At 35.3% G+C, this 144,179-nt stretch overlaps 8 protein-coding genes and 1 non-coding gene across 11 annotated transcripts in view; 3 read left to right on the top strand and 6 right to left on the bottom strand.

The window, feature by feature from the left end:
* The window catches only part of LOC140768978 (uncharacterized), a 17,438-nt gene extending 2,430 nt beyond the window's left edge, over positions 1 to 15,008 (bottom strand). The window contains exons 1-10 of one of the 3 annotated variants that reach the window (XM_073109473.1): positions 14,639 to 15,008; positions 13,091 to 13,229; positions 10,031 to 10,250; positions 9,849 to 9,949; positions 8,592 to 8,716; positions 8,420 to 8,511; positions 6,980 to 7,085; positions 2,937 to 3,091; positions 1,634 to 1,761; positions 632 to 762 (exon numbers count right to left, since the gene is read on the bottom strand). In XM_073109473.1, the coding sequence (XP_072965574.1) occupies positions 632 to 762; positions 1,634 to 1,761; positions 2,937 to 3,091; positions 6,980 to 7,085; positions 8,420 to 8,511; positions 8,592 to 8,716; positions 9,849 to 9,949; positions 10,031 to 10,250; positions 13,091 to 13,229; positions 14,639 to 14,920 (1,479 nt within the window). In that variant the 5' untranslated portion in view covers positions 14,921 to 15,008. Of the gene's footprint in view, positions 1 to 631; positions 763 to 1,633; positions 1,762 to 2,936; positions 3,092 to 6,979; positions 7,086 to 8,419; positions 8,512 to 8,591; positions 8,717 to 9,848; positions 9,950 to 10,030; positions 10,251 to 13,090; positions 13,230 to 13,340; positions 14,065 to 14,638 lie in introns of those variants that run through there. The other 2 variants (XM_073109474.1, XM_073109472.1) reach the window with 2 other exon arrangements.
* A 25,513-nt stretch (positions 15,009 to 40,521) lies between these two features.
* On the bottom strand, positions 40,522 to 42,012 carry LOC140768405 (phospholipase A1-Ialpha2, chloroplastic-like). The gene has a single exon (XM_073108668.1). The coding sequence runs from the start codon at positions 42,010 to 42,012 to the stop codon at positions 40,702 to 40,704; it is 1,311 nt and encodes a 436-aa protein (XP_072964769.1). The 3' UTR covers positions 40,522 to 40,701.
* Positions 42,013 to 56,225: 14,213 nt separating this feature from the next.
* Positions 56,226 to 57,731, top strand: LOC140769072 (uncharacterized). Its single transcript, XM_073109621.1, has 2 exons — positions 56,226 to 56,307; positions 56,878 to 57,731. Exons 1-2 carry the CDS (start codon positions 56,266 to 56,268, stop codon positions 57,607 to 57,609), a joined length of 774 nt encoding a protein of 257 aa, XP_072965722.1. The 5' UTR covers positions 56,226 to 56,265; the 3' UTR covers positions 57,610 to 57,731.
* A 204-nt stretch (positions 57,732 to 57,935) lies between these two features.
* On the bottom strand, positions 57,936 to 58,008 carry TRNAK-CUU (transfer RNA lysine (anticodon CUU)). Its single transcript has one exon. It is a non-coding gene; the product is annotated as a tRNA-Lys (tRNA).
* A 1,000-nt stretch (positions 58,009 to 59,008) lies between these two features.
* On the bottom strand, positions 59,009 to 65,177 carry LOC140768900 (U-box domain-containing protein 45-like). The gene is made up of 6 exons (XM_073109362.1): positions 64,931 to 65,177; positions 64,450 to 64,527; positions 63,805 to 63,990; positions 62,834 to 62,941; positions 60,631 to 61,802; positions 59,009 to 60,004 (listed from the first exon to the last, which is right to left on the bottom strand). The coding sequence occupies exons 2-6, from the start codon at positions 64,498 to 64,500 to the stop codon at positions 59,200 to 59,202; spliced, it is 2,322 nt and encodes a 773-aa protein (XP_072965463.1). The 5' UTR covers positions 64,501 to 64,527; positions 64,931 to 65,177; the 3' UTR covers positions 59,009 to 59,199.
* Positions 65,178 to 87,470: 22,293 nt separating this feature from the next.
* On the top strand, positions 87,471 to 104,264 carry LOC140768450 (ribonuclease J). The gene is made up of 17 exons (XM_073108719.1): positions 87,471 to 87,791; positions 88,317 to 88,545; positions 89,237 to 89,360; positions 90,140 to 90,196; positions 90,490 to 90,681; positions 90,765 to 90,842; positions 91,345 to 91,527; positions 91,654 to 91,734; positions 94,121 to 94,186; positions 94,286 to 94,378; positions 95,042 to 95,167; positions 96,155 to 96,268; positions 99,548 to 99,643; positions 99,732 to 99,829; positions 101,205 to 101,653; positions 101,948 to 102,366; positions 103,698 to 104,264. Exons 1-17 carry the CDS (start codon positions 87,680 to 87,682, stop codon positions 103,788 to 103,790), a joined length of 2,610 nt encoding a protein of 869 aa, XP_072964820.1. The 5' UTR covers positions 87,471 to 87,679; the 3' UTR covers positions 103,791 to 104,264.
* Positions 104,265 to 104,773: 509 nt separating this feature from the next.
* LOC140768404 (O-fucosyltransferase 37) lies at positions 104,774 to 106,757 on the bottom strand. Its single transcript, XM_073108667.1, has 6 exons — positions 106,501 to 106,757; positions 106,028 to 106,193; positions 105,838 to 105,927; positions 105,456 to 105,739; positions 105,110 to 105,368; positions 104,774 to 105,028 (listed from the first exon to the last, which is right to left on the bottom strand). Exons 1-6 carry the CDS (start codon positions 106,755 to 106,757, stop codon positions 104,774 to 104,776), a joined length of 1,311 nt encoding a protein of 436 aa, XP_072964768.1.
* A 7,465-nt stretch (positions 106,758 to 114,222) lies between these two features.
* On the bottom strand, positions 114,223 to 121,150 carry LOC140767965 (adenylate kinase 4-like). The gene is made up of 6 exons (XM_073108029.1): positions 120,929 to 121,150; positions 118,055 to 118,200; positions 117,851 to 117,970; positions 117,595 to 117,762; positions 116,861 to 116,950; positions 114,223 to 114,577 (listed from the first exon to the last, which is right to left on the bottom strand). Exons 1-6 carry the CDS (start codon positions 121,041 to 121,043, stop codon positions 114,479 to 114,481), a joined length of 738 nt encoding a protein of 245 aa, XP_072964130.1. The 5' UTR covers positions 121,044 to 121,150; the 3' UTR covers positions 114,223 to 114,478.
* A 5,011-nt stretch (positions 121,151 to 126,161) lies between these two features.
* LOC140768082 (4-coumarate--CoA ligase-like 5) lies at positions 126,162 to 138,416 on the top strand. The gene is made up of 6 exons (XM_073108174.1): positions 126,162 to 127,274; positions 128,929 to 129,118; positions 135,251 to 135,396; positions 136,066 to 136,133; positions 137,507 to 137,609; positions 137,923 to 138,416. Exons 1-6 carry the CDS (start codon positions 126,261 to 126,263, stop codon positions 138,046 to 138,048), a joined length of 1,647 nt encoding a protein of 548 aa, XP_072964275.1. The 5' UTR covers positions 126,162 to 126,260; the 3' UTR covers positions 138,049 to 138,416.
* Positions 138,417 to 144,179: the final 5,763 nt, after the last annotated feature.

Raw genomic sequence — 144,179 nt, 5'->3', positions numbered from 1 at the left:
TTTAATTTTACAGTATGTGCTTTAATGCTATTCAATGTTCTAGTATCCTAGTTTCAAATCATAATGTGTAGGTTGAAGTCTTTGATTCACTGTAGTAAGTCGAGACTCCTGCCATCACTAGATATTGTTTGAGAGTTTGTTTAGGTGTCAACAGATATTGGATCTTCAGGAAGTGACAAAGATTGGTATGATAGAGTAACTTTTTATTAAGACAGTAATTTCATATATCTGTCCTTTTATATATTTTTCTACAAATTATCTTATCTACTCACTTACTCCTGTTGCAAAATATGTTCAGAATGTTTTCTTGTCTTCCAAACTCTGTCATTCCATCCAAGACAAAACTATTTTTAGTCATAGCCTTTAGAAACCAGAGATAACATATAGGTACTGAGACTAATTGGTACTAAATTAGAAACAAGTGATCAAGCAACGACAGTGGATGAAAAGTTATAGACTGCATATGCAACTTAGATGTTGCATCTTCATAAATTATTTATGGGAATGAATAAAGAAGAAATTGCATTTTAATAAGAAACCATATCCAGATCAATATTACATTGCTTTCCTCAGATTACAAAGTAATAGGATATACAGCTTATAGATAGATTTTCACTAAGTAAATACTTACCCTTATCCCAAGCAGTACTGCAACAGCACCTCCTAGTGAATGCCCTACAATACGTATACTGTATCCATGACACTCACATCCCGTTCCCAGCAAAGAAGAAAGGAGTCCAGGCATCTCTGATTTAGACTCATCTACAGATGCATGCATTACAAGTGTTACTGACTGGTAATGTAATCTGGTGCATGCGTATGAAGAAGCAAAAATTCTCAACATGCCACAATATGTTGTAACACATGAAGATCTCTTAATTCCTCTTCAGACATTTAGGGGAAAAAATTTAAGGAAATTAGGGTTTTGAGAGTTTGGGAATAAAAGTGGTTCATAGGAAGTTATGATATATTATTTATCCTATATCATTAAATGTGATAGGACAATCACAGAAAGCTACGAGCCATTTTTCATGCTCCAAACACCATACAGATAGCATCTCACTCAAGCAACATAGGTGTTCATTTCGCAGCTCCTCTTTCCCAGAGAAAAATGGAAAGAACTTTTCTACTGAGAAAAGGTATTTTTCATATAAATTTCTGCAATAGCAAATAATGTATGTTTATGACAGAAGGGAAAGTTAGGCACTCCAACCCCTTTCCTTTTATGGTTTCTCCAAATATATTGACTTCTCTCATGGCAAAGGAAATTTGGGCATCAACATTCAGAGGTTACAGAAAAGAAATTGGCAGTGAATCATATTTCAGGAAACCAATTTATAAAGCTGTATTGGATAATGTAAGATATACGTGATTTATTTTATAGGCAATCTGTAGTACTTAGCAAAGTAATTGCTCTATATAGAAAGCTTGACAGAGTATTCCCACATTTTCTGTCTTTATGGCAAACAAGAAAAACATGAACCAAAGAAACCAGTCTCACAGAAGGGCCAAAATAAAGGTTTAAGAGAAACACAATAGAGTTCAACCACAAGCAATGATACCATTCTCCAACAATGCAAGATATAAACAACAAACGTAAAATAACATTATGAGTTTTGGTTGCAAAATTAACCTCTCTCTTCAGTTTGCCCATCAATTTTCATGAAAAGCTCTCGAGCAGATTCAACAATTCCTGAATGCCCATAATGTGGAAAAGAGGAGAGAATGCTTTCCCTCACATCAGAGGGCAACTTATCATTACTGCAATATCAGAAATGGTCCAAATAGGTTGAAACAGAATTAGAAAAGGAGGACAAGAAAAAGCAAACCAATGAAGAGTGAAAAGGGTAACACATAAATATGTCATATTAAATAACCATTCAGATTCATTTTTTGGGGGTACCAATTATTAGAATGGCAAAATGTCATTTTTTTTATCATCATCCACCATTGTTCTTTCCCAACAATATACACATTAGAATTTTAGGGTCAATTGTAGCACAACTCAGATATGATAAGGCAGCCAAATAATTTATATATTTAATAATTAGCCATCAATGAAACATCAACCACTAGAAATTGGAACCATATTCTCAACTGTAGTAAAATCAGGCAAGAAGGTTCCTGTCATCAAAAGCTAAAAGGTTGTTGGTACTTTGTAGGTAGAGTTATCTGCCTTTTCTTGATCATGATTTAGATTAATGCATGGCAATAAGAAATATCATTTCATTAAAGAAAGTATCAAAACAAAGGGGTTAGCTGATAATCAACATAAATCTTGACGCATGCAGAATTGAGAACTTTTACACAATGCATTACTGATTAATATAGTCTTCATACTCCATGCAAATAATTTTGATTATTATGGGAAGATAAGTTAAATATGAATAAGCTAGTTACATAATACTCACTATACAAGTTTTGTCAATTGTAAGAGTTGATGATCATAAGATTATGGCAGTGCACATATACCAATATTATCCACATTACTTGCAAGGCTAACATGTTATGATAGCTAGGTCAAAAGTCATAACTCCTTCCACTTCGAGTCTATTGTAGCCATGAGTTCCAAGATCATCATTTGAACCAAATTTTTATTAGGCAAATATATAGGATCAGATAAACATGTTACGTGTTGGACTACCAAGTGTCTTGCTCATGACAGTGATGTGACCAACCAGCACGACATCAAGTTCTGTAAATGCATTGAAAAGAATATTTTATCATCTTCATGCACTAAGAGAAAATGACGGTGATACATGATTTTCTCTTTTTTTCTTTGTCAAAGTAAACATTAAGTTTTCTAATTCCATGTCAATCATCAACAAAAATTGGAATACATGCAACCACATGATTAAGCAATAACTTGGAAAGTGGACAGTAGTAACTAAAGCATACACACACAGAGAGAGAGAGAGAGAGAGAGAGGAACTTTCTTGATCAATCCATCCAAGTCATCAATGGTAAGTGAGCACTCTCTACATAAACCATCAGTAATAAGGTCTTCAGGTGTCTCAGTACCACGGACAGCAATTACTATAGTTTTGAGATCATGTAAAACAACAACAAAATAAGCAGCCTCACGCTTTTTCTGCAGGAAAAAGAAAAGAAAATAAAAATTAAAAAGTCAACAAATTACTACTGTCCAGCCAATGATTAACAGATCCTGAATATACCAACTTTTATGTTAGATGACGATTTTTTGTAGAAATTGATATTGTACCATTAATTTTATAAAGCAGTATCTTGATAGATAATAATAATAATAATAATAATTGAGAGAAGGTATAATCCAATCATTTGAAGAACAGTAAGACATAATCTATGATATCCTAAAATGATGGGACAGCAGTGATCTAGAAGCTAAAAAGAATGTCCTTGTCTATCCGTGGAAGGAGGATAAAACAAGCTTAGTGCGCAGATCATTAACATCATGCTTAGAGACCAAAGAAGTTTCAGAAAATCAGTATCCAAATTTGCTTTGCAGGAACCTATTAGATCTTGGATATTCTCAATTGTTAAAATCCTCTGTAGATAATTAAAGGATTTAAAGCTTAACCAAAGATGCCGTATGCATGGTTACAATTGAAGGATATATGAGCCATACTGAATCTGTGCATACACAGCATAAACAAGTATCGGGATTTTGTGCCATAATATTACTAGCTCATACAATGTAAGAATAAAAACATCCACTCAGAGTCATGTCACTGATCTGAGATGCTAGACATTATCCTAGCAAATAGAATTTTTCAAATTCAGATTTGTATGATGAAGCTAAACCTTGGAAGAAGTAAAATACATTAAAGGCTATTTCCTATGCACTGAAGGTTCTATATAAAGGCCACAAAAATCAATATATATTTGCACATTGAATCTACTAGATCTTCACAATCATGCAATTCATGTTTGTTCAGTAGTATCTAAATTTTCTAAAGTACCCTCATCTTCAATCTTTGAGACACTCTTCTTCTCTTCCAATTCCTTCATCCTTCAAGCCAAAGGAAGCTAAACCTTGGAAGAAGTTAAAATACATAAAAGGATATTTCGTACGCACTGAAGATTCTATGTAAATGCCAGAAAAATCAATGTATATTTGCACATTGAATCTACTAGATCTTCACGAATATGCAATTCATGTTTGTTCGGTAGTATCTAAAGTACCCTCATCTTCGATCTTAGTGCTCTTCTTCCCTTCCAATTCCTTCATCCTTCAAGCCAACCCTTAGCCTTTTTTACTATGATTCCAATCCAATGAGAAATGAGAAAATGAGATAAATTGATCAGGGAAGAAGACAAGAAGGAAAAATGATTGGATAAGAGGATTGTCATCCAGTGGACATGAGGTGGGAGCATTAGAGAGAAGGATATGGTTGAAGGTTTAAAGCACCTCTTGCTGTTGTCTGCCAAAAATAAGTGAAGGACTAGGGAATAGGAGGAAATAGAATAGCTAACCATTAGGGAGAGATTTGGAGCTTGTTATTGTTGGATACTGGTTATGTTACAGAGAAGATATGAGGATAGAAAGACAAAGGTGAGGGTTAATTGTAAAGTTTATTCTTCCAGAAAAAAAGCATGAATTGCAATAATCTTAAAAGTTGACTTCAAGATGTATATGGACATATGTAATGAAAATACTTCAATAATAGTCCAGTAATACATAATATTTAGATGAACGTAGTTGTATAGGTGAATATTAAAAGTTTACGGGCAGCATTGCTTTGAAAGCTGGCTGCAGATTCACTTGTGTTGATACTTGAAATAAGAAAAAGGGGAGATGTTCATTTTCATTAAACTATTAAAAGGAGCTCATGCATGAAAGGGAAGTAATATTGAAGTCAAAGAGCATAGAACTTTGTTTTCTCCTGCACAAGTATATTGAGTACTTGTATTTCAGTGTTTTATGAAGAACCTGCAACAACACAACTACTGTTACATTCAAGCTAATGGTTTAACTGATGAATTTACCCTTAGTCTTTAATTCTATAGCAGAAAACAGGTATGTGACTCTAAAATTCAATAAGAACTTTGTGGGAATTTATGGGGATAGCATGGCATATAGCTGATTAAATTGCTAAACAAAATGTATACTTCAAACAGCATTTAGAAACACAGCTAAATCTTCTTTTTTAAATCTTCAGCATGTATTTAACAGAAAGAAGAAACATCTCTCTTCTGCTTTTGCTTTGAAGATATAAAGAACTGAAATCCAACGATAGTTTGCTAAAATCACATGTTGTTCAAAACAAAAGGCTTAATGATGCTTCATGCTGTGTTCCAGTCTAGGTTTGCAATGTGAAAACCTAAAGTATAAATATCTTGTCCATTTTCCCTCAGAGAAACCCATATTCCAGGGATTGTGGCCCTTGAGAGTTAATCCAGATGCTCATGTTGGTCTCAAGATCAGGAGATACAAGGGCATATCTCTTAAAGTTAAACTAATGCTCAAGCAACATTTTCATGTGGCTGCCTACTTAGTTGGTGGCTCACTACTCCTGAATGTTTTAAACTTAGGGCCAAAGGCAAATGATAAATAAGTTCTCCTCTTGACAAAGTTTCACTTATGGAAGATATGATAAAAGAAAAACTGCTGCAACAACTGACATTAATTAACAGTAATTCTGGAATCGCAATTCTATAGTAGTTTATCCAAATCAACACTATTCTGGATTTTTGATCAATTATAGTGGTTGCCTGTCACAATCAAGCAAGTGCAATGTTACATGGTTTCAGGTAAAAGTGTGTGGAAAATCCAAGTGTGTGAATCATCAATCATGGATTCATGGTAACTGATTGCTCATTTCGGTGACACAACACATTATAACAATACCAATACCACTTGAATTTATGAGGTAAACTACTAAAATCTAGGTAGACCAATTCTAGTGTATGGCAAGGTTAAAGACATCAGAATATGAAGTTGTTTCCACCATGACTTCTCTATTATCTGTTCTTTTTTCTTTGAAGTTTTAAGCAACTGTAGATAGAGCCAAATTTTATGGAAGTTGCATTTTTCCTACAATTTATTAAATTTATTATTTAAGAATCTAACAGACCTTTAGCATGAAATAAGTACAGTTAACTGAGACAGCAACCAATTTACAACCATTGGAGGCACTCCATTTTGACCCTGGAGTGTACAACTTCAGTTTGCAAATTTTTTTCTAAGGACAAACTAGGATCTCACATTATTGTTCAATAATCACACACATGTATGTGCAGCAACCAGCTTACATGATCAGTACAAAAGAAGTTTCAGGGAAACATGTTCAAAATCCTATAGTATAATGGTCTGGTCAATAATGCAAGTATATTTCATTATTTATAATGAAGAAGTGCCTAGCTTTACAACTGAAAAGCAACATTTTGAAGGGAGAGAATTCATACCATGACAAATTATTTTGAAGCTATAAAAAAGGGACCGCTAATGGTTTGCTTCGGCACCAGTGACTTTTACAAAATCATGTAATCAAAATATCCAATGTCCAAATTTTCCCAAATTTACAAGTATATCAGCAAATATGTATGATACAAGGATGTAGATATGCCATAAAGCTTTGTTCCAGTACAGCTATTTTATTTGTGGGACCAAAATAGAATAAGATACACCGGGTGACAGCTCATATGTAATTTGTACATATGTCCATAAGTTTGAGATTTCTGGTTTGCAACCCATAATAGTCAAACATCACATCACTAAACAAAACATATCTGAGAATTTATCATTTACAAGAAATATCTAAACATATTATTAATAGATGATCCTCAATTTCATCCTTTCAAATGGCACATTATAGCTAGCAGAATTCAAAGCTGCTTTATTCCCAATATTGAGATGTATCTAATTTGTATTCATTTTGTTTATACATTAAGAAATCAGATACCTGAAAGAATTATGTTGCACATACATAACCAACAAGTAGGCTAACATTGCAGATACCAAAGGTGATATATCACTATACTAAAAAGATTTACCTACCTGACTAACACGGCCCTGTCGAAGAGCTTCCGGGGATAAATCAACATACTTTAAAAAAGCTGCCGCATGACCTCTCCACCAGTTATCACCTTCAAGGACGGGTCGCCTTGAAATAAAACAAACTATAGTATCAAGCCATATCATGAAACAGATATGAGAGCCGTGAAAATAGGCTCACATTCGTTTGGTCACCATAGATTATTAGAAAGTAAAATAAGCTATTGAATCACATGAGAAACATCAAGGCTCACTGTGGCCCAGGCCATGTTTTTGCTATTTAACATAGCAATCCTGATCACTGTCCTGAAGTACTAGCATATAAGAACCATCACTCTATTCTATTCGATTTATTGACTAACACTTACAAAGATATTACGGGATATATCATTCATATTTCATAGAACTTTTCAATAGATTGTGTGGAGGAACTCCTTTATTAGTTACATACTATCAAGATTATCTAACCATAGGTTACTCCTAAAGGAGAATCCCAAATAGCACATCTTGCAAATACCGGCAGTTTTTGCTAGAATCAAGAAATAAATAACATCTCAATAGCAATGGGCACCGTTAGTTGTGGAATGAACACCTCTCAAGAGTTGCATTCTCACCTTGTGTTTCAATTGGATGTTCATACTCCATAGTGACAAACATACATACAAGGATGAATATGTCGGTCAGCATACCTTGTGCCGACTAACCCTTGCCATACTGATGAAGTATTAGCACCCTACACAGACTGCATGGCCATACTAGTTTTGATCCAATATGAATGAATTTGACATATTAATTTTAAAATTTCTAAAAGTTTGAAAATTTTTTTTGGAGGAAATCAATTTTTGCTTTTGATTCCTATATTTTAATGGGTATTTTATAGAAAGACCTTTACAAATGATAATTGAGTTAGTTCTATTAGTTGTCCATTCCAAATTAATTTTTAAAGTATAAAGTAAATTTTACCTATTGATGGGATTTGAAGAAGAAATCTTGATTTCTTCCTTAGTCTCCTCTTTTTCTCCTCTCATCCACCTTTTCTCACTTCCACTTTCTTTTTTTAGTAAAGTGGCTGCCAAAACTAACCCTTAATGGGTTATTGGATTTTGGTGACACCCAAACCATGCCAATGAGCACGGGTTATTCAAATGTATGCTAAAATATGTAAATTCAAACCAAAAAGGCAAAAGCCCTAAAATATACTAGAGACGTCCCAAAACATGCCAGTGCGTGCCGATCGGCACATGCCATGCCTTTGGCATGATAATCCTTAAATATATAACATCTTATGGTGGAAGTATGGTGAAATGGATTTTGGACGATGATGGAGACTATCTGAGTACGGTCCCGTAGAAAATTATCGGTGTTACTGTATAACATAACACCTAATGTTTTTACCAATCAGCATAATTTCAATTGAAGTTTCACAAAGAACAAATTATCAACCTGCTACGTGTCCAGGGAGTTAAAGCCTCTTGTCTGTAGAGCCACACACATGGAAACAGAATAGGATTCCTTCCAAAATCTAACAGAGGTCCCTGCATAAAGAATGAGTTCAAGAGCCACGCAAGTGAACTAATATGAAACAGAAGGAAAGTTGGAGCCTTGAAGAATATACTGTATATGCAGCTTCAGCAAATTGATGAAATAGAGCAGCCTCTTGAATAAGAATTTCTGGTGCCTCCACAATATCTGTGTATGTGACTGGAGGAAGTTTCTTATGTTTCTGCAACAGTGCAAGCCCTAAGAAAAAAATTAAGTTTGTTAAATGGTCGTAAGTTATCAATAAACAATTGTTAATTGACTCTTTTTTTATTCTGGAAGCATGTGTTTTGGATCAAGGAACCATACAGTTGGGTATTTTTAGTATAGCAAATATCCAACTGCTAACTGTCTTCTGGTATGTACCAATAGCCAAGCTTTCTACTAGTATGTATCAGTTCTTGTAAGTTGTAATGAAAGGTCATGCCAGTGTAGCTCAACAGAGCACATGTCCGAGTGCATGTTGTGCCAACAAAGCATGATGCCCACTTGTGCCTATGATATGGTGCTAGGCATGGGTTGGAAATTCATGATTCACCTGAAGCATGAACAAATGAATCGTGACTTAGACCTAAACAAATGATGCTTTCTTTTCCCAGTAGAAGTTCCTGCACATGCTCAAGACCTAGCTACTTGGACACCTGCTTCAGTGTCAACTCTATGATCTAGTTAACCAATTATTGAAATATTAGTCTCACCAGATCTAGTTAACAGGATACTCTAACCTGATTGGTTTAGACGTTTAGTCTCAAAATAGATCAAGCCTTAACCAATTAGCCTAGATTTAAGAAACCAAACATAAACACCTCATCATGTTCTATGTACATTGATGCATTCTCCTTTTCCTCTCTTCTTAGACCAAGGAATGGGTGATGAGAACTTTCTCATTAGTCTACCCCTTTGTATCTCCATTTCTCTTCATCTCTATTTTGTCTCTATCCCTATTCCAATCCCTTCTTTTTCACTCAATACAGGAGGCATCAATCTACACCAGAAGTTACTGACATGATACGGGTTGTTCATACTGGCCAACAAAGTGCAACACAAGAAGCCTTACTTGTGATGGTCTCTCTTGAAGTTAAGAACCCAATAAACCTTATTTGAATCTCATTGATGATAATTGTATGTCTCATTTACATCCTAAGAACCTATGTTTCAGGAAAAAAAAAAGCAGTACTTTGCAGGCACTTATCTATATAATACTTATAACGTCAAGTTAGATAATAAGGAAATATGCACTAACAAGAGCTCAATTACTGAGGCATGTTAATAGAGAAAAAAAAGCTTTATTATGATATAAGACAAGTCCTGTATATAGAAAACGAAAATGAACCTGCCAAGAGCTCTAGATGTCCTGTGCCTGATGCACGATATGCCACGAGGTCACCCAATAACCTTGCCACTGAATAAATTTCATCATCTTCCAGGACGCTTCTACATAGTCAAATCAAAAAATTGAAGAATGATTATTAAGATGTTTATGATATATCAGTCAATTGGAAAAAAGAAACATACAGGTACTTCGTGCGTCCCATACAGCATAAAACTTCACGAATACCATGATCAAAAACCTCTCTGTAATGAGCCTTCCATGCAGCATCACGACTAGCATAAAATGATCTCCATCTTAATACATCAGAACCTGTTGAACACTGAATGATAACCACAAGCCATACAAGGACAAGAAAAAAGACTGATAATATGAGTTTCCAGCCTCTGCCTTCGGGATCCTGCCCTAAGAGAATTTAGAAACATATCCAAATCAGTAAGGTGCAATGATGGTCATAAGAGAGGAGTTTTTGTTGTCCATTGGCTGAATACAGAAAGGTAACCACAAATAGAAAGGACTGAGAAGGGAGAGGTTTCCACTACACATGTAAGCTAAAAGATTACAAGCACTGGCAATGAGCAAAAGTTACTTATTTTAGCAGATCCATTACAATTGCATGTATTTGTTTCATTGCACAAATATGAGAATCAAAAGCTTCATGAGATTTCTAGTAACCTTAACAATGTTTTTGTAATTTACGATCATTAACTCGTTATACAAGTGGAGATAAGTAGATTAAACATCAGGAAACACTTAGTGTATTAGAGATTAAGAAAACTAATAACTATAGAAATCAACTTGAGTACACCTATAAACTAACAATTGCGACCGTAAAAAATGTATTTCCATCTCTTTCCCTCTCGCTCCATTTTTCCTTCTTCTTTCCTTCCTCTTCTTTTTACCTTCTTCTCTTCCCCCATCCTGTTTGGGGGAATGAGATGTGGGTTGAGATTAAAGGTGGGTTTTGAAGTGGAAAAACAAACATAGCATGGAAAATAAATAGTGGCTAGGAAATCATGTATGTAGAACAGCAATTTGAAACCTAGTGCCAATTCAAGTAAAGGTGGCTGTTGAGATGCCAATAGTTGGGGTTGAAGATGAAGAGATGGAAGTGATAAAAGGTGTGCATCTATTTACTCTTTTTGCCACTTGACCAAGTCAAACTTCTAAGTAGGGGAAGAATTATAATTCTACCATTCTGTTAATGACATTTAGGAGAGCTTAAGAAGCACAAATGCTTCATTTGCCCCTCCGTATCGGTATCCAATGCATATCGAATACCAATACAGCAGCGATACAACTTGATATGTATCGAGTATGGCTGAAGGAGTATCCGAATTTAAATAATTAATTTTAATTTTCTAATACGGCTCCAATATATTTTTTGATCATCCAATCATTTTCCCTTATTTTTGCTAAAAGATAATACAGAACGCATACTTTATATGTATATATATGACTATCTAATCTTTCATGATACTTTAAGGCTTTATTTATTTAATAATGAGTTAAACATATAACGTGAAGGCCATTTAAAGATCCAATTTAATTGTAGACTAATAGTTGAATTATGTTTCAATGTTTTACTACTATTTTGAATTTCATATCAGTTTCTATTGCAATATTATTCTAAAGTTTTAGGCATGTAAATACTAAATCTGTAGCTTTCTTTCCTTTTATCTTATCATTTATGGAATAATAACATTTTGCCATATGTTATATTGGTTGTCAACAAATTAAAAATATATTATTTATTTATTTATTGACGTATCTATGCCATATCGGTAGACTACTTTTATAAATTTATCTATTCTCGTACCAATATCTCTATATCCCTGTATTTCCTATCGTATCCATGCTTCATAGAGGGGATTGTAGGAATTTTGTGATTTAAGAGGTACATTTGTCCCTTGTTTCTTTTCTTTTCTTGACGGGCTGATTAATCATAGCTGAGGGTATCACAATGCAGTAAATTGACTCTAAAAACTTCTTAAGCTCTAAGAGCATGCCAAATTTGTGTCTGTGTGCTAACAGCATGCTTGTGCATACCTAAACACACGAGGCACGTAAGGAGGAATGTGCCGTGCCAAATGAGGGTCAGCACGCCCCATGCCATTATCATGGCAATTCTTATCTTAAATTATTTCATCGCTGTATCAGTTCTGAGCAAATTCATATTTAGAAAAGATCATGAAAGATTTCAAAAGTGGCCAAGAAATATAAGGTCTTAATAGTTATTATGGGGTACAATACCTAGAAAAATGAATCATTGAAACACAAAAAAAAATGAAAGTAAAATAATCAAGATGATTTTGCTTCTAGCTGTATAACAACATTAGAAGGGAAAGCAGAAAGAAGATATATATATATATATATATATATATATAAAGCCTAATGTGCTTTTTGTCAAATATCAAGTCAAGAGGCATATTTAGATTTACGATCCCATAACAGTGAACCCATCATATTTTGCAGCAATAAATTCTTTACAGATAATGAGTTAAGTAACATCTAGAGTTCTAGATAGGCATACTTTCTTCACGTATTCTATAAAAAAAATCATAATCAAGAACCCATCAATGGGTAGCGATGATGTAGTCTTTTCTATAAGTTGTAGACAAGTTGGAACAAAGGCAATATTATGGTTAAGTAGAGTATTGCCTCAACACTTAATGGGATAGGTATAAATTTAAACTCTGCGTAAATGAAGTCTATCTCGATTCCAAAGCGTAGTTATTCCTAGTTTCTCTTTCTTCCATTTATCATTCATAGCCAGCCGTTCAAGTTTCTATAACCTTTCACAAACAAAGATTGTTAGAAACTAGTGTGGCAAAGTATTAGCTCACCAAAAAGGAGAAAAGTATGTTTTGGCTATAAATATATGGTATATGAGATGAGGAAATTTTACTTCTAGAAATGATTGGCAAACAAGCATATATATTGATTAAGAGGCTTGGTATATAAGAAGTTACAGTAGGTGTGTTTGGACAATTGTAAAAAGCTCTCTTAGATTGGACTAGTACTTCTTTCTCAGCTGCCTTATGACGCATCCATCTTAATTCCTAACATTCTTGTACCTCATCAGAACTAGTGAAAAGATAACTGCATTACTTAATAACATATAAGCCACAATATGATATCTTGAAGGTAATAGTCATCTTCATATTAAAGTTACACTGTATAATGATGCACAAGCTTATACACAGCATCTTATCTGAACAAATAATTATAGTAACACGACATACCAGAGAAGCACATTCTTGAAGATCCACCGGAAGAAAGGTCTTTCGCCAAAATGCATGTAAGATAAAGTGCCACAAAGAATTGCAATGCAGTAATTATCATTCCAAATCTCGTCCACCAAAGCCACCTTTTATATCTCATCTGTTAACCGAACAAGAAAGATTGTGAGTTCATATCAGAGATGCCATTTCATAATTTCCAGAGAAAAATCATATGGACATGATCATAAATTTGATTCAAAGATCAGACTACCCGTCTCTCACAGCGGACGGTAGAATCGGCTCCGGCGGAGCTCTCTGAGACATGACTAACGATCGCCGCAGCTGTCGAACACTGCGCCCTCCCCGCCCAAACCATGTAAACCATCCTAATGCCGGCGACGAGTGATACCAAAACCATCGGAAGCTTGTCTCCAACCGAGCAGCTCGGAGAGGAGGAACCCACCCAGATCCCACCCATAAGAACCAAACCCACGTTCACAAACAGTAGGATGAGAGACAGCCATCTCACCGTCCTCAGCATCGAGAACAATGCCGCCCTCTCCACCACCACCAAATCCCTCATGATTGCCTCGCTCCGTGAAACAGCAATTAGGGAATGCTACAAAATTAGGGGGGATTCGACGATGGATTGCATTGTCTGGATCGATTTGGATGGAAGTCGGCTACGTTTTCTAGGCGAAGGGGACGATCTCCCGCCTCCAGGAGAGGGGGAGTAGACGTCTCGGAATACAAAGACGGATTTGGTTGCGGGAAAGATCAGAAGATCGGACGGCGGAGGATCACTGGAGAAATCCGGGTCACCAGAGTCGTTGGACTTGCGCCGGTAATGTAGCTTCAATAATCTTTAGTTATATTTTCCTTCAAATTCTCCAAATCGACGATCGAGATTAGCCCATCCAATCGTTGATACAGAAGACATTTTACGAGCTTTTTCATACTACCCTATTTAAAAAGGCTAAATTATATTTTGACCCTTGTTCTTTGTTCATACTCTGATACTCCTGACCCTGAAAAATAAAAGTAAACAATCTACATTTAAATTATTTGCATTATTGCACATCTCTATAAGTTGTTATTACTTTTAAATAATTTTAATTCTTTGGAGTTGTAATGTAGCCTATTTTAAAATAACCTTCTTCCTTTTCACATTTACAAATCAACACCTCCTTTTTCAACAATATATGCGATGAAAATGATCTATTATCCGTTGATAAGAACTACTAAATCCCCTTTGATAAACTAAATCTTTTTATGGTGCCATGACTAAGAGGTGGTAGTTTTGTGTAATGTTGCAATTATGTGACACAGTGAAGGGGGTAATTATAATATCCGGAAACATTAGGTCTAAATTGCAATTATGCGTTACTGAATTTCTGGATGTGAAAGAAAGATTTTGCAATAACTTTAAATATAGGTGGTGAAATGCTAAACTCCCATAGTTCACTCCGTCCGGTTTCCTAGTCCCTTGAACTATATAGTAATCTAATAAATTACCAAGTTCTCGAAGGTTATTGTTGGCAAAAGCGAAGACGGGATTAATTAAATTACCCTTGTGACGACCCGTCCATCGTCGTCGTGCTGAAGTGGAGCCCCAATCGAACGGCGGACGATGGTCGAAGCGACGAGCCCCTGAACGACGCCCGTCCCGACCATCTCCACCACCCTAACGGCCGCGGTGACCGAGGTGGCAATGACTGGAACCACCTCGCGGCGGCCGCAGCGGAGAAGGAAGGTCCCCAAGAGGGTGGCGCCAGCGCCGGCGACGGCGAAGTTGAGAGAGACTGACACAATGGTGGAACATCGGAGGAACCTCAGAATGTGACCCACCATTGAGGTTTTGAGGAGGATCAGAAGAGGAGAGAAGAAGGAGGGGTAACAGAGGTCATTAGAATTGTCGAGAGATATAGGTGGGGGAGTTGGAGTTCGGTCGTCATCTCCTTCGATGGTTTTGTCGACTTCGCAAAGTGATGTTGATGGGTTGATTGACTAGCAATATGCTGTCCTGTTTTCAAGCCAATAGGAACGAGCAACGTGGGAGGCGGGTCACAGGAGGACTTGGAAATTAGCTGCAGTTTGGAATTCGGATTACTTGGCGGCCCACCGTTGAATCTGAAACTACGTTAATTACTGCTGGTTGCGTTTATTAGCTAATCAAGAACTGCCAAGTATCCCAACTGAAGCGAATTTCTGCAGTTGGGGATGCATAGGACCTTGGTTTCTATTGCCTCTTCTATTGTGCAACAAAAATAAACTGCGTCGAGGAGGCTACCTAGATAAATAAATAAGCTGTTGCCAGGATGGCCGAGGGAGACGAACCCCATGCACGTGATGTGGGTGAGGATGTGCACCAACCACAGTGTCGTCTTCTAAAGTCTCGAAATTGGAGACTTCGGAGTGGACAGGGAGCTCACTAAGGCTTTGCGTCAGTCCTAGGCCAGTAGGCCTCAGTTTGCTGCCAAATAAAAGAAAAGAAAACCAAATAGATTTCACTCCAGCTTCAACTTGTATCAGTCGACACCTATAGTGTAAAGCGTTACACGACCTAAAAAACGGCTCCATATGAAAATATTGGCTCGAGGTTGTGGAGAAACCTTGACTGTCCGAAATTTTATAATTATCCTCCGAAGCACTCAAGCTAACTTGGTGTTCCTCTCAAAAATCAAGGGTGGGCTTGTTAGAGCCAATAATAAGACCATTCATTAACAACTTGCCTCTTAGCTATAGCACTACGGCCGGGGCAAGAGGCGAGCTTTGTGTCATGAACTTAATGTTTTTGAGCATTTTGATAAATCCGCGTGGCACTCCAACTTCTTCGCAAAATAAACTAAGTCTCGAATTAAAGTCAATACAAAAATAAAAATAAAACAGAGAAAGCTTTTTTACTAACACAGAGAAAAGCTAACTCAATAAAATCCCACTTCTTTTCATTTACGTAAATTTTAGATAAAATACAAGTAGTGGGTTCAAGCCCTTATATAGGAAATAAAATTTAGCTACTAAGTTATCCTAACAAATATATTTCCTAAATATTTAAAAGGAAAAAAGTAAGATCGAAGAGGCTTGTCTATCAAACAGTGGATAAGCTTGAGGCCTATATAGCAGTGGATAAGATCAAGTCGCATAATTGTCTTAGCTTCCCTCCGGTCCAGCCTAGCCATTTGTGTTGCTAATATTTTTGGCACTACGATTTTGACCAAAATTTTGATGAAGGGTTACATTCTTCCCCAACTAATGCGTAGTCATCCCGGCTGCACGACAATTCTAAAAATCTATGATAAGACTTTTGTATTATCATAGCAAGACCATCTTTTATCAGCTTGCTTCACCGTTTAGCAATCATTTCGAACGTACTAAATATTAGGTGGTTGTTAGGACTCCTCGATGTCGCATCATTCAAAAGTCAAAAATGGCTTCAACTTCTTTGTCAAGAGCAAATATTATCGTTGCTGGGGCACACCGCAACACTCTACGGCTGTGGTCTTCTAAGTCTACATGATAAGGCTTGAGGCAACTGATATGGAAGACCGAGTTAATTTTGAGATCTAGAGTTAACTTCAATTTGTAGGCCACTTTCCCCACTTTCTTGACAACTACAAATAGCCCTTCATATCAATGAACAAGCCCCCTATAGATCAACCTTATGGAAGGCCCTAAATTGGTGCAATTGAATTTTGAAAAGAACTTGATCGCCCACTTCAAATTCTAGATGCCTTCACTTGGCATTAGTCCACTTCTTCATTCTCCTCGCAACTTTCTCTAAGAAGGCCTTCGCAAGGTCATTCTTCTCTTTGAGATCACCGGCAAATTGAGTGGCATTTGGGCTGCCACAGGCTTCTCCTATAGCAGCAATATGCAAAGTGAGTGGTTGTTGTCCTTTTGCAAGCTCGAAAGGGCTAGTATGCGACACCTCGCTATGCTGAATATTGTAGCAAAATTGGGCCATATCAAGGTGATACACCCAATCTTGCCAATTGACACTCACATAATGCCTTAGATACTCTTTAAGTAGAGCATTGATGTGCTCGCTTGGCTCGTCGGTTTGCAAATGTAGGCTAGTGGAAAACTGCAAATCAACCCGAAGGATCTTGAATACTTCGGTCCAAAATTTTCTCGTGAACCTTGGATCTCTATCACTGACGATTGATTCAAGGATGCCCCAAAGCTTCACAATGTTGGCGATGAAGAGGCGAGCAATTTCAGTGCAGTCCATTGGTGCTACAACAAACATCCCGTATTTGGAGAAGCAGTCGACTATCACCATAATCAAGCCTTTGTCTCCAACTTCGGGTAGAGCTAAGATAAAGTCCATGGAGACAATCTACCATAGATGATTTGGCACAAATAAGAGCTCCAAAAGACTCGTTGATCCACCTTGTCTTGTTGGCAAACAAGATAAGTCCTTGCATAACCTTCGATGTCATCACGCATTCGATGCCAAAAGTATGTAGCTTCCAACAATGCCAACATCCTCTTTTGCTCGGGATATTCTACCCATTTAGTGTCATGTCATTCCTTCATGAGGTCTCTTTGCAAGTTCCCCCATTTAGAAAAGTATATTCGTTGTCCTTTGGTCTAAACCAGCCTGTCATTGAGCCAAAATCGTTGCATTTTGCCCTTCGCAGCAAGCCTGGATAGCACCTTTGTCATTGGATCTTCGCTCACGCCCACGAATGTGATTGAGAAGGTCTCCTTGGAGTTGACACACGCTACTAGCTTTGCTCTTCGGCTCAAGGCATTGGCCACTTGGTTCTCCTTGCCCGATTTGTATTTGAGTCGCATGTTGAATTCAGCAATAATATCTTGTCGTCGCGCTTACTTTGGGGATAGCTTCTTCTGAGTCTAAAAATAGCTCGTCACAATGTTGTTTATTCGCACAATGATCTCTAATCCCAACAAGTAATGACACCATGTTCGCAAGTAATGCAGTACCACGGTCATCTCCTTCTCTTGAACGGTACTGTGACATTCAACATCGTTCAGCTTTCGACTTTCCATAGGCAATAGGGTGGCCTTCCTACACTAGAACACCACTAGTGACAAAATCTAAGGCATCGATATGTACCTCAAAGGACTTAGACGTGTCGGGCAACCACAACGCCAGTTCTTCCATCACTATCTTTTTTAGTCGAGCGAATGCCTTCGTGCATCATTCAGCCCAGCACCATGGGTGATTCTTCTTTAGCAAATCCATCAAGGGGGTTGCATGGGCTGAGTATCCTTCAATGAACCGGCAATAGTAATTCAAAAGTCCAAGGAAAGAATGCAAGTTTATCGTCGATTTTGGTGTCCCCAACTCAAGGAGTGCTTGTATCTTTACCATGTCCATCCTAAGACCGCTATCGCTGATCCAATGCTCCAAAAAGTTAACTTCTCCTTGGGCAAAAGAACACTTCTCTGGCTTCATGTATAGTTGGTTCTCCTTCAAGACGCCGAAGACTGATCGTAGGTGCTCAACATGCTCTCTAAGAGTCTGGCTGTAAATGACGATGTTGTTGAGGTAGATTACGACGAAGCAGTTAAAGAAGGGGCAAAAAAGCTTATTCATCAAGGTGCAAAATGTGGCTGGAGCATTTGTTAGTCCAAAAGGCATAACAAGAAATTCGTAAGCACCATACCGAGTTACGCACGTTGTCTTGGCCTCGTCACCCTTCATGATGTGCACTTAGAAGTAACATGACTTCAAGTCTAACTTAGTGAAGAACTTCACTATGCCAAGTTGATCGAACAAGTCCACAATCAGCGGTATTATGTACTTGTTCTTGATCGTCACTCTGTTGAGAGCCCGGTAGTTGATGCATAGTTACAAGGTTCCATTGTTCTTCTTCTAGAACAAGATTGGCGCTCTATATGGCGCCTTCGAAGGTCGGATGAAGCCTGCATCCAACAGCTCCTTTAATTGTCTTTGTAGCTCCTCAAGCTCTGGTGGTGTCATTTAGTAAGGCGCCTTAGCTGATGGCTTAGCATAGCGCTCCATTTCAATGACATGGTTCACCTCTCTGCTAGGCGACAAGCCGTTAGGCAATTTGGCAAGCATGATGTCGTTGAACTCTTCAAGGACGCATGTAATTTCTGCAGGAATAAGAGTTGCAACAACTGTCTTTGCACTGTCGATCCTAAAGGTATCAAGATATATGCCTTCGCTGGTCTGCACTATGCAAGACATCCTTCTTCTAGGCTAAGTGCTCCGAGGTATGGTAGTCGGACTTCCTTGGCAGCGAAGAGAAACTCCTTATACTGCTATCAAACATTCAAATACATCAAAAAGAGTAAAAACCCTTACAATAGTACATGCTTAACATAAACCCCTTATACAAAAATACAGAAAAGACATGAAAGAAAAGGGACTCAACGCCCTACAAAATAAACTACTGCAAAACATCATGTTATAGTGTTAATCAATCTGTATCATGTATCAATACGAAATAAGTCTAATGCTCAACAAGTGACACTATCACTAGTTAAGCATTATAAATAATAATACACTCAGCATAGAAAAATATATGTACAACTATGCAACTAATCATGACGTAAAATGAACCATGCATATCATGTACTTAACTAGCATGGTCTGACCGGACTACCGCTGGCACACCTTCCACATACGCTCCCGGCCACCAACACTATGCTTAATGAACATAGCGGCCCCTAAGTGAGGATAGACTATAGCGGTAAAATTGTCTACCAGTCACCTAGTAAACAGCATGATCGATCGTCTGCCACTATAGGCTAGGGACCCTGATCGTAAGCTCATCATATAAGTTAGTATCACACATTAAAACGACCATATGAGCTTGCGGCTCCACATTATCACATCACCATGCGGAAACTCATGAGTCATCGCTCATGGACGCCTTTACCCTACGTTATCGTATACTATTAGATCTATGTTATCCTACAGTTTCTCTCTAACTTAAACATCATAAAGGGTTGACTATTGTCAATCGATAATAAATCGCCAATTGCCCAACAAAATAACTGTCGAATTATCTAGAATCCATATACTAAGACCTCTAGCATTGACCCTATTATGTAATAATATAAATATCCCCGCCCCTAACCCTAGCTAGGAAAGTGTCGGATACTATCAAGGTGTAGAGGTCATTCCCTTTATTGTTGTGCTTGTGTGCTAATGGCATGATAATGTAAGCATGACTTGCAAAATATAATCGTAAGGAGGGTTATCATATCTAAGCATGCTGATGAATGCACATAATAATTAAAAACTTAGACCAATGAGCAAAACTATTACTATTTCATCTAAGTTGAATAACTAAGAACTTTAGTTTACTAGGGATTCTGATAACTCGAGAAGTTTTAATTTGGTTATGATCCAAAGAGAAAAAAGAATAGAATAATCAATCCATGATAAAATAGAGTAGAGTAACCGTACATTCTGTTTGCATAACGTGTATACGTCACGCTATACAATCGAAATAGAAAAATCATTCACGAATTTGGAATATATCCGTGGGGTAGCTGATGAGAGAAGTTGTTGTTGAGAAATATGAAATTGGAAAGGAATTTTTCCTATGGAACCTGTGATCAGTCGTACCTGTATGGCAGTAATATGAATAACTCGCTATTCATTCAGTTTCTAGCCAATAATAAGATTATGTAAGAGAGATGGCCGAGTGGTTAAGGCATAGCATTGGAACTACTATGTAGGCTTTTGTTTACCAAGGGTTCCAATCCCTCTCTTTCCGGTTCTGTTAATTTAACAACATTATCGACCACTATATATCAAATCAAATAACAATTCATACCATTAATCCAACAATAAGACTCTTCTCTTATTTGATATAAATTCTCTATTCCTAATTACTGTGGTACGTAAAATACAAATATCCGAAATAGAAGTTATGTCAAGCAGCATGCTAAACAAACAAATTTTATCATATTAAATGGATTAGCATGTCATAGAATGATTATGTTATTAAACATCACATCAAGCGATAATAACAAGGGTTGATAGATCACTTGCCTAAATTTGATAAAATTCTTTGGCGACAAGCAGTGCCACTTTAATCATGGCTAGCTCCTAAGTGAGTGCTGGTCTTAGAGTGCTCTGTAACAAAATCATTAGGTTAGCACCTATTTCAAAATTTAAAGGGGTAGTGAAAGAAGGAACAAATAATAATAATAATAATAATAATAATAATAATAATAATAATAATAAGGAAATCGAGGGAAGAAAAAGCCCACAAATGTTGTGAATTTCGCCAACGAAAAATCAAGCTTGGGCTATGCCCAACTCAATATTAAAAAGGGGCTCGAGCTGTCGGGCTGGGCCAAGCCCAGCCCCAAACCACAACACTCAAGCTGGCACCACACAGCTCAACCCGGTGCGCTTGAGTTGGGCTTGGCCTAGCCAGTGTCTGAGCTTGCTCGAGCTGGTTCCACCCCAACTCGCCTCGATGTGCTCAGGCTAGGCCAAGCCCAGCCCAAGCCCTAGCACGCTTGAGCTGGCACCACCTAACTCAAGCAAGCAATGCCCAACCTAACCGACTAGGGCACTACACTAGAGAGGAGGGGCTCTTCCCTTATCCCCACTAGAGACTATCCCCACAAGGGGAAGAGAAGGCCCTCACCGGCGGCCAACTAATGCTAGACCATCGTAGGCAGAAAGGGAAAGGAAGGACACTGTGCTCGAAATGTCACACTTGCATCGGCTTTCAAAATGAAGAAGAGAAGGAGGAAGACTCACCGATAACAATGAGTTCACCGGCTTCGGCCATGACAACAACAACCATGACGGTAGTCAAATGCTGAGGAGCGAGGAAAGTGGTAGAATAAGGAGAAGAGGGGCAAGGAGAGTGAACCGAGAGTGGAGGGGGAGAAAGAGGGAGAAAGAGAAGGGAATGGGAGGCGGCCCATTGCTTGAGGCCCCCTATCGCGCATGCCATCAGAGGGAAAAATAAGGTGAGGGAGGGCACGTGCAGAGCATGTGCCCCGCCTCCTTGCCTCAATTTTTTTAGGGGAGGGCGTTATAGTGATTTTCACAAAGGAGTAGGGATATTTATGTGCAGCAAAGAGGTCAAGTCCACAGACTACAAAATTGTCCGACATTGTCTATTACGAGGATGCCTTAACGAGGAAAGCTTTGGCCCTTTTGCATATCATTAGGGAATTGTACGCAAAAGACCTAGTTTACTCTTGTTTGGTCTTCCGTGATTGTATTATCATAGTCACTATAGCTAATAACTATGATAAAAACACACCTTGAAAGATCTATATATATATATATATATATATATATATATATATATATATATATCAATGTTTGGTGTTATCAAGATTCTCGATACTAGTAGGGTCAACAACATGCAAGCTCATAACTTTACTGGTCTCACTCTCTAAAACAAATATTGTAAGAAATAGACTTTGTAACCCATCTGGTCAATAAATTGTATATGGATTTTCCCCTCAAAAAAAATAGTGAGAGCACATCTTACCAAATGACGACACAGAAATTTACTATGGCCAAGGTATTAGTCACTGAGTCAAATCAGTTAAAAACATCTTTCGACCAAAACCATGGCAACTTGGTTGTACCAAATCCACAGATTTGGAAGCTATAAACTCTTAGGCCATGTTCACATCTAGAATAGGACAGGGAGGAATAGGATTAGCAAAATCTATTTTGTTATTCTTAAAATGATGGTTATATTCTAGGAATAGTTATTCCTATGTTACTTCTATTCTGGAATAAGGGTGTAATAATTATTTTTGATGTGATATAAAGTGAATAAAACGATGAAAAAATTACTATAATACTCTTCGATTTAATTTAAATTAGATTGATGGGATAGAGGGAGAGAAGCTTATGATATTATAATTATGCAATGTATATATAAAATATTACATTATCATACTTTACGCACCTATTAGCGTGTATTATTCTAGTGGGAGCATACATATGCATTATATATTAGTACGTATGTAATACATTATCTTTTGGCAAGCAATATTAATTATTACCATGCTTTACTTATCTACCGGCGTCTATTACTATATTAGAAGCATACATATGTATTGTGTGTTGGTACATATATAATACATTATTTTTTGGCAAATAATATTAATTATTATCATGCTTTACTTATCTATCAGCACCTATTACAATGATGGGAGCATTCATATACATTGTGTGCTGGTACATATATAATACATTATATTTTGGCAAGCAATATGAATTATTAGCATGTCTTATCTATCTACCAACACCCATTACTATGGTGGGAGCGTACATATGTATTATGTGCTGGTACATATATAATACATTACATTTTGACGAGCAATATCAATCATTAATATATTTTACTTATCTACTAGCACCCATTACTATGGTGAGAGCGTACCTATGTATTACATGCTGGTACGTATGTAATGCATTAAAATATTAGTTTACTTATATTAGTCTTTTGTTACATTTAATCCTACATATTTTCTAGTAAAAAATAATATATTATATTTTAATTATTATTATATTTAATAGTAAAAAATATTAAAATTTTATTTTACAAGGAACATATATTTTTTAATAATCTTTGCAAAATGAGATTATTAATAATATTATATTAATTTTTCCCAAATTTTTTGTTTTATTTTTTTTAAAGATTTAATTAGATTAGTACATAGTTTATATAGTAAATATATTATTTCATCTATGAGTTAATATTTAATTTAATAAAATATTAGTTTATTAATATTATATTATTATGTTATTAGTGCGTATAAAAATTATTTTAATAATAAGATAATTTATAAAATAATTATTATATCAATTAAATACTATATTATTAAGAATTTTTATAATATTTATATTTACAAAAATAATATTTAATAATACAATACTTTTTAAATGTGTTTATTTTCATGAAATATTAAATTATTGACATTCATGCTGCTTAAATTAAATTTTATTTATTTAGTATAAAATAAAAAAATATGATAAGAGAGCGGAGAGAGTAGAAAGGAATGATAAATTATGATAGAATGTTTATAATATATTTAAGAGAGAGAAAAGAGGAGTAATGGAATATAATAAGATGTTTGAAAGAGAGAAAAATAAATTATAAATTATAAGATTTTTAAGAGGGTTTGTAGTCAAATTAAGGGTAAATTGGTAATTCAGTTAGTGTATGATATAAGATATAATTTTCATAAATAATATTTATAATCTGGAATATGGCTATTATGATATTTAGCTTTTATTCTAAAATAAGAGGTTGTATTCTAGAATAAGAATTTTTATTATTCTTAAGTAAACGGAGGGCTTAGGTTTATCAAAATGCACACGAAATAGAATTTGCAACTAAGAGAAGAAAAAGAAATATATACACGACAAGATAAGCTAGTGAAGAAAATGACATTTCTGTCACATCGATTCTTTTGTTTAGTGTGGTTAAAAATTGAAATCAAATGTAGAGCATATTTTGTTGTAGAGAGTGAAATTAATAGAAAGCAAAATTGGAAAGTGAATTTATTTTAGAAAGGAAAATCATTTTAGACTAAGTGTTAGAATATATGGTAAACTTCTACTATAATCTATTAGATTATGATACATACTATCATAATTAATTTCGAAATATTCTCAATATATTATTAAAGAGATTATAGTAGATTTTACTAGATATTGGAACACAATACAACAGTACCTACTCATGTGGTATTCGCTTCTCTGAATGAATGCGGATTCAATGTGCATAATCCACTTCACTAATTTGAATCGACCTATTTATGACTTAACTTCAGAGAGTTTTAATCTTTTCTCAATCGGTATTATGTGTATATGATCGAGCACTACTTGTTCTTATACTGTTATGAACCGATCTAATCCAATCCACAACGGTTCTGAAATTTGGATCCTAGCTTGATAGCAGATGAATGCTAGGGTTAATTCTTGGTGTGAAAGGGAAGAAGTTGTTGTAGAAAAGAGGGTATAGAAGCTGGAAGAGATCGACCAAAGACTTGAGCCATGGAAGAAGGGAGGTGGGAGAAGACGTCAAGGAGATAAGGCTAAAGCCAATTCCAATAATCATCATCATTATCCTCATCCTACTCCAATTAGAGTTTCCTCCATATATATAGAGAGACTCACCCTAGGGACTCATCAACTAAATTAAACAACTCTAACAAATCCTAACAAATCAATTAAAACCTTAACAAACTAACAAAACCAGTCTTCCTTTTCTTCTTGAATTAACATTTCATTTCGTCGCAGATAGATTTTGAATCTGGATAAGTTATGAATATCAAAGTTGTAAATCTAGAGGTTGGCGACCTTATCCAACTAGTTTGATATTATTTTGATATGTGTAGAATATTCTGCGAATATTTTTCCGAAACTGTGCAGAGTTGGATTTAGCTAATTAAATAAAATCGTAACTTGTTAAGACTCTAACTAAATCAAATAACCAAATAAGATAATTAGACTCAATCCATTGAGCCCAATCTCCCTTTGATGCGGCTCGATCTGACTCGGTTCGCATCGTATACTTTATTAACAACAACAAACTTATAATTTTTCTCTTTATTATTATGTTGCACATCTTAGTACGTGTTTCCTTGTTAGCTTATTAGCTTTCTTAAATAAGGGTCTATGTTGTCTCCTCATCCAACCAATATAAAATTAGAGATTTTTTTTTTCCTTTGACAGAGTTTATACAACTTCCAAGTGTATCAATAACCATTTATGCACTGCAAAGGTTATGTTGAACAAGTTTAACAATAATTAATAATTAAATCAAATATAGAAGTCATAAACAATAAGAGTGACCTTAACAAAAAGAAAACAACAGAGCAAGATTATAATAATATACAACCTATAAAAGAAAATATAAAAATAAAGCATAAGATAAATATGGAATATACGGGAAACATATCTGTGGATCTAGAGAAGTCTTCAATGTAAAGAGTTGTCTTCTATAAAATTATGTATCCAATCTATGTGCATGGCCAAACTCTTTACCATAAACAAACAACCTTTGAATCTCATAAACACATTCAAATACTTGTTCTAGATTTTTATTTTTATTTTATTCATACATCTTAACTTCTATCATTTTGTTATATATATCTTCTCAAAAAAAAAAGAGTGATAAAAGAATATTTTATAGTTTATTCCACATAGCCGATTTGTTGCGGGGTCATGCCTATGTGTTGAGATGACTCACGAGCTCTCTTCGACTTCATAACTGTCTTTCTCCACTCTGTTGGCATAGATTTATTCCCCAAATTTGAGTGCTAGTTTGCATTTTTTATATATGTTTTTTTATATGTCATATATATATATATATATATATATATATATATATATAGTGTGCATCTTAGAAAAAACAAGGCTGAAAATTTTTGAAATAGAAAAAAAGAGCTATATTTATTTCTATGAAAGACAGTCAAAGAAATAGTGTTGAAGGTATGATAGGTTGGGCTCAGCAAGGAGCTTCTGAGAAAGTTCGTTGTTCTCCTCTCATATGGGAAAATGGAAGAAAACATAACTAGAAGAAGAGAACACATGTCCCAACCGCAAGCCTAAACTATGCCTAGTAGGGGAAGTTGATAAACGATCGACCTATTAATGCTAATGGTCTTAAGATATTACTCTCTAAGGCTTGGAACCTATCCAACCAGGTGGAGTTCATAGAAGTAGGTAAAAGTGTCTTTTCTACTAGTGTTTGAGAAGGAAGAAGACAAATGGAGAACATAGCTGGACTCACCATGGTCCTACAACAGAGATCTCTTTGTCCTCAACGTCTTCACCTTGGATACTTCGGCAGACTATTGGTGCTTCGACCGATGCAATTTCTGGGTGCAATTTCGTGGCTTGCCTCAAGAGTTTGCTTACCGATCTAAGGGGACGCTCTGGATGGGACAAGATGGACAAAGTTTATCAGATCAAGGATATGGGTGGATATCACTAAACCCTTTACAGAATCCCTCTTACTCACTCTCCTTAGTGGCGAAACAAAAGAGGTTCTTGTGTGGTATGAGAATGTTGACAACACTGTGTTTTCTTCGAAAGGATAGGGCATAAGATAACGGAATGCCTTCAACGTGGAGCCCTCAAATCCTAGATTAGGAGATTACTCTCCTCACATCCATGCTAAGCTCACTAAACTTCTCAAGCCAAAATATCTCCACCTTGTAGACAAAAGACGATAATCCAAAAAATTGTGAGGGGTCCTAAGCTCGCCGGAGAGCATCGGAGAGGGAGGAGACCGCACACGTCAAAGGGCATTGGCATCTTTCTCGCCTTTTCTTGGATGCGAAGTCCTAAGACATATACGGTAACCCTGAGGACATGTTGCCCAAGGATAGACTCATCCCCACTACTAATATGACGTTGTCGACTCCACTCCTACCTACACCCACACAAGCCAACTCCACCACGCCACATATCCTCTCCATCACCAAACCCAAGAAAACTTCTAATCCTAAGCTTCTAAATATTGTTTGAAATACATCCATAGCAAATCAAGACCCGACAATCGTCTCTATCCCTATCAACCTATTATAGAATCCTTAAACACCTCACCCATCGAGAAACACAATGGCCAAATAACCACCCAAAACACACCCTATCCCAAGCTAACACCAATAGTGCCTACCTACTTGCCCATGGCCATTCCCATGGAAACCACATATCCTACCCATTCCAAGTTCTAGAAACTTACCAAAAAAACCCTAGCTCCAAATTCGGAAGGAACGTCCATGACTCCCACTAGCATCACATGCTCTCTTGGCAAACGAAAAGGTAAGGATCAATGAGCCCCTCTTCTTAAGAAGAAAGTGATCTTAGAAATGACTTATGTAGCAAATCCGAATAATGACAAACAAGCTCCTAACGGATCATCGGCGGCAATGCCTAGCTAAAAATGAATATCATGGCTTGGAATTGCCAAGGGTGTGGAGGACTCTTGACAATTCAAAACTTAAAAAGCGTCCTCCAAAGCACGAAGGCAATAGTGGCCTTCATCTCTGAAACTAAATGTGATCTTGACAAGTCAAAATCCATCATCTACTCTCTCCCTCTCAACTACTCTCATGTTGTTCCCTCCTCGGGCAAAGCTGGAAGGCTCTGGATTTACTTGAACTGCCAACAAATGGTGAGCATTGTAACTGAGAATGATGCTAATCACCTATGGCTTCTAACCGTATTACCTAAAGTGAGCCTAATATTTACTAGTAGGAAAACAATCTCCAAGCCCATTACTTGGCTGGGTTGGCTTTCCACAACAATGTATGCAAAATCTCATTGGTGTTCCCCTAGAGTGGGGTGTAATGAATTATAATTAAATTTGGGCCTACTTGATTCTGGCCAAGTCAATTCGAAATTCAATTCGGCCAACCTAAATCTAGTTGAACCAATTTAAGCCAAATCAATTGGAGTTGAATTGGGACATATCAATTCAAGCTAAATCAATTCGAACCTATCTCAATCGGGTCAATTCTAGTCGGGCCAACTTGATTTAGGTCATGTCAATCCAAAATTTTGATCGAACCAAATAAATGAGAGGCTCAATCTGAATAAATAAATCAAGTAGTCAATTTTAATTAAAGTAGAACGAGATTTCAATCTTTGGACAATCAGACTTTTGCAAGTGGAGGTCAACAGTTAATAAAGCAGCCTAATCATCGTATAAACAACAATCACTATCCAATCAGCTACCAATAATGATGAATAATATTAAATATTCCAAAAAAAATGGGAAAGAATGAAATGATATTATCTTTTGCTAGCATTTCCATTTTTCTTGTTGATGGATATTATTATGATCATGACCAGCTTAATCCAAGGTTATCCTTCATGGATATAATTCACTAAGACCCTTCATGGACACTATGGAGCTAAGAACTTAAAAAACTTTGATATAGAATTTTAATGATTGAAACACCCTCCTCACAAAGGGAAGTGATGGTATAATTTTTTTTTTCTTTATCTCAAAATGCCACGCCTGATGGGACCTGTCTCTCCTCCCATCTCTGTTGATCATGATCACAAAATTATCCATCCCAACATTACAAGGATTAATTCCTTGTTCCTTTACCTGTGGATAAACGCAAGCATGAGCAATCAATCTCTTTGCATTGGGACTGTATCCCAGTTCACTTCGTGTATAACCTTTTCCAGTTTGGAGCCTTCCCTCCAACTATCATCACCACTTAGGGCTCACTTACAATAGCAATTCATTAAAGACCCAGAAACATATATGAAGCATCAAGCAAAGAGAGAGACGTATGTGATGTCGCAAAGCTACTACTGCTTACATGGAAGCAATTAAGATGAAGCCAGCTATGCTACTTGTAGGTCTATCTCATTCATGGAATATCCAATAGGCCTGCACACAAGGTTAACTATTGGGGCACTCTAAAAGGCTAATTCGTTTGCCAATAAATAATAAAGCCTATCAAACTGTTTCTCCATACTTCCGAGAGAAACATAAGGCCCTCAAAAATGGTGCATTGAGATTACAACAAGAAGGGGCATGTTAAGCAGCCATCTAAGCAAGCAAGTGAAGACCACAAAATCTAAACAAGCTCAAGGTCTCTCCGAATATTTGTTGTTCAAGCACCACCATTCAAATTCTACTGCATGAAGATTGGCATGACCAAGCAGGGGGCAATAAGAGGGTAGAGAGACAAACTATGTGTCATCATCCCCTCCTAATTCCTTTGACCCATCAAGTCAATCCTCTCTTCTCCAGTAATATAATTAAACAAGTAGTCGTGGAAGAACTCATGTGCCAGATTGAGGAGAGAGATAACAAAATGGCATCAAAGAAGAAAAAGGAAACCATAATGGCTTTGTTGAATGTGTTGATTCAGCAAGCCACAAACACAGCAGCCACCAAGATAGGAGACATCTAATCCTAAACAAAATAGGTGATGATGCTAGATCTTTAGAACATGGGTGCTTTGAGCTGCAAATCTCTTCAATGACTCTATCTACCTTTGCAACTTTTCTTGGATGATATGGTCATTGAGAAAGTCATAGAGTTGAATCAAAATAAAGAGGCACTCGGAAAATGATAAGGCCTACCCACTCCGGCATGACCAAGTTGCATATCTGAAAGGACATAGCAAACGACGTATCAAAAGATGTTACCTAGCACCTAACTCATTCAAAGTAGCATGTGGAGATATTGCATCCCTTCTTCCATCTTTTTTGCACTGACAATTCCTATTGCTAAAAAGGGTGGCTTTCCAGTGATATAGCATACTGAATCTATGCATGATTGGGACGCAATGAGATCTCAATTTAAGTCACAACTTGTTTTTATAAAAAAGAGGTTTCTCTCCACGAACTCTCTAAGCTATGGCAATGAAAGATGAGAAATTGGAAGAATATATCAATTGGTGGAGATATTTGAGCATACTATGCATTAATGATTTGAAGCAGACATTGTGGGCATGCTATGCTGCCTTGGTATTCTACGAAAGTTACTCGTTACAGACTATCAATCTTCACTAACTTCCCAAGATCCTCACCCCATACAAACATGCAAAATCCTTGGATGAGGCATGAAAGTCCATCCCAACCAAAGGCTCGCAGGCATAGAAGTGAACTTAATCAGTAGCACTAGGCCTGCTCTTGATAAGAGAGAAGGTGTGGAGGTTTAGGTCTTCAAGAAAGAAATAATTCCCAAGCTCTTTGAGTACTGCCTAATCCTACTAGAATAGAGCAAGTTCTGCATCACAAACAATCCCCTATATTGTCCATATCATCAATTTATTGGCCACATTATCAAGGACTATTGGACATTCAAAGGTTGGCTAGAGAAGGCCACAAATGAGGGCCACATTAATGTCCTCTCTCCAAAGGCTTTGAGCAGCAATACCATTGGCAACTTTCTAAGCATGGAGGGTCTGGATGTAGTCAGACTATTGATACTTTGATAAGCAAGCCACCAACCCTAGCTCTTTGAAGTTGGTGTTCTGACAATTTCACATAGTGCATATGGTAGGGCTGTCAAAATAATCAAGCCAGCTCAGCTCTGCTCGATTGAATAGGTTCCATAAAGCTCGAAATAATTATTGATAGATACATATATAATATAAATAATATTTTTTATATTATTTTACTTTTTAAGATTTATTTAAGTGAATTATTATGTACTCAGTTCTTATAGATTCTGAATAGTATATTTTTTAAATACATGAATAATTTTATTAGTTTATTCAAGTCTAAATCAAGCTTATTTAATTCAAGCCTATTAGTTTATTTAATTCAAACTTGATCGAGCTTAAAATTTGATATAAATTAATTAAGGCTTGAAATTACTTATTAATTAAACTCGAACTCAAAATTAGTTAAAAATTAGCTCAAATTCAAATAATTTTAATTCAAGCTTAATTACAAATATAAAATCAAATTATTTTCAGTTCAAGCTTAATTAGAACCGGGCACCAACAAGCTTGGCTCAATTACACCCCTAGCATAATGGGGTAGAATTTCCCTACTCAATATTTCGGCTATCATCCTCTTGAATATGAGGATAAACTGCTTATCTGGACAGAGGAGCATGACCCATGACCAATTTCACCACAACTTGGTCTGAGGAGTATGACCAATTTCCAAATTCTCAAACCTAGCGCAGGAGTATGATCAAAGCTCATGTAGAGAAAGAAGCATGACAGAGTCCAAAACCTGGAATCTAATGCATATGAAAACCTAAGCGTAGAAGTATGACAGAAGCTCAACTTAGACAAAGGAGTATGACACAAACTTGAGCAGAGCAGTATGACCGGAGCTCACCGGGAATAGTGGAGTATGATCAAAATCTAAGTTCTCAAATATGAGCAGAATAACATGATCGAAGCTCACCCTAGGACTGAAGAATGGAAGATATGTCCAAAGCTCATCTCAGAGGGTAGACTGAAGGAATATGACCAAAGTCAAAATGCATGTCAAACTTGAGTGAAGTATGCAAAACCCAACGAAGGATATGCCTAAAGCTTGAATACAGATTGAGGATATGCCCAAGATCTGGTTTCATGTCAACCTTTTGAATATGAATTTAAACTGTTTCTGCCAAGGTCACACTATACTGGCAACTCTGGTAGATATGTTAAGCAACAACAGACTGAGAATATGTTGAAGGTCTAGTTTCATGTCAGCTTCCCAAAAATACAAGGCTAAATTGTTCAACCAAGGTCAGCATTATACTAGCAACTCTAACAGACGCATCGACCGACAATGGACTGAGGATATGCCCCAGGTCTGGATTTATGTCAACCTCCTGAATATGAGGTTAAACTATTCAACAAAGGATACACTATACTAGCAACTGCATTAAATGTGTCGCCAATTTCCTGAATACAAGGTTAAATTGTTCAAGGTCACCACGACTTAAAAGCTAGGGGTGTAAATGGGCCGAGCCTAAGCGAGCCAGCTCCCACTCGGGCTCGGCTCAAAATTTATTTCGAGCTTATTTTTTAGCTTCAAGCTCGGTTCGGCTCAACTCGAGGCAAACCAGATTGGGGCTAAGCCGAGCTCAAAGTTATTATCGAGCCATACTTAAACCAAGCTGGATCAAGTCGAGCCGAGCTAAGAACTATTCAAGTTGAATTAAGCTTTAATGGTTAAATTAAATTAAACATTACTAAAGCTAGAAATTTTAAAATTTAACCAGTAAATATAACAATAATACAACACTAATACTAAAAGTAATATCAAATAAAAAAGCCTTACATAGATTTTAAATTTTAATAGAGCACTATTCAAGTTGTCAAGCCAACTAATTAAACGGAATAAAGCTAAATTAAATAAAACTAAAAATTCAAGCTGTCTCTGATTTAGAGATCGCCTCTTCGCCTTTAACACCACCGAGAACGGTGCCTTACCAATCTCCTCATTCTCCATTGTCATTGCCGACATTGGTGTTTCCCCAATCCATTTGCCCTAACATCCTCGACCGATCTGGTCTCCTCTTTTCGAGAAGCCTTAGATCGACATTGAAGTATTTTTTTTTTTTATCTCTTGATATATTATTGTAACTATTTTGAATTCAGGGGATATTAATTTTCTTATTCTGTATATTGTTTATTTTCACTTTTTTAGTTTTGATATATATAACATGTATTATTGATTTGATTTGATGAGCAGCTTATTGTTGTTAAACAAGCTAATGATTGCTTATACTAATCTATGAAATTGTTTATAGATGGTATATCAAGTCTCTGATATTATTATTGAAACACCCAAACTTCTAAATACATATGTAAACCGTGTGGGTAAATCCCCCCATGCGGTGCATCACATGACCTGTCAGTAATAGGATTTCACAAGACACACAACAGTACAAGTTCATACCATAAATAAACTCAACCAAAAGAGTCTGGATACAACAAGCCTTCTAGATACACATCCAAAATACAATGTTAAATTCCAAAATACAACGCCAATCATAACGCCCTCACAGGGGCTCAATACAACTAATAGACATACTGAAATAGAAAGGCAGCTACTTCTCGCTACCCGTACATGCGTCCCCTAGCTCTGAAATAATGCCACCAAGAGATAGTGAGCTCACAGCCCAGCAAGTAGGATCCATACAATCTAAAATAATGAAACCACATGTGCATATTTAATGAGTGCCTATATTTGCTAACAATAACAATATGCTTGTTGAAATGACTTACCATGAGTTACTAAATCAATGCAATCGATAAAAATTACCAGTCACTATCCTGGAACATACTAGTTCCTAGACGTATCAGGATAAGTCCACATAGATATAAAGCTTGATACAATCTCTTATTCATACAAATCTCAATTATAATGTTTACATGTTATGCATAGGAATAAAAGAATAGTTTAGTCATCTCGTGCCTACCAAGGCATTAATCATGTTTATCATAGCTCACCGAGCTATTCACCACACAGGGTAAATACTCTCAAGAAACAATCATCCATTACATAATCATCCAACACTACATGTGACTAGTAGACTGTGGCTATCAGACTAAGGACCCCGATCGTAAGCCTATATCTCACTCTCTCTAAATCATCACCGCTCTCAGCGGAAAAATCGGGAGCCCTCGGCTCATCAACGGACGCCCTAACCCTGCGTCGTCGAGTACCGCTAGAGATATATCCTAGCTTCACAATCATGTTCTTCTATCATTATAATATAGTCTTGACTATCCAATATAATTACCTAAACGCCATACAGGCTCTCGACCTCAAGTGTAGATCGCTAATAGTATAATCATATAAGATACACTCTACCCTTAACCCTGGGCTGAGTGAGTAAGGGCACTGCCTAGTCAAAACCCGACTACTAATGATAGGTAGAAGTGGTGTAGTGTCTGTCAGTGTATAAGGTATGTCATAGTCATCATGATCGTTACATTATATATTCACAATAAATATTTATACAAGTGTATATCATACAAGATACATGTAGAACATCATTACTAATGCATATGCTAGCATTCTCATAAATCATGATGAGTAATCTATCAATAACTGCACATGTCAAGATACATCATAGTACACTAAATGCATGTACTAATACTAACATTCCTATAATGTCATGGAAGGTATAATAACTATAACTACATTATTCTAGACTTGTATACGTAAGATTAGCAAATTAATAAAATAAATTTCCTTATTAGAGAATTTATGTTTAGGCATAAATATGAGTCAAGGGTCTCCTAGGGTGAATTCTATGTTATCCTAATAATAAATTGTCATTATAGGGATGGTTAGGCTTATTAATCAAGTGGAATGGCCCCAAATAGACTAGACTAAGGGTATTAGGTTAGGCTCAAACCTTGCATGAGGTGGGCTGGGGGTCCAACCATAGCCCACCAAGGCTGGCTGTGGGCTACAGTCCAACCGCAACCCACCAAGGGTTGGATTGGTGGGCTGCGATCCGCAGCCCACCAAGATTGAGTTAGTAGGCTGCGGTCTGCAGCCCACCAAAATCGGCTTAGTGGGCTGCAGTCCAGCGCAGCCCACTAAAGGGGATGGGTGGGGGTTAAACTAACCCCCACCCTCCCACACCATCTCCTTCCGAGGGAAGGAGACCGAGGGAGGTGAGAGAAGGCCCACGAGGTCACGGTGCCGGCAGCGTGGCCCCGAGGCCGGCGGCGCAGCACGAGGCCGACGAGTAAGTGAAAGGGAAGAAAAAGGAAAAAGGGGAGAATGAGGGCTCGACGGCGGCGAGGCGCGCTCCATGGCCGGCGGCCATAGGGGTCCTTCCTCCCTTCATCAAGGGCCCGAAGCCCGTCTAGGGAAGGTTTCTCTCCTTCCACCGGAGCCCTCGGACCGACGGCCGAATGCAGGGTCGTTGGCCGCCGAGGACGATCGTGAGAGGGAGGGGAGCTAGCTACTGAAACTTAACGACGAGGTTGAGGCTTACCGCGATCCGCTGGCTCAACTTCGTCGGCTCCGGCGTCGGCAACCCACGAGAAGGAGAGGGAGAGAGGTAGTGCGGTAGAGGAGAAAATAAGGGTTGGGATGGCTATGATGAGGGGAAGAAGAAGATAATGGAGGTCGGGAGGGTGGCGTGCGCGGCAAGGGAAAAGGAAGAAGAAGAAAGGAGAAGAGAGGACGGCGGAAAGGGTGGCAGGGTTTGGCGTGTGCGTCAGTCAGTTTTTTAAAAAAAAATTGGGGTGTTACAATTTTGGCTACATTTATTTGGAAATTTCTGATTCAAGGTTCAACCTAGACTCTATGTTACTACAATTTTATGTAATTAAAAATGCGTGAAGACAAAATACTTGTAAAAATAATATATAATCAAGTCATACTATTTGTGAAAGAACTATATGTATAAAGAGAATAGAAAATAGAATCCATTGAAGTAAAAAAACAACTCAATTTCAGCATTTACTACAATGAAATATAGTATAGGTGCGAGCTGACTTCTATTAGGCGCGAACAGCACCATAATTTCAGCCTGAAACATTTAAAGAATATAAGTTTGGTGCAAATTGAGCTATGGTCAGTTCTAACCGAGACAACAAAGAAAAGTTTAAAAACATGTTCAAACTTGGTAAATTTTTTGGGGGGGATTCTCCTAGTACATATTGTAATAATTCCTCCATAATTATTTATGGGATTTGAAGGCCGAGCAAAGCATCCATCGTTCCAAATGTCTTTCACCTAAGAGTGATGTAAATCGAGTTAAATCGGATCGTCTCATAAAGACATTGAGCTCGATGGATGTAATATATTTAGTTTTTAATTGATTTATATTTATATCTTATGTAAGTTCTTAAGATATATCTAGTTAAATCATGTAAGTCAGTAAGACAAGTTCAATTAAGTTAAGTAAGAAGCTAAAGTAAGTTTAATTAAGTCATGTAAGCCTCTAAGAGAAGTCCTAGTTCGAGTAATATAAATCTTTAGAGCTAAATCTGAGTAGAACTCATTATATCCGACCTCTATATATAGAAGGGCTGGACTTTTTTATTTATTCATCCAAATATCTAAGTATCAAGCATCCGATGAAAAACTAAGAATTATATTTTAGCCTTAGACTCTTAAGAATAAAAGTAAAATAATCTATGAGTAGAAGTAAATTAATCATAGTCGTATATTTTCCTAAGAACATATCTAAGTTAGAAATTATAATTCTACCTCAAATTCATAACCACTATCACATCCATAGGCCACCCTACCTTATGGCCTTCCACCACCATCTTTGGCTGTCCACCACCCTCCTACAACTGTCACAACGTCGAAATTTTACTGTTCTGATCTTGTTTCACTCTTTTATTTATATCTTTTTCATCACCACTACAATTTAGGTGAATTCAAAGCCATTAGAATATTAATACACGAAGCTATTACTATCTAAACTTTTATGATTTTCTTATGTCCAAATCGGTTTAAATCTAGTTCATAACAAAGAGAGCAATTTTTCCAAGTGTTGTTTTCTTTCACTTACGTCGTAAAGCATTTGAAGGAGCTAAATTGAGTTGTCAATGACCATATACAACCTAGAGGATCGAATCTTTATATCTTGAGTGAGGTGTCCTCGGTTTTGCTCATGGAGCTTATTTCATATCTAGCATGAGGATAAACATCTATACATATTTGAGTGTTATTTCTTCATCTGAAAATAATCAAGAGAACAGAAGGAGCTATTATAGAGTTTATATCGACTACTACTACTGACCAATGTCGAGTTCAAAAACTGATCTATAGCAATGTACCACATACCATATACAAAGATATCTAACCATGGAGTAGTTAACTCTGACGAACTTTAAGCAAGAGATGCGAACTTCATTGTTTATAAAGTGTCTAAAGTGTTGTAAATCATTCATGTTTCTATGAATTATTAATATATACTAATTTAGTTTAGATGGATTTGTAGTTTTATTGCTATTGTGGGACCGAAACTTTTAATTTCCACATTAAAGGAAAAAACCATAGTTTCTTTTAGTCGTGCTACTTTTTCTATTCTATTTTGTCTTTATAATTTTCTACTTCTCGTTGACTTGAGTTTAAATTTTTGAATAATATTTGGTTTGTCTAGTGGAGGATTTGAATTTCCCAATCAAACTAAGATTTGAGTTTGACCGTTTGACTTTGACTTTGACTTTGACTCGAGGTAATTCACAAGTTCACTCGGCATGTTGTCGGCATGTTGTGCCGTGGATCATCCTCGTTCCTATTTTTGCTTGAAAGTAAATATTACTCACATTATTGACGTCGACATATATCCATTAGCTAATTCTAGGAGTTTTAACATTTTAATTATATTTAGTTTTTTTTAATTTATAATAATAGTTTCTAGTATTTACTATATATGTAAATCATATGTACTCCATTATAATAAATTACATGTATAGACCATTAAAAAAATATATACACTTAATTTTATATACTAATTTAAAAAATAAAATATAATTAAATTGCAAGAGCCTGCTAATACTTCTTGGACATATTGGACATTTTAAGATATACTTGGAGTTAAATTGACACTCAACATCATTCGTCCTATCACGGAAAAACAATTTCATTTTATGCATCACCATTACTCATACGTCTTGAAGAGAAACTACTCATAACTGAAGCATTCTGATCATCGTTGGTTACCGGTTATTGATGGTATCTTAGTCCACAATGATATTACATAGTCCTGGGTAGGGTCGATGTGATTATTGGACGGGCCAAGTCGATCAATCCGGCTGGCCATTATGTTCGTCAACCTGCTTGCAAGTGGTTTTGGTCGTGCCGGGCTAGGCTATAATAATCTAGACCGTTACCGCTCGTCAGCCTATAAGAGAGCAAGATGGCTGGGCCGGCTCCACTTGCGAATTATCAAAAAAAATTTTATCTATTTTTAGAATTTTTTACCGTTAATTTTTATTAAAAAAAATTATATACCTTCCTTTTTTATAAAAAATTAATATGTTAAAAAAAATTTAAAAGTAGAGAGTATTGGGTTTTAAAATATATATATATCAAAATCATCTTGGTTTTTACTATAGCAATATGGCGGACTTAGTTGGGGGACGAACAGGCAAGCTTTCGTGCGGGCCAAAACTAGCGGGCTTTTGGTTCGAGCCTTCGAATAAGGCTAATAGGCAGACTTCTAGGCTGGACTAGGCAAGCAAAGGGCTAGCCCGTGCCGCCCATTAGTAGTTCAGGCTTGGGCCAGGTATAGGTGAACTGGGCCATTTGATCAGCTCTAACGTAGGGGATATAATAACATAATCAAATTCGGACAGATATATAGAAATATTCCATTTAATTTTGTTGGATTTGGACTCAGACTCAAATTTAGTCAAATAATAGACGACATTTGAATTCCTTACAAATAACCAACATACTATAAAATAAAATAAAAAATAATATAATCTTATTCTGAAGTAACAAATCATAACATTTGGTATTCAATTATGATAGTTTAATACTGAAAAATAGAGCACAGTATTTTAACCATCACACCTAAAATGAGACAAGCTTAACATATTAAGCAAATATAATAGTTGTATAAAGATTATCTTTTGAGACTCTCCGTATCATTCACATAATATAGGAATTAGACTAATCCAAGGTCTTTATTTACATAATTTAAGTATTGTACTACATATTTGTTGTCCATGGATATTAAAGAACACCATATGTTTATCGGAGCTCCGATCAGAGAATTAATATTCATATGACAATTTCCTATCTAGCCTTATTTGGAGCGGATTCAGTATCGTATAATTTGGATCCAATTATTATCCTTCTATGCAGATGTAAAGCAAAAGATTACAAATATACAAACGTAAAATGTTTGTCAGAACATCTTTTATGAATTTATAAAGATATTATTTTTAATGTGATATAAAGTAGGTTGATGGATGAATAAACTAAATCACAACATAATAAATATTGGAGTATCATTCTCTTGTCTGCAATGCATGCATTATTATTCTCCATATGTATGCAGTGGTACATATTAATCATTCTATGTAGTGTATATATATAATCTCTATGTATATGCAAGGACTACATGTTAATATATACTTTTGTAAATATGTAATGTATACTTAATAAATAAAAAAGAGTTAGATGGTTAATAGGAGAGAGGAGATAGGTGAGTGACCAGAAAGAGCAGTTAAAAACTTGAGTGAGAATGGATTTGTGGAATAAGATAGGTTGATAATAGGAGAGATAAGATAAGATTTTTAAAAAAAATTAAGTCAAATTAAAAGTAATATTATAGTTAGATTTATCTGCGATATAAGATCTAATTTGAATAAATAGTATTCGTAATCTACAATTTATTCAAATTTGATGTTTAATTTTTTAATCTAGAGTTTACTTTATATATTTGCATTCTAAGTCTTACTCTTGCTAAGCCTCAGAGAACATAGCAATAATTGAGCTTGACTTGAAATTAACTTCGAATTTATACTAATAAATTAAGCTCGTCTCATTAATGAAGGGTGCCCACCTTGATGGGGGGCTTAATTATTTTGACAGCACTAATGCCGAACAATTAAATGACTCCAATATGGATCAATTGGTACTGTAGAGGGAGAGAGCAGTGTGCATGTCAGTCTATCTGTATTCTTACTCTAGTTTGATCAAATTGCTACTTATTAAGTCATTTTCCTAGTTATTTATAATCCACCAGTTTCAACATGTCCATGTTGTCGGTCGTCGGTTTGCAAGTTTGGCTAAGCACCCAAGTAATCGTATTGACATCTAACATATATATCAAAGACTTCTAAAGATCACTCGGACACATCAAGGAGCACTACTACATATAAAAAGGTTACAATGGCAGTAAATGTCAATGGCAATATCATGCCCTTATTAATTCAAAGTCAGACGTTATATATATGTAGTTAATTACTTGGGTCGGTCAAATCTTTTACTTTTCAATCTGAACTCAAGATTCATATATTTGACAAATACTTTGTATATTATAAATATATAATTCCCAATTAGCTTTTCCGAGCTGGAATACAACATTAATTACATGAAGAAGTAGTCAATTTGCACATAAATGAATGTTACATATATGCACCTCTTCCCCTAGATCTACTGAAGTTTTTGTATCAATATATTATACAACGAAATAATTGAATAGAGTATTATTCTATTCACAAGTATTGCTAGAAAATCTATATACTAATAACAGCTTTTATACCTCAAATCCAAGAGACTGCACAAGATAACCCACCTGCCTTGCAGCATCATGCCATGCCCATGCATCAAACTTCCTCTCCCTCACCCACTTCTTCGCCTTGGGAACAAGACCTTCGCCATCCCTTCGAACCTGCACCATTTTGTTGCGCTTCACTAGTGCAATATACGTCTCTATATCATGAACGCATGCAAGGTTCTGCATGTCGAAGTAATCCAACGCCACCTCGACTCCAACATGAGCATAACACGAGCTACTCCATGGCATCTCATATTTTCCTCCTATAACACTAAAACTCTCATTGAATACAACCCCAGGAAGCTTAGTTATTGGATCATGTACGTTAACCACTCTTAGCACTTTAACTCTTAGCTCCTCACACCTCTCCTTGAACGCTAAGTTACCCACCCTTGGCCCTCCAAAGGAGTACAGTGTGATGGGTATCTCTCCTTGCCTTCCGATCCTATTAATGCCGAGCTCGGCGGCGTCGTAGCCGAAGAGAAGAGCTAAGGAGCTCCCCATGCTATGCCCGGCCAATGTAATGCTCACCTCCTCGTCCTTGTACTTGTTTACTAGACGAGAGACCTCATTGAGCAGTTGCTCTCTGCAACTCCCTTGGCTAAACTTGCAGGTGCTATCGTCAGACGTGTAGAGGCTTAGGAATCCCGACTCGACCTTGACGTCCGGCCGGGGTTCGTGAGGGTCGAGCCGCGCCGGCGTCAGCGGACTCATGAGGTTGGCGATCCACTCGGTGTTCGTCACGGTGCCGCGAAAGGAGACTAATATGTCTCTCCTTCCCAGCCTCCTGACCTTGTCGTCGTTCGACACCGCGACGTACCCTATCCAACGGCTGCTGCTCGCGCCGGCCTGCGTAGGGATGTCGATGTCGGCGGTGGCGTAGATATACTTGGTTACTTCATATCCACGCGCCTCCATGCCGACCTCTTTCAGCATGCTACTCTTCCCGTACTTGCAATTCAAGTAGCGCTTCGACCTCGGGTCGAGATCGAACGCCTTGTAGCACGCGGCGACGAACTCCCCGTACCGCACGATCTCGTCGCCGAGGATCGGATTGAGAGGCGCGACGAGGTTGTTCCAATCGTTGCAGCCTTGGATCTCCTCCCACATGCTCGCAAGCGAGGCCGCGGCACTAGCCGGCCTCGCTCGCGCCAATGCCACCGACGGCGACTCTACCTCCGCCGAGCGGCATGCGGCCTGGAACACGCGCAACCGCCGGCCGTAGTGGTGCCGTCGAAGTTTACGCGAAACGAGAGGTTGGCTTGTTGGAGAGAGAGTGGTGGAAGCCATCGGAAGTGAGTAGAGATCTAAAGAAGGGGGATGTTGTTTGAGATAATATAGACAACTTCGTAGGCGTCAAAAGAGACAAACATTGAGAACGAACAATTTACGTCTTTTAGAAATTAAAAAAGTCGAAGGGCATGTTTGGCGAGGAATTGACCATATAGATTTATTCCCTTTGCGCTTAGTTTACTTTTAAATTTATTTAGTTCGATTGGATTCCAAAGGTGGTTGTGGTTGTCTACTTGCAAGTTGCGGCTACGTTTCAAGCGGAAGGAAAAGATTTAGTACCAAAGAAAGAATAAAAATCTCCCAATTGACAACACTACTGTGCGGGGATTTTCATTATGAACGCCGAAATTTCGATCGAGCTCGATCTACTCTTTGTTTATTTCTCTCCCCCCCTAGTCAACGCCCACCAGTAGCTCACGGCCACCGTCCGATCGATCCAGCGCGCACTTGTGGACAATCGCGATCGTTGGGAGTTCGTCGGCCGAGTGGCTTCCTTCGTACGGATTTTTCTTTTTAATGCATTGATGGGTTTAATGATTGGAAATATCGACGAGTTCACATCTCGTGCTGACACGTGTACTCTACTATTTGCTACACGCTCTAGTGACGTCCCGTGGGAATGCGTTGAGCTCGGGTTGGCGGGGGTTTGATACAAGAGGAGGATCCTCTGCAACCCGGAACGTGGGAGAAAAAGGGGAACCGCCCAACAATGCGCTGCGACGTACCCGAATGCACCAAGTTCGTACGACGTTCCACTGGGTTCGAGACGTGGATTCATCTCCTACCACGAGATTGCTTCTCTGGTAGCGAGTGATATACATATTGGCCATGTGTTCGAGGCTAGGATTTTTTGTGATGCCAAGCTGTATGAAGCTTGATGATGAGGTGGAGATGTTTTAATTTGTCAATAAATTCGTAGCAAATCTTGTACTTAAATTCTATTCTACTGAAGTTTTATACGATTGTTTGATCTTAATTCGAGATTGTGCTGATCTGATCCGGTAGCAAGTTTGGACTAATTTAGTAAAAGAGTTTATGCTTTCCATGCATATCTATTAAATTTATGAAAGTAGTAAGTGGAACTACTAAGCTCCCTTGATCTTGGGGATGGATAGTTCTCAAAGATGTTGGCATACCTCACATTTGGATTTATTTAAGCTAAATTTGGGAACATGTATAGCAACTATCAATATATATTCTGCATTTAAATATTTCACAGAGTGAAAGGCTCCTATAAAAAAATGTAAGGAGAATTTAATTTAATAATTATTTATGCCCCTTTGATGGGCCCAGAAATTTGTATAGAGATGTTATTATGATCTTGCTATAATTAATATTCAGCATCCTCTCATAATATATATATATATATATATATATATATTATATGGCAAGTCAAAAATTCTTCATTTACTTCTATTTTAGCCTTATATGAAAAAAATTATATATAATTGCCACGAAAAACTTTTAAAACATTATAATTATTTACTGATTTTTTAAATATCATAATCGTCATCAACATCTTTGTATTTATTTTTAAAATACCATGGCATTAGTTAAATTTAACTAATCATAATTAAAACCTAACTTAAATTTTTTTTTAAAGAAACTATTTTGCCCTTGTATAATTTATTAAAAGTGGTTCAAAAGCTAGCCAACATAATAGAACAAGGAAAAATATCTTTTTTATGCAAGATAAAAATTATTAAATAAATATTTTATACTCTAAACTTGAAGAAAGAAGTGTATTTTAGTCATTTGCATGTGTTTGTTAACCAAAAAGCCAACCATAATGGCAATTTTGAAAAGACAAGATTTTGATGAGAATTATGTAATTTTAAAGAATATAATGACAATTATAATATTACATTCTTTAAAATATCAGAATTATCACTAAAAATCTTTAGATTCTTTTAGAATTGTCATGATGGTTAGTTTTTAATAAGAATATTCCTAAAAGATTATTACTTAAGCTAATAGACACATATCTATGACTAAAATGCCTCCCTTTTTAAGTTTAGAGTGTAAAATATATTTATCAACAATTTTTATCCCATATAAATTAAGATATATTTCATTGTATTATAGTATTAAATAGTTTATAAACTATGTTTAATAATTTATGCAAAGGCAAAATAGTCTTTTTAACTGAAGTTATGTTTTAATCATGATTAATTAGATTTAACTAATAAAGTGATATTTTTAAAAACTGCAATGATTCCACTACCAATTATGATATTATTATTTTTCTGAATTCAGTGGCAATTATGTAAAAATCCCTATATTATTTTGAAATTTTTCAGCGGCAAATATATATAAATATATATATATATATATATATATATATATATATATATATAACTACTACATTGGCAAATGGCCCCTTTCTATACCACTTCTTGTTCACTTTTAAGATTAAAGGGTTCAGAAAAGCCCAAGGATTTCTCCTGCTTCATTTATGACATACATAGGATAACAAAACGGAAAGGATGACAACGTAAGATCCTAGGCATGCAACAAATCCCAATCTATACTCTTTCTATAAGAAATATTATCTTTCTCTAACCACTTTATTTATCCTTCCCTTTCTCTTGATTCTTTCTTATCCTCAATAATTTTCAATACTTCACAGGAATATTCTCATTCTCTTCCTTTCTACCATCTTTCCACCTCTGCAACAGTTGAGCAACTTATCTGCCAATATGTAAGAAAAATGACATAAAAACTAAGGAAGTATTCTCCAGCTAGTTCTCTTGTTGTTTTATGGCACTCGGAATTGAATATAGAGAGGACTGTGGAATTAGAACAAAGTATAAAGGACGAGACACTCTTATCGGCCCACACCAACCCACGCCTGGTCACAACCCTCTCATGAGAGGTCACAAAAGATACACATCTCTATCGTAATGATTGGGAAGGAGGACGAAGTTGGCAGGAAAAGAAAGAAAGAAAGAAAGAAAGAAAAAAGAAAGAAAGGGAAAAAAGAAAAAGTATACAGCGGCCAATATCGCTATCTAGATTGAATTGAGATCTATGAAGCTGGTCAGTTATGCCCTAAGAAAACTTTCCATAGATTCGAAATCTTTCCAGTGCCAACTCACATCTCCAGCAGCAGCCATTGACTAGGATTTTTAGACTTTCACCATCAAGTAAGTATTCTAATCCTAATTCTAATTTGCTGATTTTAAGCAGCCTTTGAAGAAATTGGAGCCGAATCCTTCAACTTACTGTCCATCTCCATTTAAAACTAAAGAATAAATTGTCTACAGCTTGGCCTGCAGGAATTTTGCTCCATTCTTTGTATGGTTTTGGTGCCAGGGAATTAAGGGATAGTAATATACCTGCAACTGGGACCTGCAGAGGATCTCCTGCTCTTTCTTTATGCTTGCTTCCTGGAAACCTGCAGTTGGAGCTAGCAATGTATCTCATTCGCTTTACTGACAAAGTGAGATGGTGTTGGAAGTAAATCTTAGGTAAGCTTGCTAGAAAAGAAAGGGAAAAGGTTTTCTTTAGACTAGTTTTGGAAGAGCATAGATTCTTGGATTGGAATGGAGGAATGGGGATAGATCTATGAGAGGCAGGAAAAGCTTTTGAGAGGATCAAGAAAGAGGAAATGAGATAGTTTTATTTTGCCTTGAAAAGAGGTAGCATGCAGATAAAGATGCTTGACTACTTATCCCTACTTACTTTTTCTTCTTTGGATGCGTTAAGCCATGAACTTCATCAGTTGATCCGACGTAATGGTTGTTCCTTTCTTTTCTTTCTATTCTTTTTTTAAGAAAAAGAAAAAGAGAATGTTCGTGAACTTATATTGCATTAAAGATTGTAAACGAAAGATTACAAATGGATTAAAGCCCACCCAAACGAAGCCCAATGAAGCAAAAACATACTAATAGTACTGAGTACTCTAGGTCTTCTCGGCCTGTTGATAATAGGATAGTGCATATTTCATTAATATGAAGTCAATTTAATACTAAGAGCATCTCCAATGCTTGGCTCCAAATATGGAGCCAAAAATGGAGCAAGAGCCCGGTGCACTCCAATGCACCGGGCTCCATATATATTATAATAATAATATAATATATATTATTATATTAGCTATTTTAAATTGCTTAATAGATCATCTTAGCGTTATTATTTTTTATTAAAAAATATATGGTTAGAAAACTCTCATCGAGATCTTTAAAATAAGATTAATATTCAATAGTTTTACAAGTAATTTTAAATTACTAATTTTTTAATTAAACGTATCGAAATTACATTACACGATTCCTTGCGTGATATAGGAAGATCCAAGATAGAGAGGCTCATTTTGAGCTTCGAAATGCACTAATTAAACACTTATGGAAGAGGCACGGGAATGAAGGAATATAAATTTTAATGTAATTTTTATTTGATGTATTTCATTTTTAATGTATTTCATGTTTGATGTATTTCATATCTAATATATTTTAATTTTTTATATTTACATTGGGGATAATTTTGAGTAATTATATTTTAGGCACATGATTTATTAGACTCATTTTTATAAATAATAAAAAAATTTAAATTTAAATTAACTCAAAAATAATTTAATATTAGACTCATTTTTATAAATAATAAAAAAATTAAAACTAAAATTAACTCAAAAGTAATTTAATATTAGACTCATTTTAAAGGTCTCGATGAGACCTTTCCAATGGTATTATTTTTATTAAAAACCGATTAGTAAAACTAATTATATACTTAGCTTAACTAATTAAATTATTTAATAAAGGATACAAATGGAATTAAAATTATTGAATATAACATTTATGGGGCAATTTTGGTACTTTTAAAAAATTGATGTGACAAATGGAGTCCGGCTCCATTTTCATGGTGGGGCTCCAAATTTGGAGCCCCACTATTCATGGCTCCAAATTTGGAGCTCCATATAGAGCCCGGTTGGAGCTTCACCGGGCTCCAAATTTGGAGTTTTGGAGCCCGGTTGGAGATGCTCTAAGGAGTAAAGAGTTGTTAAAATTGTAAATTGTTTGGATGAGGTTTTTCTCCAATAATTCAACAAAAAAAATAAAGATAAGCTAGCCTTTACAAAATTAGCCATTACAAAACTAATAGTTGTAAAAAAAAATTTCCAATTTTACCCTCACCATCCATTGTAGCATGACAATAAACTCTATAAAGAGGACTAATCTTTTCTTCTATTAAGAATATTCATTTATTATCAATACATTCTTTCTATTTTTATTCTACATATCTATGGATTAGGATTATTGGAGGCAAATAAATGTAGAAGACAATGATATGATGTTCTTTAGTTTTCTAAATTTGTTTGACAATAATATAGCCTTGCTATATATTAATTCTAACAGATGTAGCATATATTAAAGAATTTCTTGAAAGTCATGAGAATCACTACAAAAAATAATTTGGAATGGATTGAATGGATTCATCTATATCTTTCATGCTCTTGTGGACAATATAAAAGAAAGAAATTTTCTTCGAAATACTAGAGACATTGCAATTGAAGAACAAGTTGCAATATTTTTATATACATTATGTTCATGATGTGCAAAAAACACAACAGTGAATAGTGTCTCAATATTTTAAACATGTATTGGAAGTAATTTTTGAAATAACACAATAATATATATAAAGACTACCAACAAACACTACCAGAAATAAGAAGCAACAACAAATACTTTCCATAAGGTAAGAATTACTTTAACAAAATTTTGATATTTTGAATGTATAATTATATAGTGTTAGTACATTTATTTTATTGTAGGACCATTTGGTTCTATTGATGGCACATATGCCCTATATCAATATCATTAGAAAATCATGAATCTTATCGTAATCTTAAAGAAACACTATTACAAAATATAATTATAGCATGTGACTTTAGTTTATTCTTTGTCTATGTAACAACTAGATATTAGAGTTCTACATCTAATGCTACAGTATTGCAATCTTTATTGGATAAAGATTTTAGTATTCCACGAGGTAATTATTATCTACTTGATGCAAATTATGCTAATACACCATGTTTTATTACTCCATATAGATGAATATGCTGTCATTTGCAAGAATAAGAAAGAATTCAAGTAAGGTCTAAAGACTACAAAGAATTATTCAACATTTGACATGCATCTCTCCTTAACCATGTTGAACACATTAATGGCATCTTAAAGATATTTTTTTTATACTAAAAGTAGCTATTTTTTCACCCAACTGATTCAAAAACATTTGTTATTACTATAACTTGTGTGTTATACAAGTTTATCAAAATTTATATCTAAGATATGTATGAGATGACTAAATAATTCTACTACTCAAATTGATGATCATGATATCATAATTTAAAAGTTTTGAGAGGGATAAAATTTTTAGACCAACTAGGTTTAAAGATATGAAAAACAAAAGTAGAAATCAAGTCAAAGCCAACAATTAAAAATCAAGTCTGAATTAGTTTAGAAAATTTGAATTCAGCTAGGTTTAGAAAACCAATTAATAATCGAACTTTAAAAACCAAAACTAAATAGAATATGAAATAGATAATTGATCCGAGATATTAATCAAACCTGTGGTTTTTTCTCTTTTCATTGACGGAGGTTTTTTAATGATAAAAAAAATAATGTCTCAATCCTTTGGCAACTTTTACTTTTAGTCTCTGATTTAATTTTTCATTTTCTAATTCTGTTTTTGTTTTCTAATTTTGAATCAGAGATGGAAACCCTCATTGTGAGTAGAGGCATCTTCCTCATATATGAGCCACATGAGAATAAGCAAATGTAACCACTTACTAGCAAATAAATTACACCTCATGGAGCTAGTGTTAGGTTTGTAATATCGAACTCACTTCTCAAACCAAGTACTCATTTGAGTAAGTTATGTTAGTTTGAGTTTGCTTGACTCATGTGGTTTGGATTAAAGACGGCCGAAAGTTGTGTGACCTAAATATAAGTGAGAGTGAGTTGGTAGGTAAGAAGTTCTCTTGTTCTCTCCTTTTGGTACAGAGATGAGAGTGATGTGTGGGGGCTTGTCTAGTATATTCGCCTATGTTTAGTGGTGAGGTTCTTCTTGAGGTTGTTAATGAGAAGGTAGTTTTCGGCATATGGGTAAAACTAGAGGACATATACCAAATCCTATGGGTTACTAATTGAGTATCATAAAGAGAGATTGTGCTCTTTGAAGATAAAACAAGACTCCAAGGTCTCATAAATGAAGGGGAGATAGACGATGAGAATAAGACATTATTTGTTGTGCATGTTGTCTTAAATTTATGATTATTTAGTCCCAAATTTTGTATGCACAAAGGAATGCTCTTGTAGCATGAACACCATTGCTGATAGTATGCGACTAACAGATGAACTTGAAAAAAGAAAAAAGACAACTAAAAGAAGTTTAGAAGGTGAAGATTGTATATGCAAGATACAATTTGATGCTTCAGACGAGTTCATTGAGCAAGGTGGAGTAAATGACTACCATGGAAGCTAGCTAGGTACGAAATTTTTTCAAGCTTTTGGGGAATGCGGTAGTAGTGGATATTCATACAATGGCTGGCAACATGTGAAGGCGTCGCTGCTCATCAAAAGGGTTATAAGTGCTCATGAAGCTAGTGCAAGTAGAGAAGATTAATGTCGCCTTACTTCTTTAGATTCCAACGTGAACAAAATAATAGTTGTGGGTGGCATGGAGATTGTGAATTGTAGCTTTTCTATCAAGGTAAAAGTTGTTGGATTTGTGATATCAAACTCACACTTCAAACTAAATACTCATTTGGGTTGGCTTTATAAACCTATTCAGTGAGTTTATATTGGTTTAGGTTCACTTAACTCATTGTTTGATAGGCAATAGGGTTTTCTCTTCTTCTCTTCTTCTCTTCTTCTCTTTAGGCTTAATAAATCTATTGAGTTGTTTGATAGTATTTTTCAAGAACAAGAAAAAGACGAAAATGATGACGAATATTGTAAGAAAATAAAGAGAGTCATGGCTAACGAGTGCTTCCTAGGGGTGAAAACGGTTCGGATACGGATCGGATAGTGCTCAAACCACATCCGGATCCATATTTTTACTCCGGATACGGATACGGATACGGATATTGGACGGATAGCAAAATGCAAAACCATATCCTAACTAAACGGATACGGATATTTTTCGGATATGAATTGGATATTAAACGGATACGGATATTTTTCAAATATGGATCGGATATTAAACAGATACGAATACGAATCGGATACGAATCAAATCTTAATCAAATACGAACACAAACTGGATAAAAAAATTGAATTATAATTGGATACGAATACAAAATGAATCCATTACTAGATCACCATGTCCATGTAAAAATATAAGATCACTATGTTTATGCTTAAATATAACAAAAAGGGAATAACACTAAAATTCACTACAAAAGAAGATAACACTATAATCCATTATAAAAAGAGGGATAACACTACAATTCACTACAAAAGATGATAACACTACAATTCACTATAACATAAGACCACAAATTTCAAAGACATGATAAATTAGCATCTAGTGCAAAAATATAAGATTACCCTATTCATGCTTAGATATAACACTACAATTTATTAGAAAAAGATGATAACACTATAATTCACTACAACATAAAAGCATCAATTCTAAAAACATAACAAACTAACATCTAGTGCAAAAACATAAGATTACTCCGTTCATACTTAGATTTAACACTACAATTCACTATAAAAAAAATGATAACACTACAATTCACTAGAACATAAGACCACCAATTCCACTACAATTTCACAATATTTCATGACATATATGTTTAGATATAACAAAAAGATGACCAATTTGTTCACATAGTAATAATAACCATACTACACCAAAACTTAAAAAATAATGCAAATACAATAAAAATGCCAATATTCCAAAGTGACCACCAATTCCATTATAATTTTGTGACATTTTATATTTTTCTAATCTTCAATCAAGCCAACCGAGTAGTGATACACTTTAAAGAGGATCTGCAAAAATAAATGAATGACATTAATTTAATTGTTGAACTAAAAATCCATGAATTGAAACATATCAAGTAATACCATTAATTGTTCATATAATTTCATATGCAATTCAAATTTACTTTAAACATAAAAGATTGCATTATATTTAATCTAGTGAACATGCTATTGGTTGTATGTCAAAAACTGAAACGTGCTCGGATACTTCAGATTCTTCAACATCCTTAACAATTGATGCTACTTCTCCTAATAAGAAAAAAATATATATTGAAATTAGTATTCAATACTAATTTATAAAAGTTAAGAAAATAAAACAATCAGTACCTTTTCTTGTAGATCTTATCCAATCCTGAGTGCATACTAGAGCTTCCACGGCTTCAGAATCTAACCTACTACAATAAGCATTTACTACTCGACCACTTGTGCTAAATGCAGATTCAGAGGCAACTGGAATTGCCAACACATCACGGGCAATTCATGATAATATAGGATACTTTGCACCTTCTGTTTTCCACCAAGATAATATATCAAATTTAGTATTATTACGCTGCCATAGAAGTGAGCCCTCCTCAATATATAAATCCAAATCTGTCTTAGGAGATTGATGTTGAGATTTTTCAATTAAAAATTACTCAAATCTTCTATTTCTATCCTCGTCAAACTCATCAAAAACAGCCCCACTACTTTGGATAACTTCACTTGTGCTTACATTCACATCACGATCAAAAGGACGTGAAAATTTAGATGCATATTCATCATGCAACTTCTTTATGATTTCACAAACTTCCTCAAGTTCCTTAACACCACCAAGAGAATAAATTTGAGGAAAGTAAAATTCCATAATACTCATTTCATACCGAGGATCTAGAAATGAAGCCACAGCTAATAAAAGATTGCATTGCTGTCAATATTTGTCAAATTTCTCTTTCATTGATGTTGTCATAGAAAGAACAAATCCATCCAAACTTCTGCACCATTCTCTAATTTGCAATTGAATATCACAAAATTCTTTGAAAAATAAGTTAGCAGTTGGATATGAAGTTCCTAAAAGCAATTTAGTTATTGTATGGAAGGTTTTCAAACATTTGCATAACATTCTAGCATTATTCCATTGCTCATTTGTTGGACATGCAGCAAATTTAATTGGATCAGCACACTGAAGCCTCTTGAATGCATTCATATAATATATAGCATCTCTAAGTATCAAAAAAGTAGAATTCCATCTTGTAGGTACATCAATAGAAAGAGCTTTATTTGTAGCTAAATTACATTCCCTTGCTCTCTTTTGAAAATCCTCCCACTGCAAGGATCAATTTCTGAGAATTAAGATGATATGACGAATATTTTCCACTGTATCCTTTATTTTTTTCAAACCATCTTGCACAACTAAATTGATAATATGCGTGGCACATCTGACATGAAAAAATATGCCACTACAAACAAGAGATTGTTGATCACTGAGCCGACTAACCACATCTCTAACACAAACATCATTAGCACGATCATTATCCAGAGTTAAGGAAAATAGCTTTCCATTAATATTCCATTCAATCATATTCCTTAGAAATGCTTGACACAGATTTAACCATGTATGTCTCCCTTCTAAATGTATAAAATTTACAATTCTTTTTTGAATTCTCTAACCATCATCAATAAAATGCACTGTAACACACAAATAACCCTTGTTCTGTCTAGAAGTCCAGAGATCCATAATAGCACTCATACGACATGAAAGCGAACCAAACATATCATATACGTTCCTTTTTTGCTCAACATATAACTCTAAGATCTCTTTTCTAATAGTAATCCGTGACTTTGTTGGAAAAGTAGGTTGTAGAGATTTTATAAATTCAAGAAAATACTCATGTTCTACAATAGAGAAAGGGTATTCATGCATAACTCTTGCTGTTAGAAGTTTTTTTGCACTTACTTCCTCTTTATATTTGTATGACTCTAAAATTTCATCTTCTCCGACTCTTGCAAGATTAAGTAACAATTGTCCTCTTTCTCTACCATGCTTATTTTTGTAATGGTTCCTCAAGTGTGTCATTCCCATAGAACTTTCCCAGTAAATTGCTTATGACAAAATTTGCATACTGCTTTACACTTACTCACTGTTTGCCCATTAGTTACTTCCATCACTTTAGTTTTATCAAAGTTATCCCAGACATCTGATGTCAATTTTTTTTCTCTTTGTTCTATCATCTTGAGTAACACTATTAGTGGTGTCATCTTGAACTGACGCACTTGTAGATGCCATTGCAATTTTCTCTACTACATTAAAAAATCACAGATGCCATTAAAAAAATTGTGAACTACATTATCTTAGAAATAAATTTCACAAAACATGTTCCAAATATTGCAGAAAATCATAATGTAATAATTTATTCTGCTACTTCTGCTCACTATCCTTGCTACGATTGAAAATTTGAATAAATCCAGAATTTTATCATAATTAAGCTTGTGTCTTGTGCATCTTCCAAGGACTAAGAGGAAAATATTATTGATAACCTGAGTATTAAGAAAAAAAAAGGATTCCTTTCTACTACTTAAACTAAGATATACAAAATTTTCAATCAACTAACTATACGCGACAATGGTTAGATCATGAAGAGCTACCTGATGGAGGAAAGCAAAGAGTAGATGACAGATTAATGTACTATGAATAATGAAACTGCATACTTTATGGTATTGACAAAATGGTAAACTAGAAACAACTGTAGTACAAACCAGAGCCTAAGGATCTCAGCCTATTCCAATACAAATCGAGGAAATCTATGAAGAACAGATAAGGGATACGAAGATATGGCGGTAAAAAATGCATATCATTCTCCAAAAATTCATAAAAATACTCGTTGGTTGTCGGAGTTACCAAAGTTGAGGATGGCGAAGGTACCCAGCGACGATGGTGATGATCAGAGGCGAAGGTACTCGGCGACGACACCGCTGTTGTCTATCAAAGAGACCGAGACGGGGCCGCGAAACGGCGGGACGATAGGAGTCGATGTTGAGAGTGAGGGAGAGATGGGGATGGGGGTTGATGTGGTGAAGAGATGGTGAGAGTGCAGCGGCTTGATGTGGTGAAGAGATAAGGGTTGATTGTTGAGGAGTTAAGGTAAGTTAGTGGGTTGGGTGTGGGTTTTATATTAACGGGTCGGGTTAGTTTTTAAGGGTAGGATGTTTGTTAGTATTATATAGTATACGGGTATTCGGATATCCGATATTCGAATCCGTATCCAAACATATATGATATACCCGTATCCGTATCTGGATCCGGATATTTTAATAAATTGTTATCCGTATCCGTATCTGAATCCGGACCGTGTAAAATATTTGGACCCATATCCGATCCGACTTGGGTCGGTTAGCGGATCGGATCAGATAAAATCCAATCCATTTTCACCCCTAGTGCTTCCACATATGGGTGTCAAAATAAACGAGCGGCTCGAGTTCTGCTTAGCTAAAACTCAGGCTTGACTCAGCTCAGTTTAAGCTGAGCCGAGCCTAAGCCTAAATTCAAAACTCGATTTGAATTTTAAGTCGAGCTTGAGTCGAAACCAGCTCGCTTAAGCTCAACTCAATAGACTCAGTATATAAACTTATCGAACCCTAAATCTTTAAAATTCCCAAATTCCAACAGCCTCCATCGTTTCGATCCTAAATTCCCAAAGCTATTGGCGCATTGCTCCTCCTCCTTCCCCACCATCGACCCTCCTCCTCTTCCTTGTCCTCGTCCTCATCCTTGTCCTCCTCCACCATCTGGCTTCTCGATCTCTGGTGTCATGAGGTCGAGGAAGTTGACGTCTCAAAGAGCGCAACGGCGGCAGCAATGGGACAGGGAGCCTCCTGACCACGAAGACGAGTGCGAAACAGCCTCCTCACGCTTGAACGGCCTCCTTGGTTGGAACCCGAGCAACTCCCACGTCCATCAGTTCTCTTGCTCCGCCATTGCCAACTCCCTCGATCGCTATCCAAATGCGAAATATTCGTTATCATGGCCATGGGTTGTAGTAATCTGAGTTGCGAGAAGTGAGAGACGGAGGAGAGACGGAGGCTCGATAATAGGCTCGGACTCAGTCTAGTCCGGCTTGAGTTGAGCTAAGCCGAACATGAGCAAAATTATAAGACTCAAAAGTAATTTTAGCTCGCTCAAGTTCGGCTCGTTTACACCCCTACTTCCATGAATCTTACTCCTATTAATATCCCCCACTTTTTTTTTCTTGTATTGCATTCTTTATCCTAACATGTATGGCATCCTATTGATTGGTAAAATTTAAAAAGAAAATATAGTTACTAGAATCAAACATGACGTTGCCCTAACCTAGTTAGAGCTTGGCTCATTGTCCGCGTATTGATAACATTTCAACAAACAATACAGAACATAGTTATCAGAATTAGACTGAAAATTGATCTAGTTAGAGATGGACTTTTTGGGTTATTAATTCAATTATTATGCCACTCAACAAGACAACTAGTCTATAAAAAATATTTTAATAATATATAGATAGTTCTAATCTATAAAAGTAATATAATTGTATGTCTCTATTATTTAGCCCTATTTTAAATAGTCTTTACATTTAAATATATCAAATCTAGGAAAGTCATATCTTAATGACACTTTTAATTTTTCTTTTTTTCAGGATATAATTAGTTTACCTTTGAGACTTAAATATCCTTAGTAAAGAATAAAATAATCAAATAATAACAATAATTATGTAATTTTACAAATATGAGCAATCTAATTGGTTAACAAAGCTTCGCAAATTAAACTGCCGGTTGGGCGAATTTATAGTCCATTTACCAGTTTATCGATCTACGCTCGGTCCGATTCGGTTCTAATAATTATATTACAAAGTATATGTTTTCTTTTCATAAAGATGTCCATTTGAAAGTTGTTAGCATTATCTTTGCCATTTAGATAACCCATTGCAGAACCTACTATCTAAATTATTTTGGACGTAATTTGGTAAGTCATTGGGGCTTTTTCATGAGAATTTGGAAGCCTATATCGTGTCTGAATAAGTCCGAGGAAATAACTGAACAAGTAACACGTGGATGGAGCCTGGCATTCCTTGCCAAAATTGAAGGCTTTTGAAGGCTCTCTCAGGGAAAAACTACCACCTCTCTTCTCTGCCGTTCACTTTATGGCACCCGAGCAGCAACAACTTTCTTTTCTTTCTTATACGAGATCAGAGACATTCCTTTAGACCTCACCTTTTGGTTTTCAACTTTTACAGTTGGAAACCAACTAGGATTGCATGAGATGATCGATCCCATGAAAGGTGGAGAGGAGTCCAAGCCTATGGTGAGCTTTTCGTTTTCCTTTCTCTAACAATCTAAGGGTGTTTCTTTTTCTTTTTCTTTTCTAGCAACTTAGCTCATGTTAAGGGATTTTTTCTTCTGTCTTGTTTCTTCGTGTTTCTTTCTTTCAAGAGAAGAAGAAATTCTTTCTGAAAAACAAACTATAATAATGCTAGACAAATGAATTAACCTTTTAATGTGAAGAATATATTGAAGCAGCTTAATGATAGAGGAAGATTATGATATACATCACAAATACTTGTCTGCAAAAGGCTAGCTTCTCCTTTTCTCTTTTAGAATTTTGTCTCAAGAGATTTTGAGAAGCTAATCTGGTGTCTGGTTAGGCAATTCTGGATGGTCTTTTAGTTTATGATGTTCTAGTTGATTGGTTGAGGTAATATTTTGTGTTCAATCTAGGGGACATCTTTGATAGATACTCTCCAAAGCTAACGTGATCTTTTTTTTTAAAAGAAACTTCTCTATCTTGATGTCCTCGTAACTCTGAACAGAAGTACTATATCCTTCTACCTGATATGTCCATCAATGTGATCTCAATTTCTTGCAACATTCACAGGGTTCTCCAAGAACAACAACGCGAGGCCAGAGGCCACGCCTATTGTTCAATTATGGATCTTCCATCATGACCATAGCCTGCAAAGCATATCAGAGACTCGAAAGCTTTGATGGCCCCATAGGCTCACTAACAAAGGCAATGGCATCCATGACAGTTCCCATCTTGCACCCATTACTGCTTCAATGGCTACTAGTCCTCTCCTTCATTGATGACAAAATCCTAATCATAGAAGACATAACCATGTCAATCTTTCCACCATCTACGCATATCTTTAGGAAGATGGATGAGCTTGCACTCTTCGCTGAGTCCCTTCCAAGCAAGTTCGACAATTTCATCGACAGACTGATCGCTTTGCTTCACCACTGCTTCATTCACTTGATCCCTAGTTGGACGACATGCGAAGAGAGGGATATCGTGGTGGACATAAAGTGCGACAAGCAAAATGAGACAACTGCGAAGCTGCATTTGCATGGCGACGATGACGACGACGACGACGACGAACAGCAGGCCAAGAAGAAGATGGAGGAAGAGGAAAAGAGGGATATGGAGAGAAGCTGCAGTGAGATAATAGAAGCTTTGGATAGTGTGGCATCTGGTAAAGAGAAGATTGATAGAAATAAGACACATGAAGAAGGTAAGGAGACGATGCTAAATGATCCTATCATGGAGTTGTTTGATGAAGGGTGGCATCTGAAGCGATTTGTAGAGGAGAAAAGGAAGGCCAGAAGTTAGTTTGATTGCTCACAAAATTGCACTGTTTTTGTGCTAAGTTGTACTAGTAAATCTTACAATGGACTTGGAAAAGTTTTTGAACAATCTTTGTAGGGAGTGACTGATTCTGATAATAAACTGAAGCAAATGCAGTTGTCTGTGTAGGTTCTTTCTTGCTTTCTGTGAATTAGATAGAAGACTCTATAAAGATAAATAACAAACTAATTGCACTTGTTTGAGCATTTTGGCTTACAATTTTTCAAATGATTAGAAAACTAGATGAAGGTTTTCGAAGATGGGAGTGGTGATTTTATAGTTGGTGAAAAAGAAGAATATTTTCAAAAATACGCCCACCGTGGGGCTCGAACCCACGACCACAAGGTTAAGAGCCTTGCGCTCTACCAACTGAGCTAGACGGGCTTCTGATGATTTTGGCACTTTATTAATAATATATTATATCCCTAAAAGTTTAATAAATTAAAAGGGATCTTATAAATCACACCCTATATTTTATCTATTTCGTAATTCACATCCTTTCTTTAAGGATTTTGTAACCCAATTACTCATTTAACACCTTGAATTAACTTGGATAGTATCCACAAATAAATATTAATATACAAAATAATTTATACTTACCTAAATTACTCCTATCTTCTTCATCCTCATTTTCTCTTTCAAAAAAATGAAGAAAAAGAGGAGGAAGGAGAAGACGAGAAAAGGTAATAGCAACGACGAGTACGATGGCAAGATATGGTTGGTGAAGATAGAAGAAAAAATGGTGGAGGGATGAAAAGATGGGAGGAGATGGTGACAATATTTCAATAATTTAGTTGATGCCCGTTAGTCAAAATTACGTGAAGGTTATAAATGAGAATTTTAGAAGAAAATGAACGATGGGGTTACAAAATCCTCGGACAGAGTGTTAATCAAAATAGGTAAAATATAAGTTGAGATTATAGATTTTCCTAAATTAAATGACTAAAATACTAGTGTAAAATATTTGCCAATGACTTTTGTCTTACATAAAAGATGATATTTTTCCCTGTACTATAACATTGGGTAAAAATATTGGATAGTTGTTTTCCAACTATTTTCAAGATTTTATACAAGTGTAAAATGGTTTTTTTTTTAATTTGATATTAATTATAGTTAGTTAGATTTAACTAATAAAATAACATTTTTAAAATAGTACAATAACTTCGGTCGCAATTATAATATTTTGACGATGTAGTGGTAATTAACTAATTATGATACTTAGAAGTGTTCAGTGACAATTATATAAAATTCCCTTTTTAATGTAAGATTATGTCTACTGAAGTCATGTATTGTTCAAAATATTTGGGTTTTCTGAAGAGCATTTCGATGTCTTTAAAATGAAGTAGCAAATCATAAATACCATAGTTATGGAGTGAGAAGGATATGTGAGAAGTCAAAAGATACCATAATAGAAAGCCTGTACATCTTTCTTTGACAGCAGGTCAAAGCTTAACTGCCTACATTACCCTCTCCAAGAAGGGGGAAAGCAACTTGAAAATTTTTTCCATAAAAAGGACTAAAAAGAAATATAGAAGAGAGAAAAGAAAAAAATTTACATGATTCAAGTGATCAAAACTAGCATTGATACACTGAAAAGCTCCTGTTTTTCCACATTGAACTCAAAGTCCGACTTAGTTTCTTTGATCTCGATTTACACATTGGTCTCGACTCTCTGATCATCCCGTTATGACCGTAACCACTCTCCCCCTGCAGTTCTTGCTGTCTCACAGGTGAATGCTCTCGTTGCCTATGCTCTCTGAAGAGTTTCAGCAGATTCTGCGCCTTCTCCTTCCCTCGAGTAGTTCCGTTCACTGATATAGATACTAATGATGGTACAACTCCTTCCTGTAACACCATATGAATGCATCTCTCATCACCAGTGCACATCAGCAAGAGACATGCCACTGCCTGCTCTTGCTCCGAGGGTGCACTGGTGTCCAAGAGCATCGCAAGTGCACTGACCAGTCCTGGCAGTGATAAAATCTCCTTCCTTCCGGCTTGAGTTGATGCCAAGTTTATGAGGACTGCAAGAGCCTTCTCAACCCAATTCAGGCTTTCAGTCTCTGAGGGGATGGTGAGAAGAGAGTGGAGGCCATCAATGATGCCAGAGGATAGAAGAGAAGGGATGTTAACCGGGTGTGAGGAGAGATTGTACAGGGTGTAGAGGGCATCATGCCTGCAGGTGCTGTTTTCAGGGTCATCGGTGTGGAGGATCTGGACTAGGAAAGTAACAGCCTGGCTTGAACCAATAATGGGCTTGGCATCATCGAGGCATGAGAGGTTCAGGTAAAGTGCAGTGGCTGATTCATGCATATGAGAGTTTGAAATCATGTTCTCCAGAAGATCGATTACTCCAGCTGACAATAACAGACATTTATTCCTGAAATAATGAGTACAGAGTTTCTCATTAGAAAGGTAAAAGAAAATTAAGGTGCAGAACCGCTTATGAAAAATATCTCATAACAAAAATTCAACAATCCAAAACAATTACAATGTGCAGAGTTGTATCAACAAATTTCCTTCGTGAGTTATAATTATTTACATCTGTAATGAAGACAGGAAGAAGAGAAGATGAATGGCTTTACCCTTTGGACATTTAATTTTGGTGCAAAGACCTAAGAGATCAAGGAATGGCACATTATACTACATAAGATAAGAGGCATGTATTGCTAAAGTTTATACCAAGTCAATAACTTTCTGAGGGAAATGCTACAGATAACAAAAACAGTAACAGAACTGTCAAAATGTGTGCTTGCTGGGTTCTCATCGAGAATTGGGAAAAGAATGTGATTAAACATGTCTGACGATAGAAGAGATAATACAGCTAATCATGCAAAGGGAGATATTTATTGTGAGGAATTAGCTAGACATGCTATCTGCAGTAGTGGGAGAGGGTCATTACAAATTTGCATGGAAGTGCTTAAAAAGTTTAATCTAGGGTTGTCTTCTATTCTTCACAAGCAGACAGCTAACCAAAGGTAAATCTGTTTATATTAACTCTAATACCTGTTATTGTTTACTGCAAGGTTGAAAAGAGCCATTGCACCAACCTCCTGAGCTCTATCATCCCCATCATGTATAGCCAATCGCAGAAATTGAACTAGTGCCTCAGCAAACCCATTTGCGCCCATATAGATCCTTGCTTCCTCATCATCCTTGAGCAGATACCTTATTTGTTCCACAACTTTGTACTGTTTATGCAAACTCTTACCTTCATGCAGCACAGTAAGCAAGCTATCATACCTTCCCATGTCATCCAAGCTATGACATGAGCCATCTTCTAAAGTGCCTTCTTCATTACCTTTGAGCTCTTCTGTTCTACAGCTCTCTGCTAAAGGAACCACTTTGACACCCTTCACTTTGCTAGAGTTGATACTTTCCATGGAACGGGAATCCATGGTCTCGCAATCTGAGAAAGCAGGCGCCCAATTGACATCTAGGGATTCTGGAGGACCATCAGGAACAGCAACTCCATTCTGCTCACACCAACTAGCAATCAGGCCTTTAACACAATAGTTTGGCGTTAGACCGAGGTGCGAGAGCTGCTGCTGCGATTTTGGGCAAGTACTATGCCCATTATTTAACCATTTCTCAATGCAGACACGCTCATATGTCTGCCCAGATGAGATGATGACGGGATCATACATAAGTTGCAAGGAGATTGGGCACCTAAGCTCTTCCGGAGGAATTGGCATATTTCTATATCTCGTGTTACCAAGACTAAAATTGAATGATTGAAGCTTAGATAGGTGTCTCTCGAAGGCCCGACCATTTCTGTAAGGACCACAAATTTCTTCAGAACCTATTATGCTCGGGGAACATGGAGTTGATCCTTGAGAATCGGTGTCATCAGCAACCTCACTTCTGAAAAGCTTTGAGTATTTTCTCATGAGATGATATAAGTATGATACGACAGATTCTTTCCGTTTGTCTTCCTCAGCACGTGCTCTTTCAATAAGCTTCTTCAAGGCTCTTCTCTCTGTCAGTGCTGCTCTGGAAGATGAAATGCCCAGCCTTGAAGCAGCCTGATGAAAGACTTCCAGCTCCTCACTGTCGTTCGAAGTACTGTCAGATTGTCTGCTTCTCTGCAGCAAATTGATTATCTCATCACCAGCTTCCTTCTCTGATTGATCCAATATTAAGATAATTTCCTCCAACTCAGCAGCAATGTCCATAACCTATCATGAGACCACAATCAGATCCTACAGCAGAAATTATAGGCGCTACGACAGAAGGCATAGCCGAAGATGAATTGCAGAAACTTCAGAAATTGTACATTAGTGTGTGCTAACTAGAAACTATAGGTGCTACGTGGAACCAGCAGAAACCCTTTGTGTTTCTAATATCACATTAATTTAGAACCAGTGGATCCATATAGTCCTCCAATTGATAATACATAAAAAACTGGATAGTACATTAGTGTGTGCTAAGCAAAGATATAGGAAGAACTTGACCAACTAATAGCTAAATATGTTGCAATAAACTAGAACCCCATGCCAAAGTAAACTAAAGAACTGCACTGAGTGGGTAACTAGTAGATCAACCGTTTTACGTGTATGGAACATTCCTATTAAAACTAGTAAATCAAATTTTCTTAAGCATCTAAAGTCTGTCCAATTGATGCATATCCTAAGCTGGCCCTCTTGTCTCAACCAAAACACAATATCCAAGTGAAAAACATTCGTACAAGAAAACTAAATTTAATTAAAGGGGGGCCAACAAAGTGATTTCAACTTTTTTATCTATATATTCCTCTAAACATTTACAAGTAAATGTGAACAGTAAAATAGTGAGTTGTCAACAGAGATTGGTATCAACATAATATAGAATTTCATCTAAGTAAGTATTCTAAAGAACATATAGTTAATAAACTAATTGGTCCTTAATGAGAAGTTGGTAACAGCTTTAAATAACATTACGAGAATTAAAGATGGGAAGGAAGACTTCCTAGTTAAATGGTTGGTAACAAGATATATTCGGAACAAGATGATTTTGTATATGACTTCATTGCTGGGAGGAAGGAAACAACTCTACATTTTAAAATAGGTAACACATAGACCTAAAAGGAAATTGCCATTTAGGGACACTATACCCACCCTGGCCTAATGTAGAACTTTTCCAAACTATCTGAGTCACAATTTCCAATAATGATGTATCCTTATTAACAGATAACTTGGAATGTCTCTAATGACCTTGATCTCCCACATACCTGACAACCGATATCTTCTGAGACTATGCCTTCAACACGCCTAAGGCTTTCCATAAGCGTGCATCTTGCCTTATCAAACTTCATGAGAATGGATTCACTGGTTATAGCCTGGTATACCAATACATGGATATAAGAACAAGAATACTAACAAGAAAAAATTAGTACAGAAACATATCATATCTACAATCAGTATAATACAAGACAAGAATTAATGTTTGTTTAGTATAGATAGAGACATCAACATATGGTCAACAGACCAAATTGTCCATGAAGATACATTCCTCATGAAGTCAAAATTTATAAATAAATAAATAAGAAGACAATTTAAAGAATGGAGGAATTCAGAAACAGAGCTCACATAGAAAATTACTTGTTTCAGTGTTTCACAATAAATTGAAAAATGATTTACCTATATAAGTTGTAATAAATTAGAAGATACAAGAATATTAACAGTCGACTACAAGCCACCAAATCAGAATGAAAGAAGATAGATTGAAAAGGATTAAATAAGGCTGCACTATTATTTGTATCTCATACAATAATAGTACAATATGAATGATCATGTCCTTGTACCAAATATTCAAAAAAACCTAGTAGGTGATTCTAGGTTGTGATGGAAACGGATAACATCAACATTCATTCTTTTGCATGGGTCATGGACAGGAACTCCAGTTTCACCACTTTATTAGTTGTACAGGAATTTTAAAGACAAGAGGAAGGATATTAATTTATTATTGATATAGGATAAACAAACTATATGTGTCAGGAACAAGCGAAGATCAGTCACCAGACAAAGCGCATAGCTCTCTCTAACTCATAGAAAGGTGAAGATATCAGTTGGACTTGGGATCATCTTTTATTTGAAATTATCCCTTATAAGAGGGAAAAAAGAAAGAAAATCAGGAATTTGGAAACCTCTGGAAGAAAGGCAGAAGGTAAAGGTGATATGACTTATAAGAGGAAGAACTCACCAAATAGAGCTTGCTACAATCTGCACAATGCTGAAGAAGGCCTTTGGCTCTATCAAGGGCTACATGCAATGAACACAGTGCCTGTATGCCAGACTTGCTTCTCGGCCTTGCCGCTTCAATAAAGGGGAAAATCTCCAATACTTTACGAACATTCCCATATAGGGCTCTACATATTCCAGCATGCAACTGCATATTACACACCAAAAATTTGTGAAAAATATAAACTAATAGTACATACTAAACCATCTTAATAAGCTTTTGCAGGCCCTCAGAGGCTCAGACAATGGTAAATCAGAGTAGGAACAGCACCATGGATAGCTTTTGAACCATTTAATTTCTTGAGCAAATGTTTAGAACCTTAATGAGATTAGCTTAAAAAAACATTAGCTAGCTTCTTTTACTTCGCATATTAGTGATTTGACAATCTTTGAGAAGAAGATATACATATATGCATCTGAAAAAGACTAGATACTTTTGTAATTACTTCATTAGCATTAAAGAGATATAATAAGATATACGTAAATGTTATTGAAAACAATTACAGGCAGTAAAATTGGAGCCAACATATAATGGTACTAAGTACTTTTACAAATTAATTATCACATGAATTGTGAAGAAACGTCAATAGATTTATTCAAGCAATACCTTCGCATCACCAGCCACAAAAAGATTCTCTTCGACATCAACAGCTTCCATCCTTCACCCTCACCAGAGCTTAACCATCTGATAAGCAAAGCAAACTTTCAATTAATGTATAACGACTACAAAACAATCCCTAAAGAACTATGTCGGTATCTATAGCACACTATTTCCAGAACATTACACCAAAAGAAAAAAACAGAGAGGGAGAGAGATAAGACCAACACCGATACTGAACAACAGATCTAACAAGAGAACTGCTCTGAAGACAAAGCTTCATCAGATCTCACTCCAAAAGATTAGAAGAGGGTCGAAACGAATAGGGACGGGAAAAAACAAAAAACAAAAGCGACTTTCTTAGGATGTTTCTATCATTTCGAACAGCGCGAGCTCAATAACAGCAAAACGCAAAGGGATTAAGAGGAGAAAAGGCTATGATATCTAAAAACATTAGGAAATCTCTATCATTTCCTAGCTGGAAACCCACCACGACATCAGAAGATCCCCCAGGAAGGCCCTCCGACGGGGACTCGGTAGAAATGGATCGGGTTTAGAGAAAGCGCACCCACAAGTCACAAGCAATCAAGATCTATCTCGTCTTCGCCGCTTCCATTTCTAGGGTTTCAAGGATAGGGATTAGAGTAGCACCGTGATATTCGCCGCTTCTCCCGCATCCAAGGAAGTGATGAGACCGTTAAGAGAGAAAGGAGGGGAAGAGTGCGAACAAAGAGAAAGGAAAGGGACATTGGATTTTTATTCGCAAAAATCTAACCATTATTTAAGTACCAATCATTTGAAGTAATATATGGACACTATAATTATGTCTACTTCTAATTATTATTTGTTATTTAACTCTAAAAAAAAGAGATTTTTTTCCTCTATAATTATGCCCTACGTGTCAAGGTAAAAGTATGAATATAAATATAGATCATTAATGGATACAACAAAGCTCAGAATTGGAATCAAATTAGATCAGATATTATCAAACTCTAAACTCTGATTTAGAATAATATATTGTTCGGTTGTAAATCGCATCTAAAAGTTAAACGTGAATTAATTCAACATTAGCTATATATCAATACAAGAACATGCGTTGACTAATAATAGATCTAAAGAACTTGACGCTTGATCAAGGACCACTTCAATGTGGACCCAGCAGCCTCATAATTTTGAATTTTATAACCGTTGTATTCCAATTTAAATTCGGCGGTGATTTGTCTCCCTTTTGTTTCGACTTGCCGACCTCTTTTGTCCATTTAAAGACTTGTCGAGAACCTCCATTTTGCTAAAAACGACCCTACCTATAAATTATTATTGTGAACCCCTTGAGGCGTTCTTATGATATTATGAGAAAATGCGAGGGCTTTTATAATAAAATCGACCTCATTGTCTTCTAATGGGTAGTACGGATCTTGAGACTGTGGTACCGACCATTTCGGATCAAAATCTCGCTACCTCACACGTGGCGCACTCTGTGGCCCATAATTATCGGCGTATATTTATTTCGTGGTCCATTATGTACACGTGGAAGGATAACAATAGGTTGACCTAGATGATCATTTATCATGGACGCGTGACAAAAGATGGACCGTCGGATGGGGCTTGCAGAAGGGTTTTCGAGTCTCCTGGACGGCAAGGAAGAAATCTTCCTCACGTGAATTGGAGACGTAAAAGATACAATGAGATTCGATGTCCCGCGGAGGAGATTTGAAAATATGCTTCTCTTTTTAAAAGAGCGCAGAGAAGTCAGCAATTCAGCATAGCGATTAAAATTTTCTTTCTGCATCTCCTGCAAATGGACACCTTTGATTGCTGGATAAGCAAAAATAAATAAATAGAAATTTAATTATACCTAAATTATTATTCTAGATGATGCTTATATTATACTTGTTAATTGCCCCGTCAATATCTCCTTCGTATGATAGAATGTCGCAAGTACCACATGGGTGACTATAAGGGGTAGGATTTTAAGTCTCATAGTGCCCAACACCTCCTAGCCTAGCCTGAGTAAGGTACAGGAAAAACCATATTATAATATGATATTGTAGGGTCCATGCCTAAAGTTCTATCTATGGATCCTAAATAATCAAGCATTCAGTTCGTCGAGCTTAGACGGACGATTATACCACCGTTAGACAAGAGTTAATCCTTTCCAGGTAATAAAGTTGCTTATGCGAGAGTAGAATGACTAGACCTGTCGGCACCTAATTGGCGCAATGTAGCATGCACCCAGTAAAAAAAAATGTATGTTGGAGGAGAGGACACGTGTACAGCCTTCTTCCTCCCCCCATCTCAACTTTCTCGACATAATATCTTATCCTCTATCGAGGCACAGCTTGGCAATCACCCTGCATATGCCACCACAGTGAGCTAGCGCATACGTAAGGTGGCTAACCTTGGGGAGAGGACCACCCTTTCCTCTTTATCTTCTTTCCTATTTTTTATCGGCATCTCTTTCTACCCGAGTTGTCCTTCTCTTTCTATATTTGTCATGGTCGTGATCGGGTTTTTTCGTCTTCTCCTTCGTCGATAAGACTCCACTCCTCCGCTTTAGTAGTGTTGCATTTAGGTGAGATGGGTGAGTTTTGGGCTTCTCCTCTACCATCGCCACCTCTTAAGGTTTTTGAACAACGATTGATCCTCAGACGACCCTTGAGCTCATAAAACTTAAGGGGGTAAGCTATTATGGGTTGGAACCCTCCTTGACCCTAATGTCGTCTATTTAAGCCCATTTTGTTAGTGGCAATAGCGCTTGTTGGAGCTTTGAGCTCACTAAGGCCCTTGTCCAATCACTCACCATGTCACCTCTCCTATATCCGGCGCTAATCCCATCTCAGCCTCCACCCCGTCCTCTTCCTTGCTCTGCCGGTGATCGTCAGTGGTTATCGAACTATATTGAGTCAAGGTCTCCTTCCTTAGCAACCCTTCCTCCTCCTTTGCTTTAGTAGTCGGTTGGCAATAGGGGATCACTAGGGCACTCCCTGCGTACTCGACATTAGGTTTGAGCAAAAGAGGGGAAGAGCTAGGTGGCTCAGGATATTCTAAACTGAGCGTCATCGAGCTAGCTTGACCAAGCATGGTAGAGTTGGCCTGACCCACGCCAAGCTAGCTTGGCTTGGCCTAAGCCCTTGTGGTTGGGCTAGCTAGACGCATTTCGGACTAGGCCTTAGCCTTTACCCATCTTGGGTAGTTTTTAACTTTCTTTTATTTATTAAATATGATAAATTTAATAGTAACTCAGTATTTTACTACGAACCTCCTTGGGACTAATGCGAACCCTAGAGCGAACCCAGTTTAGATCGAGTCTTCTTAGCACTAGGGATTTAGCATAACCAAGTAAGTGGACTATCTTTTCTTACTGTTATCGATCGATATGATGTGCTAGCTAGGCTATACGTCAGAGCAGTTCATAAATGACATATTAGCTTTAGCATTTATAGTTGCACATGATGATTTACCATGATAGTTGATAAGACTGTCTTTACCATGATATTTATATATCTCTATTAGCATACCCATAATATGATAACACATTACTCTATGATGATATTTTCTATTATACTTATTATGGCATATGTTATTATACCACTAGCACACATGCACTACTATAAAAGATGTGGCTTCTATATCTTGATAGTACTCAACACTTCCCCCAACTAGGATAAAGGGTAAGAGAAATATATAAAGCTCATACTTGTAGTTTCTTATCTTTGGATACCGAACAATCAAGCATGCTGTTCGCTAGGCTTAGACAGACCATTATACTTACTATCAATTGACGAGAGTTAAATCCTTTAAAGTATTCAAGTTGGAGATCAAATAATAGAATGATATAGACCTATACATACTCGATAATATAAGATTAGAATATTTGTGAGTGGTTCATGATTTTCGCACAAATAATATAAAATTATTGAGCTGAGATTCTTCGAGTGGGTTGCAGGACCTGTGATGTTGACTCGTGATTATGGGCCTATAGCTGAGATACTTAGTCTATAGTGATGGACAATTAGTTAACTATTTGTTAGGTAATAGGTATAAATATATAGAGGTAAAATGTATTTGACTTGTTTTTTTTACAATCTATCAAGTAAAAGAGTTATTATAAATAAAAGTTGCTGTATAATTTTAGGGTACGTTTAGGTTGTCAGCATTTCTTGAGCCAAGTCATGACATGACATCACGTGCAGTGCAAGATTCTTGCTAGTCCTGGAAGGCATCACATCACATGGACCCATGCCGTGCTCTACCGACACCCCCATGCCATGCATTATATTACTACTGGAGCATTTGGATAAGGGAACACATACACAAGTAACACAACTATATTATGTCATGCCTTGCATGTGCCGACATTACCCATATATATATATATATATATATATATAATATAATATCAAGTATCAGTGCAGAAGATTTTGAGTTAAACTTTTTATTAGATTTATATGGCTTAGAAATGAGAAAGAATATTAGAATCTAATATACTTAAGTTTTTTAGAGTATCTAATACATATATCAGAATGGCATGCCCTTTTAACGTATATTATGTTGGATGAGTCAATTTTTCTTTTTAACAAGGTTGGTCTCCTTACAAACTTAAATACTTGAATAAGTTATTTCAAAACTTAATACCTAATTCCAGTTTTGTACATGAGCATTTTACTTTAAAATAAAGTGCTCAACAAGTTAGCACTTTATCCCAAACATAACACGCACCCTCAGTATTCTACTTGATAAGGACCCAAAGAATTTTGTACTATTTTTAAGCTTAGTTACTTTTTTTTTCATAATCTGTGCTTATACTATACAAATCCCTATTTAATATCTCACTAATTTATCCCATTACAATATGATATTTCTCTATACTTTATGATGTGAATTGCCTTTGGGGTGTATATCTGTGGGGAGGCACTGGTGGGATGGTAACGATGGTAAAGACGATGAGATTTAGAAAGAAATTGGAGGGAGAATATTGCTAGCATTATGGAACTAGGGGAATTGGCAGTCGAAGAAGGGAGGAGGGACAATGATCTTGGAGAGGACAGTGACCTAACTTGAGAAAACCAGAGCAAAGGAGGTCGAGAGATAAGAGGTAAGAGAAAGTAAAAAATGATCAATATTTTTAAAAATCTAACATTCGGTACCCTTTTGCATATTTATTTTGAAGCTAATCCTAATGACTCATTAATTAAACCCTCAACAAAACAAATAGCTAAAATAACCTTAGCCGAACTGAATCAACAAGTGTTTGAATGATGTTGATTAGGCATTCAAATGACTCGACGAAGGCTATTCTAGGGTTCACGTGTTCGAACGCTCAACTCTGAGGTTCAAATGTCATTAGCTAGGCATTTGAATGCCTCAAGAAAAGCTACTTTTGTATTGGAGTGTCAGAACACCATTGGCCAAGAGCGTTTGAACACCTAAGTCCAAGGCTAGAAGTCATTTAAAAATAATAAACAACTAATCCTAAATAAGCAGGTTTGATCCAGCAAACCAAATGTCCCTTATAAGGTGACCCAATTGAGCCTGAATCACATTACTCTATCCAATTGCAACATATTATCCCTTTAAAGTTTATCCAAATGCTAACTATGTAAGTGGTTCTCTTCTAAGCCAATGAGTTGCTGCTAATGTTCCCAAAATTAAAGAAGTCTAGCATAGTTAATGATTCATTTACTTAATACATCTGACGGTTCCAACGTGTTATCGACATACTTACATAGAAGAAAAGTGATATTTATACAAATAAATTTGAATATATAGTAGTAATGCCGAACTCCAACCCCATATAATTAATTATATGGAAATAATTGCTAAATAGTTTGGTTTAACGACTCAACTCAATGGTGCAGTAACTTAGATAGGCAATTCCGCAACACATCGACTTATAATGATGCATTGATGGTATTTAGTTCAAAACAATAGCTCGGTGGCACACACGACTTAAAAACCTAAATTATACGGCTTAGTATTTTGACTAAAATATGATAAGATCTAAATATCTTTATATCTATATCTAAAAAAAGTTGGTATTGTGTAACCCAAATCTAGCTTTTTAGGCTTATAAAAAAAAATCAAGTCAACCCCAACCAATATAACAATAATGGTAGGAATTTATATCCACCCAAACTTTATAAATTTGGGTTCCCAACGTGGTAGACAAGTAGCATCATCTAAAGCAGATTCCTCATAGTTCCATAATTAATTTTTGATGCATACCCTTCAATCTTAGTCAACTAAATTCAGAATCTAAAACTATTTCCAATTATTTGTTCAACTATTAAAGATAAACACTAACCTAGCCTAACATTCAATGCATTATTTGTTCAACTATTAGGCTAATGCATCATAATGTAGATTAACATATCTAATAAAGTTGTTTCCATCCAAAGTATTCTCTATCTCTGCCTTGTTGAACGATTGCAGCATATATGCCTAAAATCTTAAGGCCTTGTTTGCTTTGAATTTAGAAACTTCTCCTGAACAAATTTAGATACTCTTAAATTGATTCAGTAATTAAATATTTTTTTATCTTCTTTATATCTAATTACATTTACTCTTTAAAAAATTAAGACTTAAAAATAAGATTAACTAACCAAATTCGAAGCTTAGCCTAAAACCAAACAAGCTCTAATCTCTCTGTATCTCAGTCAATCAGATTGCTCCATCTCGTAGCAGTAAATATTATTGAGAAATTATAATTTACCTTCGGGTGGTTGTGTGATTTGACTCAGTTTAACTTACCCTTATTGTACTTTGAATTTAGAAAATTAATCCCGGTCTAGTTTAAATTAAATTATAATAGTTAGTCATCATTTAATTAGAATGTAAAAGCACTTAATTATTCTCATACAAATTTAGTCTAATATAAAGATAGTAACAATATTTTGGCTATTTGATTATTTATTTATGACAAAATATATTAACATTAATGACACACCATTATCTTTGCACAAAACATTGTATAGTTAAAATTTGGCGAGGATCAAAGGGATTAAGTGTTTAAGTTTGAAATATAAAAAGGCAAATTAAACTCAAACCATATAAACCACAAAGAAATATACTGTAATTTGCCCAAAAATTATCACACCATTGTATATTTTACCTTTATTATTATTATTATTCATATCTTACTATATAAGTATTTTGAGAAGTATTTGACTTTTAATGGCTCAAAAACATCTAGTTATCTTAATATATGAGTAGATATATGCAAAATAATCACAGTACTCGTGTGGTTCTGTGTATCTCAGGTATTTTAAATCCTTTTTGAAAGTAACACAATCTTTTATATTAAAGTTAATTCATAACATTTTTGAAGTATTAAAGTAAAATATAAAGATCAAATGGTGAAAATATCTATACGATAGAATGTTAATAATAATAAAGACAAAACATATAGTATTTTATTAATAATGTCACATTAATTAACTTTTATTGAGTCCTATAACTCATTGTTTGATCCTACTAATCTATGACAAAAATATAATAGTTTTTTTTGTAAACATTAGGGTTAATATTCGATAAACATTTGATTATAGATTATATGATCATAATTTATCCACACACACACACACACAAAATATAGGAGCCCATTCTGATATAAATTAGTATAACTGCACAAGAGGAGTGTATTATTCTAGTAGATTGGCATCTACATGAATCCATACACTGAGATGCACTCTCCCTCTCCCTCTATCCATCTATCTATCTATCTATCTATCTTTTGGTGTTGATATCTACATGTCTCTGTAACTTTTAGCCTACCCAAATGACAGGACAACAGCAATAATAATAATAATAATATGGTGATATTCTCTGTGGCACTGATAGATTAATAATAATAATAATAATAATAATAATAATAATAATAATAATAATAATAATTAATAATTTCAAGGTGCATTGTATTTGAATTATGGCAATGTGGTGGCATTAAGGCAGGGAGGCAAGTGGTCCATATGTTTGAAAGACTTGCAAAGACAAAAGAGTACTAGCTAGGACACAGACAAATTCTCTCAACTGAATCTACTAATTACTCATTTATTTCTAAAAAAATTAGAAAGGTACATTTTAGTACTGAAAACTTAACTGTATGATAGCATATTTAAATTTAATTAATCCATATAAACTATACATATGTTTGGGTAATTTGTACCAAAATCTCACTTAGTTTTTATTTTTCCTTTTAGCCTGACTTGTTTTCAATTTCTTTTGCACATAAAAGCATTTTTCCTCTTTTCTTTCCAGTTTGTCGTTCTGTTATTTAGTACTCATAAATGCCGATAGAACGATGTAAGAATAGAAAGAATTGATCTATACTTTCTTCTTCTAATTCTTATGAAAAATTTGCATTTAATACCATACTTTTTAACAAAATTTACCTCTTACATCCTATATTTTTACTATTTACAAATCGAGCACTATGAAGTTAGCGAATATGTATAGTAAAAACCTTGAGTTAAATTTGAATTAACACCGTTAGAATATTTTGTTATATAGAGATATTTTATTTCTAAAATAATAAAAAAAATCTTTATTCTAAAATAACTAAATTGTCTTTAGTATGATTTAGTTGAAGATATTTTTATATATTTGTTTAATATAGTTAACTTAACCCAAAGGTTTAAGTTAAGTTTAGCTAACAAATTTAACGGGGTGTTTTCTGCACGTATTATCTAAATTATAGTGCTCAATTTATAAATAGTAAAAATATAGACTGTAAACCGTAATGTCATTAAAAGACAGGACGTTATATACAAATTTCCTATTTTTTTTCCTTTGTTATCTCTACTTATTCTTCCTAATTTCTTCTCTCTTAATTTTTGTTTTCTAAGTCTCTCTAATCCATATCTAATTAATACAATAAAAGATTAATTAGAGATAGTTTAGATAAACAAAACCTCTTTAGTCAATATTTCAAAAAGAGAATTATACTTAAATTATAGTATTTACTTGAAAAACTATGAATTACGGTTAGAATTTTATACTTAAAAATAGAAAATATAATGAGAAGAGTGATATAAATACTATCATATCCAAACTTAGAGATATTTATAATACTGAAATCTTACTAACTTGTTGTATCATAAGTAAATACAGTAATTTATTTGCAACATAAATTAATTTTTTTTCAGAGAAAACCAAATAATTTAAATTAAATCATTATGTATTTTTTAAATTATTAATCATATAGTTATTGGTTATTTAACTAATCATAATTATATTATCACCGTCTCGGATTAGTCTCTTACTATTTTAATTAAATAGCGATTAAACAGAGTTTATATATAATTAAAAAAAAAGTTCTAGATCATGACTCACTGATCTCCGATTAGTTTTATAATTGAATGACGAAGTCTGAATTTGAAAAAACTCCGAGTACAAAACTTCTAGATCATGACTTATCGATCTTATCTAATTAATTTTATAATATTTGGACATCAGATAAATAATTTATAAATATTTTTCAATTTACAATTTTTTATAGTTAATTTACAAATTTTATAAATTAACAGTGAATTTTGTAAAACAAACTGTGAATTTCTGTCGAAATTTCATACAAACAATAAATTTTTTAGAATAGAGAGAAGTGACACATATTCTTTAATTAATCGATAAACTTTACATGTAATTTGTACCAAAATCTCACTTAGTTTTTGTTTTTCCTTTTAGCTAGACTCGTTTTCAATTTCTTTTGCACATAAAAGCATTTTTCCTCTTTTCTTTCCAGTTTGTGTTCTGTTATTTAGTGCTCATAAATGTTAATAGAATAATATAAAAATAGAAATAATTGACCTCTACCATCTTCTTCTTCTTCTTATTCTTATAAAAAATTTGTATTTAATACCATACTTTTTAACAAAATATACGAATTACTTTCTATATTTTTACTATTTACAAATCGAGCATTATAATTTTAGCAAATATGTATAGAAAAAACTTTGAGTTAGATTTAAATTAACATCAATAAAATATTCCGTTAAGTAGAATATTTTATTTCTAAAATAACGAAAGCTCTTATTCTTAAATAACTAAATTGTTTTTAGTATGACTTGGTTGAAGGGATTTTTATATATTTTTTTAATATAGTTAATTCAATCCAAATATTTAGTTAAGTTTAACTAACAAATTTAACAGCATGGATGTTTTCTGCACAAATTTACTAAATTATAGGGCTCAGTTTATAAATAATAAAAAATGTAGAAAGTAAATCATAATATCACTAAAAGACAAAGTGTTATATACAAATTTTCCTTTTTTTTTTCTTTTGTTATCTCTTCTTATTCTTCTTACTTTCTTCTCTCTTAATTTTTGTTTTCTAAGTCTCTCTAATCCATATCTAATTAATACAATAAAAGATTAATTAGAGATAGTTTAGATAAACAAAAACTTTTTAGTCAATATTTCAAAAAGAGAATTTAATCTGTGTTGCAAATAAATTGCAGTATTTACTTAAAAAACTATGAATTACAGTTATAATTTTATACTTAAAAATAGAATGAGAAGAGTGATATAAATACTATCATATTCAAACTTAGAGATATTTATAATACTGAAATCTTACTAATTTGTTGTATCATAAGTAAATACTGTAATTTATTTGCAACATAAATTAATTTTCCAGAGGAAACCAAATAATTTGAATTAAATCATTATCTCTTTTTGAAAATATTAATTATATAGCTATTGGTTATTTAACTAATCATAATTATATTATTACCGTCTCGGATTAGTCTCTTACTATTTTAATTAAATAGCGATTAGAAAGACTTATATAAAAAAAGAAATAAAAAGTTCTAGATCATGACTCACGGAGCTCCGATTAGTTTCATAATTGGACGACGAAGTTTAAATTTGAAAAAGCTCAGAGTACAAAAGTTCTAGATCATAACTTATTGATCTTATCTAATTAATTTCATAATATTGGACGTCAGATAAATATTTTATAAATATTTTTCAATTTACCATTCTTTATAGTTTTTACAAGTTTTATAAATTAATGATGAATTTTGTAAAACAAACTGTGAATTTTTGTCGAACTTTCATACAAACAATAAATTTTTTACTGAAATCTAAGAATAGAGAGAAGTGACCCTATTCTTTTCTTCTTCTTCTTTTTCTTCTTTTTCTTATTTTATCTCTTAATTCTTTTATTCTTCTTTTTTATGCTATCCGGGTCAGATCGGATCACATCATAGAGATATTGGGCTCGATGAATCTAGTCTAGTTATCTTATTTATTTTAGTTAGAGTCTACGTAGATTTGAGTTTATTTAATCACCTAAGTTAAGTTTAGTTAACTCTTGTGTAGTTTCAAAAAAATATTTTATAGAAATTCAGAAGTTGTCCGAATATTATGGAACCACTTTGAGAAGATCTATAATGTCCTGATCTACAACTTTTTTATTCAAGATTTTTCCATACTCTATCTTTGTAAAAACAAAGAAATATTTTGATAAAGATAAGGAAGACTGATTTTATTAAGTCATGTTTATCTCTAGGTCATGTTTATATTTAATATAAGCTAATCAGGCAAATCGTAATGAAAGTCGGCCTATGGCTAGCCTCTATAAATATGTGGAGTGTAGCCCTAATTGATAATTATTGAAGGAAAGCATTAAATGAATATGAGTTTAGCCAAATATTTTTTATCATCTTTATCTTTTATCGTAGGCATTGGATCGTCTTTATCTTCATAGGAGTATATCATAACCGTAGAATTCTTTCAAGCATTCAAACCTTAGTCACCACCTTCCTCTAGCAACCACTCTATTATACGGTCATCCACCACCACCCTTGGCTATTTACCATCTCCACTGTTTTATTTTTTATTTTTTATTCTGATTTTCGATTTAGGTGAATATAAGTCACTAGAACTCTTAACTTACGACGCAACCACTACCTAAATTTTCATAATTTTTTTACCTCTAGATCGGTCCAAATTTTATTCATAATATTTTTTTTCTATACAAGTCTCTTTAATCGTTCTTTAAAATATAGTAAGAGACTTATAAGAGATTATAATGATATAATTATGATAAATTAAATAAATAAAAACTTTTTACCAATGTTTTAAAAAAAAGAACTTAATCTACTTAGGAAATAAATTATAATATCTACATAAAAAAACTATCAATTATAGTTACAATTTCATACCTAAATTAAGAGTTCTTCATTCCGCCCTAAAAAGATTCTAAATCTAAATAAACTCTGAATACAAAATTCTACATCATAATGTCACCGACCTTATTTAATTGATTTCATAATAGTTTGACATCATATCAATATCTTCTAAATTTGAAAGCTGCGCAGAATTAGAATTTCGTAGTTTATATACGAAATTCATAATTTAAGTATAATAATTAAACTATAAAATTTAATTTTTGCATAATTTTAGGGAAATATTTAAAAGATAATCATGTGACATCCAAATATTATAAAACTAATAATATAAAATTTGTGATGTCATGATCAATAACTTTTATATTAAGAGTTTTTTTTTTTTACAATCAAATTTTATCTATGGTAGAATGAAGAATAGTTTAAATATGAAATTCATTTTTTAAGTACTAAATTTTGACTATAATTCACTATCTTTTTTTTTTAACAAAATTTATCGTTAATTTAGAAAGTTGTTACTAAACAAATCTAGATCGAATCGGACGTAAGAAAATTATAAAAATTTACATAGTGGTAGCTTCAGAAGTTAAGGTTATAATGGTTTTAGTTTCACATAAATCAGAGGTGGTGATGAAAAGATATCAATAAAATAGAAGATGAATATTAGGATGGGACAAATTGATAAATATCTAATGTTGCGGCTATCGTTAGAGGGTGGTGATAAACGGCCGTAAGGTAAGGTAAGGTAGCTATTTGAGGTGATAATGGCTATGAGTTAAAGGTAAAATTAGGGTTTCTAACTTAGATCTACTCCTAGGAAAAAAAAACTGGCTACAATTAACTTATTTCTACTTCTAAATTATCTTACTCTTACTCGTAAAATAAACTTAAGACTAAAATAATTTTTTCATGCTTGGATATTTAGATTAATGGATGAATAAACAAAGAAGCCCAGTCTATCTATATAAATAGATACTGTAATTTATTTACAATATATATTAAATTCTTTTTAGAGAAAACCAAACAATTCTCTTTTTCTAAAATATTGATTATATAGTTTTTGGTTATTTAACTAATCATAATTATCTTATCACTATGTCTAACTACGATCTTATTATATTAATTTAATAGTGATTAGAGAGACTTGTATTAAAAAATGATTAATAGATTAATCAAAAATAATTGTGAGATAATTAGGATTAGTTAAACAATAGAATTTTATGATTAAACTATGAATTTCATTCTTAAACTAAGAATTCTTCGTTCCGCTATAGATCAAGTCCAAATATTAAGAAACTTTGAATACAAAAATTCTAGATCATAACGTCACTGATCTTATCCAATTTGAATTTTATTGTTTAAGTACAAAATTTATATTTAAGAAAAAATATTCAAAAGATAATTTCTGATATCCAAATATTATGAAACCAATTAGATAAAGTCTATGGCATCATGATATATAATTTTATAGTTTCTAAAAAAATATTTTGAAAATAATATCTGACGTCCAAATATTATGAAATCAATTAGATAAAGTTTTTTAACATCATGATCTAGAACTTTTGTATTCAGAGTTTCCTTAAACTCATCATATATCTACTTCATAATGAAAAATGTTTAGTTTAAGTGCGAAATTCATAGATTAAGTATGCAATTCTAACTATAATTCATAGTTTTTAAGTAGATATTGTAATTTTTGCTACATAGATTAAGTTCTCGTTTTGAAACAGTGATTAATTAGTTTTTATTTATTAATAGTATCTTTAATTAGTCTTTTATTGTATTAATTAAAGAGCAATTAGAAATACTTGCATAGAAAAAAATAGGATTAAAAGATAGAAGAAAGTAGTAGCAGCACAAGAAGACAGACGACTTTATAATAACATATTTAGTAATGAAAACTAAACTGTATGATAGCATATTTAAATTTAATTAATTGAGAAACTTTAGATATGTTTATTCTTTTCTTTTTTATATTAGTATATTTTTAATTAATTAGATTATTATAATAGATGCTATTTTTATAAGTATTTCAAAATTACTTTGAGAACTTAATATTGAAAGGAAATCAATCTAAGGATCAAAATAATACTATCAAGGAGAGGATTAATTCTTTGGATCATTTGGTCAGCAAGCCTTGGTCTAAGTTCAATTCAACTCAGCCCAAGGTAGATGTTCAAATGCACAATCTTATATGGCCCAATGCTTGTGCCTAAGCCCAGTTTGGTTGCTGGGAGAGGGAAGGGTGGGATAAGGTATAACCCCAACCCCCCATATTAAAAATTAAAAATTGGATTAAATGCATGATGAAAGAGAATCTTGTTGAAAGGAACCGCACATAACCTAGCTTTATCACCATCTTCTTATCTCACATTTGGGTAGGTCAAGTATCATAATATTCAGTATCCCTGATAATAAAAATTATTATATTTTATTTATATGAGAAATCTTCATCTTTGTGTTATTTTAATTTTCTTATCCCGCAACCAAATTAGAATCGGAGATTGTATGTGTTCCCTAAAAAATTATGAGCAGTATAAAAAACTCAAAATCTCAACTTAATTTGAAAGTTAAATTAGTGGATTTAAGTTGAAGACTCACCGAGTACTTATTGAATTTTAAGTAAAAAAATGCAGTATATATATTCAATAAATATATTAAAGTCTAATTAATTAAAGCAAAAAAAAAATCATTCACCTAGATAACAAAGACACTATTTTTAGCACTCTATTTATTAAATTATTTTACAAACAATTTTGAATATACAAGAGTACAAATACTAATGTAGTATGTAAATACATTAAAAACTCAGTTTAATTTTTCTATAATTGATGAGTTTGAGTGCCTATTAACTTGAGTTTTTTATTTATTTAACTTGAGTTTTCATTGAGTTAAGACAACTCGATCGAATTTTAACTTGACTCAATGAGTTTTTTTTTAATAATAATTAGAGTAGATCATAGAAAAAGAAATTAAAACCACTTGAGTTAGATGGGTTATTGAAGACCTGATCAAATTTTGGGCTAAAAGATAAGTTGATATCGCTGCCCTTATAAGATTTAACTATTCTAAAAATATTTACAATACAAAAAAGACCACTAGTTAGATGGATTAAGTTTAGTATAATTCAACTATTATCACATAAAAATATGTGTACTGTTGCGACAAATTAAGTAACATTTGTAAGTGCATAAATCTGTGGAGTAAATCGGTAAGCTAAGCAAGGTATTAATTCTATAAGGACTTATTTGAAAACTTGAATTGTTTAAAAATCTCAAAAATAATTTTAATCTAATTGAAAATTTGGTTAAGAAGATTTATGGAAAATACGAAAAACTTTTTATAGGTTTTTTTTAAGTGTAAGAGAAATAAGGTCTTTATAGGATTCACTACAAGGTAAACGGTTGAAATCGATAAAATTGCTTGTGTGGTAGCACGTGAATAACGCCTGTGATGTTTGCTAGCATGGCTGAATAAGGATCAAATCCGTTACTTGTGTAGGATTTGATGTAGAATCCGGCCGCAAGATTTTGGTGCATCCAAAATCTGTTTTTGATGTTTTTATTATTTAAAAGCTTAGATTTTTGCAAGTCTAGCCCACTCACAACTTCTCTAAACTTTATTTTAGTAATAAAATATACTTTTTAATCAATAATTTAGTATTTTATAAAGTGAAAGCATGAATTTAGAGAAAATTATTTAAACAACTAAAAAAATTATGTTTTAACAATTCAGCTAGTATATTTAATATTACAAGGGTATTTTTATGCCCTTATTAGTTATCAACAAGCTTCATCATTAAGCTTAGGAAAATTAGAAATATATTTTAGTAATTAATAACATAAATTGAATAAAAATAAACATAAGATTAGCACCGGAGAGTTACAGAATAATTCTTTCAAAAACCAAGAAAAATCCAAATTAAGAAATAAGAAATTATACTAAATAAAAATTAGAATATAAAATTTACTGACTTACAAGGCTTACAAATTTTTTCAAATAAGCTTTATTGGTGTCAATTGAATTGAAACAATTGCAAGTCTAAAAACTAAAATTTATATTACAAAAAGTATTCAAGAAAGATTTTATTTCTCTAACTTTCAAGCCCTTTATTTATAGATTTCATGGACTCATAAAAATCAATTCTAAATTTGTCGAAAATCTGCTATGATTATGTTTGAAATTTGTTAAAAATGTGCATAAAATATGATAAAAATTTGGATAAAATCTGTTGAAAATCTACGGCATTAATTGGCTAATTTGTTTGGCTAGAACTTGCTGCTCAAATTGAAATTTTAAAACTTGTTTACTGCTACAATTATTGCTGAAATTTTTGTTAAATTGGAGCTAAAAATTTACTACATTAGGTAAAAGTTTCTTACTTAAATTTTGCAACTTGATAGAGATTTGATTGCTGAAAATTTATTGTTTGATTGGAAAGGAATAGATTTTGACTCATTATGGTTTAGATAAAGAAGAAAATAATTAGTGGATATTGATTTGACTTAAACATGACTTGAGATATTAGAGGTAGATTAAGTTGGTTATTATTAACCAATTAACTTAAGTGGCTAAGCCTAAATCTGCTTTGAGCCCAAATTTGACTATTTTTAGTAATTAAATGAGATTCAATTGATCAAAGGTCTACATATAACTAAAATATATTAATTAGTTAAAATAAAATATTAATATTTAATAATTTGGGCATAACAAATATGATAATTATGAATTTAACATGGATAAAAGTTTTTCTTAAAACAATCAACCTGGGTTCTGCTAGAATTTTGGCTGCTCCTTCTTCTTCACTTTTAAAAAAGTTCTCATCATCATCGTCAATGTATCCACCCTCCTATATCTTAGCCTGCTCCTTCTTCTTCACTTTTAAAAAAGTTCTCATCATCATCGTCAATGTATCCACCCTCCTATATCTTAGCCCAAGTGGCTAGGAGAGGACAGAGGTCTTTCTCCCTTTTAGAGTTGGTTATCTTAACTTTTATCATTTTTTCTTTCTCACTTCTCCCTTTTTTGTAATAGTTACCAGCATTCAACATTTCTCTTTCGCTATTTTTTGTGGGTCTTTTCTCTCTATATTCTACCTTCGCCCTTCACAGCTACTCACGTGCTAATAATATTTGGCTCAACTCCTTATTGTCAAATTCACCTTATTGATATCATCACCGTCACTTCATGCTTTTGTCATTATCTTTTTTGAAACATCTATCATAGCAGTTTTAGAAATTTTTTTTATCTATATTCATTTATTTTAACTAATTAATGTAGGGTGTTGATCTGATTGCTTCATTATCGATCCATATCCATTAAGGTCACAACGGGGCTGATGGAAGCCTTTATTTTAGTGTAATGGTGTGATTATAATTATTCTATCTTTGTCTTTTGGGTTTAATAGGCTATTGATATTTTTTTGTGAGACTTGTTTAAACTATTTCTCTATATTATTTTGTGTGTCAGACTTATAATCTTTTTGTTTGAAATGGATAATATCTCACTTACGAGCTTTTCTTTAAAATTAAAAAATAAATAAAATATATGCGTAATTCTACACACACTTTTTGATACCAAGAGTCGTCTTCTCACAAAATAAGGCCATTAGCAAAAAAATATAATTATAAAACTATTTTAAAACTGTAATAAAAATAAGATATAATAAATAATTCACCTAAATGATATTTGTTGCTTTTGACTTGCAAACTTACTAATTAAAGTTTTATATTTAAGTTTTTGAAGTGATATTAATTATGATGAAGTATGGTTGATGTGTTTCTTATATATATAAACATTGTGCACACCTAAGTCAATTAAAAGATGGAACATAGAAGATAGATAAATTTTTATTTATACTCTTTTTTTGTACAGTCAAAATATAGTGACTCACTAACTATTCTGTAAATAAACACTAAAATAAAATACAAAAGAAATTAAAAAATTTATATTAAACTTAGCATGACAATTTTTAAAAGAAATTATGTGCAAATCTTTCAGCAACAACACCAAAAGTTTGATATGTTGAAAATAGGCTTGCTAAAACTGTAAACATAAGTTAAATATAAAATCAAATATATACGTCTAAATATAAGTTGATAACAAACTAAGTCGAATTCATAGGGAGAAAATGATAATTCTATTAAAATTAAAGAAAAAATTGTCAATGTTTTTCATTTATGAATAATTAAAAAATAACTGAAACTAATTACTAAATAAATTTGAATAATTAAAAAAAAAACAATCTAAGCCCCTATTCACTTTAGGGATAATTTTTTTTTCTTATTCTAAAATATAACTCATTATTCCATAATAATAATTGAACACCATAATATTCTTATTCTAGAATACAAATACTATTAATCAAAATTATATCTTATACCACACATTAATACAATTATTTATTTACACTTGATATCTATCTCATCAACCTAATTTATATCAAATCAAAAAGTATTTATGATAATTTTATAAAAATCAAGACATATTTTTTCACTTTATATCACATCAAAGATAATTATTACATATTTATTCTAGAATATAAGTGAACACAAGAATATTTAAACCTTATTTGAAAATAATAAAGAGAAATACCTATTCTAGAATTAACTTTATTCCTAAAGTTAATGAAACCTAAGAAAATTTTGGATTTAGAATCCACCTAATTCTTTGGCTTGGAATCATAGAAGCATTCAAAATAATTTACTTATTAAGACACGATCTATCTACTGAAATAAAGATGCATCAATAGGCATAGAATATCTCAGTGAAAAGAAAGAAAATAAATAAATTAATATATGAAATATTTATTTTCTTGGCGTAAGTTATCTTTAGAATACTGGGTTTTTAGAGTTACAATATATCCCATATTCAATCAAACATATCATTATATTAGAAAAATAAAGTATAATATATTTCATAGGCATAAGTCGTTTGTATAAAAAAAATAAAATCTGATTATTGTGTATATATTCAAAGGTTCAAAGATGATGAATTAATCATTTTATTACTCTATATTGATGATATATTGATTATTGATTATGATACTAATAAAATTGAAAAATAAATTTTTGTTGCGAAAAATATGGATATTACAATACAAATACTTGATATGAGAACCTTTCAAGACAGAAAAAAAAGATGCTTTGGTTATCACAAAAACTACGTTGAAAATATTATTAAATGATTTAATATGAAAAATGTCAAATCAATTTTCTCTATACTTTTTAGTCGCTTAAAGTTTTACTAGCAAACAATATCTTACAAATGGAAAAGAAAAGAAAGAAATACAAATGTTTCAATAAATTTTAGCAGTATACAGTTTATTATATGCAATCGTATGCATAATGTCAGACTTTATTTATAGAGTTAATTTATGCAGTATATGTGGCTAGTAGATATCTCTCAAAGTTTATCAAATAATATTGAGTTATAGTGAAATAAATTCTTAGATATCTTAGAGGTACTTCCAAAATTAGTTTATATTTTTGAAATAAATGATAAACTCAAGTTAGAGGGCTTCACAAAATGTTACATGTATGACTTGTGATATTGATACTATGAAGTCTTTTTCACATTACATAATAACTTTTTTAGGGTATATTTTTTTTAGCAATTTAAGTTATAAAAATGTATCTACTGGAGATGTTAAATACATTGTACTAATAGAGGTATGCAAGAAATTATTATGGATGAAAATAATTTTATAAAAATTAGGCTTAAGGCAAGACATATACATTACTTTTTATGATAATTTGATTGTTATTCATCTTAACAAAAGTTCTAACTTTCGCTTTAGGTTAAAACACATTAATGTGAGGTATCATTGCATGCAAATTATATTGGTGGTAATAATCTGATCCAAAATAAGTAAATAAATTAAATAAACTTATAAATTATATAATATAAAATTCTGTATAGTCGAGTTTAGTATTAGACACTATTCTTTAAGACCAATTTGCCCTCCACCGATTGCTTATGAAACGGTAGACTTCGGTCTCACAGGATATAATGACTATCTTACACTAAAAAAAGTAGTTATTCGAATGTCTTATCGAACTCGAATTATGATGTACTCTCTCTCAAATATAGATAAAATATTCAAACTAGACTTGAACGGAAAGAACAAAATTTAGTGCTTAAAATAATGCAGATCCTTTTGAACAGTTGGATCTGATCATGAATAGATAATGGATGTACCATTTCAAGTTTGAACTGATTAAGAATATGTATCAAGCAAAAATAATTTGGATTTGATCCGCATGCGAACAAAACCAAATTAAGCCTAGCCGAGTGGGGTGCGTGTGAGTTAAATTGCATAATATCTTTTACCTACAAAATATGTACCATTTTTTGGGCATAAAACCTATAAGAAGTTTAATACTTATATACCATACTAACATATTATTAAATATCAAGTATGGATTAAACTCACTTCTCTTTATTTTTCATTGGCATGATACTCACTTTGGAGCCAATTTTTTATTCATCTTTTTTCATTGATTTGAATAAGTGAATATATGATAATAAAATACTCTTTGAGCTAAATTAATTTCACCATTAGTCCATTATTAATAATGTGTGGTCCCTACTTAAAACTTAGCTCAAAGTTAATAAAAGTTCATGTCAAATATATGATATTTTTAATAAATTATTATAGAAAAAATTTATTATATCTTGAAGAATCCATACTAATAAGAATAAGACGGATATGATGACAAAATCATTATCAAAGCAAAAGAATGAAATTTGCATAGTTAAGACAAACTTGGTAGAGCCCTCACATATGGTTGGAGGGGGAGATTTGTTAGGTTTAGACATCCCGCTTAATAGGAGAGTAAGATACACCCACTTAACTAAATAAGAAAATTAACTTAAAGAAAAAAAAAAGATAGAAAATGAGCTATATTTTATTCTATTCAAGAGAAATTAGAAACAAAAAAATTATTGCAAAATCTATTTTAAGGAAGGATGTGAAAATTTTAGTTAAATCATATTTAAGAGAAAAAAAATCCATAGCTAATATATTATTTTTGGTGAGATTGTTCTCATTCTATTATGAAACATTAGTCTTTTTGTTAGTTGTTTCTCTTTAGTTGTAATATAAGAAAGTGATATTTTAGATTTACCTAAAAAAGAACATTGTAAGTTCATTATTGCTGATTATAATGGAGGTTTTCTGTTGTTTTTTTGCATATATTAAAAATTTTCACGTAAATTGTTTATTTTTTATTATTGATTATTTATTTGCTCTTGTGATATGAATTAGATTTAGGTTGATCTATTTGTAAGAAAAATTTAAGATTTTAAGTAAAGGCGGTCTCGTGAGTTATAGATCTAATGACTTTATAATTGGGTGACTCAGAGATCAGAGTAAAAAATATGAGTAAAATTGTGGAGAATGATCGAAATTAGACAAAATCGACAATCTGATGTTTTGGCAGTCGTTGGAGGGTGGTGGACAGCTATAAGGTGGTGAAGGTTGGCTGTATGAGTAAGCGGCTTGTGGATGTTGATAGTGGCTAGGATTTGGAGGTAGAATTAGGCTTCTAAATTATATATAATCGTAGAAAAATAAATGACTTCAATTAAAGAGAAAACAAGATAAAAAAGTGGCTAAACTAATATTTATTTCTTGAAAACAAATAAACAATGACTACTCCTATTTATAAGAGTAAATACATTGTAAGTAGGATCCCACTCGCTTTACCAAGTTTACATATTCAGATTATCCACTTTAATTTAAATTTAAAAAGCAAATAATAAAAATAACTAATTAGACTCAAGTCGACTCAACCTAATTAACTCGACCCTCATGGTCAGATTATACCATTTTGACTGTAGTTAACTCATTCTATTTACACAATAGGAAAGATGGTATATTAATTTAATTTTTTTTTGTTATACTATCTCAAATAATAAATATAAAGAGAAAGGGAGCCGTATGAAGACCGGTCAAATTAATCTTCTATTTATTTTCTATAAAGATACTAAAAATCTAACTTGTCAATAAAATTAAATAATACCACTACCCACAACGGTATCAAAATTCCTCATTTTTTTGAAAAAAATTATATAATTAGAGATAAAAAATTTTTATATGAAGTGTCACTGTTATAATAAAGAAGCTAACTTCGTTTCTATTAATAAATGATATTACTAAAAAATAGTGAGTTTATTAAGTTTGGAAAGTAATAATATTACTATATGCTTTTGATTAGTTTAATATAGAACTTAATGATGACATCTTTATGTAAAAGTATAGTATTAATTTTGTTTATTTTGTTTATTTTGTTAGCTTCGCTCACTTGTGGAATAAAGTTAAAGCTAATGTAGTTATTCTAATTTGTTGTACTAATGACCTATATTGATATAAACTATTATAATATTTAGTTGTATACTAGTATAGTGCATAATAACTATATTTAATGTGATATAAAGTTAAAATAATAGTTTAACAAATAACTAAAATACTTTTTATAATGGATGGATGAAAAGAAGTGAGAATAGAGGAAGATGAAAAAGAAAGATTGAAACGCTGGTCGATAGAAGTGATGTCTTTTTAAGGGTAAAATAGTAATTGATAAAATATAAAAATATTAGAGGAGAGGAAAATAGGTATTAATTTACTTATTCTATCAGTATAAATTTTTTTTTCTATTAGAATAAACCTATTCATTATTCCAAGTGAAGGGAGGCTACTAATGTCACCATGGATATTACTTACCTGGGAAAGAAATAAGGCCACTGCACCACTCGGAATAATCCAACTTATCCCTTTGTACTGCACGGATCTCAAAGCACCGGATGCAATAGTCACGTGCACTCGGTACGGGCTGCAGCCCGCAGCATGAAGGAGATAAGAGAAAGATATTTCCACTTCTAGGCAAAGAAACGCTTGCTCTCACTTGCGCTTTTTTCTTTCTCTTTTTTTCCTTTCCCGCTTCCATCCTCGCCTCATCTCCTTCCTTCACTCCGGAAGCTAAAACCCACTCCGATCCCAAAACCCTAGCTAGTGTCTACGGTTTTAGGGTTTCTGACTTCCGTCGCAGAGTACTTCTCCGAGATCTCCCTCTCCCTCTCATCTCCTCTCACTGTCCGGGAGGTGAGCGATGGCTTCCCTCGTTGCCGTCCCTTCTCTCTGCCCCTGTGGGCTCGCTCGCAGACCCAAGGTCGGGAAATCCGTGGTTCGTTGCTCCGTGGGATCTCCATCCACGGCGAAAGGTCTCTTCTTTGATTTGTTTTTGTTACTAATAATTCCTCAGTTTAAATTTGTCCTTGGTACGTTGCTTTCCTAGAATTGGGTGTTGGTTGAAATGGATGGAATGAAAAAAGAAATCCATTTGGGCGTTTTTTCCGGACTTATGTGTGGATGTCGGTATCTTCATGCTAAATATTGAACCAATTACATTTACTTGGGATAGATAATACGTTTGATTACCATAAATCTTCGATTTTCTTTTCTACTATCTAAGTGCACATTTGAAGATATTATGTTTGGAGCTTTGACTTGATGCAGTGGGTTGCCAAATTTACAAATCGTACGTTTTCTTTCATACAGCCTAAACAGTTTTCCTTGTCTGCTATTCTTGTAGAAAGCACTTACTGTTGTAGGCGGAGTAAATCCTCATTGGCAGAAATTGTAACTTTTTGTTTAGCTCGTGAAACATAGAAATGCCTTTAATGGAGCTACATTAAGAGTTAATCTTTCATGAAATTCCTGTGGTTGCACTGGCTTTTTCCTTTTAGGTGCTCGTGAATCTAAATTGCCCCGTAGAAGATCCAGAAGAACTGAGGGATTGGGTAAAAGCTTGGAGGATTCTGTTCAGCGTAAGTTGGAGCAGTTTTATGAAGGATTAGATGGTCCACCACTCCGAGTTCTCCCAATAGGCGGTCTTGGGGAAATTGGGATGAACTGCATGCTTGTGGGAAATTATGACCGTTATATCTTGATTGATGCTGGAATCATGTTCCCAGAGTACGTGACATTAAGAATATTAGCTTAAATGTTCTGTTAAATTCAATCTGGATATATCAATGTTCAATGTAGACAAACTGACAAAGTCAGTAGCTTTTCACTACCAACATCATGATTTTTTAATGCATTTCAAAGTGACAAAAAGTTCCAGAATTTAGATACTTGCAATAGCATTCCTGTTTTATGAATAATCTGAGAAAATAAAATTGATGACCAAGAGGGACTCTATTTCTTGTGATTTTCTACTCAATCTCCTGTGCTTTCCCACTAGGGTGCAATTTTTGACTAGTCTTTTGGGTTAGAGAACACTTTGAAGCACCTATGATTCCAAAGTCAGTGGTTCTATTTTGAAAAAGAAACAAAAAGAAATAGATTAAATGAAAGAAATTCTTAATATTTGATCTTTAATTTACAAAAAGAAGATCCTTTCTTCATACTAGAAAAACTACTCTCTTCTCTAGAATGCTTATTGTAGCATAACAGTCATAATGTATTGTTGCGTCATTTAAGACGAAAGATGAGAACATTTACTTTGCGTTTGCTCTATGTTTTATATCTCATGGATCATATTTGCATGCCTTATGCAGAGGCACCTACGGTTGTCTTGCTGTTCGTATAAATATTTTATTGCATTTCTGCATCATTATTGATTTTCAGATATCTTCTGATTAGCAATTTACATGCGTATCAGCTACGATGAGTTCGGTGTCCAAAAAATTATACCCGACACCACATTTATCAAAAGGTGGAGACACAAAATTGAAGCAGTTATCATAACACATGGCCACGAGGATCACATTGGTGCATTGCCTTGGGTAAAGTATTCCTTCTGCTTCTCTTATCTCTTATTTCTAATGAAGGCTCACACAGTTACTGTTCATTACGTTCTAGTTTTTGGAGGCCGATTACTGAAGAGCTCAACTTGAAGTTTTTATTATATATATATCTTGTATGCATAAAATCTTGTGAGACATCTGTTCTAGATATCGTAATGCAGGTATTAATTCTTTTAGAGTTCACATTAGAATGTTTTCCAAAGGCCTATAAGTTTCTAGTTCTTCATGCTACTTGAGATGCTAGCTAAAGTTCAAGTTGAAGTATTGTTGCTATTTACATTTCTTTCCTATTTGGTAGGATACTCAGGATATACATTTCTTTCCTACGCTTTGTATATATTAACAGCAGATCTAATCATCTAATTGGTTAAAACAGAAGATTTTAGAGCTATTTACCATGATTTTAATTGTCTAGATAGACTATGTAATTGGTTTACTATGCTTTGCGTATGGGACTATAATGCTATTATCAGATTTGAGGTCCCAAGTGTTATCTACTGATTAAGTCAAATGATGGGGGCAGTTCCTGCTGACAGATTCTTGACATTCTTGTAGAAAACTACCTATTTTTATATCAGATAATTTGTTTGCAACTTATAAGAGCTTTTGGAAGTGCTTGTTTAGATCTGCAAGCAAGTCATTAGAAGTAATTATTTGCTTAATATTTTAATACCTGGGCATGATATATAATAGTTATTTTATAGCCTATCTAGACAACAAGTCTAAGAATGGTTCTCATGTATTGTCAATTTGAACAGGTTATCCCAGCACTGGATTCTGATACACCAATATTTGCTTCATCTTTCACAATGGAGGTATATGCCAGTAATGAGCACCATAATGATTTATTTCAGTATTTCATATTACATTTAGGCATTGGATTGTTATTATTAAGATCTCAGTATCTGGTTTGTTCTGGATGGCAAATCATTGTCCAACACCTTCTACTTATATCACAAGATATCTTTTCTTCTCTAGACTTTCCCCATTGGGTTTTGCATTGTCCAAGAAAATTGCCTTCTCTGATTGTTTCTCCTTCATTCCCTCAGGCTTTTTTTGGCTGTATTTTGAGTAATTATGTTGGTGCTATTCTTTAACTTTTTGACAGCTAATGAAGAAGCGTTTGAAGGAGTTCGGAATTTTCCTACCATCCAGGCTTAAGGTTTTTAAAGTTAGAAAGAAGTTCCTTGCTGGACCATTTGAGGTGGAGCCCATCCGCGTAACTCATTCAATTCCTGATTGTTGCGGTCTGGTGCTTCGCTGCAGTGATGGTACAATTCTTCATACTGGTGACTGGAAAGTAAGTTAATCAGTTATAGCATCTGTTTCTTTAGTTTTTCCAATGTGACTCTTTGAGTCTTAAGAGTAATCTTTGTTTGGAAGATTGATGAGTCACCAGTGGATGGCAAAATTTTTGACCGTGAGGCATTAGAGGAGCTTTCCAAAGAAGGGGTGACTCTGGTAAGTTTTACAAATAATGGGATCTTCTTTTTTTGGGTCTTATCTTGCATCTTCACTGCTTAGTTTCTTATGCAGTTGATCAGTCTATATAATACTGATTTAAATTTTTAGCAAAAAGAATTTAATCATTTTAATTTCTTTGCTGCACTTAAGATTTTCAGGCCTCTTGTATTTCTATCAACAATTAATTAATTTCAAGTATACGTCTTGCAAACTTGTTCAAGGCACAATTTGATTTTAATGCATTCCCACATGTGAACCTTAGAGATGCAAGATTAATAACCAAAGCCCTGACTATGAAGTTTAGCATCTTGACATCTTGCTTGCTTCTCCTTCCTTTTAGGATCAGATGAAGTTCTGTAGGTTTTGTCAAGGATACTTGTTAGTCATTGGTCTTATTGCAGAATCTGGGATTTGTGTATATGTTTATTCATCAATTCCCAAGTCCCATAAAGAGACAAGTCCTGATTTTTCCTTTTTTCTCTCTTTTCTCCTTCTTAAGATGATGAGTGACTCAACGAACGTGCTATCTCCTGGAAGATCTAGCAGTGAATCTGTTGTAGCGGATGCATTGGTACGGCATATATCAGCTGCAAAAGGAAGAGTAATAACTACACAATTTGCTTCTAACATACATCGTATTGGAAGTGTCAAAGCTGCTGCCGACTTAACTGGCCGAAAATTGGTAACATCAAGTTTTCTAATTATATATTTATTACTCACTTTCCTAGGGAACTGGTTAGATTGCAATTGTGATCTAAGTCAAAATTTTCTTCCTTTGTTAGCGTCATTTCTTTTCACTATGGAACAGGTATTTGTTGGCATGTCACTTAGAACTTATTTGGATGCTGCTTTCAAGGATGGAAAGGCACCAATGGATCCTTCAACCTTGGTACGGAATGACCTGACAATTATGTGCCTTTCTTTTCCTACAGAATTTGATAAATGATGATTATATCTAAGGATTATGTGGTAAAGCTTATCCCTTTGATGGGCTTGTGAGGTTTTATATTTTGTGTCATTTTTTTCTTTCATGTTTTTGTTAACCAATCAAGCTAGAGCATATTTCTAATTTTCTATATTCATATGAATAATTTGCACTGGGACCCCTACTTTAGCCCGTAGTTAAACATATTTCAGCAAAATTTCAAGTATTGGAATCAGGATCAGGATCGACCGTTTAGAAAATCGATATGTATCGGCTGTATCAACAGTATTGGCAGTATCGACTGTTTGTATCGGTTTGTATTTTAAAGTAATTCTTAAAATATAGAAAAATTCAATTTAAAAAAAAAATAACAATAATAAGATATACATATAAATTATTCACATATAAATCTAAAAATAAAAATAAAAAATAATATTTTTCTTAATTTTTATCTCTCTTTCTACCACTCACTCTCTCTCGTACAAATAAAAAGGTTCTCACTCTTTCTCTCTCTTTTATCAAACTCTTTTTCCCACTCTCTTTCTTATTAATTTTTTCTCCCACTAACTTCTTTCCTTTCAGGAACACTTTCTTGTATTAACTCTCCCACTACCTCTCCTCTCTCTCCTACCACCACTCCCTCTCCTTCATTGACTCCCCCTCTTGTTAACTCTCTCCTCTTCTCCTGCACCAACTCCCTTCTCTCTCTCTCTCTCTTACTTAACTCTCTTTCTCCCTCATCGACTCCCTTCTCTCTCGGTCTCTCTCTCCAATTCTTCTTCGGCAATGTTCTCCGACGGTATTTTCTTTTTTTCTCACTCCCTCTGACGAGCTCTTTTTGATCTCTCTCTCTCTCTCTCTCTCTCTCTCTCTCTTCTTACTCTCCACCCTCTCTCTCTCTCTTGATTTTGGTCGGTTTCAGTCAATATCACTGATCCTGACCTGAAATGGATCCGGTATCGGCCGAAATCAGTCATTGGATTGGTTTCTGCCTGGGATTGGCTGAAATTTGGAACCATGCATTTCAGGACTACCTCACTTTATTGGTCCCTATCTTGTTTTGTTGCAAGGATGCCTATTTATTTCATTCTCCCTCCAATGCTTGGAATAGTGTTCCATGACCACGCACGACTTTATATTTGAATCAACATCATTGATTCAGCAAGAGAAGAAATATTTGGTATATAAGTACATAATAATGTCTTGTGTTTCAACTTGTTTTGTGTAAGTTGAAATAACAAGGAGATTGATGATGTGAATAATTTAAAAGAAAGATGTAAAGATATGGCTTATTAAGGTTTTACATATTAATGATTTATACATAAAAATAGCAGTACTTAAGTGGCCATGAGACGACTCAGGCTTGCAGTGGACAAATGATTCAAACATAACCAATACCATTCATCATAGTATAAAGTGTTAAAAAGGATAACGATATTGAAGAATGCTAGACCAGAAAAAACTGCTCGTGGAGGTGTAATTAACAGTCATCTCTTTTCTCCCACATCTATCTGATCTATCTACAATGAGATCATTTTCCTTTCAGGGAATTTTTGAGCCTGAGGAAAGATCTAAAATAATAGCCATAATTAATGTATATCGGCTTACTATATCCTTTAGTTCTTACTGCTATAGATTTGCCACTGATCTGATTTCAGGCTGCTCACCTATCTTATCATCAATAATCAATACACTCAAGGTTGCCTCAAATTCGATAAATTACTTTATTATGATTCACAAGTTCATGAAGACCACTGTTTTTGGTGGCTCTGTTTATGTGTATGTTACCTTCACTATCTTTGTACATTCCAAGGCAACATGTTGATGGAGGTGCCCAATTGACTGATTTTATTCTTTCATACATCTCTTTTCTTGGTATATTTTTCTTAAATTTTATAGTTTGAAGTTTTACCCAAGACTGAATAGTAACAACCAAAACTTAATGAAAACTAAAGCTGAAACTCATTGGTTAAAGTCAAAATTATTAAGATTTCTGGTTTTGACATTTATTTGGACTTCAATTGGCTAAAACCATTCTATTTTGGCCTAAAATATTAACTTTTTTCTAGGGGTCAAAACTGAAACGAACCGAAACTTTGAAGCATATAATCCTTTATTTTGTAAAAATTGCTCTGAAAGAGAGTTGGTATCATATATAAGATTTTTCAATTATTTTCACCGCTTTCCTTTTGGTAGGCACATTATAAAGGATATCCAAGATCTCATACAAAGAGATGATTTCTGTGTTACTATATTATGTTACTTATCATATATCATTTGGATATCCAGTCAACCTCACCTTGTCATACCATGCAAGCAGACTAAATTTTTCAAAGACAAACTTGTGCAGGTGAAAATAGAGGATATTGATGCCTATGCCCCAAAAGATTTGTTGATTGTTACCACTGGTTCTCAAGTAAGATGCTTTTCCTGTCTTGCAAGAATTGTTCATAGTGCTTGTGAGGTCCTCTTAGGATTTTTTGCTAGCATTTTACTGTGTTCAATATTGTGTCAGGCAGAACCGCGTGCTGCCCTAAATCTTGCATCATATGGGGGCAGTCATTCTCTCAAGCTGAACAAGGATGATGTGATTCTCTATTCAGCAAAGGTGTTTTTTGTGTCTCTTTGTTGCGGCTTAAATGTGTTAATAATCCTATGAGTATTTCTGATGAAGTTAATATCATCAAAATCTTATTATTTTAGTTTTTCTTTTTCATGTTTCTTTGATTTATGTTGACATCTGTAACACTAATTTTCTGTTTTCGATATGCTCAAACTCGCACCAAGATATTAGCCGAGCAAGGTGTTGGCACATAATGGATCTTCAAGAAAAGTATTACATTCCCTTGATCAAACCTTCTATGTTGGGACTTCTTTCATCTGAGAGAGAATTGCAAACATAAATTGAAAATCAGCTTTCTTTGATGAACTTTAGAGTGATTTCTTCTGACAGTTTGACCTTTAAGGTATAGCTTTTGTCATGAAAAGGGAGATAGATGTAGGCACAGTGTGAACCATACACAACAAAATTGTTTATTTGGAGTTATAATATAAAGTATAAACTAATTGGCAGTGTGTTTCCTGTAGCATATTTCTGGAATAAAAGAATTTGTTTTCTTTTTTTACTTTGTCATATTTGAGGCTGTTATTTAGAACTCTATCATCAATGTAAACTTGATCTTTTTGATCAATCAGGTGCAAAATAGAAATACACATTTATGACTTTTGTTAATATGTAATGACTTGTTGCATTTTCAAATCCACTCGACAGGTCATCCCTGGAAATGAGACAAGGGTAATGAAGATGCTAAATCGCATATCAGATCTTGGATCCACAATTGTGATGGGTAAAAATGAGGGCCTGCATACTTCTGGGCATGCCTATCGTGAAGAGCTGGTGAGTTTGGTCCTTGATAATAGAATATTGTTTGACATGTTCTTGTTGGTTCTTTCTTTCATTTTGCTGTTTGCATCATGTTATTTTTGTCTTCTTGGTTGCTAAACAGTTATTGAAAGGGGTGCAACTGGGACAAGTCAACATTGTTTCGCTTTGCCTGACGTAAGATGTATATAGTGACCATGAACTAATTGTCGACACCCAAAACCAAACTCTCAGCCTTTGGTTGATCGGACCATCTATTGTCAAGCTGGTTAATACCTAGGCTAGCCTGATTGATCCAATATTGTTTAGTTACAAAATGAACAAAGAAGGTGGGAAAGTTCAATTGCATATAATAACTGCATACACATTGTATCAATAGATTCCCTTTCCTTCGATGTGAGTGCAACTACAATAGGCTAAATTACAAATGATCAACGTCAGGCATGCTGTAGTCTCGTTGGAGCTAAGGAACAGAATGTAGAGCTCAATGTTTTATGCATTCCATAAAATAAGGGCCCAAATAAAACAGCAAAATAAATCTAGACCTGTGTTCTATTTAATCACAAAAGAGAAAAACCAACAATATTAACCAACTACAAAGTACAGTTGTTGGAACAAAATCTTGATTGGTGCTGAGTGTGGCATGGGTTAGTTATATGGGGATGCTGCCGGATGAGGGAGAGCATTCCCACATGTTGGGAAGGGGCTTTTAACAGGGGAGGTGAAAACACATGAACTCATGCATACACAAGACATAGCTAACAGAGAGTGTTAACCTTTCACTGTACTGCTGGATAGGGTTGTGGGTAGTGAATAAGTGAATATCATTAAGGACCAGCATTAAATCAAAGGGAGAATTGTCCCATCCTACTAGTGTAACAGTTAGCACATACGAAGAAATGTATATTACGTATATTTAATACATGTTCTCATACGAGTTGCACCCACTTAAATGGTGTCTTCAACCATCAATGATATGTCATTAACTTTTCAAATTTGTAGGAGGAAGTTCTACAGATTGTGAAGCCCCAGCACTTTTTACCTATTCACGGAGAACTCTTGTTTCTTAAAGAGCATGAATTACTTGGACGGTCTACTGGCATACGACACACTACTGTAAGTTATTATCATGCAGATAATCTTCAAGCTTACTTCACCTATATCAATACCATACATATATATAAATGTGTGTGTGATTTTTCTCATCAATTACATATATAGTGATGATATTTTGAAGGAAAGAATGAATGATAAAGAATGATATTGGATAAGAGTATTTTGTTCTCAACCGGTGGAAGGGCTAGAGTAATGTAGACCTGCTAAGCATGCATGAATTTGATATAACTTGGAAGATCAATCTATTATTCTTCTTGGAAATGAGCTCTTGGTACTTGCCTTTATACATTCATATGGTGTACTTTAGAATGAATACCATATTATGTTGATTGAATGCAGGTGTCCATTTAAATTAACAAGAGTTTTAGGACAAAAGACAACATTTAAATTTCTGGTCTTTAATTGTGTAGGAGACATTAAGCTTAAATTGTCCCAATGAACTATAGTTCAACTTGAAGTAATGTTTCAAATATGTAGTTGAAGTTTGGTCCACTCAGTCTTGTGGAGTTTAAGTTTTGACAGTTTTAATGGTTTACTATTTTCATTTTCAATTGAAAAGTTTCAGAAGGTTTTAGAACAATTAGGAAAACTTAGGAAATTGGAACTTCTTGGGGAGGCATAAATCTGACAATTAGTACACTTTGTAATCAGTAATATTTGGAATACTTTGATGTAATCAATAATTAGTTTTCAAGTTGTTTCTTGCTGCGGTATCATAAAAAATAAGTATTAAATGAAAGTCATAACAAGTGCTTGCTTTTATGTCCATTTTAGATTTGTACATGTTGAACATCTTTCAATATAAGGAGTTCACATTTTTAAATATAAGCTGTGTCCAGGTGTGACCATAAATGTTTTGAAAGGCGCCCACAATATGCGGGCAGTTTGACCATTGCATAATGCCTAGGCAATATGCAAGCGCTTATGTAGTGTAGCATTTTTAATATGTTATAAGATCACTTATAATATAAATACACTAGAATGCATAATCTATTCATAAGAGATAATCAAAGTGTGCACAATACCACAAAAATATCATAATAAGGCAAAAATGATAATGTTAATATGTGATACTACAATTCAATATTTTGATAATATATACCAAACATTGTTTTCCCTTTATATATTACATTTATAGGTTGTAAGATTGCAAATTACTACCAGAATGGATGGAATAGGCGAACTTGTGATTTTTGCAGTAATCTGCAGTTTGCAATAATATTCATTTTCTTGGATCCACTGACTTCTGATTTTTGCAGAATATATAGAAAATTATTGCAATGGATGATTTCTATTATAAATATCTGCAGCATATGATATATCTTATGTCCAAAATGTATCTCAAGAGTGTTTGAAAGGCCCAACTAGTCTCCAATTTATATTTCTTTAAATATGGGATACTTATTAGAAGTGTTTGAGATGTGTCCAACAAGTCTCCAATGAGTGTTGGTAATCGACAAGTGTCGGACACGGACATGCTATTTGAAGTGTTTGTGCTTCCTAGCCGGTAAGCCAACTTGAAACGCTTTGCTGATCAACTGACATAGTTGGCCCGATACAACTTCTGCAAATGTGACCTGCTAAGTAGGGCTGTCAAAATAGATCGACTGCTTGTGAGTTGCTCAAGCTCTAAAAAAGCCGAGCTTAGGTTTTAGGCTTGAACAAATAATCGAGCCGAGCCAGACCCAACTCGCTCGAGCTTGGCTCGAATTAGCTCGATATGGTGTAATACTGTATTATATATATTTAGTTCAACAAAGTATACCTTCTCTCTAATATAGCTGGTAAAGCACTTATTTTTTGCATTGGAGATCGAGGGTTCAAGCCCTCGCCGTTACATTTATTTAAATGGCTTTATTTTTTCATGTTGTTGCTTTTGCATTTGCTTTTCCTTTTCCCATATCGAAAAACTAAAGAAAGAGAGTAGCCTTGATAGTTTTGAGCTCTTCCCCAAATTCATCTATTAATTGATTTATTTTTCTTCTAGATGTGATTTTGGAAATGAGCTGTATTTGAGCCCCCTATTAGCCAACTTGTCTTGAGCTTAAGCTGGGGTTTTTCCAATTTCTAGCTGAGCGGAGCTAAGCTCAAGTTGCTCGAGCTAGGATTGTTTACACCCTTACTGCCAAGCCTGCCAAGTGCCAGGTGGGCCGCCAAACCGCCAAGGCGCCCAGCTGCACTTCAAGGTCGGCTTTCCTATTTGCATGGTGCTTGGGGTGCACCACCACCAAGGCAGCCACCCAACTGATTTTCAATACATTGGCAGCCGTGGGCTGGGATGCCACGTGCCACTACATGCAATGTGTTGACACATGGCAAACCTTGTTTGCCAATGGAACAATGCATGTGCCATGCTGATGGCATGCCTACATGCAGAAGGCATGGTAATAGTTGGGTAGCATGACTTGGGAGTTATGCAGTGAGGTTTTTCACCTTTACTGGATTGTTGGTTAATGTGCAAGCTGAAATATTTAGTAGACGTGATACACTGATACTGCTTCTTTAGTTTATATCTTAGAGCTACAACATTGCTGTTTTTGCGACTATTAGATAAACTGTTTTGAAAATTTATATAATTGTCCCATGTATATGTGATCTTGTTGAAACGTGTAGTATTTTTTGAATTACTGTGAGAAAATAAGTTTTATTCTAACAACTTGTAGACGAATCCAGATTAAAATTTGAAATCCTTAGGTCTGTTCATAAAATCCTTAGGGATCTGTAGGTAATTATTGTGAGAAAATAAATTGTTTCATTGTAATTCTGGGTTGTGTCATTGTTAGGTATCTATCTTATAACTACCTTGGAATTGTTATTGCCTTTCTCAATTGAAGATATTTTACTAGTCAATTAGGGTTCTTATTTCTTAAAGCCCTAAAGCTGAAACCCAGATCTGCTATTTGTTTTATAGAGCATGCTGGTGATGAGACATGACTTTTAGGATATAATTCTAGCATTTTAATTCAGTTACATTATCATACACCATTATGATGTTAAGTCATGCTTGTATTGACATTTTGACATTAGTACTGCTATATCGGAAAACATGACAAGGATTCATTCATAGGAGGTTAATTCATCTCAATGTAGAATGAGTGTACTGATGCTGTTTAGTATGCCTCACAATTTATTAATGTTGATGGAGAAGGTTTCACACTTAATTGTAGTTTATATTTGTCATTCTCAAACACATAATGTTCTCTTAGCTTCACGCACGTTGTGTATAAGATTATGACCTGTTGACTAAGTCAATGCCATAATGTTTTCTATTACTTGCAGGTAATTAAGAATGGAGAGATGCTCGGTGTTTCACATCTCAGGAATAGAAGGGTTTTGTCTAATGGGTTTATTTCACTAGGAAAAGAAGAATTGCAGGTATCTGATGTTTTAAATCTTTTTGTTTTTCTCATTTGTTTGTTCTTTTGTCTAAATTTAGTTCTTTAAAACATGTTGGGCTGTTCAGTTGATGTACAGTGATGGAGATAAGGCATTTGGGACATCAGCAGAGCTCTGCATTAATGAGAGGTTAAGGATAGCATCGGATGGTATTATCGTTGTTAGGTAACAGCTCAAAGCTGACTTTTAGTGTTCATTTGATTTCATAACTGAGATCGTAATTCTTGTGATACTATAATTGCAAATCTTATACTGTAGACCTAGTGCATGAAGTTCCCGTCTCCTGCTAGTGTGGGTTCCAGGAAGGGAAAATATGTATGGAACTTTACCCCCACTGTTGGAGAGGTTGTTGCCACGATTTAACTGGGAGAAATAGGAAGAAATGTTAAGGCATCTTTATGAGTCAATCGATTGGTTGAACATACCTCAATTTAAATATTAACATGAACAAAGGTGTCCACTTAGGCTTCTCAATAGGATGGAGCCAAGTATATTAATCCAAGAAGCACCCGTTAGAGCATGTCTGGACTTTTTCTTCATAGCAGTTATGATCATGTTAAGATCTTGTTTTTGTGATTCATTACTTGGCTTGATTGACTTGATTATGAAAAGTTTGGATCTTTTGATTGACATGACTATGGGATTTATATTCCGAAAGGACAGATACATGTTTTACATTGGAAGTTATTTTGCAAACCAGAGCCAGCTTAAAACCTGTCATATAAAGAAACTGGTGCAATGAAGAGCAATGAAGAGCAATGAAGGGCAATGAAGGGCTCCTTAATAGCAGGCCAAAAGGTAGTAGTCCAATGCATTGATGCTGCCACTATGCATTGTCTAGAGAGAGTGAGTTGTGTGCAGCCTTTCCTCCATTATGGGAAAGATTATCTGTTTTATGTGTGAAGTGAAACTCTAATCATGCATGAGTACCATGTACTAACTTCAGATCCATCAACCTTTTAGTTTGTGTAGGTGATGATTATGATGCTATTATTGTCAGAAAGTGGTATTCTGATGGTTGGTTCCAATATAACTTTGTTAGAAGTTCTGTGCTCCTGCCTTTTGAATGAGTTTTAGCGAGAAGCTTTTTGTGCTTCATATGAGGATAACTTCCTAAATCAGAATACAATTAGGGCCTATTTGGATAGAAAATTTCCTGTAGGAAACCATGAGAATTACAATTTCCTTAGGAAAATCTAGAGGGATAGGAAGCGGTTCATATGTTGGGTGTTTGGAAAGTTGTTCCTGGGGCAAAGTTTCCACATGAAATGGCTCTTTCCATTTGGTCTGACCTCATCCTCTCTCTCTCTCTCTCTCTCTCTCTCTCTCTCTCTCTCTCTCTCTCTCTCTCTCTCCTATTCCTCTCCCTCCCCTCTCACATGGAAAATCATCTATGTTCCTTATTCTTTTTGTTTCCAAGAATGTATGTTAATATTAAATGGATTTTCTTCTAGTATTCTAACAGACTCTTCAGTTCATCTTTCAGTTGAAAGATGATGAAACTGAATAATTTCATTGTTTCTTGATCTATTTATTGCAGTATGGAAATTTTGCGCCCGCAGAATGTTGATGGTTTATCACAAAATTGTTTGAAAGGCAAAATAAAAATTACCACACGTTGCCTATGGCTTGACAAAGGAAAGCTATTAGATGCACTTTACAAAGCTGCACATGCTGCACTGTCAAGCTGCCCAGTAAACTGTCCACTGGCTCACATGGAACGGATAGTATCTGAAGTGTTGAGGAAGATGGTGAGAAAATACAGCAGTAAAAGACCCGAAGTTATTGCAATTGCTTTGGAGAATACAACCGGAGTTCTCACTGAGGAACTGAAAACAAAATTATCTGGAAAATTTCATGGAAACTCCAACTTATCTGCAGTCAATCAACCACCTGATAGACATCCAAATAAACTTTCAAGCAAGAACATAGATGAAGACACTGATGAAAAGCACTTTATGGAGAGCCCCACTGAAGAGGAATCTCAAGGTACCATTGCTGATGTGATTATAAATTTGGATTTGAGTGATATTGCAGTACAAATTGGTTATTCCTAGAAATGAACAGTATACTTTTTTGTTGAGAAAACTCTTGGGGAATTTCTTTCTTTTAGCATTATTTGAATTGTGTTCTTTTGCTAGCTATGGCGTCTAACTTAGTTGGGGCAACATTTCCTTCACTTTTGGTATAGCTAAGCATAATTAATTTCAATATGCTTTGTTTTGTTTCTTTTTGTGAATTATATTTAGCTTTATGGTCCTTTTCTTTTAACTCATCATACAGGTGACAATTCTGATCTTGAGGAGTCAGTACCTGAAGATGCATCTACAAGTGAGAGCCCTGTAAAACTGGAAGGTCTTTGGGAATCATTCAAAAGGTCATCAAAACTTGAGCCTGTAGAAGTCCCCAATGGCTCAGTTCCAGGAGACAAATTGAGACTAAGCAAAAGAAAAGTTACAAGCAAGGAGCCTCAGAATTCAGACTCCCTTCCAACAGTTAAATCTGCTAAACGGAACAAATGGAAGCCTGAAGAAATTAAGAGACTGATAAAATTGCGTGCTGAATTGGATAGCAAATTTAAGGCTGTGAAAGCAAGAATGGTTCTTTGGGAAGAGATATCTTCTAATATGTTGGCCGATGGAATGAGTCGTACCCCATCACAGTGCAAGTCTCTTTGGGCATCACTGGTACAAAAATATGAGGTATTGCCATCTATCATCAGTTATATATGCATCCTCATTGCATGTCTATGATAATAGTAGTTAAATGCAAGATGATCCATTTAAAGTTTCAATTGTTAATGCCATTTCTTGCCATTAGTTGAGTTATAGGATATTTGTTTTTCTACCAATTGCAACATCTACTGGATAACTGAATGCTTGAGATTATAACATAATAAAGGAGCACAGAGCCCTGAAGTAACTGGATATAGATGATATGATATGGAAATTATTGGAGTATTCGGCAGTCTCAGAGCCATCAGAATAATGCTATGGATATGTTGAGAAGTCCTTAAGAACCTGAGAATCTTCTTTTATTAGGTTTTATTATTTTGTATTAGATATTGGATATCTGATATTCGGGCATTTAAACTATTAGGATTAGTTTTATTTAACCATTAGTCTGATGAGTCAACAGACTGCATTTTTTATTTTCTTTTAAAAAAGGTTATCCCCACTTTATAGCTTCTGGCATCAAAGAAATAGCGGGGAGAACCATAAGTTATCGAGGGATCTGCACTAAAACAAATAAGGTTATCCCCACTTTATTAAAACAAGCTTCATTATCACTATTTTCATAATTTTTCAATCTATAAGGTAAAGATATTAAAGTAGTAGTCTTCAACCTATATCCATATCCAGAAATAACCATTCAAATATGTATTCAAAAATCAGATAGGAAGTTAGATAGGTAGATCTACGTTCATAATAGGTAAAGCTCATATGGGAATGGGTTGGATATTATCCGACGTGTTTTTGCCTTAATACCCACTTGAGGGTCTGGAAAAGGGTGACTAGCTTTTCAAAGAGAATTTACAACTTGGCAAGCTAAATGAGTTTGAATCCCAGGGCCTGAGTCCAGCAATTTTCTAACTAAAACAATGAATGAGATGACACGAATCAATTTAATTTGTGGCTCTTTGTTATCTGAAATTAATATAGTAGTTCTGAAATTCAGTAGCTATTCACAAGATTTTTCCATATTAGATGATTTTTGATTACTTAGCTTTCTTCATAGTTCTTGTTTAAAGGTTGCTATGATATCTCTCACAGTTTTCTCAGTTGTACCAATTGCGCAATCTAGATTAACCACTTTGTTTTAAGTAGCTTCTAGTTAAATGTTTAATTAGAAATCCAGCTTACAAGTACATCAAGATAAATTTCGAGGTGTTGTTTGTTAGGGAGCAAATACCAATTTTTAGGTCTTTTCTGGTTTCATTCCTCTTATTAGATCAAGTAAATTTCTGTGTAAATCTTGTTTTATCACAATTGTTTTCATCAGAACAATCAGCATTCTATTCTTTTGTTTATAGGAAAGTAGGGGAGACGAGAAAAGTAAAAGCACCTGGCCTTACTTCTCCACCATGGATAAGATCCTGTCCGTTGATGAAGGGGCAACCAAATAGATGGATTAAAGTTATAGTTTTGCACTCAATTCAGACCAGATTAGGGAGCATTTAATACTGCTACTGCTTTGTGTCATGTTCTCCTGTAGAAGAGGTTGGAAACAAAAATGGTTTCCCAAGAGCAATAAATGGTAGATGCGAACATGCTGCCACTGCCAGTGAGGAGAATTTGTTGTGTTTGTTGCTGGAAGCTGCGTGTTGTATTGAGAATCTCGTATTGCAAGTCAGTAGGGAAGTAAGAAGGTGAAGAGAAGACCCTCAGTTTTGATGAAGTGCCACCCTACCAGAAAGGTTTTATGTATAAAATCTGACAAGCATTTTCAAGTGCTCAATCTTGATTACAATGCCTTATATTGGATTAGCATGAAATTTTGAAATGTCGATTTTGCAAGTGATTTTTTTTAAAAATTAATTTAATGTTGCATGCATCTATATGATGTTCGAACCGAATGCATTCGGATATCATTTTCTTCATATGGAACGCCAAGCATTTGTACCACCGTTCTGCTCTAAAAATGAATCAAAGCATTATTAAAGTCAATCTATAGCTGCAGAGGAAAGAACGTTTCATTTATCATATCCTGTTGCATTACATGTTTGCCGTCTACCAAGTTACTCGATTTACATCCCTCAGCTGTTTGAAGTTGACATCAGTTAGCCGTCAATACGTTGTTGACTTGCACGTACGACTTCTTTGGTACGCCGTCATAACCACCGTAATAACCAGTAAAATGAGTTCGTTCCTTTAAAAAAAAGAATTTAATTTGTTATATAAGATGGCCAACAGCAACGATGGATCTCATCTCTGTGTCCTCTATACTACAAAAAATTAGTTTGTTTATGCATGTATTCAAAACAAACAAACTTGGTTCTTAAAGCCTATTTACAAGGTATACAGCTAACATCTCGACATATAGAATCTCCCAGCAACAAAATCCAACCAAAAAAAAAATACCACCATATATATATATCTTGACGAACAGCTACACAAACAGCGGAAGAAGATGGCGGCGACGACGAGGAGGGCACATGCACTCCGGTGCAGGGTACGCGATCACGTCGCGGCCCTTCTTCCTCCCCCGCTCCTCCGGCCCTCCCGTCCGGCCTGCATGCACTCGCCTCATCTCCCTCCTTGTCTCCTCCTCCGTCGCCCCCGACGCCGCTTCTCTTAGTACGTGCATTATGGCATGCTTGTTAGGCCTTATGTACTTCATGTGCCCCGTGTACGCCCTATAACCCTGCAACCAATTCAAACTCTCATGTAAATGTATATATATAACTGAGTCGCCTCAGTGAGTTGGTATGCGTGATATTGATACCTGCATGACTCGGGCCATGTTCCCCCCGTGTGATGGCACGAACACGTCGCTGCTCATCGCCACCATGAAGTCGATCGCCGCAAGGGCCGATGACTTGTTCGTGTAGGGGGTGAGCTCTCCGGCGGTTGCCAACGTCCCTTTGCTGATGAGGTTGGCGAACTCGGACCTCAACGACTGCAATGCCAACTCGCCACCGAGTGGCTCACCTCCAGCCCAGTACACCCGGGTGCTATTCGGTGCTCCCAGGCCCCTCAGTAACCTTCATCAATGTCATCATCATCATCATCAATTCATCAAACTATATATATACACACACTCTATTGGGTCTATTCCTAATTTTTGTTACCTGGCGACTTGCAGAGCGTTGAGAGGGCAAAGGCCGGCTTGATGGCGTTGGTGGAAGGTGAGGTTGAGCCGACCGGTGAGGAGGTCCGGGTTGGCCCGGCGCTCGCGGAGAACGACCCGGTCGAACTCCGGTCCGATTCCCGGGAGGCACCCGGTTCGGACCCAAACGTCCTTCTCGAGCCGGAGGTGGACGGCCACGTACGGACCCCCGCCTCGCATTCGGTTTGCCAACTTTGCCCCCAGCTCCCGGATCGGCGCCGCGAAACGCAGCGCATGAAACGCCACCTGGCCAGGGTATAATAATAATAACAACAACAACAACAAGAGAAGGGTAAGAGATTTTATATTTCAGATAATTACGTAAATGCCCTTGGGGATACCACCTTGCAGCGTAGCTTCTGAAGGTCCAAAGGGAGATCTCTGGATAGCCTCGAGTCGAGGCCTTTAAGGACCAAAACGCCGTTCTTGTTTATCTGGGCATATTGCAAGATTAATATTAAAACAATTTTATTGACTAAAATTGAAGGGGGAAAAAGAAGTTGTAATTGGTTTAAATCGTTTTATTAAATGGACCTTTTGGGCTAATCGGGTGCGGATCCAAAGGGGTGAAACGTTGCGAGGAAGGGAAGCTTTCGCCGGTGGACGGCTCCGGTGCGATGGAGGAAGTGTGGGGACTACGCGGACGTCAGATCGGAGGGTCTGGATGAAGTGATCAACATCAAAGATTTGGGAGAATTCACTGCACCCAAAACCACATTATTATGTCACAAAATAACTCTTCTCATAGTGCATAAATAAATTAATAATTAATTAATTAAAACGGATTCTATTGTTGTTGTTGAGGAAACTAACCCATATCATGAGCTAGTAATTGAGAAAAACAAAAGAAAAAGAAAACCAGTCGAAATTAATCAAAAGGGAACCAAGAAATCCAACTAAATTGTAACCCATCGATTAAAGATTAACCCAAAATAATTTATTAAATAAATTCACCAATACTCCATTTCTATGTATGTATGTATGTATGTATGTATGTATGTACCTACCTGGGATCACCCCACACGACATTAACTCTCAGTACCGGCACGACAAGCGCCGCCCCGAGAATTCTGGCGACGATGACGGCGTCGACGATCTGGTTCCTCTGCTGGTTCAACCCACCGGAGACAAGCGCCACCACGAACCGCCGGCCTTCTCTTCCGATCTTTCTCGACTCTCGCCGATACCTGAGGCTGAACTGAATGCACGGCCGGTAGCCCATCCCGTCCGGCTGCCGCCAGAACTCGCGTTCCTCCGCCGTCATGTTCGAGGTTGCAGTGCCGGTTTCGAGGACTTGTGGGGAGCTGGGGTGGAAGAAGAGGTCTGGGATAGATGACAGGAAGAGGGAGAAGAGGAGGAGGAGGAGGCAGAGGTAGAAGGTTAGGGGGATGCTGGGTTTTCTTGGAGAAGTTGTATTGGAGGTCAGGGGAGAGAGGGAGGTGGGAGATGGAGATGTTTGGAAGGTGGAGGAGAAGTGGAAGAGGTAGAAGAAGGAGGAGGAGATGGGTTTTGGGTTCTTCTTGGGGATGAAGGTTGCAGCAGGCATGGTGAGGAGGACACTTCTTCTTCTTCTTCTTCTTCTTCTTCTTGCATGGAGTGGGATTCGCTTCAATTGAGTAGAGAGAGAGAGAGAGAGAGAGAGATGGAAGATAGCGTTTGTGAGATGATGGTATTAATTTGTAGAGTATGTCGATGGGTGGGGTTCTTGCATGGGTTTTGGCAGGCTGAGACGGGTGACCGTTAGCTAGTTAGTTAGTTAGTTACGAGAGTTAGTTGGGGCCCACAATAGTATACAAATCTCTAGATTAAATCATATATATAGGAACAATATTAATTGTGTGATAAGCCAATGAAATATTTGTGAGGAAATCTATGCATGCTTTGCGACTGACAAAAGCTAGCAGCAAATTGATTAGAATGTCAGACTACAGAATTTGAGACAGATACTTTTTATATATAAAAAAATTGCATATTATTTATATATACTTTGCCTCAAAGATTGCTTGTTCAATCTTGACATTAGAATGCAGTTCTTCATAAATTGTTACAGAACAAATATATTATTCTTTACAGTTAATTGCTCAAATATCTAATAAAACTCATGGGAAAAAACTCCCAAGAATATATCCATGAGGAATTATATTACATAACAAAACCACCCAAAGTTATTTTCCTCTAACTTGCTATTTTTTTTTTAAAATTTGTTGTTGATAGTTTCTCTTGTAATTTCTTCTTGGTGACTCGTAGGATTGTGTGTGCCTAGGTCTGTAATAGTCGGAGTTATCGGATGTTGAGCCTTCTGTGTATGCAGTGCCATCTAGGATGTGTGTCTTGTATTTTTTTTTTATGAATGTTCCATTCCTAGGTGCTTAGGAATAGTTGCACTGTCTGCCATTGACTCGCATCTCAGGCCTCTATTAGACCAAATCGGAATAGGGTTATATACATTCTTATTATGAGAAAAAATCATTTGAGATACATTCTTATTGTGCTATTTGAACTTTTAAGAATGTATTTCCTTCTTGTGTTGAAGATGATTAGCAGTAGTTTTGGGCTTGTTCATAGGCCATCTTCCAAACTCTCCCTTTTTGTTGTGCAGTATTATAAGAATTAAAGAAGTTCTTTGACTTTTCCCTCAAAAAAGAAAAAGGGAAAAAGAAAAGAAAAATACATTCAGTCTAGAATAAGATCTTCCACCATGTATGTTTTTTTTTTTACAAAAAAAAATATATATATATATATTTTCAAGTATTTGCTTAGTATATTCATAAAATTAAGAGAAAGGAACACACTAATTTACATGGTTCCATAAATTACCTATATTAATTCTTATGAGTCTCTAATTAAGTTAGCAATATACCTAATTACTCGAGTTAAAGTTCTTCATAGGTGTTTAATGATAGAGTACACCAGCCTGTATATCCAGACTTATGGATATGGTTATCCCATTAATCTTCTTTAGGTTTATATTTGAAGAAAAGTAGCCAAGACCCAAAAATTAGGTACGATTGGTAGTACTTAATCTCAATCCTCTTACCTTGACTGTATGATTGATAGTACTGAAAAATTGAAATGGTGGTCAAAAGCTTGGAAAAAATAACAATAAAATAATAATCAAACTTAGTTTTTCTCCTCTCTCTCTCTCTCTCTCTCTCTCTCTCTCTCTCTCCCCTCCATCGCCCCTAAAATTTCTATCCAAGAATTTGTTCTCTTCCCTAATTTCTTCTCTTTAGTCTTCTAATAAATTGACTAATATTAGCTTGATATACTTGTTATATATATATATCCATATGTATTAGAGCAGCCTGAGAAAGACCAGACCAAAGCTGGCCTTTTTAATTAGAACATGACACCTCCCTTTTTATTCCTTATTCTAGTCTTAATTGTGACACCCTCCTAGCTTTTGTCACTTGTCTTTTGGTCAAAACTACTACTATGCTTTCAAATATTCTATAAAAGTGATGATGTAGCATCTTATTAACTCTTAATTATCATAATCAACGCATAAGATGATGCCACACCATCATTTCTTTTACAATGCTTGTTTTCTTTGGGTCAGTAAACCATTCCTAGTTATTTTTAATTGTTATAAAAGAGATTATTTTTGCAACAATCAGTTACAATAAAATCCATTTGGTTTGCAATTAATGTTTCAATTTAGTTAATACAATATCAAAGTATAGTAATTATTAGAATATATAAAAGATAAATTATCCTAATTCTCTAGGACTAGGTAGGTTTATCGGTGAGTCATCAGTAATTATAAACATTATTAATTTGTAAATGAGTTAATCTTGATTCATTCGTTTAGGCTTTTTTCACCTCAGTGAAAAGGATTATAATTAGTGGTAAAGAAGTCAGCTAATTTTTTTTTTTCTTCTCTGGCCTTGATTTTTTCGATCGCGAAAAGTAAAAGTCAACGCCAATTTCTAATACGATACCTCATACGTATATACTATTGACCGTCAATCATCATCTTTGGAAAATCTCGATTAATATCTTAACAGTATAACAGTTTAGAGGAACAGTTCGATGACATGACAGATTAGAGTAATATCTAAGAGATATTTAATTCTGAGCAATAATTTAACGAGACATATAACTTGAAGCCTAGATCAGATGGTTTAGTATGTTGGCTAAAACTCGGTAAGAGAAAGTTGACATTTTATCATACCAATATTTAGTTTTCAGATTCTTAAATAATAATAAAAAAAATAAAAGAAAAACACCTTGTGATTGGCTCCTTGAGGGGTTTACATGCAAAAAAACAATCCTTAAGATTATAATTTTCTACTTGCCTAACTTCAACATCATTGTTTATAGGAATAAGGTTGCTATTATTTAGGCTGGTTTGATATTTGATTCAAGTAACGTTTTGTGGGCCAATTAGACCAACCATTTTTCTTTCCAGGCTTTGAAATAAACCAAAGTCCCAGAGAATTATCGATTCATACTCCTTAAAAATTATACTCTCATTTACTTTGATTCATTCTGATTTAAAGTTTTCTTTATACTCGTCTCCAGCTTCACCTTCATCGACAAGCTAAATCAGTTCTATTTTCTTGGTTCATTATTATTTGTAGTCTATAGTTTTATATACTCGATACTAAGGTCATGCTATTGATAATATATTGCGTGCGTGTCACGTGCCAAGTGCGGCCTAATCCACCGGCGGCCGTCATCTCCCCAGTTTGGCTCGGTCTCTCTCCCCTCTCTCCCCCATCCCCCCCTCCCCCCCTCCCCCCCTCCCCCCCCTCCCCGTCCCAACCCTGCATACCTTTCTATAGACGGCACCGACTTTCCAACTGCACGACCACGTCCAATTCCACACCTCAGACTTTGAATACCATACGGAATTTATTACGATTTTAATTACGATTTTGAATCATCTTAACCCCACGATCTTTACATCATTCAAACCCACCAACCTAAGTACCTAACTCTCTCTCTTTCTCTTTCTCTCTCTCTTTCTCCCCCTATATATGTATATATATATCGCTTCTTTGTCCGTCAACAACGTATTGCCACCAACCATCATGTCTTCTTCTCTATGTAGATGGTTTGTTCTCTTCATCTTCATGTCGTCGGTATCTCCTCTTCTTCTCACTTCAGCTCGGCCATTGAGGTTGCCCGCCGATGCGGCCGCAGACCGACCGGTGTTGTCTTTGCTATCTTCCTCGGTGTCGGAGCTCCTGCAAGTCTTGCCCAAGGGACCTGTGACATGGTCGGGTCCGTCGACTTGCACCCATAACCCTGGACACGGACATGGTGGCACTCTGAAGTGCCCCCTGAGGTTGAACCAAGTCGCTCCTCCGACGTAGAGGAACATTAGCAATATTTTATGTTAATGATGATGGGTAGAATTTTTATCTTTATTTTTCTTCACCATTTTCTTTTCTTGGATGCAATATGCACGAGAGGCGAGAGACCAACTTGAATGGTTTTACAAGATCTATGACATTTTTTTTTTCCTTTAATTTTAGGTTTATTTTCCTTTCTTTTTTAATCTCCCTCTCCAAGGATGTTGAGAGGAAGGCGATTCATTCATTTTGATGCATGTGAGAATATTGAAAGAATAAAACGAATGTTACACTATTTCTATTAATTTTTTACTTGAAAGAGTATTGATTTTGATGTGAGATTAAGTAAATTAATCAGGACTTGATTTGATGTGAGTTGATATCACTCCTTTAAAAGCATTTATATCACTCCTTTAAAAGAGCAAATAAAAGAAAGAGGAAATTTAATATCCCAAGATCTTTAAATTAATTTTGAGTTGATTATGTCAAACTTTCTCAATCATATATGATCTAAAAGTCTACAATGACTCAGACACGAGATATGAATCTATCCTAGTTTGTACGGCTCAAATAAAATGATTTTATTCACAAAATTACTAATGCTATTACAATTAGTTTACTAATGGTAAATGGAATGATATTTGAGAATAAAAGCAGCGGTATATAGTTGGTGAAAGAATATGTTATAGATCAATGGAGCATTAAGTATTCCTAGAACACTAACTTTGCATATTAGCAGCCATTTCAATAAGAAACTGACTATGAGAGTAAACTCATTTTACTGCACTTCTACTTAACATACTCTTATAAGTACGTACATATATATAGATATATCTATGAGTACTAGAATGATCATCAGCTTCAGACTCCTTTTTTATGTCAATTCCATTAGAATTCGACGCTCATACAATACAAAGCCGTTTTAACTATCTGAGCATTATCTTATTGACTGCTATGTGTTGTATGTAATTATGTTAAACTATTTTTATTCATAGTAAAGCAATGCATTATATTGAAACATTTCTTAGAATTTTGATTCGATTGGACAACCAGTTAAGTTTGTCGATTTAATCGAATCGAATCGAGTTAAGTTAGTTAAATTTATTTATTATTTTTAAATTTAAATAAAGTGGATAATTCGTATCGTTCTGCTAGGGTGTTACTCCTATAAATAAGAGAGTGGTTATGAGTTAATAATTATCGTAGAATTAATCATTGAGTTTAGTTATTTTATTATCTCGTCCTTATATTTTATATTAATCGTTAGATCGTTTTATCTTCATAAGAGTAGATTGTAGTCGTAGAAGCTCTCAAGCTTCCAAATCCTAGCCACCATCTTCCTTCACGAGCCATGATAAATTACAATTCTTGTTCACTCTTTTATTTTTAACTTTTCATACCAATCTTAGATTTACGTGAAGACAAGCTATTAGAATTCTAAATTCTGAGGCTACCACCCACAAAAAATATCATAATTTTCTTACATCCAGATCGATCCAAATTTAATTCGTAACAAATTTTGACAATCAATCATGAGTCTGACCTTCTTCTACTAGTACTCTTATCTTATTGTGAGAAATGGAATTAGGCTTTAATGTGTATATTTATTGTTCAATCCTCCGTTAAAAGTCAAAGGGCACCTCGAGTCATTTTAAATTTTTTTTTGACCGAACTAGACCCATATTATAAATATATATCATTTTATCAAATTAGAATGACATTCAAATTTATTAGATTCACTATAGCCCTAACAAAAATTAGGTTAAAGAAATTTATATACACACAACACTAACAGTTCAGCGTTTTTATCATTAGACAATTTTTTACCTTAACTACTAATAAATTAAATTAAAAAGTTTATATACATATAATATTGATTAGCTTAATATTTTTATTAGGATCATAGTGAATTAGACTCTATTTAATAATAAGTTTGAACAGTAGTAAACTTCGGTAAAGAAAATTTAAAACAGTACTAGTTTGGTCAAAAACTCCATTTTTAGCCTACCAGAAACTAAAAGAATAGATAATATTATGTTACTTAATTTTGAAACTAAAGAAAGAAAAATCTAAGACATTTTCATTTGACTTTCTTTAAAATATAGTATTTCATTTATTTATAACCTAAAAAAGTTTTTTTTAAGAGAATAAGATCATTTCGTACCTATAATTATTTAACTCATATATATAGTAATTGACCATTAAAAACAATAATATTTTTGCCATATTTTAGGTACAATGCAGGGGTCAAATAATAAATATTTATATAGTAAGGTATGAATAACAATAAAGGTAAAAATAATAACGTACATTAGTCCTATTTCTTTTATTTAGATGAACTTTTGGCATAAAGTCTTTTAATACTTTTGGCAGCCATTGAATGCAACAACAGAGAGGTTTGCGAAATCTCCACTCAAACTGAAAGAAAAGTGCATTCTATCTCGAATGAGAGATTTAACTCAGATTGTTAGAAAGGCTCACATTATATGAATATTCTTGGATTCAAATTCCAACAGCAACCCTTCAGCTGAAACACAGGTTAAATAGAAGGATGTCTGATAATAAAAGTAGCTCAATCTTTATGATGAAATTATTCATCCTACAACAATGGAACAAAATGTATTTCCCTAACAACCCGACTCGATTTCACATAGAAGCAAAAACTTTATAGTGTCTCAATTAAAACGACGCTGCTAATAGTTGAATTCGAAAATATCATAAGCTCCTTTTAACTATCTGAGAACAGTCCCAATTGGCCAGCTCTGCCCATTCTTTAGATGATCAATATGTGCTGGCCATCATGTCAAAGTATTGATGATATAGTATTGCAATATAGAGAAATATTTTCTCCAATTTTGTCATTCAAATTATCTTCTTTGCATTACTAGGAAAGACACTATCTCCTTTGTTAGGAGTTTCCATGTAAACTTCAAACAAAAAGATTCATAGCACACGTCCAAGAGGAATATAATAGAATAAACCTCTGAAAGTCATGATCAAGTTGAGGTCAAGAACAAGAACAAATGAATATTGCAATCAAATAAGCCTCTGAAAGTACGATATACCTCCTTTCGTTTTTCTTGTAGTGATGCCTATAAATCCATCGAATAATAAAGTTGTCACCACTCCTGTAAGAATATGAATTCGGGGAAACAGTCTTGAAATTTCATACCTTTTTGTCTTCCAAATTCTTATTTATTCAAAGTTTTCACCACTATCTAGCAGCCATTGTCTTGGCAATTTCCTCTAGACAGAAGTATGCAGTAAATATCTTAAAGCCTGGTCCCTTTTCATCTCACAATGTAAGCTAGAGACTAGACAAAATCCATACCTCAATAGAACTCCAAAACCAGTATCTTTAACGTGAACGATATGCATCTCATGTAACATGGAACTGCTGTTTCAACTTTTCAGTCAAACAAGAATAAGAGCCTAAAATTGGATTTCTTTGAGGAAACATTGCATATATTTCCAGATTCATTACAAAACTTTCCAAACAAATTACTTTGGATCCAAATTTCTCATGACCTCGAAAGGTGAGCAAGTCGTTGTTAAGTATCTCTTGAATGAGTCTAGGAGGGGAAAAGGAATGGGGCAGGCTTCCTGCTACTAATGTATTAGGTGCACATGCCCAGGATGGTTTGAATAGGTTATCAGTTTCAATAAATAAAGATGGAGAGCTTACTCAAGAAAGAACCTTTTGAACCTCAGCAGTCACTACTTGTGGTGGTTTCTCAGCATGAAGCTCAGCCACAATACCCTTCTTAGAATAGTAATCAATGACCTGCAGAACAAAGAGTAAAATGTAAAGTGAAAACCCTCTATTCTAGGATAGATGAAGTCATGGAACCTGAGAACACATAATATTTTATAAAAAGCGTTTTGTTGATTGCAATAAGATGAAATGTGATGATTTAGAAAGTTTCATCGTTATGCCTCTGCATATGCAGCCTAGTTTAAACTTTCACACACATTCATATGCCTCTATGTATGCAGCCTATTTGCAGTAGGCCATCTAAGGGAGCTATATTATGTTAAAACAGGATAATTTACCCACCACCACAACCAACATAGCTACATAGATAGCTTCCATGAAAACAGTATTAAAAAGTTTATAAATAATAATATGGAGCATTATGTTAGAAAAGTCACTGAGTAGCTAGTAGAGTCTTTCACTCAATTCGGTTTCAAGTCAAAATTTTCAACATTGAACTTAATATGTCAAAAATGATAAAGATAATGCAAATATTAGATGTTTGTCCATTTAAATTAATATGGTCAACTTCATTAGAATGCTATGGTTGACACTTTATAAAAAAGCGACAATCTAATCAACAGGAACGATTGAAACCACATGAAGATGGGAGAGGTTTACCTAGATAGCTTGAGTTATAAGAGTGAAGACAAAGAAAGTTGCCAAAAAAAATCTGATTCGGTTGCAAGGAGCATAGGAAGGGCTTGACAAAGGAAAAACTGGAGAGATTGGAAGCGCACAATAGTGAAGTAAGGTTCTGTCAGTAACATGTTTACTTACATTGTAGGTAATGCATTTGGTTTCATACCTGCAGGCTCTGCATTTAGAGCATATGAGGGATCAAAAGAAAATGAGTTACAAATGGATTACTTTATCACCAGAGTTTAAATCAACTATGAGAGATAGGAGAACCATTCATGATGTTATCAATATCATCTTGTTTATGATTCATCGAATTGCTAGTCTTATTTTTTAATTTCTTTGTTTTCTTCTCAGTTTATTGCTTACTGGGTAATTTAATATATTAGACAATGTAGATTAGTGATGTGGCCCAGGGTAAGAAACATAAAAATATATGCAAAAATAAGAAGATACATAGGTTGCCCAAGAAGAAAGGATAGGGCTTCGATGGATCTCTTTTTCCGCATCCAAGAATCCCTTCCAAAGTACAGGTCTAGAATAGCAAGATAGATAAGATAGATCGAAGAAAACCCACCACGCCGTGAGGGAAAGAAGGCAAACCCACCTAGCTGTGCAAGAAAGGAAAAGCGTGGAATCCCCTACAAAAGTGAAGAGGGAGGAGAAGAGGGGAAGAGATACATATGGAATCTTCCATAAGAGTAATATTTTTTTAATTTTCCACTATTTTTCTCCTCTTTTTTTTGACAGTCCCTCAACTCTTTATAAAAAGACAGGAGATTACATCACATCACAAGCTAAACTTACCAGAAACTAGGACTCTTTTAATTTCAAAATCAACAAAATCCTAACAAAACTTATCTAAGAACAAACTAACTACCAAATCTCTTAGATTTTAGGAGTTCAAAACAAATAAGTTATTCTAAAAACAAATCTAATTTTTAGCTAAAATATATCAGAAAAAAATGAAGATCTAATTCCCATCAATTAGGTTGACTAATGATCCATACCAAATTATAATATATTCAAAAGATTATTCAGATAAATTAATATAATTTGGTTCCACGTCACAAATCCAAAGAGGCCAACAAGAAATCCAACCCCAATGTCGAGCTGAGAGCAATTACGTCCATGTCTATTCCAATGCATAATACAAAGCCGAGCATGACATGATTATGTCTTATAATTGCTGAGATTCACTCTTACAACTCTAGGTGATTCTCTTGAGCATTACAAGTCCAAAAACTTACCCTGTTACTCATCCTTTGATTTCTGACACATAATAAGATAATACTCTCCTTAGTTTAGTCCTTTATCAAGAAAAGAAGAAGAGAGTATTACTACACAAAAGAGCAACAAATTTACAGAAATAGAGCGACAAGAACAAGTCAACTTCATAACTAAGTAATGCTTCTTTGGCGTGCATCTCAGTCAGATCCCAAGAACTAGTTATCAACAATGAGAAGTTTATATCTTGATTCCATAACAATGGTTATGCCCATACCTAAATCTAGCCATTATAATAAAATGCAATTTAAGCAAAAGAGAGTAGGAAAAAGATAGAACTAAGTATGTAGAATAACCTAAATAACTATACTAATTTAGTCATATCTTCTTAGCAAGTAGAAAGAACTGAAAACATGAGGATGTGAATGCACTAATAAAGGAACATACTGGTTCTGTTTGTCTATGGAAAGCTTCCAGCCTTGATTTAAGAACCGCTGCTGTATCATCTTTTCTTTGGATTAAAGGGTCTCCTGTGACCTTTAGATAGGTAAAGAAAATGTTAGTAAACACATATATGGAACTGCAACCTTAAGTGAGATGAAAAAAAGGGGGCCATAATAGAAACAAGATTAGTAGCTTATTCATGTATAATACACAAAAAAAATGGGGAAAAAATAAAAATTAGAGGAGAAATTGAGAATGTAATAAAACTCTCAAGATTATGTGTATACATTTCAAAGAATTAATAGAGCAAATTATTTTCTATAAAACATAAAAGAGGAAGTCCTTTAGTCTTGCTTGAAGAAAAAAGATTTGACCAACTGGAAATTCTTTGCTAGAATATGTTATTTAGAGAGCTTTACATTTTTAGACAGAATGAAATCATAAACATTAGCTAATCTAATTCCTATTTCTCTTAACTTTGACATTTTAAGTTAAAGGTATATTAGTACAGGAAGAACCTTCTGCATGCTTTTCTTAGTAATCTACAAAAGCAATACAAGACAAATTTCTGCAACCATACCAAACTGGCCTGTTTTTTGAAAGGTAGTTCACTATCAAATGGTTCTCCAGCCATAACTATTATTCAACAAGTTATCTGCTTGTAGATCTATAACTTATAAAGACAAACATAAAGGCTTCATTAACATCAAATCAGTGACTAGTTTTCACCAGCTTACATCATCAATTCCTGGAAGCTTTGGAGGTGCAAACTTTGTATGGTAAGTCCTGCCACTAGCTTGATGGATCCATCGACCAGTAATCCTTTCTTCCAGTATAGCATCATCAATTGCAAAGTTAAGAACCTTGTCAATTTTGGCACCCTGACTTTTTAGCATCTCATCGAGCTGCAATCAAAAGTACAAAGTTGAGAGCACATCAACAGAAAAAAAAAATCTAGAACCAATGGTATACATTAAAACACATTTAGTAAACCTTTTCTGCTTGGACAACTGTCCTTGGAAATCCATCAAGAATAAAGCCCTTTTGGCATGAAGGCTTTTTCATGGCTTCATCGATTATTCCAACAACCAAATCATCAGAAACAAGCTCCCCCTAGAGGAGGCAACATAAGTCATGATTAAACCAAACAGTATAATTCTATAGAAGTACATTCATATCCAAATTTGTAAAGAGTACTTTATCCATGGCTTCTTTAGCTTTTATCCCTAAAGGAGTCTTAGCAGCAACAGCAGCTCTCAGCATATCACCGGTGGCCAAATGACATAGACAATATTCATCTTTGATAATAGGTGACTGAGTACCCTTTCCAGATCCAGGTGGACCTACCAGTTTGAAATCATTATTTAATAGCATAAACAGTAGCATAGAAGTGTGATTGCCACTACTTAACGATAAAAGGAGAAAGGAAACTATTAATTATGAATCCAAGAGGGTTCATAGTTATATTAACATGAAAATGTCTGGTATCACTTGTCTAGATAAAAGATCATCAATAAATATAGTTTTGAGCATTTTCTCACACTATAGGGAAATATACGTAAATTGAAACATTTAGACATCTCAAGCTATAGCAAAATAAGGCTTCAACATACTTTTTCTTCCAAAAAATTGAGAAGGTTCTATCTTTGTTTTTTATGTCATCAAGATATTTACTTCTAAGGAGAAGAACTGCTGATGATACAAGAGACCTCTACTCAAGAAGAATAGCTATTTTTATTCTCTTCAAACAGACTCAAAGTATGAATTTGTCCACCACATAGTGATAAGTGAGAACAATTATGGTTCACAGGAAAAGTGCATACCATAAGTACCTTGCAGAAAAAAAAAATGAAAATATTCATCTATACTATCTTGCCTACTTTCCATAGACCAGCCTTATTCAGCTGATCCACGTCTCACATGGACTTCAGCTGATCCACGTCTCATGTGGACCCATCCAACAAGATCAGAAACTGTAGAAGTAACCTGGCACCCAACCATGTTACTTTAACTGTACTTGAATCTCATTAAATAGTAAATCCATCAAGAATATTGGAATTAGTTGGAAAAGCTTACACAACTTGGAAGTAACAGCTCGTTTGCTTGGCCTAACTAAACCCAATTACCCAACTGAATGAATTGGTTTAATCATATAAAAATTTATTACAATTAAACTTTATAATTGATTTATTCTCTGTCTTGTATCCTATTTTCCATCTTAATCTTCTTCCAACGCTTTAATTCACACGTTGAATTCATCTTTGCTCCTCTGATCTCTTCCAGTGGTTTGTGGACCATGGAAGCTCACTACTGCACCTTCGTAGCAAACAACTTGGGTAAAATTCCAGATTTTGATTGATATTATTTCAGTTTTCATTTGTGTTTTTTTTTCTGTTGATATCCTTCCACTGCCTATCCATAATTTCATTGATTCCTCTTTGGCCTACCCAAAAATCCTCAAACTGGCACCCTTTATCCCTAATAAAAGAGACATTCAAATGTCCTACTGCTAATTGATTTTGATTTTGATTTCTTCTGAAAATTGAATAACATCCTGGATGAAGTGAATTTAATATTCAAAATACTTGTAACCATCATATGGATAGTTTAACTTGAATTGTGGGCTTATGATTTTGTCAACAAAAGTAAACAAGACCCTTCACTGTTAGGCAACTTCTTTCTCTCATCACTTGCAACCTTCCTTGGTTGGAAGATTATGCATTTCTCATGGCAAATATAGGGATGGGCCAGAAGGTTATGCATTCTCATGGCAAATATCGGGATTCCTGTATCAAATACATCTGGCCCATAACAAGTGGCACATTCCAGTAGGTTGAAACTTGAAAGAGGAAATGTAAGGAATTCTGGATAGCAGAGTAGGCGAATGGTGCGGCAATGCGGACAGGCAAAGAAGAATATAATTCACTTGGGGTTTTTGAGAGAGTAAGAGAGATGAAAGAACAAGGATTAGTAATCTATGATGGAACTTTGGTGGAATAAAGGGACTAAGTTCTAGAGATTATTATTCAACATTAACAATTACATTGGGTCACATGTAGGTTTTGGCTATACCCGTGTTAATGCGACTTGATCAAACTTTTGGTCAATGAGATATCCTAAGGCCTAATATTTCACTATGATGGATAAGCTAGTGATAGAACTTTGTATGACCCAAATAAATCTCAAGTTAAAATCAAGTTTGCGGATCTGGTTCTCTGTAAATAACATTTTTAACAGTTGCAACTTCTTTGCCATCCATTTTTCTTCATATACTCCTACAGTTGCATGTAGGAAAAAGTGAAATAAATCCAGATTTGCATAAAAAAGTATCCAAATTCCTATATAAAGCTACAAATGTAGCACAATTAAATTTCTAAAAAATCCATTGTCAAATAAGTGAAAAAAGAATTGAAACATCCAAGGCAAATGCAAAAGGTGAGACCTTAGTTTCGCATGTGAACAAAGGATTAGGCGGCAGGCAAAGATTCAGAATTAATACCTACTAACTTGTTATGTTGGCCATCTGTTTTTTGCTGACGCAAATAAACTAAATACCTCGCACAGTGAATCAAAACAGATACTACTGATTCCACCGAAAATTGACCCCAACAAGAACAAATTCTTATGTTGGTCTTTTTTGCTCTTGCATCATCTTGTTCTGCACATCCCCTCTAAAGCTGATTCTATTACTTTCTAAGTGCTTCTTTACCTCAAGGAATTATATTTCCTTCCCTCCACTAACATCATTAACTTTCCATACCCCACGCTTTAGTAAGCCCCTAGATCTTCACTTCCTTATTAAGAACAATGCAGAATTTAGAAAAGAGAACAAAGCATCAATCATCCACAGACGTAAAATTTTCATTCAAACCATGTTTGATCTCACAAGCCCATTTCTCATATCGCTACGAAATTAGGAACTATTATAAACGAAAAAGAAAAGGTCAAAATTTTCAATTAAAAAACATGGACACAAGCCAAGATATCTTAAGGTAAGACAAGGCCACATTGAAACAAAAAAGGAGAAAAAAATAAAATAAAATAAAACAAACAAAAAGAAGGGCGAGATACCAATAAGGATAAGGCGTTTGTCGGGCTTGGATGCGCACTTCATGCGGCGGAGGAGCTCCGTCATCAGATCCAGCGATGGGATCTCCTCCAAAACTACGCCGCCGCTGCTCCCCATCTCGATCGATCTACCGTCAACTCACCTATCGATCGATAAAACTAAAAATTCGAAAAGAAGAAGAGAGAACGAGAGCAAAACGACACTGCCTACTGCCTAGGGGGTTGTGTTCACTGTCTTATTTTTCCTTTCTCTCAGTAAAATAGTCCTGCGGAACTGTTTATCAGAAGATGATCCGTAGCCGAGCACCGTCGATCCTGATGCTTCGAGATTCGTAAAACGGAAGATGGGAGAGATCGAGTGGGTTGTTGCGGTTTGAGGTTGTTAGATGAACTGCTCTCACTAAGACTAACCTTTCTGTTGGGCAAGTCAACTTGGCTCATGTCCGAGTTACACTTCAAGACACCAGACGAGTTATTGACTAAATTAGCCCTCCCAAACTCGCTTTTTTACACGTCTGGCTCACTTCAAAGATACTAGACTAGAGTTTTTTGACCAAATTAGCCCGTCTAAATATTTCTTTCACCGGTCTAGATAAAGTATGTCTTGAGAACCGTTGACACAGTTGACTAACTTTCAAATATAAGTTCCTAAATTTTAAATCCTTTTTAAATATTACCTAAGTGTGGAAGAGAAATTTTGATATAAGTGGATCAATAATTTATATTTGGAAGTCGTTTTACATAAAAAAAATTCTCTAAAATTTGGCAAATTGTTGTAAAGAATTTTAAATTTCCATGTAAGTCGATAAATTAAATCAACAATATTTTTAAAACTCACTTATTGGCATATAGTCTTATATTTAAGTTTAGAAATGAATTAGATATGTAGAAAAAAAAAATTAAAGGGTAGACTTAAAATAATTAAAGTCTATGTGATTACGTGAGTTGGGAAATCGCTAACTAGAACTAGAATTATTAAATATAACTTAATTTAAAATATTATAAAATTTTTAATTCTATTTAGAAAATTGTTAAATATGATAAAGAATATTTCCATATAAATTGCTTTCCGATTCAAGGACTTCAAAATATTAATGACTTATATTTAGAAATTGTTATCCTAATTAGTAATTTTTTTAACTCACTTAATCTTGTATTTAAGTTTCGAGATGAATTAGATAAATAATAAAAATATTTGGCATATTTAAAATAGCTAAGACCTCCACTTCGTCCTACCAACTTTTTTTTTTATAAAAATTAATTAAACACGCTATGTTTTTTGGGTTATTTGAAGTGTAAATTCACTTAGTTTTCAATTTGGCGAGCTAGGGTCTTTTTTTATTTCCCTTGCATTTGAAGCTTTCTTCTTATATTTTTTCCAACTTTGTCATTTCTATCATTTAATGCATCATTAAATATTGATATGATACTATAAGAGAGAGAAATGCCTCCATACTCTTCTTCTTCTTCCTTTTCTTTTGTTGCTGCTCCTTGTTTTTCTTTGTTCTTCTTCTTTCGTATTTAAACTATAAAATTCTAATTTAGTATGATTTTAGAAAAATATTTAGAAGATAATTATTTGACATCCAAATATTATAAAATCAATTGGATAAAATCGATGACATCATGATCTATAATATTTGTATTCAGAGTTTCTTCATATTATGAATTTATTTGTGGCAAAAAAACTAATTCCTAGTTTAAATATAAAGTTACGAATTTAGGTTAAAATTTCATACTTAAACGCAGAATTTCGTACATAAACACAGAATTTTAATTCTGCACAATTTCAGAAAAATATCTAAAAGATAATTATCTGACGTTTAAAATTAGTGGAATTATGATCTACAACTTTTGTATTTGGAGTTTCTTAAGATTATAAATATATCTATGACGAAACAAATAATTCCTAGATAAATATGAAATTTTGAATTACAGTCCAAATGTCGTGCTTAAACGTAGAATTTTGTATATAAACACATAATTTTAATTCTGCACAGTTTTGAAAAAAAATATTCAAAAGATAATTATCTGATGTTAAAAAATTATGAAACTAACCAGATAAAATCGTTGACATCATAATCTACAACTTTTGTGTTCATAGTTTCTTCATATTATGAATCTATTTGTGTCGAAATGAATAATTTCTTAGTTTACAAAATTCTATGTTATAATTTACATAGAAACAAATAATCATGCTGAGTCATGTCTTTTATTATTTAACTAATCATATTTATTTCACCACTATTTTAAAATAATCTTTTACTTTATTAATTAAAGAGCAATTATAAATACTTGCATAGAGAAAAAAAAATAATGATTAAGGAATGAAAGAAGAAGAAGCAATAACAAAAAAGAAGTAGAAGAAAATAATAAAATATATTAATAACTTTCACAAATATAATAATAACTTTTATTAATTGTTTTTCCTTCTTCTTCTTCTTTATTATTGTTTTTTCCTCTTCTATCTTTTAGTTATTCTCTTTTGTTTTATATAAGTCACTCTTCTTCTTTTCATGCTGCTTCTACTTCTTCTTCTTCTTTATTTTTTTCTTTTCTATTATTGTTTATTTATTTCTCTTCCCTTTTTTTTATCTTTTAATCTTTTTCTCACACAAGTCTCGTTATTTAATTAATATAGTAAGAGATAATTATAAATAGTTTAAATAAATAAAAATAGTTAATCAATGTTTCAAAAATAGAACTTCATATATATTACAAATAAATTACAATATCTATGTGAAAAATTGTGAATTATTATGTGAATATCATACTTAAACTACAAATTTCGTACTTAAATTATGAATTTTTCGTTCCGCTGTAGATAGATTTTGAATATGAAGAACCTCAAAATATAAAAGTTTTAGATTATGATGTTATGAATTTTATCCAATTAATTTTATTATTTCTAGACATCAAATGATTATCTTTTGAAAAATTTTGAAAACCGTACAAAACTAAAATTTCATAGTTTAAGTACAGAATTTGTATTTAAACTATGAATTTCATACTTAAATCATGAAATTATGTCAGTAATTCATAATTTTTGCATTTAAGTACAAAATTTTGTTTGTAATCATAATTTAATATTAAAATTAGAAGCCATTCGTTCCACCTCAAATAAATTCTTAATCTGAAAAAACTTTAAATACAAAATTGTAGATCATGATTATCTTTTGAATCTATCTTCTTGAAACTGTGCAAAACTAAAATTTCATAGTTAAAGTACGAAATTTGTACCTAAATTATGAATTTTATACTTAATCTACGAAATTTTATACCTAGTTTGACAAAACTAATATCTTACATATTTAATCATTGAAATTTACATAAAAATAAATAATAATCATCTAGAGTTATGTTTTTAGAAATTTAATTAATCCTAATTATATCACAACTATCTCTTATTTTATTAATTAAAGAGCAATTAAAAAACTTGTATAGGAAAAAAATTAAGATATAGAAAAAGGAGTAAAAGAAGAAGAAAATAGAAAGAAAATTAGCAGGAGCATAATACGATTCGATCCATATTGGCTCCACGCGTGACATTGGGTTCATGGAAGTGAGCTTATTTATCTAGTTGAGTATGTAGAAGCAATAAAATCAATTTTTGTCAGGGTGCGTTCGAATGCAAGGACAATGTTCGAACGTGGTGGTTTGAACGCCTACATCACATTTGCATCGACAGAGGATGGAAATGGCGCATTCGAACAGAAACGGGCATGTTTGAACGCGGCCGTTTAAATGCTTACATTACATTCACATCGACAAAGAGCGAAAATTCCGCGTTCGAACGCATCGCGGCAAAATTGTGGATTTTGTTAGAGATTTGTAGGGTTGTTTGGAGTGTTTAAGTTAATCAAGGAGTTCTTAGGGAGAGACTCTATATATATGTGGAGAAAACCCTAATTGAGGTCTTATCTTGTTATTGGAATTAACTTTGACCTTTATCTCCTTCTCTACTTGTCTCTAATCATTGGCGTCCTCTCCCGCCTCCCTTATTCCACCGTCTGAGTCTTTGGTCGGCATCTTCTAGCCTCTATCCCCTCATTTTCACAACAACTTTCTCCCTTTACACCAAAAACTAACCCTAGCACCCATCTAGCCATTGGAGGGCTATCAAGCTAGGATCTAAGTTTCAGAATCGTTGCGAATTGGATTAGACTAGTTCATAACATCTAGTATCAGAGCCAACTTTCCTTGGACCACTATGGCTACCACAAGATCCAATGCGGCTAAGCAAGTAAGTGATCAAGGTGTGGAGACGGATTGCGTGGCTATATCAAGATCTCCATCCCCTCAGAGTTATCGAGGACGGACAGAAGGCCTACCTGATCTTGCGCAAACCCTAGCACTTATGGCACAAACATTGTTGGAAATCAAAGCCACCATTGCTGATAGGAATGAATACCCTCCAAGACGTACCCCTGAGTGTCATCGAAGACACGAGGAACCTCTCTTACCTAGAGAGGGGAACCGACGAGGATCGATCATGGAGGCACCTTGGCGACAGCACGACAAACTACACGAGCGCCACACCGACTTACCTCTCTTCCACTTGAGGGAACCTATGGCCCCACATCTAGAGGAGCCTTGGGATGAGTGGGAGGAACTCTCTCATCAGCCAAGGGTCCAACAACAAGAGCCGCTTTGCCAAGGATATGAGAACAAGCGCGACCAAATGCTACAACTTTGCACCATTCGAATCGATTTTCCTAAGTTCAGCGGTAGAGACTCGTTGGTTTGAATTTATAGGGTGGAGCAATTCTTCACATATCAAGGGACACTTAATCATCAAAATGTGTTATTGGCCTCATTCCACTTTGAAGACGTAGTGGTGAGATGGTATCAAGCAACGCATCGCGCAAGCCCCTTTGCCATTTGGGAGGAGTTCGCTGATGCGCTTTGTGTGCGTTTCGGACTTTCGGACTATGAAGACCATCAAGCCATCTTGACGAAACTAATCCAAAAGACTTCTGTAAGAGCTTATCAAAAGGAGTTTGAAAAGGACAAGCAATAGAGTGCACTTAACACAGCTTCCTCGGATATCGTGAATCCCCACTTGGAGGACACACAATATTAAATATTTTTAATTATTTATCAACCTGTCCCTATAAGAACCGTCTATACGTTACTATCCAACCGTCGTTCAAACGAAGTCCAACTATCCTTAATACTGCGGAATAATATGGGAATGGAATTTAATAATTGCACTCCTCTCGTCATTTAACTTTGTCCACCATTCTACTCCTCCATCGTCATTACTACTACCTCTTCTTCGCTCCGCATCTCAATCCCCCAAACCCTAGCCCTACCTAGATCATACGAGAACACAATGCCGTCCGTCGACTCCCGGAGTGGCTTCTGCCTTGAGATGAAGACCTTCCACAGCCTCCGCCCGCCAACCTCTCTCCCGCCAGAATCCCTCCCTATCTCTGCCGCCGCCTTCTCCTTCTCCCTCCTCCCCTCCCCTCTCCCCTCCAACCCCGCCCTCATCGACTCCGCCACCGGCGCTTCCATTTCCTTCACCGACCTCATCTCGCAAACCCGCTCCCTCGCCGCGGCCCTCGCCGGCGGCGGCCTCGTCTACCCTGGCGATGTCGCCTTCGTCGTCGCCCCCTCCCGTCTCGACATCCCCGTCCTCTACCTGGCCCTCCTCTCCCTCGGCGTCGTCGTCTCCCCTGTCAACCCCGCCTCCACGGCCTCCGAGATCGCCCACCAGATCAGCATTTCCAACCCCTCCGTCGCCTTCGCCACCACCGCCGCCGCTTCGAAGATCCCTTCGCACGTCAAAACCCTTATCCTGGACTTCCCATCCTTCCGGTCTCTCCTCTCCGACCCCTCGCCGCCGTCTCCGCCGTCTCCGGAGATCCGGCAATCGCACGCCGCGGCGATACTCTACTCCTCCGGAACCACGGGGAGGGTCAAGGGAGTCGTTATCACCCACCGCAACTTCATCGCCCTCATCGCCGGCAGCCACGTCGGCCGGGAGCAGCTCTTGAAAGCGGCGGAGGAGGCCGGCGAGCCCATGGCCCCGGGGGCGGGGCTGTTCACGATACCGCTCTTCCACATGTACGGGTTCTTCATGCTTCTAAGAGCGGTGGCGGGGGGGGAGACGACGGTGCTCATGGAGAGGTTCGAGTTCGGGGCGATGCTGAGTGCGGTGGAGAAGTATAGTGTTACGTTCATGCCGGCGGCGCCGCCGCTGGTGGTAGCGATGACGAAGTCCGGCGAGGTGGTCGACCGTGATCTCTCGTCCTTGCGGATCGTCAGGGTCGGCGGCGCGCCGCTCGGCCGTGAGCTGGCGGAGCTGTTCCGCGCGCAGTTTCCCCGAGTCGAGATCGTCCAGGTGAGCACCCGGATCCGGTATGGGATCCATCTCTTTTATTGGACTTTTGCCCTTTTTAGCCAATGTCTAGAATAACAAGAATCTTTATTTGAGAATATTTGTCTGTTATTTCCGAATAGCTAAATAGCACAGTAAACATATTCTAGAATATAAATACTATTTATTAAAATTATATATTAACCCAATTACTATTTTATCTTTAATTTAACTATAACTTATCTTAAATATCTTATTATAATTTATCACTATCTCTTATTTTTTATGCAAACAGCTTATTATAATTTAGTATTCATCTCTCTCCCTTACCATGATTTATCACTCCTATTTACTTTTTCACTTCTCCTATCATATTTTTATTTTACACTAAATAAATAAAATTCAACTTTGGATGGCATAAACATCAATAATTTAATGTTTCATAAAAATAAGCACATTTAAAAAAGTATTATTATTATTATTATTAAATATTATTTTAATTGTATATACCGAATATAAGAATATTACAATACTCTTAATAATATAATATTTTTGTTATCAATTATTTTATTTTAAAATTATTTTTATATGTACTAAACATCAAAAAGATTATAGTAATAAACTAATATTTTATCGAATTAAATATTTACTCATAAATAGTAATATATTTACTATTTTAACTATGTATTAGTCTAATTGAATATTTCTTTCTTTAAATAAAAATATAAAAAAAATTTAGAAAAAATTAATATAATATTATTAATAATCTCATGTTTTAAGCAAAAATAAAAAATACTTTTTTGTAGAATAAAAATTTATTTTCTTCACTGTAAACTATTATAATATTGAAAAAAATATTTGTATGGTATGAAAAATACCATACCATTGCATATACTGAGCCAATTGCATTACATATGTAAATATAGCATTGCATTAGTATTGCCTTACATGTGTATTGCATACTAATCAACCTAGTTGTGCAAAGTGAGCTAATTGCATTGCATATGTACTATTTTACATGTGTATTGCATACCTATTGGCTTAGCTATGCATATCAAGCTAACTACATTGCGTAAGTACCGTCTAACATGTGTATTGCATACCTATCGACCTAGTTATGCATACCTAGCTAACTGTATTACATATGTAAATATAGCATTGCATAAGTACCGCCTTACATGTGGATTGCATATCTATCGGCCTAGCTGTACATATTGAGTTAATTATATTACATATGTAAATATAACATTGCATAAGTACCACCCTACATGTGTATTACATCCATTGCATACATAGAATATATCATCTATTCTATCAATTTACTTTAAATCAAATCAAAGGGTATTTCAATAATTTTTCTTTCTTTTATCTTCACCTTTTAGCACATAAAACATAATTATTATACTCTTATTTTAAAATACAAGTAAACATAGAAATAATAATTCTTAGAAGAAATTCTTCATTTTGGTAATAACAATTTCTATTTGTTATTCTGACTTCACCTCTATTCCTAATGTGAACAAGGCCTTAGTATATTTAAATAAAAAATTTATTATTCTGAGGCTAGGTCACGAGGATTCTATGATAAGATCAATCTACTGAACTATTAATAGCTATATGCAAAAAGATTCTTTTTTTGTTGTAGTTTTTTAAGGCGAGTATATTCATTGTGATATAGGCATATGGCTTGACGGAGTCGGCCGGGATTGCTGAGGCGACGATAAGGTCAGAGGAGTCGCAGGTCTATGGGTCGGTGGGGAGAATATCATCCAACCTGAAGGCAAAGATAGTGGACCCCACCTCCGGGGAGGCGTTGTGCCCGAGGCAGCGGGGGGAGCTTTGGATTCGTGGACCAACCATCATGAAGGGTAATCTCATCTTTCACAACTCAAATAAAATAATGAGCACGTGTTCTTGATCCGATGCCCCCACTCAAGGATTGTTAGCTAATCAATGCCAAGTACTAAGATGCAGCAAATTTTTGCATTAAAACCAGCAGGGGTCCCTCAATTTAGTGCCTTAACGATCATTAACCACAAAGTGAGCAACCTCTTGAGCTACCAAGATGTTATCAGTAATGTTTCTTCCTATAATAAAAGCTTATTCTTCTGGACTAACAAGCGAAGAAAGGAGAGGTTTGAGCCTACTCACTAGAATCTGTGATAATCTTGTAAGCTACAATACAAAGGGAAATAGGTTGATAATCCTTCACCTAAGTAGAGTTGACTTTTTTGGGAACTAAAATGATGAAGGTATCTGCCCACCGATGTGGTAGAATCACTTGATAAAAAAATTGAGACACAGCTACAAATAGACTGATGCTTGAAATGGACTGGTACTTGATGCAGATGTTCGTTTGAATTCTATCCGAACCTAGTGTCTGCCCACGAGAGAGACTACATAGGGCCTTGCGGATCTCTTCAAAGTAACCGGCCTCATCAACTTGTCAGTTGCATCCAATGAGATGACCGAAAGGGAAGGCCATCCCATATGTTGACCGTCTCCAGCATCATTTGGACCCCATAGAGTACGAAATCCACAAATGCCCTCCTTACATTTTTATGACTCTGAACCTAACGATCAATCTCCACTAAAATACCGGGGACTCGATTCCTTCTACTTTGAAGGGATGCAATAAGATGAAAGAAGCTTGTGTTCCTTCTGTCGCCCTTCTGCACCCATTTAATTCTCGATCTTTGAAGTCATTTGATATTCAACTGTCTACTAAGATCTGATTTGAGATTGTATATATACTTTAAATGAATCACCCCATCATCCGACAACCTTCCTTGAGCATCCAGGCCCTTAAGCTGCTCTACTTGGCCCTAGCTAATTTGAGATAGGAGTCCAAATTTCCAATGGCTTTTTTACTCCATTCTTCGATAAGAAAAGACATGCATAAGGTTTTTGTTCGCTCCCCTATTCTAGACCTCCTCCACAATGCGATCACAATCTTCATATGTAAGTCATAGAAGTTTAAACCTTAACGATTTAGTTTGAAGATGAAGTTTGTGAGGAACTAAAAAGATTAGGGGAGCGTGGTCTAAAGTTGATCTCACGATTGCTAACTTTGTTAGGGGGGTGAGCCCAAGCTGGGCTAAGTTGACTAGTACAGGATCTAGTTTGATCCACATCCGATTAGGCTCGAGTTGATCATTGCATCAAGTAAAGGGCTGGCCTTCAAAACCAATATCACATAGACCACAATCCTCTAAGCAAACCTTGAATGTTGTAGCCTTTGACCCAAGCACCACCGGTCCACTCCACCTCTTCTACTCTACATTCAGAATGATTTTTAATTTCCAGCTACCACTCATGGAAGGTCCGATTGAGCCATGGTGCATAACTTTACCTACAACCTTCTTTCATCATAAATCTTGTTACTAGCATAAACAATTGATATAATTCAAGTTTAGTCATTGGGGGGAGTAATGACATGTGAGTAGCATATCTAGAGATAGCCACCACGTCCACCCACCTAAAGGTAGTCTTCACAGTAGAAGAATACCACCAAAAAACCCCACAGCAGGGACTAAAAATGACCGGCATCTTCCCAACACCTTAGCCACCTTCCTTGCCTTATCCTAATTCCCATGAGTCTCCACCAGCAATGTTACCAAGCTTCAAGCTTTGTTTAGATCCCTATATCGATCAAGAACCTCCTTTTTGAGAGCTCCTATACAATTCCATATTATTAATTTAAACATTAAAAACAAAATAAAAATAGGGAAGAATATATCTCATTCAATCTGTCCCCCTTTTAGGAGCGGATGAATGATTCCTAACCAATTGGTCATACCCAGAACTAGGCTCCACCATGTCAGCTTCCATGTCTATCGAGCTTTCGCCAATTAGTTGTCCCTTCTGGATGACCATCAAAGCCCGATTAAGATCTAGATTCACCTCTATGGTAGTTTGTTAGCCAGAGCTTGCATGAGTGCTAATTTGAGCTTATTAACCACTGTTTCAAGGTGGGACAAGGGCTTGCCTCCTTCTTCATCCCCAGTCCAGATCGACTACTGGCGAGATCATCATTGCACATCCCATCTAGGTATTATGCTTCGAAGTTTCCGTTTAAGGATTTTGATTTAATAATTTTGACGTAGGCTGACCTCGAGTTCCCATGTGGTCCAATCCTCAATCTAATGGAAATCCCATTATTGTAAATTGCTTCCTTCTTAGAAGAAGCACATTCACATTGTACAGGCTTGGCTTCGCCCACCCCTTTAGTCTACTTAGGGAGTGAAGATTGTACTGACGAGTCATCTATTTGAGTTGTGGGGTTTGCCACTTATGTAGCCTTTCCTTTGTTTATCTTTATAATTTGAGCTTTAGTCCCTTCTTGGTCTTTTTTCCCTACTTTGGAGGCCTATGGGGTAGATTGTTCCTTTGCCATTTCTTTTGTTCGTAACTTTATAGTTGCTTGTAGAACGACATTCGGGTGGGAACAATCACACAGGCTTAGGTTGTCGACGTGGCCCGCAACGGTTCGCACCTGGAATTGAGTGGCAAATAGGCTTAGTCGTTCCACATCCGATTAGGGTGCATCGTCGACTCCTATCCACTTTCCTCTTGACAATTTCAATTGGCTCTCTTTTCAAAGTCCTTTTTATCTTTTCCATGTGGTACTTGTTCGCTATCAGTCTCTTCCCCGTATTTAGCATTGGACGGAGTCTATCGTCCGATTGGGACTGCATTCCCGAACAACCTTTCCCATCATTTCTAGATGGGTCCTGCTTTTTTTGTACTTGGATGCTTAGCCTTATCTTGATAGTAGGTGTGTTGGATCTAGCCTTTGACCCACCACCATTTGGCTTCGGTTCAGCTAGACCTTCATTTACATTGCTCTCTATTAGTCGAGGCCTTGCTATACACATCTCCTCGAGTAGCCGCTGACTTGGTCTCACATTGGCCGGCCATTCTAACCCCATTAGTTGTGGGTTTTGATGCACATGGATGACCATCTTTCTTTGTCTTCCTCTACATAGTGTCCTAAGGACCATAGGTAAACTTGCATTCTATTGGCTCCTCTGATGAGTCGGGCCTTAAGCTTTGGATCGCAATATTTTGCTGCCGGTACCTCTTGCTCATCAACCTTCTCCTCCCCCCTCCTAGAGGTACATTTGTCCGCTCTATGCCTAACCAAACCACAGAGGAAACAAAAGAGTGGTATGTTTTCATTCACCATCTTTTGATCACTTTTATTTTCTTTCGGACCTAATTGTACTGAATTTTTTCAGAGGTTTTTTTGAGGTCGATATCAACACACTAGCATATATATTTCTGGTATGATTTAGCGTAGTTTTATCCACCCTCAGAGGCTTGTTGAAATATGTTGCTACGGGAATTAAAGATTTAGCTCCCAATATTCCTTAGGAAGATTATGTAACTGTATCAACACCGGTGCAGTAGTAAAAGCTTTTGGCAATGGTCTAAAATTATTTCTTCATGGAATGAGATTTAGCCCCCTCCCAAATAGGGCTATCAAAAAAGCCTGTGGGATCGTGAGACTTATGGGCTCAACTCCTTAAAAGCCTGCCTTGAGCTTGGTTTGAGCTCTAAATGAGCCAAGCTGAGCCAACATTTTAGGCTTGAAAGAAGCCGAGCCAAGCTAGCACAGGCTCGCTTAGATCCAACGGTTAGTATGATCTCTATAAATAAAAGAAAAAACCCTACTCTAACCTTCATCTCCCCAAACCCATCGGTGCTAGACTCCCCAGACCCCAAACCCTCTCCGTCGAAACATAAAACCTATCTTCACCATCTAATCGGTCACTACTCACTACCGAAACTCAAAAGTTGTCTCCACTGCTCAAGCATCTTCATTGGAGCCACATCGAGCTTCCTCATTAGAGCCACAGTAGGGCATGACGTTCAAGGATGGAAGCCCATCTCATTAGAGCTGCTTTGCTTTGGCCACGACAGAAGCCTTTGCGGGGCTGCGGCGCAAGCTCTCCCTGCCACAGGTGAGGGCTTTTTCCGACGAGGCTAAAATGAAGACTAACAATGCCGATGCCTTCCTCCTCCTCCACCACCTCATCGATGCCCGGCCCCAAATCCTCCCTGGTGAGTCGAGTTGTTGACTCATCAAACTAGAAAATAAGCCGAGCCGAGCTTATTTTTTAGCTCAAATCGAGCTCGAGCCTAGGTGAGACTTTCTATCACTCGAGCTTAAGCCGAGCTGGGCCCAACTCGTTTAAGCTAGGCTCATTTACATCCCCGCTCCCAAGGATGGTCCAAAGACCATTATTGAGCACATAGTTCATGTCATCTTCCTTCTCAAAATGGAAGACATACAATCCTTCAGACCTATATGGTACTAGGAAGCCTTCTATCCCATTCCATAACGAGCCAAGATGCCTTTCAACCTAACAATAGGAATTGCCTAATTCAGAAACTGGCCAAATAAAGACAATTTCCATTTGGCTCGGCATCTGTCGAGCATTTCTTTTTCTAGGATTATACAGTCCTCTGTTTGCTCTTTTAGCTTGGCCAAGATTTCTTCCGATATATGTCCATTTGAGGAAGACGCCCTAGATGCTTCAACAGCAACATACACCCTGGTTTTGCGAGGAACATCACTACTTGAGTTTGCTAGTTTGGAGGAGAAAGTTGCTCTCCGGAGATGCGCATCGTCACCCACCTCTGGCTCCGGCTCTGGAGGGGTTTTCCCTTCCGTTACTTTCTATTTTCACTAAATGGTGAGGCTTTAATTTCAAGCGAGTTGTGAGGCACGACATCCTACTTATTAGAAGTAGTGTGCAGTAGCCTCATGTGCAGAAGATTTCTATCTTCAAGTTAAGATTTGCTTGAATGAGTAGATGATTGATGCCGAAAGCTTGCCTTTTCTCTTTCTTTGAGCACTGTTACTTATTTTATTGCTGAAGTATTTGAAACAAACTGCGATTAGACTTCGAGTGGACAGCAGATTTGCTTTCTTCTTCAGTTAGTCGGAATAATAGTCTGAAAGGTTGTCAGAGAGTAAGAACATACATAATAACCAAAAGCTACCATGTAAAGTAGCCACCTCATCCTACCAATCTAATAATTTTGTTAAGATGTAGTGTTGATTCTATAAATTTCACTTGCTGTATGTGCCATCATTCTTTCATTTAGGCAGTTGTAACATCAACTAATTTATAAATAATATTTGGCGTTTGCTGCATCGAGTATTTGATCTGTCATCATGGGAGATGAAGGATTACTGTGTTTGTCTACCTTATAATAGGTGATATACAGTACTCCAGTGAACTAAATTATGATGCAAACAATGGCATCACATTCTCGAATAAAAATAAGTGGCTCGAAAGAAAGGATCTTGTGATCTAGATGTTCCCTTATAAGCTCTGTATTAGCTTGGCATAACAAGCCAGTGAATTAATTTTTGACAAATTCCATTTTTAGGTTAGCAAAATTGCCTGTTTCTTATTTTAGGGAAGATTTGTTTTTCTTATATTTTTTTATTTATAAAACTAGAGATTCAATATTGTTTGTCCAATGTGATTGGTTCAATTTACACTAGGGTTTTCTGAATCTAAGTCAACTCTCTACTTTTTCCAAGTGTTTGCCTTTTTGTCAAATTAGAGTCTTGAATCTTATTACAGCCTAAATATGATAATGTAGGCCTGCCGTCATTGTATTTTAGTTTCCTATTTAATAAGTTCAAGAATTTTTCTCAAATTTCTAGCATTCGTGTTTTAAAAGTTGACATTTGATCTGGTATACAATAGAATCAATAAATTAGAGAAGATTTTGGTCCAGTATTTCCTCTGCGACTAGATGGATTTAAACTTTTATTTCATCTTCCTTGACGCTTCCTTGCATCATAAATTCAAGACGAACTTGTGAAGTTTGATGCATCTATTTCTTTGTTTGATTCTTTCTTGTAGCTACTCTAATTCTACCTATATTGATGTATCAACCACTATTACAGTGCATAATTTATGTTATGTAGCTTTTCCTTGATTCTTTAATTAAGATATAAGAAGTTATCCTTGCAGGTTATGTAGGTGATGATGAGGCAACCAAATCTACCTTGGATTCAGAAGGCTGGTTAAAAACAGGGGATCTTTGCTACTTTGATGAGGATGGATTCCTTTTTATAGTTGATAGGTTAAAAGAGTTGATCAAGTACAAGGCGTATCAGGTATTAAAAGTTTAGTTTGAGAACTATGAAACATGAATACTCCATTTGGGATGCCATACGTGTATTCTATATGTATCAGATATCAATACACTTTCAATACAACTCTGATAAGTATCAGATGGGTTCACAGCATAATGTTGTATCTACTCGTTAATCCTTTTAACTAACCATTAAGGGTTAGATAGAATATAATTGGACAGCCTTTTGATCCTTCTCATGTTAATTGAATTGAGAGGAGCAAAACCCTAACCTCCGTTTTTCTCTCTCACGCTTTAATGGTGAAAAGTTTGTGGTACTCCTCTTCGATGGCACAAGGGTTGCGGTATCCTCCCTATGACTTATTGGCAATATGAATTGCTTATAGTGGATTGAATGATATACTCTTTTTTTTAATCATTATATTGGTTGATAATAGATTGCAAATATATTGTTGTATTAAATTATTTATTGACATATCCTTGCCATTTTTGTATCCTGTATTTTTTTAAGGATTTGCCATAAGTGAACAATTACTATAAGGATTTTACCATATCCTCATATCCATATTCTAATATATCTATATCTCATATTCATATCAGTGCTTCGCAGTTTGAGAATTATGAACTCTTTATTTAAATTTAAGTTCCTCAAAACCACAGTTATTGCATATACTAACTGTCCCAAGTTCAGGTGCCTCCTGCTGAATTAGAGCATATTCTTCAATCACATCCAGAAATTGCTGATGCTGCTGTCATACCGTACGTATCCACAATGAAATAAACTTCTGATTATCTGTGTCTTTTTTATTACTTTCATATGGTGCTTTATGTGATAATGCAATAAAGTGGGGAATATTTTTTTATCCTTTCATTGATGACCTTATCAAAACTTACTATTGCAGAAGAAAATGCCTATTAGTGCAATGTAAAGAAATTTCATGAGTTGCAACCATCTCAGCGTACTCTAGTTTTCCTACAAACAGTTGAATGTTCTTGAAGAGTTGACATAAACAGAGCATAATATACTAGGCTATATTGTAGAATAGTAGCTTCAAGTAATGAAAGTAGCGAGTATCAGAATTAACTAGTTCTGTTAGCACTAAAATGTATTTTAAGTATCTCATTGGTACAAAAATATAAGAAATAATGTGGAGTAGAAGTAGCTTAGTGCAGAACTTTTAAAATCAGCACTAGGTGACCCCAATTATGTGGGCCTTTTGGCAATAGTTTGTCCATGAGTGGTGCCAAAGAGTCTAGGTTGTTCATGAAGTATCATTTGTCAGAAATTCTAAATGAGATTTTGCACTATTACAATGAACACATACTTGTAGAGTTTAGGACATTAGGTGCTTCCTTTTAGGATTAGCTGTGAGTGACTTGCGCTTTGTGCATGTATATGGGATAGAGATGTAAAATTATGTGGGCAAAGGTAAACTGACCTTTGATGTCTGACTGGAAATTTACAATTTCAAGATAAATACTGTAATATTTGAATACTGTGGTGAATGCTTGGTTTAATGAGGAAGGACAAATTAACAAATATACTAGAAAGTTGTGGACTTCCTGTTCGAGTACAGGGTGAATGGATGAATGGTATGCTCACAAAGAGTTGACATTTGAAGTGGTTGCAATGAACAAATCAGTTATTGACGAATGTCATAAGATGAAATGAAGGACCTAAGAAAGCATGGAAGAGTTTGTGAGGAAGAATACTGGAAATCTTGGAATTAGATCAGAGAAGTGCATGATGGAATGAGTTGTCAGAAATCTATCAGAGTAAATTCTACTCAGTTGGAACAAGGCTTGTTATTGTAGTGAGGTCATGGTTAAGCTTGTTGGTGTTGGGCCTTTTGGCAACAGTTTTACGAGCATAAGTTAGTCCAGATGAACTGAGAGTATTGTAAACTAGTGAAGTCTTCATCAAGTTAAAACTTCTGATGAAGCATCTACTCAGAAACTGCATCTTATGACAGTCCACAAACAAGTACTATGGCCCTCAACCTATATCTAACAGTGAATCCACTAGTGTTTCTCGGATCATGACATTCTTTTAATGTTTTAAGCTGAAAGGCTTGTTCTTACTGGGAGAAAAAGGACAATTAATGATTTTGATTTCTTCTGTAATATGACAGGTATCCAGATGAAGAAGCTGGACAAATACCAATGGCATTCATAGTAAGAAAACCTAATAGCATCCTCACTGACAAACAAGTCATGGATTTTGTTGCAAAACAGGTAATATATACCAGACAATGATAATATTACCATTTGTTTTCTATTGTTCCATTTGCCAGACAATGTAAGGTCCTCTCTGCATGTTTTCTTTGGTGATTTCTGTTGAGAAAATAAATGCCAATTTAAATTTGCTTCCTTACCGTCCCATCTTCTCCACTATCATGAAAGAAGCATACTAATTATAGTGGTTTCCTAATAATTTCTTACTCAACTATATGTGGTTCTTGCTGTAGTTTTCATTACCATTATTCAAGTAGTTTGGAAGTTCTGCTAGCCAAACAATTCTTTAACAAAAGTTTCTCCTGTTCAACAGGTTGCACCATACAAGAAAATCCGACGAGTTGCCTTTGTTAGTTCGATACCAAAATCAGCTGCAGGAAAGATTTTGAGAAGGGAGCTCATAAATTATGCTACATCAATGCCTGCCTCTAAGCTTTGATTGGTATTGTTGCCCTTAATATATGTGTAATTGATTTGTTAAACAGAAAAGAATGATTAAGTATTGAATTCGAAAAGGTTATAGAGAAAAAAATAACATTTGGGGGGGAATTTATATAAAGGAGCCAATCAAACAGCACAATGGATTTTGGTTCTTCTGCATATGTGATGTGTGCCAGAGCTTGCCCTGCTGTTACTCATTAGTAACTGAAGAGATTATGTATATTGTGGTCTTATTTGCCCATTAGCAAGTGAATGTTGGAAGTTCTAAACTTATAATTTTCTTAAACTTGTAAACATTATTATTATTTTTTTACATCTGGATCTCATAGGTACTTTTACTATTTGACATAGTCTGTATGCAAAAAGCATTTTCATAAAAGTGTTCATATGTATATCTGCTCTATAGAATAGGAGATTGATAGATAAATACTGTAAAATGGTTGGCAGAAATAGAGCATTAAAATGTATTTTTCTGCTAAATTTCATGCCATTGAATGGGCGATACCAGAATGCTCTTTGTCTGGAGCCCGCATTCGAACGCCCCCATGGCCCGTTCGAACGTGCGGTACAAAAATACTGATACATGCTGAAAATTTGCTGAAATTGAATTTGAGCAAATTTCTAACAATTCTCCACCTTGACGAAGAACTCAAAACTTCAGCAAATCACTCTCCACCATCCCAAAGTGACTTAATCATCCAAAAGTTGCTCCGCTTGCAAATTTGCGTCCTAAGACACCAAACCAAACTTGGTCAATAGTGAGTGACATTGATCAAATTCAAACAATGTTGAAATTTAATTTTGGTCACTACTTTTGTCAACATATCAGTCGGATTATTGGCGGTTCCAATCTTGCAAAGTGAAATATCCTTTTCTTCCAAAATTTTTCTCACAAAATGGAAACGGACATCAACGTGCTTTGTCCTTATGTGATGAACTTGATTCTTAGCCAAACAAATTGCACTTTGGCTATCACAATGTACCTCCACCTTCTCTTGGTATACACTCAAGTCATCCGTCAGACCAAGCAACCAAATAGCATCCTTTATAGCCTCTGTCACTGCCATATACTCTATCTCGATGGTAGATAAAGCAATAGTCAACTGTAAGGTAGACCTCCAACTCACCGACTCTCTAGCAAGTGTGAAAACATATCTCGTAGTGGATCTACGCTTATCCAAATCACCTACATAGTCCGAATCCACATATCCAGTATGATGTAGACCAAATCTATCATCTTTTACAAATCTTAGTCCAACACCTACAATACTATGTATATATCTCAGAATCCATTTCACAACCTGTCAATGCCCTTTTCCTAGAGCATGCATATATCTACTAACAATACTAATGGCTTGTAAAATATCTGGCCTAGTGTACACCATTGCATACATTAAGCTTCCAAATAGAGGAGTGTTTCACCATTGGAGAAAACACTTCATTATAGTCAATCCCCTCCTTTTGAGCATACTCTTTTGCCACCAATCTAGCCTTGAATCTAACCCTGCCTTTTGATTGAGGATCATCCTTCTTGGCATATATCCACTTGCATCCAATAGCCTTCTTCCCCTTAGGGAGCTCCACCAAATCCCAAGTTTTATTTTTCTCAAGGGCCTTCATTTCATCATTCATTGCCCCTCTCCAATTTGCTTTTTCGGTGTTTTTCATAGCTTCTTTGAAGGAAGTGGGAAAGTTTTCATCAATCACCGGAAGAGCATAGGCCAACATATCAGAATAGCTGTTGGTCTTCTAATTTCTTTCCTTGGCCTTCTAACTGCTATGGAGTCTTGATCATCAGTTTCTACCACCACACTATCATCCTCTTGCAAATTAGAATCTTCCTCTTTATTTGCCCATTCTGAAGGTGTATCTTGTGGTGGACTTGAATTTGCCTCAAACTCTACCTACTGTGGAACATCTTCAGCATTGTCATCAACCGGGCTATCTGATACTTGACTTTGCTTCAGCATGGATGATTCATCAAATGTAATATCCCTGCTGATGATCAATTTCCTCAATTCTAGCCTCCAAACCCAAAATCCCTTCACCCCAGTGCTAAAGCCCAAGAAGATGCCTTCTTGACTCTAGGATCCAACTTGTTTTTCCTGACATGATAGTATGCAGGACAACCAAAAATATATAAGGAATCATAATCTGAAACGGGTTTGCCAGACCATACCTCCAATGGGCTCTTCCTATTGTTTGCAGATGAAGGTAGCCGGTTGATGAGATGCAATGCATAGTTGACTGCCTCAGCCCAAAACTCCTTGCCCAATCTAGCATTGGACAACATACACCAACCTTCTCCAATAAGGTCCGGTTTAGACGTTCTACCATGCCATTTTGCTGAGGTGTCTCTCTAATGGTGAAGTGTCTTTCAATCCCTTCTTCCTTGTATAAACTTATGAATAGATTTGAAGTGTACTCTCTATTGTTATCTGATATGAGCTTTTTTATTTTCTTGCTAGTCTGATTCTCAATCATCCTTTTCCAATTCTGAAAAATTTTAAGCACTTGGTTCTTATGGTGTATGGTGTACACCGAAGACCTTCTAGAGTAGTCATCTATAAAGATGATGAACCAGTGCTTTCCTCCCAATAAGGCCTTTCGGGTAGGCCCCCAAACATCTGTGTGAATGTAATCCAAGATCCTCTTGGTCCGGTGTATAGCAGTGGCAAATTTAACTCTAGTTTGTTTGCCCAATACACAGTGTTTGCAAAATTTCAGTTTGAGGTTCTTCACACCCTTTAGCAAACCTTGATTTGATAGGCCTGTCAAAGCTTTCTGTCCTGGGTGCCCCAACCTCATATGCCATAATCTAGAAGAGTCAGCCTCACTAACAGTGTTACTTGAGGCGGCCGCTACTCTTCCCAAATCTATAGAGCCTTGTAAGAAGTACAGATTGCTTCTTCTTATGCCCTTATCACCACTAATGTCCCCAAGGTCACCTTCAATGCTCCACCCTTTAAAGTAATAGTGAAGCCCTTTGATTCCAAAACCCTAAGGGAGATGAGGTTCTTCAAATCCGGTATGTACCGGGACTTCAGACCCATTTTGGAGCTTTAGGTGAATAGTGCCAATACCTTCAGCTCTACAAGGGCAATCATTGCCCATAAACACAACTCCATCGGAGATCTTCTCAAAAGTGGAGAACCAACTCCGATTTGGACACATATGGTACGTGCAACCGAAGTCCAAGATCCACTCATCCATGCTACATGAAAGAGTCGAGCCTACCAAGACACTTTCTGAGTACTCATCATCCGAATGTGCCACATTTGCCTTTTGGGGTTTCTTGTCCTTGTTCTTCCAATGCCCTTTATTGCAGCAATAGGAACATTAATCTTTGGCAATTGACTTCCTATCTGAGGATGCACCTCTTGACTTTGAGAAGGATTTGCCTCTCTTCCCAAATTTTCTATTTTCTGATCTACCTCTTGCCATCAATACATCAGATGATGACTCATGAGTAGCTTGCTTGTCCAATTTTCGGTACTCATTGTTAATCAATGCATTTGCAACATCCTCACAATGAATTGAATCATTTCCATACAGTAGGGTAGTAGTGAGGTGGTCATAAGTATCCAGTAAGGAATTCAACAATACCAATGCCTTGTCCTTATTCAAAATTTCAACATCTAAGATTTGCAAGTCCGCAAGTAACTTGTTGAAGGCATTCAAATGCTTCGCCATCGGTGTTCCCGTCTTGTATTGAAATTTGAAAAAATTCTTTTTCAAATAGAGTCGGTTCTCAATGCTATTGGTCATGAATTTGTCCTCCAGTTTCTTTCACAAGCTCTTTGCCGAATTCTCCTTCATCACAAAGTACTTTTGGTCCTTTGCTAGACAAAGCCGAATAGTGCTACATGCTTGCCTATTCAATTTCTCCTATTCCTTCTCGAATACATCTTCGGGTTTCTCCTCCAAGGTCATACCCAATTCTTGTTGGAACAAAACATTCATAACTTCACATTACTACATTCCAAAGTTATTGGTGCCATCAAACTTCTCAACTTCAAACTTTGCATTTGAGATAAGTTTGCCCAATTTGGATAATTCCCCTATTTTGCCAAAATTTCTTTAATTTCTCACTATTCCCAAATTCAATAGCCTAGGTTTGAAACCAATGGCTCTGATACCAATTTGTTGTGCAAAATACCCAAATGGGTGAAGGAAGCAAAAGCAAGACCTTCACCCCCAAATAGCTCAAATGGGAATAGTGAAAGAAAACCAATGCAATACTTGGAAAACTCCAAAGAGAGGTTAATGGTGATAGAAAAAGCCCTAAGCAAGTTATAATCACGGATTAACACTCTAATGCAAGCAATTACCAACAATGGAAACAATGGAAACAATAGAGAGAGAGAGAGAGACAAGATTTTCGTGGTTCAGCGATGTGCCTACGTCCACAGGCGGAGCAATCTTCTTTACTATACAAATTCCTCACTTACAAAGAGTTTAACAACTCTAATCATTCTCAATGCAATGGTGGCTCAACTCTCATAAATGTTCTTCCAACTACCAACCCTAAAAAATTCTCTTTAGTATTTATAGTCAGGTTTAAATTTAGAGATTTTTCGTGTCAATACAGCAGAACCAAAGGGGCGTTCGAACGTAGGAGGGGGCCGTTCGAACGCCTACAGAAACAGTCTCTCTCGCGTTGGCCCACGTTCGAACATGCTTGCAGAAAAGTCTGCTCTTGGGTTGACTCGCGTTCGAATGCGGCCGGGCCGTTCGAACGCCTGCATCACAGAATGCTCTTTATCTGGAGCCCGCGTTCAAACGCCCCTAGGGCCCGTTCGAATGTGCGGCATAGAAAGGCTGATACATGTTGAAAATTTGTTGAAACTGAATTTGAGCCAATTTCTAACACAATCCATTTTGACCCCAAGTGATTGATAATGATAATAGAGGCTATCTAAGTTTTACCAGATCAAATTATGTCATACTCAGCGTCTCACAATATACAATTAATAAAGTTGATTCATACTGTAGAAAGTCCATAATGGAGGGTCTACACTGTTCATGAAGGATGCAAATGGGAAGCATGACAATTAGCTGACATTAGGGACAAGGCACCCATGGTTAGGCTCCTCTAAGCCTTGCCTAGGAGGTGGGGGAGGAGTCCTAGCCAAAGCTTATTACTTTGGCATGCTCAAAGGCTATGGTTAGGGGTGGCAAAATTTGACCCAACCTGATAACCCGACATGATAACCTAGCTCTTAATCGGATTTGGATCATAAATGGGTCAACCCGCCTAATCCGTTGAATAATCGGGTTGTGTTCGGGTTTATACTACTGACCTGTTTTGACCCGTTTAAGCATACGGGTCGGATCGAATTAGGTCGAGTCAACCCGTATAACTTGTTTAATATATATATAAACTAAAACCCTAGATCTAATTACATCTACCATAACACCACCTCTCTACTCTTCACTCCTCTCCAGCCGCCTAAACGAAAAGGGGGGAAAAAAATTCGCCCGCCTCCACCTTAGCCTCCATCTGCCGCCTCCGCTTTTGCCCTCGTCTCTACCACCTTCGCCTTTGCCCCCATCTTTGCTGCCTTGGCCTTCGCCTCTGTCTGCTGCCTTTGCCTCCATTTGTAGCCTTCGCCTTGTCTACCGCCTTCGCCTTTGTCTGCCGCCTCAGCCTTAGCCTCCATCTACCGCCTCCGCCTTCACCCCTATCCTTACTGCCTTCGTCTGCTGCCTTTGCCTTCGCCTCTGCCTCGGTCTGCAGCCTCTGCCTCGGTCTGCCGCCTCTGCGCTGGTCTGCCGCCTCCGCGCTGGTCTGTCGCCTCTGCCTTGTCATAGAAGCCGCCACCAACAACTTCTCGGTAGACAACAAGCTTGGAGAGGGTGGATTTGGCCACTTTAAAAGGTCATTAATTCCTTTATTTAGCATCATAAAGATTCAAATATGAATAAGTAAGACAAATTGTAAATAGTTTGCAAGGTCATTAATTCCTTTGATTACAGCGTTAGTTAAGGGAGGGAGAATACATAGTTGTGACAAGACTCCAAACTTCAGCTCAAGGCAGCGATGAGTTCAAGAATGAGGTCGTGTATCGCATAGCTGGGAGCTTTGTTCCCTTCTGCCTATTGGCTTCAAATCTAGCAACTCCTCCC

The sequence above is a fragment of the Typha angustifolia genome, chromosome 10 (genome assembly GCF_048772165.1).
Source record: "Typha angustifolia cultivar Huaian chromosome 10, ASM4877216v1, whole genome shotgun sequence".
In the NCBI taxonomy this organism is placed as follows: Eukaryota; Viridiplantae; Streptophyta; class Magnoliopsida; order Poales; family Typhaceae; genus Typha; species Typha angustifolia.
Note: the sequence above shows the minus strand (reverse complement) of the source record. Positions and strands in the feature narration are given on the sequence as shown.

What these genes read in the sequence shown, in the direction of transcription:
- LOC140768082 (XM_073108174.1), top strand. Translation starts at nt 126,261, where the DNA reads ATGCCGTCCGTCGACTCCCGGAGTGGCTTCTGCCTTGAGATGAAGACC. An exon ending in TGGACCAACCATCATGAAGG is followed by an intron (nt 129,119 to 135,250) that starts GTAATCTCATCT and finishes TTATCCTTGCAG; the next exon opens with GTTATGTAGGTGATGATGAG. An exon ending in TCAAGTACAAGGCGTATCAG is followed by an intron (nt 135,397 to 136,065) that starts GTATTAAAAGTT and finishes TCCCAAGTTCAG; the next exon opens with GTGCCTCCTGCTGAATTAGA.
- LOC140768450 (XM_073108719.1), top strand. Translation starts at nt 87,680, where the DNA reads ATGGCTTCCCTCGTTGCCGTCCCTTCTCTCTGCCCCTGTGGGCTCGCT. An exon ending in CTTCATCTTTCACAATGGAG is followed by an intron (nt 90,197 to 90,489) that starts GTATATGCCAGT and finishes ACTTTTTGACAG; the next exon opens with CTAATGAAGAAGCGTTTGAA. An exon ending in CAATGGATCCTTCAACCTTG is followed by an intron (nt 91,735 to 94,120) that starts GTACGGAATGAC and finishes AAACTTGTGCAG; the next exon opens with GTGAAAATAGAGGATATTGA.
- LOC140768404 (XM_073108667.1), bottom strand. Translation starts at nt 106,757, where the DNA reads ATGACGGCGGAGGAACGCGAGTTCTGGCGGCAGCCGGACGGGATGGGC. An exon ending in GCACCCGATTAGCCCAAAAG is followed by an intron (nt 105,928 to 106,027) that starts GTCCATTTAATA and finishes CAATATGCCCAG; the next exon opens with ATAAACAAGAACGGCGTTTT. An exon ending in TTCAGAAGCTACGCTGCAAG is followed by an intron (nt 105,740 to 105,837) that starts GTGGTATCCCCA and finishes TACCCTGGCCAG; the next exon opens with GTGGCGTTTCATGCGCTGCG.
- LOC140768900 (XM_073109362.1), bottom strand. Translation starts at nt 64,500, where the DNA reads ATGGAAGCTGTTGATGTCGAAGAGAATCTTTTTGTGGCTGGTGATGCG. An exon ending in CAGAAGATATCGGTTGTCAG is followed by an intron (nt 61,803 to 62,833) that starts GTATGTGGGAGA and finishes GTCTCATGATAG; the next exon opens with GTTATGGACATTGCTGCTGA. An exon ending in CTTGCAGTAAACAATAACAG is followed by an intron (nt 60,005 to 60,630) that starts GTATTAGAGTTA and finishes TCATTATTTCAG; the next exon opens with GAATAAATGTCTGTTATTGT.
- LOC140769072 (XM_073109621.1), top strand. Translation starts at nt 56,266, where the DNA reads ATGATCGATCCCATGAAAGGTGGAGAGGAGTCCAAGCCTATG. An exon ending in GAGAGGAGTCCAAGCCTATG is followed by an intron (nt 56,308 to 56,877) that starts GTGAGCTTTTCG and finishes CAACATTCACAG; the next exon opens with GGTTCTCCAAGAACAACAAC.
- LOC140767965 (XM_073108029.1), bottom strand. Translation starts at nt 121,043, where the DNA reads ATGGGGAGCAGCGGCGGCGTAGTTTTGGAGGAGATCCCATCGCTGGAT. An exon ending in CTAAAGAAGCCATGGATAAA is followed by an intron (nt 117,971 to 118,054) that starts GTACTCTTTACA and finishes TGCCTCCTCTAG; the next exon opens with GGGGAGCTTGTTTCTGATGA. An exon ending in CAGTTGTCCAAGCAGAAAAG is followed by an intron (nt 117,763 to 117,850) that starts GTTTACTAAATG and finishes TTTTGATTGCAG; the next exon opens with CTCGATGAGATGCTAAAAAG.
- LOC140768405 (XM_073108668.1), bottom strand. Translation starts at nt 42,012, where the DNA reads ATGGCTTCCACCACTCTCTCTCCAACAAGCCAACCTCTCGTTTCGCGT.